This window comes from Phyllobates terribilis, unplaced genomic scaffold, assembly GCF_046119375.1.
Source record: "Phyllobates terribilis strain yellow unplaced genomic scaffold, ASM4611937v1 Scaffold_3__8_contigs__length_932513732, whole genome shotgun sequence".
NCBI lineage: Eukaryota > Metazoa > Chordata > Amphibia > Anura > Dendrobatidae > Phyllobates > Phyllobates terribilis.
Window position 1 is genome coordinate 810,770,347 of NW_027362763.1, and position 144,179 is coordinate 810,914,525.

Here is a 144,179-nt window from a genome sequence, read left to right on the forward strand (position 1 = left end):
TTTGCTAGTGTGAACATGCCTCTGTTTCTTGTATGTCTGCCATCTTAGACCTCAGTTCACATTGTCTGGTTCAGTGCCAGAGGCAGCAAAGCAACCTCAAAACATCAGGGAACCTCCGCCATGTTTGACTGTAGGGACCGTGTTCTTTTCTTTGAATGCCTCTTTTTTTTCCTGTACACTCTATGTTGATGCTTTTTCCCAAAAAGCTCTACTTTTGTCTCATCTGACCAGAGAACATTCTTCCAAAATGTTTTAGGCTTTCTCAGGTAAGTTTTGGCAAACTCCAGCCTGGCTTTTTTATGTCTCAGGGTAAGAAGTGGGGTCTTCCAGGGTATCCTACCATACAGTCCCTTTTCATTCAGACGCCAACGGATAGTACGGGTTGACACTGTTGTACTCACGGACTGCAGGGCAGCTTGAACTTGTTTGGATGTTAGTCGAGGTTCTTTATCCACCATCCGCACAATCTTGCGTTGAAATCTCTCATCAATTTTTCTTTTCCGTCCACATCTATGGAGGTTAGCCACAGTGCTATGGGCTTTAAACTTCTTGATGACACTGTGCACGGAAGACACAGGAACATTCAGGTCTTTAGAGATGGACTTGTAGCCTTGAGATTGCTCATGCTTCCTCACAATTTGGTTTCTCAAGCCCTCAGACAGTTCTTTGGTCTTCTTTCTTTTCTCCATGCTCAATGTGGTACACACAAGGACACAGGACAGAGGTTGAGTCAACTTTAATCCATGTTAACTGGCTGCAAGTGTGATTTAGTTATTGCCAACACCTGTTAGGTGCCACAGGTAAGTTACAGGTCCTGTTAATTACACGAATTAGAGAAGCATCACATGATTTTTCAAACAGTGTCAATACTTTTGTCCACTCCCTTTTTTAGGTTTGGTCTGTAATTGTATCCAATATGGCTTTAGGACAATTCTTTTTGTGTTTTTTCATTGAAGACAAATTAAATGAAGATAATAATACCAAATAATTTGTGATTGCAATCATTTTCAGGAAGAAACTGAGTATTATCTGACAGAATTGCAGGGGTGCCAATACTTTTGGCCACCACTGTAAGTGATATCAAACAGTCCTGTATAGAGTATACATAAATCAGTCTATATCTATGCAGTTATCCGATATATTGGATCTACCCCTATAAATATGGAGATAGCATACCAGCAATATAAATATGTCATTTATAACAAAAGAGAATTACTAAAAGATTATTAATTATAGAAGACACACTAATGACGAAATATTAGAAGTCTTGAAAAATGTCCTGATCTTGGCTCCAGACACAGCTTATTGTTACTCGTCGACGAAAGAACTAAAAACAAAAGAAAAAATAAAAACCATTAAAGACTAGTGATGAGCGACCACCAAAATGCTCGGGTACTCGTTGCTCGGGTTGAGCACATTGGAATACTCGGGTGCTCGACCAGAGCAACGAGCCCAATGTAAGTCTATGAGAAACTCAAGCATCTTTCAGGAGGCTCCCCCTGGGGGTCGGCAGAGGGCCTAAAAGTTGCCCAAATCATTGGGAACAGTGCACAAATGACATGAGAACAGCATTGGGGAAGACCCCTGGAAGCATTTCTGACTCCCAGGTCACTGATGTGAACAACGTTGTCAGAGGTATTACGCCACTTTTACGGACTCACAATAAAACATGCAAAAACTAAACGAAAATGGATTTTCCTGGGAAATATGCTAAGGAACATCCTTTCCAGGGTAATGACTTGTATATAAGGCAAAATAAATAACCAAAAACAAAGATACTCATCCACACCTTGGGCTATGTGTACACGTAGCGTTTTTGCACTTTTGCATTGCTTTCAACTGTGACAAATGCATTCACCGGAAAATGTCATTTTAACATTTTAAACCTTATCTGGCCATGTGGTGTGTGAGACATGATCAGACACATCCTGTTTCATTTATGAAGGAGGGACTGTGAAAGTCACAAAGCCTATTTTTATAGAGCCATCAGGCGGCCTTTACTATTCTTAATGGGGCCAGCAGTCGGCCCTCACTATTCTTAGAGAGCCATCAGCTGGCTATGCTTTGTTGTTCCCATTACTAAAGAGTGGGTCTCCTATACTGTTATTGTGTATGCAGTGACTGCAAAGGCAGCCAAAAATTTGGACCTACTCCAATGCCCCTTGGAAGAGACGTAGACAAGGGCCTCCTAAAAACAATGTTCCCATTATTAGGAAGTGGGTCTCCCATTGTGTTTGCGCATGCAGTGAATGCAAAGGTTGCCAAAAATTTTGAGGCACTCCAATGCACCTTGGAAGAAATGTGGAGTTCAGGGGACCTCCTGAAAACAATGTTCCCATTATTAAGAAGTGGGTCTCCCATTGTTTTTTCCTATGCAGTAAATGCAAGGGTTGCCAAAAATTTGGAGGCACTCCAATGCCCCTTGGAAGAGACGTGGAGGTCAGAGGGCCTCCTGAAAAAAATGTGTCCATTATTAGAAAGTGGGTCTCCCATTGTGTTGGCCTATGCAGTAAATGCAAGGGCTGCCAAAAATTGGGAGGCACGCCAATGCCCCTTGAAAGAGATGTAGAGGGCCTCATGAAAAAATGTTCCCATTATTAGGAAGCGGGTCTCCCATAGTGTTGGCCTATGCAGTGAATGCAAGGGCTGCCAAAAATTGGGAGGCACTCCAATGCACCTTGGAAAAGACATGGAGGAGGGCCTCATAAAAAAATTTTCACATTAGAAAGGAGCGGGTCTCGTATACTTGTAATGCCCATGCACTAAGTGTATGAGCTGACAAACATTTACCTCTGGGGGGTAAACACGAACATACTGTATAAAAAATTTTTTATACAGGCATCATAAACACCCTTTAAAAAAATTATGTGAGTGTTGCATCCCAGACCACGGTCACCTTGGTGATATGGTGTTGGAGGATGAGGATTAGGACAAGGAGGAGGACAATAGCAAATAGCCAAAATCAAGAAGTGTATAAGTGTCACCCCAGGCCTGGATGCCACAAATATTAAAGGCTGTGTCTGAGAGCAGGAGGGAGGTTCCCTGGTCAGGGACCATTAGCATGCAGCACCTCCTGTCCCAGGCCAGTAGGGGGAGCAGGCTGCCCCTATAAAAGCTGGAACTGGGGCAGGGTTAGAGAGACCAGAACCCACTTCTGAAGTGTCCAGAAGGGTTCCTTAGAGGAAGGGACAGGTCAGCTGCAGCTGAGGAGTCCATGAGGCAGAGGAGAGACTGCGAGCCAGGGACAGAGGCGACGAGAGCTGGTCCTGGTTGAGAGAATCACCACCGGACATTGGGGTCCGAGGCTGTCAGGGTTGCAAGCCCAGCAGCAGAGAACCAACCCGCGAGGGATTTCAGATCCCTTGGCCTAAGAAGCCTGGAGGCTCCGCCACACAGAGGGACCAGTACAGCAGGAGAAAGCAAAAGGTACCTAAGGCCCGAGTCGCAAGCCATACAGGCAAAGTACACGGCCAGCTCAGGGACGTGGGCTATTACACCACGAAAAGGGGGTTAGTCAGCAAGAGCATAGAGAGAGTACGGTAGGCCTACACACTCACCCTGACCAGTGGGGCTCGCCCGAATGCTCTCAGATACCCAGGCCCACTCCTAACCGGTACTCCTGTTGGGTCAGTAATAACATCTGCAATAAAGACCCTGGACTGTTTGAAGTGGACTCTGAACTCTTACTATTGCGGCCTGCACTATCACCCCCAGCATTCACCTACACTGGCCTGAGGCTACACTCTTCCCGTGGGGAGTTGTCCTACCCCTGTACTGCACACCAACATCAGCCTCAGTGGTCTGCCTCACAGCGGCGGTCATCCCTGACCGCAATCCATGGGTGGCGTAGTCGGACATTCAAAACACTGATAAATAGACTGCCACAATTTGGTCTGACAACCCTGAGCCACGGGATCGGGTTGCCACTACTACCCCCAGCATCGCATAGAAGCCCGGTTCCGGGTGCCCCACGGCCCAGGGGGCGAGTCATATACCCATGTCTGGGTGTGAAAAGGTGCAAGGGAATACACCTCCCAAAAAAAAGACGCTGCTATCATTCGATGGTGTTGAGAAGTCTGGTCGAATCCAGCACTTGTTCATTTTAATAAGAGTCAGCCTGTCAGCATTTTCAGTTGACAGGCAGATGCGCTTATCAGTTATAATTCCACCAGTAGAGAGCCAGTTCATTCCATATGTCCAGCTTGGATACCCAATAATTATTATATATTTTAATTATTAAAGGCACAGAGGAATCACGGAGGACGTTGGTACGGTCGGCAAGGTACTCCCTCAGCATCTTCCCAAACTTTGCACTCCTTGTAAGAGTACCCCGCGCCTCAGGGCCTGTGCGATGGGAGGGGCTGAGAAAACTATCCCAGAACTTTGACAGTGTACCCCTGCCTCTGCTGGATTGGAGTCTTGTCTCTCTTGCCTGTACTCCTTGGTTGTCCAACGAACTGTGACCTCTGCTGCCAGCGTTTTCAGATGGGAATTTTTTTAATAGTTCCGCAACAAGGGCCTTTTGGTACTGCCCCATTTTTGTAGACCTGGCCACCTCAGGAATAAGAGATATAAAGTTCTTCTTGTAGCGTGGGTCTAGAAGTGTCACCAACCAGTAATGACTGTCACCCAAAATTTTGAGAACGCGAGGGTCACGGGAGAGGCAGCGTAAAATAAACTCAGCCATGCGTGCCAGACTGCTAACAGGCAAGACTTCCGTGTCCTCACCAAGAGGATGACTGACCATGCTCTCCTCCTCCTCCTCCCTGTCCTCAGGCCATCCACGCTGAACAGACGGTATGACAGTTGTGCAGGTAAACTAGCACATGAAACTAGCTCCTGTTCTTCCTCCTCTTCCTCATTGTCACCCAATCCACGTTGGGATGTGATGAGGCTGGGCAGTGTGTAATCACCCTGTATGGTTCCTTGCTCCATCTCATCCAGCTGTCTGCATAGCCTTTGCTAGCTGTTAAAATAAGGGAACCCCAAGTCATTTTTTGGAGTGGTCCCCATTTTAATAGTCAGTAAAGGCTATGTATACAGCTGGGGGCTAATATTAGTAGCCTGGGAAGCTTCATGGGTATTACCCCCTTCCCAGGCTAAAAACATCTGCCCCAGTTATCCGCTTTCCCTCTTCTGGTTTATAAAATTACGGGGGACACCACACCATTTTTTTCCAGAAATGTACTCATTTTTTAATAAATTACATGAACAGTAAGGTACACACGCAAAGCCCTGATTATTAGTGATGAGCGAACATGCTCGCCACTGCTCGGTACTCGCCTGAGCATCTCACTGCTCGAGATGCTTGGCGCTCTGCGAGTATTTCCTGGTTGCTCGGACGGGAGCTTGGGTACCCTCCCTGCATGATTGGCGCTTTTTAGAGAGCCAATGAACAGGCAAGGATTGCCTGCCATACACTGTAATGCCGTAGCCATGTTGGTTATGGCATTACAGTGATTGGCTAGCCGCACAGCGTCATCAGGTCTATATAAGACCTGGCACTGCCATGCTTGTCACAGTCTACCCCGGAAACAGGCAGTGTAGGGAGAGATGCTGCTGAGCTAGGGAGAGATTTGCTTGTTTATTAGTTAGTGTAGGCATACCACAACATCTATATATATCAATCTGAACTAACAGTCCTTTTGGGGACTAATCCAGCTGCATCTATTCAGTGGTGACAGCAGGAGTTAGGCAGGCAGGCAGTGTATGTGGCAGACTGCAGTGTATATAGCAAGAGGGTCCATTGAACGTACTGACACACAGTGGGGAAAAAAAGATATTTAGTCAGCCACCAATTGTGCAAGTTCTCTCTCAATTAAAAAGATGAGAGGTCTGTAATTGACATCATAGGTAAACCTCAACTACGAGAGACAAAATGAGAAAACAAATCCTGAAAATCACATTGTCTGATTTGGAAAGAAGTCTTTTTAACATTTTGGTGAAAAATAAGTATTTGGTCACCTACAAACAAGCAAGATTTCCGGCTCTAACAGACCTGTAACTTCTTATTTAAGAGGCTCCTCTGTCCTCCACTCATTACCTGAAGTACTGGCACCTGTTTGAACTTGTTATCAGTATAAAAGACAACTGTCCGCAACCTCAAACAGTCACACTCCAAACTCCACTATGGTGAAGACCAAAGAGCTGTCGAAGGGCACCAGAAACAAAATTATAGCCCTGCACCAGGCTGGAAAGACTGAATCTGCAATAGGCAAGCAGCTTGTTTTGAAGAAACCAACTGTGGGAGCAATAATTAGAAAATGGAAGACATACAAGACCACTGATAATCTCCCTCGATCTGGGGCTCCACACAAGATCTCACCCCGTGGGGTCAAAATGATCTCAAGAACGGTGAGCAAAACTCCCATAACCACACGGGGTAACCTAGTGAATGACCTGCAGAGAGCTGGGTCCAACGTTGCACAGGCTACCATCAGTAGCACACTATGCCACTAGGGATTCAGATCCTGTAGTGCCAGATGTGTCCCCCTGCTTAAGCCATTACATGTCTGGGCCCATCTGAAGTTTGCTACAGAGCATTTGGATGATCCAGAAGAGTTTTGGGAGAATGTCATATGGTCAGATGAAACCAAAGTAGAACTGTTTGGTAGAAACACAACTTGTCGTGTTTGAAGAAGAAAGAATGCCGAGTTGCATCAAAAGAACACTATACCTACTGTAAAGCATGGGGGTGGCAACATCATGCTTTGGGGCTGTTTCTCTGCCAAGGAACCAGGATGACTGATCCGTGTACATGAAAGAATAAATGGGGCCATGTATCGTGAGATTTTGAGTGCAAACCTCCCTCCATCAGCAAGGGCATTGAAGATGAAACGTGGCTGGGTCTTTCAGCATGACAATGATCCCAAGCACACCGCCAGGGCAATGAAGGAGTGGCTTCGTAAGAAGCATTTCAAGGTCCTGGAGTGGCCTAGCCAGTCTCCAGATCTAAACCCTATAGAAAACATTTGGAGGGAGTTGAAAGTCTGTGTTGCCCAGCGACAGCCCCAAAACATCACTGCTCTAGAGGAGATCTGCATGAAGTAATGGGCCAACATACTAGCAACAGTGTGTGTCAACCTTGTGAAGACTTACAGAAAACATTTGACCTCTATCATTGCCAACAAAGGATATATAACAAAGTATTGAGATGAACTTTTGTAATTGACCAAATACTTATTTTCCACCAAAATTTGAAAAATATTTCTTTCCAAATTGACAATGTGATTTTTAGGATTTGTTTTCTCATTTTGTCTCTCATAGTTGAGATCTACCTATGATGTCAATTACAGGCCTCTCTCATCTTTTAAGTGGGATAACTTGCACAATCGGTGGCTGACTAAATACTTTTTTGCCCCACTGTATATATCAGAGCTAGGCAGGCAGGCTGTGTATATGGCAGACTGCAGTGCATACAGCACAAGAGGTTTCATTCCAGTTCTGTCTGCTGCTACTGTTACAGATATTTCTAGACATAGCCCCAGGTATCAGGGGTAGGGATAATTATTTTTTATCTTAATGCTGATTATTTGCTTAAAAAGCAATCCAGAAAACACCGTTTTTCTGCTTCATTTGCTTGTTGCCACTGCAGAATAAAGCCAGATCCTTTCAATATTACAGCAAGAAAAATCCAGAAATTTGTAGTGAACGTGGAAAATATTGGTTCCATTTCAATTTTGTTGCAGTGTTAGTGAAGTTTTTGACACCAGGTCGCTGTGAAAAATAGTAACCTACAGGTCAGCTATTTACAACTGTGATTTTCCGTCACACATATCACAAATAAGTTCGCTCCAAATTCAGCCATTTCTGGCCTTTATTTAAATGTTGTTGCAGTGTGTCAGTGAAGTTATTGACACCAGGTCACTGTGAAAAATAGTAACCTACAGGCCAGCTATTTAAAACTATGGTTTTCAGTCACACATGTCACAAATAAGTTCGCTCCAAATTCAGCCATTTCTGGCCTCCATTTAAATTTTGTTGGAGTGTGTTAGTGAAGTTATTGTCACCAAGTCGCTGTGAAAAATAGTAATCTACAGGCCAGCTATTTAAAACTGTGGTTTTCTGTCACACGTATCACATATCAGTTCGCTCCAAATTCAGTCATTTCTAGTCTCCATATAAATTTTGTTGCAGTGTGTTAGTGAATTTATTGACATCAGGTCGTTGTGAAAAATAGTAACCTACAGGCCAGCTATTTAAAACTGTGGTTTTCCGTCACACGTATCATATATAAGTTCACTCCAAATTCAGCCATTTCTGGACTCCATGTAAATTTTGTTGCAGTGTGTCAGTGAAGTTATTGACACCGGGTTACTGTGAAAAATAGTAACCTACAGGCCAGCTATTTAAAACTGGTTTTCCGTCACACGTATCACATATCACTGCGGTTCAAATCCAGCCATTTCTAGTGAACGTGGAAAATATTGTCCTCCATTTAAAATGGGCAAGGCGCATGGCAAGGGCTGGGGAAGTGGACGTGATGGTGGTGGTGCATGCAAAGGACGATGCCGAGGCCGTGGGCAAGCTGAAATTGTGCCACAACAAACACCCACATCTTCTCACTTGACCTTCCTGTCCCAATTGTTAGGGGACCACAGAACACCACTATTGAACACATAGAAGTGTTAAAAGGTTTTTGGCTGGATAGCAGATAATGCTTCCAGTCACTTAGCTACCACCACCCAGTTTTCCACATGGTCAAGTCTCAGTAGCCGTGAGTCTGGACTGCAGATTCCTCACCCTGATCCTCCTTCCTCCCACCATGCCGAGTGCCTGGAGACAACTGATCCCACACTTGGAAACTGCGAAGAGCTGTTCACTTTTCCATTTATAGATTCCACCCTCTTGCCAGGTCCACTTGAAGCAGGGCAATAGGAGATCGCATGTAGCAATGTAAAAATATTTAAGCAGCCACGGTCAAACGAAAGCGACGGTGGGAAACTGTCATGAGAGGTGGATGATCATGGGACACAATTGCCAGAAAGTCAGAAGGAGGACCAAGGTGCGTGCAAAAGTGGAAGATGAGGAAGAAGTCCCTGGAACGCAAGCACAAATACGCAGCCAAAGCCCCACAGGCCATGCTACTAAATGCACACACTTCTCGAAATTTTGCCTATTAGGCTTGTGGAGACGGATGCTTTCCACAACCTGATGGTCCCCAGCCGCCACTATTTCTCCCGGTGGACGTTGGTACGGTCGGAAAGGTACTCCCTCACCATCTTCCGAAACTTTGCACTCCTTGTGAGAGTACCCCGCGTCTCAGGGCCTGTGTGATAGGAGGGTCTGAGAAAACTGTACCAGAACTTTGACAGCGTTCCCCTGCCTCTGCTGGATTACATTTGTGTCTCTCTCGCTTGTACTCCTTGGTTGTCCAACGAACTGGGACCTCTGCCGCCAACGTTTTCAGATGGGAATTTTTTAAATAATTACACCCATGTGTAATGTTATTGTCCCACAGCATTAGCTGTACACTCAACAATGTAGTTATTGGGAAAGTCCACCTAATCACAGACACGTTGACAAGTGCTTGTGGGCAGGGACGGTACAATTCGCTGATGGCAAACTGGGTAAATACAGTGGAAGCCGGGACCCAGTCGAACCTTGGGACTGAACACATCCTCCCGACGCCGAGGATTGCGGGCCCTGGGTCAATCAGGGTTGGTATCACATTCTACAGCTCCTGCACCTCCTCCTCCTTCTCTTCAGCCTCCATATCCAAAATGACCACATCAATTGCAAGCTGGAAGCACTGCCTCAGCCAAGGGGAAACAGGCTGTCCTGAAGCTAATATGCTTAGGTGACAAACCGTACAATGCTGAAGAGTTGTGGACAGCTCTGAAAGAGCAGGCAGATCTGTGGCTGATGCCACTGACCCTACAGCAAGGCCAGGTCGTGTGACAATGGCCTGAACCTGGTGGCGGCTCTAAGGCGAGGCGAGCTCACACACGTAGCATGCCTGGCCCATGCGCTTAACCTCGTGGTTCAGCGGTTTCTCAAAACCTACCCGGATCTGCAGGATCTGCTTGTCGACGTATGCCACCTCTGTGCCCATTTTAGAAAGTCAGCTACAGCTTCCGCCGCCCTTGCCAAGCTTCAGCAGCATTTGCAGCTTTTGGCTCACTAACTGGTGTGTGATGTCCTTACGAGTTGGAACTCTACATTGCAGATGTTGGGAAGGATTTGTGAGCAGAAGAGAGCAGTTGTTGAGTACCAGCATCAGCAAGGCCGTCGATATTCAGTTCAGACTCCACACATAAGACCTCAGGAGTGGACATGGATATCAGACACATCCTCCAAAACTTTGAGGACTCCACCAAGATGATGAGCGGCGATGACGCCATAAATAGCGTCACCATCCTGCTTCTCTGTCTTCTGAAACGCTCCCTGCTCACAATTAAAGAGGATGCATTGCAGGCGGAGCACGATGAGATGAAGCAAGGAACCATACAGGGTGATTACACACAGCCCAGCATCATCTCATACCAACGTGGATTGGGAGACAATGAGGAAGAGTAGGAGGAGGAGGAAGAACAGGAGATTATGTTCTTGAGGAGAACATAATTTTACCTCTATGCAAGTCACTAGTGTGACCACACTTAGAAAACTGTGTACAGTTCTGGTCTCCGGTGTATAAGAAACACATAGCTGAACTAGAGCGGGTACAGAGAAGGTTATTAGATGAGTGGGGGTCTGCAATACCAAGACAGGTTATTACACTTGGGGTTTTTTACTTTGGAAAAACAAAGGCTTAGGGGTGATCTTATTACTATGTACAAGTATATGAGGGGACAGTACAAAGACCTTTCTACTGATCTTTTTACTCTGAGGCCTGAGACGGGGACAAGGGGGCATCTTCTATGTCTGGAGAAAAGAAGGTTTAATCATAATCACAGACGCGGATTCTTTACTGTAAGAGAAGTGAGACTATGGAACTCTCTGCTGCATGATGTTGTAATGAGTGATTCACTACTACAATTTAAGAAGGGCATGGGTGCCTTTCTTGAAAAGTATAATATTACAGGTTATATATACTAGATTCCTTGATAGGGCATTGATCCAGGGAACTAGTCTGATTGTCGTATGAAGTCAGGAAGGAATTTTTTTCCCCAGTGTAGAGCTTAGTGTTTGCCACATGTTTTTTTTTTTGCCTTCCTCTGGATCAACATGTTAGGCTATGGGTTGAACTAGATGGACTTAGTCTGCCTTCAATCTTAAAAACTATGTTACTATGTTAGTTTCCTGCGCTATAGACTATACTACCTGCACAACTATCATACCGTCTGTTTAGTGTGGGTCGACTGAGGACAGGGAGGAGGAGGAACAGGAGGAGGATGAGGAGGAGAGCATGGTCGGTTGTCCTCTTGGTGAGGACATGGAAGTCTAGCCTCTTTGCAGCCTGGCACACATGAGTTTATGTTGCGCTGCCTTTCCCGTGACCCTCGCATGGTCCAAATTTTGGGTGACAGTCTTTACTGGTTGGTGACGCTTCTAGACCCACGAAACAAAGAGAACTTTATGTCTCTTATTCCCTTTGCAGGACAGGCCAAATAAAATTGTGCAGTACGAGAAGGCCTTGGCTGTGGAATTATTTAAAAAATTCCCATCTGAAAACGTTGGCGGCAGAGGTCACAGTTCGTTGGACAACCAAGGAGTACAAGCGAGAGAGACACAAATGTAATCCAGCAGAGGCAGGGGAACGCTGTCAAAGTTCTGGTACAGTTTTCTCAGACCCTCCTATCACACAGGCCCTGAGACGCGGGGTACTCTCACAAGGAGTGCAAAGTTTCGGAAGATGGTGAGGGAGTACCTTTCCGACCGTACCAACGTCCTCCGTGATTCCTCTGTGCCTTATAATTATTGGGTATCAAAGCTGGACACGTGGCATGAATGGGCTCTCTAAGCCTTGGAGGTCCTGGCCTGCCCTGCCGCTAGCATTTTGTCAGAGCGGGTTTTTAGTGAAGCTGGTGGAATTATAAGCACATCCATCTGTCAACTGAAAATGCTGACAAGCTGACTCTTTTAAAAATGAACAAGGGCTGGATTGGGCTGGACTTTTCAACACCACCGAATGATAGCAGCGTAACATAAAGTCAAATACAGTGTCTTCTTTTTTTGGGGAGGTCTAACTCTATTCCCATGCACCTCTGTATTTACACCCAGACATGGGTATACGCTTCCTGATTTATTCTTTTTGCTCTTGTCCTCCTCCTTCTCCGCATCCTCATCCTCCACCACCATATCACCACCATATCACCACCATATGTACCATATCAACATATCTACGTCTCTTGCAAGGGGCATTGGAGTTCCTCCAAATTTTTGGCAGCCATTGCTTCACTGTATAGGCAAACACTATGAGAGACCCACTTCCTAATAATGGGAACATTGTTTTTAGGAGGCTCTCTGACCTCTATGTCTCTTCCAAGGGGTATTGGAGTTCCTCCAAATTTTTGGCAGCCGTTACTTCACTGCATAGGCAAACACTATGGGAGACCCACTTCCTAATAGTGGGATCATTATTTTTAGGAGGCTCTCTGACCTCTATATCTCTTGCAAGGGGCATTAGAGTTCCTCCAAATTTTGGGCAGCCATTGCTTCACTGCATAGGCAAACACTATGGGAGACCCACTTCCTGATAATGGGAACATTGTTTCAGGAGACCATCCGACTTCTACGTCTCTTGCAAAGGAAACCTACAAGAAGCAAAATGAAAATAAATCCTGCTGTAAATAAATAAAAAGCAAGTGCATTTAAATAAAATAGGGTTCTTAGTAACACTGTTTTTGATCAAAAATAGTATGAAAGCTATCCCACCAGCGACAAGGTGAACCCGTTCGGGATAGAACCTACTCTGTCTAATATTAAAAACCTTACCATGTGTCAAAGTTGACCTCCGTGTGATAAAGGGCACACTGAGCTCCAGGTCCCAAACTAGGAACACCAGCCAAGGGAAGCCTTTTAAATGTGCTGTCCAACTCTAGGCAGGGAGGCCACACCCAGGTTTGCACAAAATGCAAAATATACAAAGAAAAAACACAGAATTTGAGCTTGGTTTAAAATGGTATACATGCAGCACATAAATGTGTGTTTCACAATGGCCATGATTTAGAAAAACCTACAAGAAGCAAAATGAAAATAAACTAATGTAACCTCAATGTAATCATATTGTTCAGCTCCTACATCTCCTCCACCAGTTCGGCCTCCATATCTGAAATGACCACACCAGTCACAAGCTGAAAGCACTGTAGCACTGCCTTGGCCAAGCGGCAACAGGCTGTGTTGAAGATAACATGCTTAGGTGATAAACCGCCCACCGCTGCAGAGTTGTTGAAATCTGTAACACAGCAGCCTGATCTGTGGCTCTCACCACTGAACATACAGCCAGGCATGGTCGTGTGTGACAATGGGTGGAACCTGGTGACAGAGAAATGACAGCAGGAGTAGATACAGTTTCCCTCTATGTCAGTCCTTTCACTGAGCTAAAGAATATGGCTGTAGTAATATACAACTCCCACTTAGAAGCAGTTTCAAACTGAAAAACATTGGGCCCACCAGAGGATTTGATTCTGAGGGCTCACAAGTGCGAGATGATGTTGGATGGGCTGCTGCTATTGCTCATGCACCAAGCTGCATTAGAGGACTTCCTGGGAGAAATGACAGCTGGAGTAGATACGGTTTCCCAAAAGTCAGTCCTTTCACCGAGCTAAAAAATATGGCTCTAAATACAACTCACCGACAAGCTGTGGACTGACTCCGTACCGTCCCTGGCCACATTCACTTGTCCATGTGTTTGTGGTTAGGCGGTCCTTCCCAGTAAGTACACTGGGGAGGGCATGGGTGCTGTTGTATGACCTGTGCTTGTGGAAGGCGGAGATTACACCAGGACATATAGTGGTGGCTGGGGACCAAGTATGGACACCCGGCCGCCGCCGCCATAAGGTTGTGGACAGCTTCTGCCTCCACGAGCCTAAAAGGCCACATTTCAAGTTCAAGCAGCTGTCAAAAATTTGGCAGTATGATATTGCAGCCTGTGGGTGCATGGGTGGCTGGCTGCATACTTGCGCTTGCATTCCAAGGAATGGGGTAGGGACAACTGAATGCTGCACTAGGACAAGGACGTGGATGGTGATTGTTGCAAGTCTGCAACGATAGAAGCATCTTCGCATGCGCCAAGGATCACTTGTGATGGGCACACTTTTAGGCAGTGACCTGGGAGTCAGAGATGTTTCCAGGGGTCTTCCCCATGTTGTTCTCATGTCCTTTTCAGCACTATATGCATGTGTCTGATGATGGGTCACACACCACATGGCCAGCTATGGTTGTAAAATGTTAAAATGACATTTACCAGTGAATGCATTTGTCTTGGTTGAAAGCAATTCAAAAGTGCAAAAAAGCATCAAAAACACTACTGTACTGTGAACCTAGTCCAAAGTGTGGAGGAGTATTTTTGTTTTCGGTTATTTATTTTGCCTTATATACAAGTCATTAGCCTGGAAAGAATGTTCTTTAACATTTTTCTCAGGAAAATCCATTTTGGTTTTGTTTTTGCATGTTTTATTGTGAGTCAGGAAATGTGGCATAATACTTTTAACAACATTGTTGACAGCAGTAACCTGGGTGTCTGAAATGCTTCCAGGGGTCTTCCCCATGCTGATCCCATGTCATTTGAGCACTGTTCCCATTGATTTGGGCAATTTTTAGGCCCTCTGCAGACCGCCAGGGAAAGCCACCGGAAAAATGCTTGCGTTTCCCATAGACTTACATTGGGCTCGTAACTCGGTCGGAGTACTTGAGCATTCCAACTTGCTCGACTCGAACTACGAGTACCCAAGCATTTTAGTGCTCGCTTATCACTACTGATTATATATATCACATATTTATCTGTATACCCATCTATTATCTATCTATTATCTATATATCTAGCTATCCATATATCTATTATCTATATAGCTGTTCATATATCTATCTATCTATCTATCCAAATATCTATATATATATCTACAGTACAGACCAAAAGTTTGGACACACCTTCCCATTTAAAGATTTTTCTGTACTTTCATGACAATGAAAATTGTACATTCACACTGAAGGCATTAAAACTATGAATTAACACATGTGGAATTATATACTTAACAAAAAAGTGTGAAACAACTGAAAATATGTCATATATTCTAGGTTCTTCAAAGTAGCCACCTTTTGCTTTGATGACTGCTTTGCACACTCTTGGCATTCTCTTGATGAGCTTCAAGAGGTAGTAACCGGAAATGGTTTTCACTTCATAGGTGTGCCCTGTCAGGTTTAATAAGTGGGATTTCTTGCCTTATAAATGGGGTTGGGACTATCAGTTGTGTTGTGCAGAAGTCAGGTGGATACACAGCTGATAGTCCTACTGAATAGACTCTTAGAATTTGTATTATGGCAAGAAAAAAGCAGCTAAGTAAAGAAAAACGAGTGGCCATCATTACTTTAAGAAATGAAGGTCAGTCAGTGCGAAAAATTGGGAAAACTTTGAAAGTGTCCCCAAGTGCAGTTGCAAAAACAATCAAGCGCTACAAAGAAACTGGCTCACATGAGAACCGCCCCAGGAAAGGAAGACCAAGAGTCACCTCTGCTTCTGAGGATAAGTTTATCCGAGACGCCAGCCTCAGAAATTGCAGGTTAACAGCAGCTCAGATTAGAGACCAGGTCAATAACACACAGAGTTCTAGCAGCAGACATATCTCTTCAACAACTGTTAAGAGGAGACTTTGTGCAGCAGGCCTTCATGGTAAAACAGCTGCTAGAAAACCACTGCTAAGGACAGGCAACAAGCAGAAGAGACTTGTTTGGGCTAAAGAACACAAGGAATGGACATTAGACCAGTGGAAATCTGTGCTTTAGTCTGAGGAGTCCAAATTTGAGATCTTTGGTTCCAACCACTGTGTCTTTGTGCGACGCAGAAAAGGGGAACGGATGGAGTCTACATGCCTGGTTTCCACCGTGAAGCATGGAGGAGGAGGTGTGATGGTGTGGGGGTGCTTTGCTGGTGACACTGTTGGGGATTTATTCAACATTGAAGGCATACTGAACCAGCATGGCTACCACAGCATCTTGCAGCGGCATGCTATTCCTTCCGATTTGCGTTTAGTTGGACCATCATTTATTTTTCAACAGGACAATGACCCCAAACACACCTCCAGGCTGTGTAAGGGCTATTTTACCAAGAGGGAGAGTGATGGAGTGCTATGCCAGATGAACTGGCCTCCACAGTCACCAGACCTGAACCCAATCGAGATGGTTTGGGGTGAGCTGGACCGCAGAGTGAAGGCAAAAGGGTCAACAAGTGCTAAGCATCTCTGGGAACTCCTTCAAGATTGTTGGAAGACCATTTCCGGTGACTACCTCTTGAAGCTCATCAAGAGAATGCCAAGAGTGTGCAAAGCAGTCATCAAAGCAAAAGGTAAACCAAAAAGAAGGAGGTATTAAAAGACTACAATATTACCCATTACAATTAGTAATATATTTTATTTCATTCAAATACAAACAAAATAAAAACAGACAACAAGACAGTAAAAATAACATAAAACATAATTAAAATACAGCTCAGGAGGGGGGAAGGGGGGATGTTCACAATGAATATTCCGCATGAATCTCCAATATAAAGCTAAATAAAGACGGTTATATATTTAAATGACAGAAAAGTTTCTTTGATTCACCGTAATTAAATAGAAATAAATATAAATTAAATACACATGATTATCTCCAATGCCAGCATAATATTCGAAGTGCAATAAATAATATACACATATATATATACAAAAATAAATAGATACTTGTAAAGTGCTTGTGCCCTAAGCATATATATATATATGAAATTATTTAATTTATAAAGTGCTTGTTCCTTAGGTATATATGTATATACAATTAATTAACAAGTGTTTAGTTACCATGATGATGAATTACTGCCATAATAATAAAGCCTAAATTGAAAATTTTGGCTACAAGGGATCAAACCATGTCATACACAAATCATTAAACACGGTGTTGCCTAAATAATATATCATACGAAGGAGACCAAGATTATTAAGATAAACTGGAGACATACCCCGGCCCCCTCACACCACTCCAACGCCGTTTTGCTCCTTGCTTCGTCAGGGAGTGTGGTGTGAGATGGAGTGGTGGAATAAATATGAGATATACAGTACAGAAAAAGTTTGGACACACCTTCTCATTTAAATATTTTTCTGTATTTTCATGAATATGAAAATTGTACATTCACACTGAAGGCATCAAAACTATGAATTAACACATGTGGAATTATATACTTAACAAAAAAGTGTGAAGCAACTGAATATATGTCTTATATTCTAGGTTCTTCAAAGTAGCCACCTTTTGCTTTGATGACTGCTTTGCACACTCTTCAGTGTGAATGTTCAATTTTCATATTCATGAAAATACAGAAAAATCTTTAAATGAGAAGGTGTGTCTAAACTTTTGGTCTGTACTGTACAGTTGCTGGCCATGAATACTAACTGTAAGCGCCTTACTATCGGGCGCCGCCAGCTGCGCATGCGCCCCCACAGACCCTTCCGGGTCAGAAGGTCCGAAGCACGTCACTGAAGGGCAAAGTGCCATTCATGACACGCTCATGTGCCCTGCCACCCTGGAGGTCCGCAAGGCGCACGCGCGCTGCGACGCACGATGCTCACAGTAGCCATGTTGCGGTATGGCAAAAAGCCATTACAATATACAAACCTCAGTATTATAGGACCAGACTGTAAAGAAGAGCAGAAAGGAAGCAGAGATATTGATGTATAATAGAAAAAATAAAAGTAGAAAGAGTAATAAGAAAGAAAGGGGGGTAAACACATAAGAAAGAATACCAAGACAAAATAAAATAAATAAATAGATATAATAATCTAAGAAAGATGAAAATAAAAACTTAAATAATAATATTAAAATAAATAAGTAAATAATAAAGAATGATGATGGGAGAGAGATAAACTATATACAGAAAGTCAAATGTAAATGTGTATAAAAACTAAGCAAATATGTGATGCTGAATTAATATCAGGTAGAATGGAAAAAATGTGAAACGATATGAAATAAGGACAAATGAATAAAATCAAAAACAAGTGTATAATGAAAAGTATAAGATCAAATGGTGCTTGAGTGTAATGCAATTGGATATAGAGTGAAAATTAATAAAACTAAACAAATATATAAAATGTGTAAGAATAAAAATATATAAAAATGTGTAAGAATAAAGATATATAAATATATAAAGTGAATTTGTGTAAAAACAAAGCAAAAAAAAAACGGGGGTTTTTAAGACAAGTGCATGAATGCAATGTCTGGCATCCATATACCAATCAAAAAATATCAAGTATAACATAACCCAGATGCAAAATCATGCATTCATGCACACCCAGAGACCAAAAGAAACACATACTTCCAAAGCTGTAAATTATTACACCCATGACTCCAAACATCCATGTGTCCAGAGAAAAAAAAGTCATAACCTCAAGGATTGAGGATATAAAGTATCTGCCCATACCACAACAAAAAAATGTATGCATAGAAGCATCAAGATATAGGTAACTAGTACCATGCACACATAACACCACTCCACCCATCGAAAAAGGGGGGAATAAAAGAGCCTACATTCACAAACAAGAAGAAATCTATCTATATAAGTGTCTTATCCCGTCTGTCTGTCTGTCTGTCTGTCTGTCCAGGAAATCCCGCGTCGCTGATTGGTCCGGCCGCGGCCAATCAGCGACGCGGCATTTCGCAAAAAGATGGCGGCCGTTAGCGGCTGATCTGCCGCATGGAGGTGAGCGGCGATGCAGCCGGGAGATGAAGCCGGCTGCTCGCAGCATACGTCCCCCGACCGGAGGCGCCGCTGACCCCCAAGCGGCTACTGTCCGGAGATCAGCGGCTACGGCCGCTTATCTCCGGACGGTAAAAGTGACGCCCCTCCCCTCTCCTCCCCTCCTCTACTCTCTCCCCTCCTCTCCTCCCCTCTCCTCCTGTCCCTCCCCCTGCTCGCTCAGGCAGGACCCCGGCACCCGGCGCCATACTTACCCCTCCCCTCTCCTCCTCTCCCCTCTCCTCCTCTCCCCTCCCCTCTCCTCTCCCCTCCCCTCTCCCCCCCCCCCGCTCGCTCAGGACCCCCGGCACCTGGGCCATGCTTACCTCTACCCGTGCCTGCGCAGCAGCTCCTGTGTCTTTCGCTGCTGCTGTGTGACGTGTCAGGACAGAGGGCGCGGTGACGTCTTAACACCGTGCTCTCTCCTGACTGGTCACAGCGCACAGCGGGAACATGCGGGCTACGCTGGAGTCCAGAGGAGCAGCTGACAAGTGAGGTGAGTATAGAATTTTTTTTTTTTTATTGTATGGCACCATAGGGCATTAAATGGTGGAGTGGGGAAGTGTGACATCGTGGAGGGGCCATTATAAGGGAAGGGGGATGTGACATCCTCCATGGGGCACTATGGGGGGGATGTGACATCCTGCATGGGGTATTATATAGGGGGGATGTGACATCCTGCATGGGGCATTATAAGGGAGGGGGGGATGTCACATCCTGCATGGGGCACTATGGGGGGATGTGACATCCTGTATGGGGTATTATAAGGGAGGGGGGGATGTCACATCCAGCATGGGGCATTATAATGGACAGGGGATGTGACATCCTACATGGCGCATTATATGGGGGGGGGAGTCACATCCTGCATGGGGCATATTCTAGAATACCCGATGTGATAGAATCGGGCAACCATCTTGTAAAAATATAACAGAGTATAAATTAAGGACAGTGGTCGCAGCAGAGTCACCCACATATCATGGCAAGAACAACTAGCTCATTATAGAAAACTCCCAAAGCCCCATTGTTCATTTAGTCCATCCGGTCTCATGCGCCTCAAAACCGTAATCCATTTGCATTCCATCTGTAACAATTTTTTGGTAAGATTTCCCTTTCTAATATTTGGATAAAGACGATCAATTCCTCTAAATTTTAGTAGATATTCCTGGTGTGGATGATGTTCTCTAAAATGTCTAGCCACGGGTTTCAATTTGGCAATAGCATCCAAATCCTCTGTAATTTCATAGCTGATTTGATGTCTTTAATGAGTTCAAGAATGCGGACTCGTAGTTCTCGTGTTGTCATTCCCACAATGCAGACCACAGGGGCAGGTAGCCAGGTAGATGACATATGATGTCTGACAATTTATAAAATGCAGGATCTTGTACTCCCGAGTAGAGATGAGCGGTGTTTGACTCGAACTGTTCGCCAATCTCAAATTCGAGCTGTTTTGAGCGGTGTTCGAGCCGTTCGGCGAACACGAACGATTTTAAAAAAATCCGGCTGTTCGAGGTTATGTTCGATAACTGTTCGTGCACCAAAATCATAACTGGATTTTTTCACAGTAATGCTGATAATGTTAATACGCAGTTTGAGTGTACAGCGGGGTGGGGGGAGGGGCAGGGGATGGATCTCTGCATAAATAATGAAGATCTCCATTTTTTTTTCTCTTTCCCGCATTTACAGTGGGGAGGTGCAATCTGTCAGCCTATCAGCAGTGCATACACGGAGCGAACTGCTTTTTTTCACACAAGCAAGGGCAAGTGTCATTGGCTGTGTATGTCACATGTCCTTGCCCTATAAGACCAAGCCATTTTCCCCGTCGCCACCATTTTCTCACTGCTGCAGCTGCGTGTTAGACGGCACCGCTGTTGCTGTGTGCGCTATACTTTCAGTCTTAATTTCAAGCCAATTTTCTCAGAAATATACTGATAGCTTGGGAGTAGGGAATAGTTGTGATTGCAGTCCTTTTGAGGAATAGGTTCCAGCATTTCCTACGACTTTTAGCAGGCAGGTCTGTGCTCTTAAATAGATAGGTTGGGAGTAGGGTCTACTTGTAATTGCAGTCCTTTTGAGGACTAGGATACAGCATTTCCTACGACTTTATGCAAGCAGGTCTGTGCTCTTAAATAGACAGCTTGGGAATAGGGACTAGTTGTAATTGCAGTCCTTTTGAGGACTAGGTTACAGCATTTCCTATGACTTTTTGCCAGGCAGGTCTGTGTCAGTACTGTGCAAGTGTTTTTCACAGCATTTGGCTAAATCTAGCTAAGCAAATCCTTTTTGGCCTCTTGCAGTGTGTGTTAGTCAGTGGAGTAGCGTATCTGTGTTGCAAGCTACACCACCTGTGTATAGAATACATTTTTTTTTACTGCACCTAGCCAAGTAAAACCTTTTGGGCATAGCACCATTCTATTAGGCCCTCTATACTAAGCTCCACCAGCTTGCAAATTACTAATAATTTTTAGCTGCATCTTGTCTGTAAAATAATTTTGGGCATAGTAGCAGTGTGTGTTACTCATTCTAACCAAACGTTTTAAGCAACTCTGGGGCAATTGATGCCACTCAAGTGGTGTCTGTGCCACAAATTTTTGGAAAAAATGGAGACTCTTTTGGGAGTCCCCTTGCTTTGTTTTACGTGACGTTGCTATCTTCAATTAGAGGTGGGTTGGGTCCCCCCTCCCTTTTTACCGTAAGAAAATACATACACTATGGCTTGGGGTAAAACAGATGGTTGAGTCTGAAGAGCTGTTTACTCAGAGGTCTACTCCAAAGCTTCAGTGTCTGCTAGTCAGCGTAGTAACCCAGCTGCGAAGCAAGCTGCACCGCCTGTGTATCTAATAATGATTTTTAAATGCATCTAGCCTAGGCAGACTGTGGGGACCCCTAATCAAACCCAGACGCTCTGCCCCCTAACGCCCCCCTTTCATTGACAATACAATCATGAAACTCTTACAACTGGATGGGTGAGGATCGGTCACAGCTTTATTAACTGCTTATACTCATTCCATTAGAAATGCATTTTATTTCTAAAATAATTCAGCTTGTTGCAGCATGCCCTGTGTCTCCAGTCTCCACAACGGCAAGTTGGCCAACAAGTGTAACTCTCCAACATGTCCTTTCTATTTCCAAGCCACAGATGATCCTGCTTACTCGTATGCAGGACTCCGACCCCCATCCATCACTCTTAACGCTTGTTCCACTCCGTCCTGGAGTCCTGACAGTAATATGTCCAGTCCAATATCCATTAAGTGAACACCGTCGGGCCGTAAGAGGCCTGCTTTATCTCCTTCCAGTTGTCAGTGTCGTATCACTACACAGCCTCTGTCTCTTATAAATTTTGCCATCCGAATATTTATTATCTGCCCTGTCCGTTCGATGGGCGTGATGTCTCACGCACCTTGCCATACCGTTCTCGGCACAATCTCTGACCATACTATAGTCAGTTTTGTGAAAAATTCTCTGAAGCACTCAGTGTCTAGTTTCATTATTGCCATTAGTTATGCGCTCTTGTGATAAGCTATGTTGTTTCCCCCGGCCTGTATAACTAAGATGACCGGACCTCTTGCCTCTCTCTCTACCTTGATTACCTCGATTAGTACCTGTGGCCATTGCAGGCCTCTAATACCTCTCCAGTTCAAATATGTGTTATGAAACTCCAATTTCCTCCCGCCTGGGCGGACTTTCACCCTTCCTTCTGCACAATATATATACGAGTTCTTAATCATTGCATAGCAAAAAAACAGCAAGGAAGTGGTATTTATATGTCATGTCCTGCTATGCACCTGTTCAAGGCTGAGTTAATCAGAAATTTAAACACACATACCATGTTAAAATCGTATAGCATAGAAACAATGCATATAAATGTAAATAATCAAAAAGAAAAAGAAAAGAAGAAAATCAACTTTCTCTATTAAGGAGCTTTCTCCTATAATCATTCACCAAATCTCCACCAATCGCCACGGCCCACGGAGGGGCCACCACAGTCAGTGAATCCTTCCTCATTTAGTATAGAGTCGTACCAATACTTTGGGCGTATTAGCCCAGCTGCGAAGCAAGCTGCACCGCTTGTGTATCTAATGAGAATTTTTAACTGCATCTAGCCTAGGCAGACTGTGGGGACCCCCAACCAAACCCAGACGCTCTGCATCTAACCCAGCCAATAATTTGATAGTATTGCTAGTAGCAGAGTCGCATGGGCTCTAAACCTTGCATAGCCTGTGCATTTTTTCAGATCGCTAAGGATGACCCAACTCGTGGTATCTGTAACATTTGTCACCAAAAGCTAAGTAGAGGCCAATAAATACATAGTTTGAGTACTTCATGCATGAATCGTCACATTGATATGAAGCATAAGTTGCAGTGCGAAGCTCATTGTGCTACAATGCAGCCTAGCGGGCCGGGACAACCACCATCTGCCCCACCTGTGTCATCCTGGGGAGACAAAAAGCTACTGCGTAGTCTTTTCCAAAAATTTGAGGGAATTACCACGGGAATGGTTTGGAAGAGGTATAAGAGTTTAGGTAGGACGTTCATTTTTAGTATACTTATTCTGCCGAACCAGGAAAAATCCATCACCGTCCAAGAAGTAAGATCTTTATGGAGTTGTTCAATAAAGGGCACAAAATTAAGATAAAATAGACTGGAGAGGTCTCTATGAATAAAAATTCCTAAGTATTTGATACCCTGTGAGGGCCAGGAAAAGGGAAAGTTGGACTGGATGGAATCCTGTATGGATTTGGGGAGGGAGACATCGAGGGCCTCAGACTTCGCTGCATTGATTTTAAAATTTGACCATGTAACATGGTGATCTATTTCAGCCATAACAGCAGGGATGAATATATGTGATTGAGTGATGTATACTCGGACATCATCAGCAAATGCAGAGCACTTGTACTCGGTGGCTCCCACCTCAATCCACCTAATATTAGGGTTATCGCAAATTGATGAGAGCAGGTGCTCCATCACTAGGATGTATAAGAGAGGGGACAGAGGACATCCCTGCCTTGTCCCATTGGTGATTATGAAAGGTGATGAAAATGTTCCATTTATCTTCAGCCTAGCTGACGGATTGCGATACAGGGCCATGATTTTGGCTATAAAAGGGTCCCCTAGACCCCTACCCCATCTTTAAAAGAGAATAATATATGGCGTGCCAGGAGACTCTATGGAATGCTTTCTCAGCATCCAACGAGAATATCTAATTACAAATTTTTAACTGCATCTAGGCCATGCAATACTTTGGGCCTAGTAGCAGTGTCTGCTAGTCAGCGGAGTAGCCACGCCTGTAGATCTAATTACAAATTTTTAACTGCATCTAGCCCAGGAAATACTTTGGACCTAGTAGCAGTGTCTGCTAGTCAGCGGATTATCCCACCTGTTAAGCAAGCTACACCACCTGTAGTTTGGACACTTAATTTTTTCAAAGGAAATGCTTCGGGCCCCCGGGACACTCAATGAAGAGCATCGGGGAGGCACCCTAAGGCACAGGGGCTGGGACTGGTGGTAGGACGCCTTGCGGTGGACCGCCAAGCTCGAACCTTATAAAAGCTTTTTAACTGCAGCAGCTTTAGTGGACGCTACTAGAGCTGGAATTCCCTCGGCTGCTGGCATCAGACTTGCCCTCCAATAGATCCTTGTAAAAGGATTTAAAGTGTACTCATTCAAATTACAGAGACAATTTAAATTAAAAAGCTTAGACCTGCCTCCACCGCAGGGGGGCTCGCTCGACCCACCAGCGGACAGGCACCAGTATTGGGAGAGGGGGGCTGGCCGTCAGGGTCCACCGCAGCTCTGGCACAAATCCGGCGACACGGAGGTCGCTCGGGCAGTAACGGACTGGCCGTGTCAGCTTCGCACTTTTTTGGTTTTAGAAGGGCATGACATGCCTATATCTCTTCTCCCCCTCCTTTTTCTCCTCCACCTCTTTTCTTTTCGCATGACTATATGTACTTGTCACTTTTCCATGTGTTAGTTGTGTCTTCTGAGCAGTTTGTCAGGTTTTGGACACCTTTGAAGGTGTTTTCTATGTGTTTCTATGTGTTTTTGTTTGCCTGCCATTAGTTTTAACGGTGTTCGACGGTGTTCGACGAACAGTTCGACGAACAGTTCGGCGAACATACGGGTGTTCGACGAACCGAACCGAACTCGAACACAACGAGGGTGGCTCGACTCTACTCCCGAGTGCCTGTTGAATCAGAGAAGTTATAAGTTTTCTCCAAAAATCTGCATGCCTTACAGCTCCCATATTCCCAACATCCCCATTTCGGGCCCTTGGAATCAAGGATAAATTTTGAGGGCGGTATTCTGTGTTGACTGTGAACCAAAATATCCTTAATTGTTTTTCCATGTTTAGCCGTAAGACTTGGTCTATCTGATATAAAGGGAGATATATTTGCATCTTGTTTCAAAATAGGCCAATATTTGGCTACTACTTCAGACATCTCTTTCCATCTTGAATTATAGTTAGTAATAAGTCTCGTGTAACCCCTCATATCTCCCTTATTATCTTTGGCTGAAACAAGAAGAGACTGTCTATTCAAATGTTTAGCATGCACATAAGCCTTATCAACATTCTGTTTTCTATATCCACGTTGAATAAATCTCCGTGTAAGGACCCTAACCTGATGTTCAAAATCATTTTCCTGACTGCAAATCTGTTTTGCCCTAATAAACTGACCTGTGGATATAGCTCTTACCACATGTGTTGGATGTGCTGATCTGGCATGCAGAAAAGAGTTTACACTCGTATCCTTCCGGTAAATATCAGTATTCATTCTTCCATGTATATCCATCCTAATGCAGAGATCCAAAAAATTGATTGTAGTTTGACTTATAACTGAAAACAGTTTAATGTTGAATATATTGTTGTTCAGATGTACCAAGAAAAGATCCAGAAGTTCGCGGGAGCCCTGCCAATTAAATAGTATATCATCTATAAAACGTATCCATGATATAACAGAGCTGGAAAAGATATGATCATTCTTTTGTAACTGTTCTCTCGCCCACCAACCCAGAAAGAGGTTCGCGTATGATGGGGAACAAGCTGCCCCCATCGCCACTCCCCCCTTCTGTAGAAAGTGACTATCTTTGAACAAAAAATTATTGTGGGTGAGAACATATTCCATCAAAGTTAGAATCAATACGGATATAGATTTGTTCAAATTTTGACTTTCCAGAAAAAATCTCACTGCTCTTAGACCATGTTCATGCTCAATATAGGTATACAGAGATTCGACGTCACATGTAACCAGAAACATATCTGGCTCCATGTGAATGCCATCCAATCTCTGTAAAACCTTGGTAGAATCCTTCACATAGGAAGGTAATTCACCAACAATAGGTTTTAAATAAAAGTCCTGATAGGATCGGACGACCTGGTGGATTTTTCAAATCCTTATGCACTTTTGGTAAAAAATAAAGTGTTGGAATTAAAGGAGAATGTACCTTAAGGCCTTCCATCAACCCCTTTGAGATTAAACCCTGCTCAAAGGCTGAATCCAATATATCGAAGAGCTCCTTCTGAAAGACAAGGGTGGAATCACCGGGGAGGCGCGTGTAACATTCAATATCACCCAATTGTCTGAATGCCTCTCTTTCGTAGAGTTCCACCGGCCATGTCACAATATTCCCACCCTTGTCAGCTGGCTTGAACACTATATCCTTCATCTTGCTAAGCTCCTCCAAAGCTTTACGTTCACCCCTTGTAAGATTATCAAAACATCTATGTGGGGAAATATGTGCCAGATCCTCACACACCATACGAACAAAAATTTCAACAGAGGAACTGAGGCTGAGGGAAGGAAAACAGTTAGATCTTTTCTCCAAAAAAGTTGGTGTCTTACCAGTTGAGCTACCCCTTTGTTCTGCTAAAAGGTCTTCTAGCGCTTGTAGCGCTTCCAGTTCTTCTTCTGAGGAAAGAGCATGAGAGGAATGTTTACTTTCATGAAGCTTACGAAGAAGGAGCTTTCTGGCAAATAGAAAGACATCTTTCGCAGCTACAAGCCTATCATAATTAGCCGTAGGACTGAAACCTAAACCCAAAGATAGGACTGCAATCTGTTCGGCAGGAAAATCAATTCTCGACAAATTAATTACCTTTAGGGATCCATTATCGTCATCATCACGGTCCAAAAAGGCCTTTCGTTTGTGGGCAGTGTTCCTGGTGTAATATTGGGAGGAATCCGCCCCTGGATTAGAATCCCTGCTCATTGATTCATTTGAAATATTGCTCATAGATGATGATATAGATACTGACCTTTTTCCAGAGAAGCGTGTTTTCCACTTATATACCCTATCAGTTTGATGGTCAGATGCGTCCCTTTGGAATTTTGTAATTTTTACCTGTTGAATGTACTTATCCCATTTACTAAGAGCCTCTTCTAATTCTTGTTCAAATTTAGTTAGTTGATCCTTGGTAAGGTTATTTTTAATTTTATCTTTGGAGGTTTTTAATCCTCTCTTCCAAATCCTGTAAGCTTTTTTTATCAATATCAATCAAAATATTAAAACGTAAATAAACAGGAATCGCCGGCCTCAACCCATTTTTTCATTAAGTCCACATCCTCAATCTGGAAAAAAGGAAACATATGAATACTTAGACCTTGAGGTATTAGTTTTTGCTGCAGATACTGTTCTAGCGTGACTTTGTTCCACCAATATCTCGTTCTTTTCTGTAATAAATCCTTTAACAATGCTATGTCCTCATAAATATCATCAGACACATGACTCTCACTGCCAAGACCACTGTCCTTATAAATACTAGAAATTTGCGACAACCAACATGTGTCACGATTTTTTAGATCCATAATAATGGGTCCTTCTAAACCAAACAACAGAATAAATCCTATAAAGAGAAGGAAATACCACACGTTTCAAAGATAAAAATAAATCCAAATACCTCAAAAATCAAAATGCAAACCAAAAAGGAGGTATTAAAAGACTACAATATTACCCAATACAATTAGTAATATATTTTATTTCATTCAAATACAAACAAAATAAAAACAGACAACAAGACAGTAAAAATAACATAAAACATAATTAAAATACAGCTCAGGAGGGGGGAAGGGGGGATGTTCACAATGAATATTCCGCATGAATCTCCTATATAAAGCTAAATAAAGACGGTTATATATTTAAATGACAGAAAAGTTTCTTTGATTCACCGTAATTAAATAGAAATAAATATAAATTAAATACACATGATTATCTCCAATGCCAGCATAATATTCGAAGTGCAATAAATAATATACACACATATATATATACAAAAATATATAGATACTTGTAAAGTGCTTGTGCCCTAAGCATATATATATATGAAATTAATTAATTTATAAAGTGCTTGTGCCTTAGGTATATATGTATATACAATTAATTAACAAGTGTTTAGTTACCATGATGATGAATTACTGCCATAATAATAAAGCCTAAATTGAAAATTTTGGCTACAAGGGATCAAACCATGTCATACACAAATCATTAAACACGGTGTTGCCTAAATAATATATCATACAAAGGAGACTATGATTATTAAGATAAATTGGAGACATACCCCGGCCCCCTCACACCACTCCAACGCCGTTTTGCTCCTTGCTTCGTCAGGGAGTGTGGTGTGAGATGGAGTGGTGGAATAAATATGAGATATACAGCTGCTGGCCATGAATACTAATTGTAAGCGCCTTACTATCGGGCGCCGCCAGCTGCGCATGCGCCCCCACAGACACTTCTGGGGCAGAAGGTCCGGAGCGCGTCACTGAAGGGCAAAGTGCCATTTATGACGCGCTCACGTGCCCTGCCACCCCGGAGGTCCGCAAGGCGCAAACGCGCTGCGGCGCACGACGCTTACAGCAGCCATGTTGCGGTATGGCAAAAAGCCATTACAATATACAAACCTCAGTATTATAGGACCAGACTGTAAAGAAGAGCAGAAAGGAAGCAGAGATATTGATGTATAATAGAAAAAATAAAAGTAGAAAGAGTAATAAGAAAGAAAGGGGGGTAAACACATAGGAAAGAATAGTAAGAAAAAATAAAATAAATAAATAGGTATAATAATCAAAGAAAGATGAAAATAAAACTTAAATAATAATATTAAAATATATAAATAAGTAAATAATAAAGTAGAATGGAAAAAATGTGAAACAATATGAAATAAGGACAAATGAATAAAATCAAAAACAAGTGTATAATGAAAAATATAAGATCAAATGGTGCTTGAGTGTAATGCAATTGGAAATAGAGTGAAAATAAATAAAACTAAACAAATATATAAAATGTGTAAGAATAAAAATATATAAAATTGTGTAAGAATAAAGATATATAAATATAATAAGTGAATTTGTGTAAAAAAAAACGGGGGTTTTTAAGACAAGTGCATGAATGCAATGTCTGGCATCCATATACCAATCAAAAAATATCAAGTATAACATAACCCAGATGCAAAACCATGCATCCATGCACACCCAGAGACCAAAAGTAACACATACTTCCAAAGCTGTAAATCATTACACCCATAACTCCAAACATCCATGTGTCCAGAGAAAAAAAAGTCATAACCTCAAGGATTGAGGATATAAAGTATCTGCCCATACCACAACAAAAAAATGTATGCATAGAAGCATCAAGATATAGGTAACTAGTACCCTGCACACATAACACCACTCCACCCATCGAAAAAGGGGGGAATAAAAGAGCCTACATTCACAAACAAGAAGAAATAAAAACATAACAGAGTATAAACTAAGGACAGTGGTCACAGCAGAGTCACCCACATGTCATTGCAAGAACAACTAGCTCATTAGAGAAAACTCACAAAGCCCCATTGTTCATTTAGTCAATCCGGTCTCATGCTCCTCAAAATCGTAATCCATTTGCATTCCATCTGTAACAATTTTTTGGTAAGATTTCCCTTTCTAATATTTGGATAAAGACGATCAATTCCTCTAAATTTTTGTAGATATTCCTGGTGTGGATGATGTTCTCTAAAATGTCTAGCCAAGGGTTTCAATTTGGCAATAGCATCCAAATCCTCTGGTTGTAATTTCATAGCTGATTTGATGTCTTTAGTGTGTTCAAGAATGCGGACTCGTAGTTCTCGTGTTGTCATTCCCACATAATGCAGACCACAGGGGCAGGTAGCCAGGTTGATAACATATGATGTCCGACAATTTATAAAATGCAGTATCCTGTACGTCCGAGTGCTTGTTGAATCAAAGAAGTTATTAGTTTTCTCCAAAAATCTGCATGCCTTACAGCTCCCACATTGCCAAAATCCCCATTTCGGGCCCTTGGAATCAAGGATAAATTTCGAGGGTGGTATTCTGTGGTGACTGTGAACCAAAATATCCTTAATTGTTTTTCTACGTTTATCCGTAAGACTTGGTCTATCTAATATAAAGGGAGATATATTTGCATCTTGTTTCAAAATAGGCCAATATTTGGCTACTACTTCAGACATCTCTTTCCACCTTGAATTATAGTTAGTAATAAGTCTCGTGTAACCCTTCATATCTCCCTTCTTATCTTTGGCTGAAACAAAGCAAAAGGTGGCTAATTTGAAGAACCTAGAATATAAGACATATTTTCAGTTGTTTCACACTTTTTTGTTAAGTATAAAATTCCACATGTGTTAATTCATAGTTTTGATGCCTTCAGTGTGAATGTACAATTTTCAAAGTCAAGAAAATACAGAAAAACCTTTAAAAGAGAAGGTGTGTCTAAACTTTTGGTCTGTACTGTATCTATCCATATATCTATTATCTATCTATCAATATACCTATTATCTATCTATTCATATATGTATTAATCTATTTATCTATCTTTCCATATACCTATTATCTATCTATCCATATATCTAATACCTATTAGTGTTGAGCGAGCATGCTCGACACTGCTCGTTACTCGCCCGAGCATCACGCTACTCGAGATGTTCGGTGAGCACCGAGCATTTCCGGGTTACTCGGGCGGGAGCTCGGGTCACCGCCCTGCACATTTGGCGCTCTTTACAGAGCCAATGAACATGCAGGCATTGCCAGCCTGTCACTGTAATACCACAGCCATGTTGTTTGTGGGCATTACAGTGATTGGCTGGCCGCACAGCGTCACCTCGAGTATTTAAAACCGGGCGCCGCCATCTTGAACACAGTCGCTCCGGATCAGACGGTCAAATCGCTGTATTATCCTGCTTTTGGCATTTTTTGCCATAAAAAAAAACTGTAATAGTGTCTCGCTTACTGGTCAGACACCAATATATCTGTTTAAAAGAGTCTGGTGTACGCCACATAACTATAACTGTGGTTTTGCAGTTCCACGGGTCAAATCTCTGTATTATCCAGCTTTTGGTATTTTTTCCGTAAAGAAAAACAGTAATAGTGTCTCCCTGATTGTTCAGACACAAATATATTTGTTTGAAAGATTATGATGTAGGCCAGAGAAATAGAACTGTGGTTTTCCTCTTCCTCGGTTCTAATCTCCTTTTTATTACCCTTTTTCCATTGATAGTGCATTCACCGTTCTGGTGATGGTGCGTGTAGAGGACGAGGCCATGGCCAAGATGAAAATGTGCCACAACCAACAGCCACATCTTCTCGCTCCCACTTCTTGACCGAATTACTAGGGAAGCACACTACAACACCAGTATTGAGAACTGATCAGTGTGAACAGGTTATTAATTGGAGAGCAGATAATACTTCCAGTTACCTGGGAACCACCACCTCCGGTCTGTCTTCCACACGGTCAAGTTTTGGTAGCCGTGAGTCTTAAACGCATACTCCTCCTCACCCTGATGCTCCTTCCTCCCATCATGCCGAGTGTCGTCAGACAGCAACTGATCCCACACTTGGACACTCTGAAGAGCTGTTCACTGGTCCATTTCCATATTTGTGCCCCTTGCCTGCTCTGCTTGAAGTGGTGGAAGAGGATATCCCATGTAGAGGTGCCAAAATATTTGAACAGCCACGGCCAGAGGAAGTCGACGCTGGCAATTTGTAACTAGAGGTGGACGATGACGAGACACAACTGCCACGAATTGAGGAGGAGCATTGTAGTGAGCGAGTGGAAGAGGAGGAGGTGGTGGATGATCTAGTAACTGACCCAACGTGGAAGGAGGACGCGCAGAGTGAGGCCAGCAGCACACAGGGGGAGGGAGGCAGAGTACCCCAACTGGCAGGAAGAAGCAGTGTGGTGGCCGCACACAGTTCCCCGTAACACCAACACGAGGGATGTTGCCAGTACAACCGGTAAGTCTTCCAGAGTCTGGAATTTTTTTTAAGATTCTGCTGATAACCCCAAAAAGGCCATTTGTACCACCTGCCATGCCAGCATCAGAAGGGGTGAAAAAACTACCAGCCTGACCACCACCAGCATGATCAGGCACATGGCAGCAAAGCACCCGACTTTGTGGGGCGAACCCCAGGGTCCACGACCACTGTCAGCGGGTTTCACCACTGCTTCTTCCGCTGTTGTGCGTGTAACAGAACCCCCTGTTGTGCGTGCAAGGCAATCCCGTGTCCATACTGCATGCAAAGATGCTACCTCATCTCAGTCTTCACTTGTTATGGCAGTTTCTCAAGAAACAGCATCAACGTCCACGTCCACGTCCCACCGCAGCATTCAATTGTCCGTATCCCAGACCTTTGAATGAAAGTGCAAATTCGCAGCCAAAGTCCCACAGGCCACAGTTCTAAATTCGCACATTTCACGACTGCTTGCATTGGAAATGCTGCCTTTTAGGCTGGTGGAGACGGAATCCTTCCGCAACCTTATGGCGGCGGCCATCCCTCAGTACTCGGTCCCCAGCCGACACTATTTTGCCAGGTGTGCCATCCCCGCACTACACAAGCACGTGTCCCAAAACATCTGCCATGCCCTCAACAACACAGTTACTGGGAGAGTCCACCTGACAACGGACACGTGGACAAGTGCTTGTGGCCAGGGAAGATGCATCTCCCTGATGTCACACTGGGAAAACATAGTGGAAGCCGGGACCCAGTCGGACCTTGGGACGGAACACATCCTCCCCACACCGAGGATTGCGGGCCCTATGTCAGTCATAGTTGCCCCCACTGTGTACAGTTCCTGCGCATCATCCTCCTCCTCCTCCAGCCTCCATCTCAGATATCACCACATCAGTTACAAGCTGGAAGCACTGCAGTACTGCCTCAGCCAAGCGGCAACAGGCTGTGCTGAAGCTCATAAGCTTAGGTGATAAACCTCAAACTGCTTGTGAGTTGTGGACAGCTGTGAAAGAGCAGGCAGATCTGTGGCTGAGACCGCTGAACCTACATCCAGGCATGGTCGTGTGTGACAATGGATGGCCGTAACCTGGTGGCGGCTCTGAGGTGAGGCGAGATCACACACGTGCCATGCCTGGCTCATGTCCTTAACCTCGTGGTTCAGCGGTTTCTTAAATCGTACCCCGAGTTGCCAGATCTGCTCGTCGAAGTACGCCACCTGTCAGCTCATTTTTGGAAGTCGGCTACAGCTTCCGCTGCCCTTGCTGTGTTGCCACAGTGTTTGAAGCTTCCGGCACACCGACTGGTGTGTGATGTCCCCACACGTTGGAACTCTACCCTCCACATGTTGCAAAGGATTTGTGAGCAGAAGAGAGCAGTTGTGGAGTACCAACTGCAACAAGGACGTCGATATTCAGGTCAGACTCCACACATAAGACCTCAGGAGTGGACTTGGATGTCTGACATAAGTACCATCCTGACAAACTTTGAGGAGTCCACCAAGATGGTGAGTGGCGATGACGCCATCATTAGCGTCAGCATCCCACTTGTCTGTCTTTTGCAACGCTCTCTGCAGAAAATTAAAGAGGAGGCATTGCAGCCAGAGTATGATGAGATGGATCAAGAACCCATAATGGGCGATTACACACAGCCCAGCCTCATCTCATCCCAAAGTGCATTGGGGGACAGTAAGGGAGAGTAGGAGGAGGAGGAGGAAGAACAGGAGCTGGTATCATCATGTGCTATAGACGGTAGTACCTGTACAACTTTCATACCGTCGGTTCAGAGTGGGTAGCCTGAGGACAGGGGGCAGAGGAGGAGGAGGAGAAGGAGGAGAGCATGGTTAGTTGTCATCTTGGTGAGGACATGGAAGTCTTGCCCGTTACCAGTCTGGCACGCATGGCTGACTTTATGCTATGCTGCCTTAACCGTGACCCTCGCATTGCCAAAATGTTGGGTGACAGTCATTACTGGTTGGTGACACTTTTAGACCCCCGCTACAAGGAGAACTTTCACTCCTGAGGTGGAGAGGTCTACAAAAATGGGGCAGTACCAGAAGGCCCTTGCTGCAGAACTGTTAAAAAAAGTCCCATCTGAACACGCTAGCGGCAGATGTCACAGTTCGTTGACCAACCAAAGCGTACAGGTGAGAGAGATGCAACTCTAATCCAGCAGAGGCAGGGGAACACTGTCAACGTTCTGGGACAGTTTTCTGAGACCCACCCAGCTTACAGGCCCTGAGGCGTGGGGTACTCTCACAAGGAGTGGAAAGTTTCAAAAGATGGTGAGGGAGTACCTTGCCGACCGTAAAAGCGTCCTCCGAGATTCCTCTGTGCCTTTTAATTATTGGGTATCCAAGCTGGACACTTGGAATGAACTCGCTCTGTATGCCTTGGACGTCCTGGCCTGCCCTGCTGCTAGTGTGTTATCGGAGCGTGTTTTTAGTGCCGCTGGGGGAATTATAACTGATAAGCACACTCTCCTGTCAACTTACAAAGCTGACAAGCTGACCCTTATCAAAATGAACAAGGGCTGGATTGGGCCAGACTTCTCATCACCACCAAATGACAGCAGAGTAACATAAAGTCAAATCCACTGTGTTATTTCGGGAGGTGTATTCCCATGCACCGCTTCACACCCACACATGGGTATATGCTTCCTCAATTCGGCTTTTTTTTGCTCTTCTCCTTATCCCCAGCCTCCACCACCACTGAACAACCAGGGTGACCGTGGTCAGTGTTGCCAGCATTGCAAGTTTCTCCGTCCTAATTTTTGGCAGCTTTTGCATCGAAGGCATAGGCAAAGACTATGGGAGACCCACTCCCCAATAATGGGAATAATGTTTTTAATATGCTGAACAGCATGGCTCTTGTAAAGGGCATTAAAACTGTCTTGTTAAACCACTCTGAACTGAATATCTCTTCTAAGGGGCATTTAAACCGTCTTGTTAAGTTAATGCAACCTCCACGTCTCTTCCAAAGGGCATTAAGACAGTCTTGTTAAGCTAATGCGACATCCACCACTTTTCCAAGTGGCATTAAAACCGTCTTGTTAAGCTACTGCGACCTCCACATCTCTTCCAAGGGGCATTCAAACCGTCTTGTTAAGCTACTGCAACGTCCACGATTCCATGGGGCATTAAAACTGTCTTGTTAAGCTACTGCAACCTCCACATCTCTTCCAAGAGGCATTAAAACCGTCTTGTTAAGCTAATGCGACCTCCACCACTTTTCCAAGGTGCATTAAAACCATCTTGTTAAGCTACTGCGACCTCCACCACTTTTCCCAGGGGCATTGATATTGTCTTTTTATTCCACTGCGAACTCCACCACTTTTACAAGGGGCATTAAAACAGTTTTGTTAAGCTACTGCGTCCTCCACGTCTCTTCCAAGGGGCATTGAAACAGTTTTGTTAAGCTACTGCAACCTTCACGTCTCTTCCAAGGGGCATTAAAGCTGTCTTGTTAAGATACTGCGACCTCCACCACTTTTTCACGGGGCAATAAAATCGTCTTGTTAAGCTAATGCAACCTCTAACACTTTTCCAATGGGCATTAAAATCGTATTGTTAAGCTAGAGCGACCTCCACCACTTTTCCCAGGGGCATTGATATTGTCTTTTTATTCCACTGCGACCTCCACCACTTTTCCAAGGGGCATTAAAACAGTCTTGCTAAGCTACTGCAACCTCCACGTCTCTTCCAAGGGGCATTAAAACCGTCTTGTTAAGCTACTGCAACCTCCACGTCTCTTCCAAGGGTCATTAAAACCGTCTTGTTAAGCTAATGCGACCTCCACCACTTTTTCAAGGGGCATTAAAAACATCTTATTAAGCAACTTCGACCTTCACCACTTTTCCCAGAGGCATTGATATTGTATTTTTATTCTACTGAGACCTCCACGTCTTTTCCAAAGGGCATTAAAACCGTCTTGTTAAGCTACTGCGACCTCCACATCTTTTCCAAGGGGCATTAAAACCGTCTTATTAAGCTACTGCAACCTCCACGTCTCTTCCAAGGGGCATTAAAAACGTCTTGTTTAGCTACTGCGATCTCCACCACTTTTCCAAGGGGCATTAAAGCTGTCTTGTTAAGCTACTGAGAACTCCACCACTTTTTCACAGGGCATTAAAATCGTCTTGTTAACCTAATGCGACCTCCAACACTTTTCCAAGGGGCATTAAAACCGTCTTGTAAAGCTACTGCAACCTCCACCACTTTTCCCAGGGGCATTGATATTGTCTTTTTATTCCACTGCGACCCCCACCAGTTTTCCAAGGGTCATTAAAACAGTCTTGTTAAGCTACTGCAACCTCCACGTCTCTTCTAAGGGGCATTAAAAACCATCTTGTTAAGCTACTGCAACCTCCACGTCTCTTCCAAGGGGCATTAAAAACTGTCTTGTTAAGCTAATGCGACCTCCACCACTTTTCCAATTGGCATTAAAACCGTCTTGTTAAGCTACTGCGACCTCCACCACTTTTCCCAGGGGCATTTCTATTGTCTTTTTATTCTACTGCGACCTCCACGTCTTTTCCACGTGGCATTAAAACCATCTTGTTAAGCTACTGCGACCTCCACGTCTTTTACAAGGGGCATTAAAACTATCTTGTTAAGCTACTGCAACCTCCACGTCTCTTCCAAGGGGCATTAAAACCGTCTTGTTAAGCTACTGCGACCTCCACCACTTTTCCAAGGGGCATTAAAGCTGTCTTGTTAAGCTACTGCGACCTCCACCACTTTTTCACGGAGCTTTAAAATCGTCTCGTTAAGCTACTGCGACCTCCAACACTTTTCCAAGTGTCATTAAAACTGTCTTGTTAAGCTACTGCGACCACCACCACTTTTACCAGGGGCATTGATATTGTCTTTTTATTCCACTGCGACCTCCACCACATTTCCAAGGGGCATTAAAACAGTCTTGTTAAGCTACAGCAACCTCCACGTCTCTTCTAAGGGGCACTAAAAACCGTCTTGTTAAGCCACAGCAACCTCCACGTCTCTTCCAAGGGGCATTAAAAACTGTCTTGCTAAGCTAATGCAACCTCCACCACTTTTGCCAAGGGGCATTAAAACCGTCTTGTTAAGCTACTGCGACCTCCACCACTTTTCCCAGAGGCATTGATTTTGTCTTTTTATTCTACTGCGACCTCCACGTCTTTTCCAAGGGGCATTAAAACCGTCTTGTTAAGCTACTGCAACCTCCATGTCTCTTCCAAGTGGAATTTAAAACGTCTTGTTAAGCTAAAGAGACCTCCACGACTTTTCCAAGGGGCATTAAAACCGTCTTGTTAAGCTACTGCAACCTCCACGTCTCTTCCAAGGCGCATTGAAACCGTCCTGTTAAGCTAATGCAACCTCCACCACCTTTCCAAGGGGCATTAAAACTGTCTTGTTAAGCTACTGCGACCTCCACCACTTTTCCCAGGGGGACTTATATTGTCTTTTTATTCCACTGCGACCTCCACCTCTATTACAAGGGGCATTAAAAACGTCTTGTTAAGCTACTGAAACCTCCACGTCTCTTCCAAGCGGCATTAAAAACCATCTTGTTAAGCTAATGCGACCTTCACCACTTTTCCAACGGGAATTAAAACCATCTTCTTAAGCTACTGCAACCTCCACGTCTCTTCCAAGGGGCAATAAAACCGTCTTGTTCAGCTAATGCGACCTCCACCATTTTTCCAAGGGGCAATAAAACCGTCTTGTTAAGCTACTGCGACCTCCATGTCTCTTCCAAGGGGCATTTAGAAAGTCTTGTAAAGCTACTGCAACGTCCAAGTCACTTCCAAGGGGCATTAAAACCGTCTTGTTAAGCTAATGCAACCTCCACTACTTTTCCAAGGGGCATTAAAACCATCTTGTTAAGCTACTGCGACCTCCACCACTTTTCCAAGGGGCATTAAAACCGTCTTGTTAAGCTAATGCGACTTCCACCACTTTTCCAAGGGGCATTAAAACCATCTTACTAAGCTACTGCGACCTCCAACACTTTTCGCAGGGGCACTGATATTGTCTTTTTATTCCACTGTGATCACCACCACTTTTCCAAGGGACATTAAAACCATCTTACTAAGCTACTGCAACCTCCATGTCTCTTCCAAGGGGCTTTAAAACAGTCTTGTTAAGCTAATGCGACCTACACCACATTTCCAAGGGGCATTAAAACCGTCTTGTTAAGCTACTGCGACCTCCACCACTTTTCCCAGGGGCATTGATATTGTCTTTTTATTCCACTGCGACCTCCACCTCTTTTCCAAGAGGCATTAATACAGTCTTGTTAAGCTACAGCAACCTCAACGTATTTTTCAAGGGTCATTAACACCGTCTTGTTAAGCTACTGCGACCTCCACGTCTCTTCCAAAGGGCATTAAAACCGTTTTGTTAACCTACTGCAACCTCCACGTCTCTTCCAAGGGGCATTAAAACAGTCTTGTTAAGCTACTGCGGCCTCCACCACTTTTACAAGGGGCATTAAAGCTGTCTTGTTAAGCTACTGCGACCTCCACCACTTTTTCACTTGGCATTAAAACCATCTTGTTAAACTAATGCAACCTCCAACACTTTTCCAAGGAGTATTAAAAAAGTCTTGTTAAGCTACTGAGACCTCCACCACTTTTCCCAGGGGCATTGATATTGTCTTTTTATTCCACTGCGACCTCCACCTATTTTCCAAGGGGCATTAAAACAGTCTTGTTAAGCTACAGCGACCTCAACGTATTTTCCAAGGGCCATTAAAACCGTCTTGTTAAGCTACTGCAACATCCACGTCTCTTACAACGGGCATTAAAAACAGTCTTGTTAAGCTAATGCGACCTCCACCACTTTTCCATGGGGCATTAAAACCGTCCTGTTAAGCTACTGCGACCTCTATGTATCTTCCAAGGGGCATTAAAACCGTCTTGTTAAGCTACTGTGACCTCCACCATTTTTCCAGGCACATTAATACCATCTTGTTAAGCTTCTCCAACCTCCACGTCTCTTCCAAGGGGCATTAAAACCGTCCTTTTAAGCTACTGCGACCTCCACGTCTTTTCCAAGGGGCATTAAAACCATCTTGTTAAGCTAATGCAACCTCCACCACTTTTCCAAGGGGCATTAAAAACATCTTGTTAAGCTACTGCGACCTCCACCACTTTTCCCAGAGACATTGATATTGTCTTTTTATTCCACTGCGACCTCCACCACTATTACAAGGGGCATTAAAACTGTCTTGTTAAGCTACTGCGACCTTCACGTCTCTTCCAAGGGGCAGTAAAATTGTTTTGTTAAGCTACTGCAACTTCCACGTCTCTTCCAAGGGGCATTAAAAACATCTTGTTAAGCTAATGCGGCCTCCATCACTTTTCCCAGGGGCCTTAAAACTGCCTTGTTAAGCTACTGCGACCTCCACCACTTTTCCAAGGGGCTTAAAGTTGTCTTTTTATTCTACTGCGACCTCGACCACTTTTTCACGGGGCATTAAAATCGTCTTGTTAAGCTAATGCAACCTCCAACCCTTTGTCAAGGGGCATTAAAACCATCTTGTTAAGCTACTGCGACCTCAACCACTTTTCCCAGGGGCATTGATATTGTCTTTTTATTCCACTGCGACCTCCACTACTTTTCGAAGGGGCATTAAAACAGTCTTGTCAAGATACTGCAACCTCCACGTCTCTTCCAAGGGGCATTAAAAACCATCTTGTTAAGCTAATGCGACCTCCACCACTTTTCCAAGGGGCATTAAAACCATCTTGTTAAGCTACTGCGACCTCCACCACTTTTCCAAGGGGCATTAAAGCTGTCTTGTTAAGCTACTGCGACCTCCACCACTTTTTCACGGGGCATTAAAATTGTCTTGTTAAGCTAATGCGACCTCCAACACTTTTCCAAGGGGCATTAAACCCGTCTTGTTAAGCTACTGCGACCTCCACCACTTTTCCAAGGGGCATTAAAGCTGTCTTGTTAAGCTACTGCGACATCCACCACTTTTCCCAGGCGCATTGATATTCTCTTTTTATTCTACTGCGACCTCCACGTCTTTTCCAAGGGGAATTAAAACCGTCTTGTTAAGCTACTGCGATCTCCACGTCTTTTCCAAGGGGCATTAAAACTATCTTGTTAAGCTACTGCAACCTCCATGTCTCTTCCAAGGGGCATTAAAAACGTCTTGTTAAGCTACTGCGACCTCCATGTCTCTTCCAAGGGACATTTAAACCTTCTTGTTAAGCTACTGCAACCTACACGTCTCTACCAAGGGGCATTAAAACCATCTTGTTAAGCTAATGCGACCTTCCCCACTTTTCCAAAGGGCATTAAAACCGTCCTTTTAAGCTACTGCGACCTCCACCACTTTTCCCAGGGGCATTGATATTGTCTTTTTATTCCACTGCGACCTCCACCACTTTTCCAAGAAGTATTAAAACCGTCTTGTTAAGCTACTGCAAGCTCCACGTCTCTTCCAAGGGGCATTAAAACCATCTTGTTAAGCTACTGCGACCTCCACGTCTCTTCCAAGGGGCATTAAAACCGTCTTGTTAAGCTACTGTGACCTCCACCACTTTTCCCAGGGTCATTGATTTTGTTTTTTTATTCCACTGCGACCTCCACCACTTTTCCCAGGGGCATTAAAACTGTCTTTTTAAGCTACTGAAACCTCCACGTCTCTTCCAAGCGGCATTAAAAACCATCTTGTTAAGCTAATGCGACCTTCACCACTTTTCCAACGGGAATTAAAACCATCTTCTTAAGCTACTGCAACCTCCACGTCTCTTCCAAGGGGCAATAAAACCGTCTTGTTAAGCTAATGCGACCTCCACCATTTTTCCAAGGGGCAATAAAACCGTCTTGTTAAGCTACTGCGACCTCCATGTCTCTTCCAAGGGGCATTTAGAAAGTCTTGTAAAGCTACTGCAACCTCCAAGTCACTTCCAAGGGGCATTAAAACCGTCTTGTTAAGCTAATGCAACCTCCACTACTTTTCCAAGGGGCATTAAAACCATCTTGTTAAGCTACTGCGACCTCCACCACTTTTCCAAGGGGCATTAAAACCGTCTTGTTAAGCTAATGCGACTTCCACCACTTTTCCAAGGGGCATTAAAACCATCTTACTAAGCTACTGCGACCTCCAACACTTTTCGCAGGGGCACTGATATTGTCTTTTTATTCCACTGTGATCACCACCACTTTTCCAAGGGACATTAAAACCATCTTATTAAGCTACTGCAACCTCCATGTCTCTTCCAAGGGGCTTTAAAACAGTCTTGTTAAGCTAATGCGACCTACACCACATTTCCAAGGGGCATTAAAACCGTCTTGTTAAGCTACTGCGACCTCCACCACTTTTCCCAGGGGCATTGATATTGTCTTTTTATTCCACTGCGACCTCCACCTCTTTTCCAAGAGGCATTAATACAGTCTTGTTAAGCTACAGCAACCTCAACGTATTTTTCAAGGGTCATTAACACCGTCTTGTTAAGCTACTGCGACCTCCACGTCTCTTCCAAAGGGCATTAAAACCGTTTTGTTAACCTACTGCAACCTCCACGTCTCTTCCAAGGGGCACTAAAACAGTCTTGTTAAGCTAGTGCGGCCTCCACCACTTTTACAAGGGGCATTAAAGCTGTCTTGTTAAGCTACTGCGACCTCCACCACTTTTTCACTTGGCATTAAAACCATCTTGTTAAACTAATGCAACCTCCAACACTTTTCCAAGGAGCATTAAAAAAGTCTTGTTAAGCTACTGAGACCTCCACCACTTTTCCCAGGGGCATTGATATTGTCTTTTTATTCCACTGCGACCTCCACCTCTTTTCCAAGGGGCATTAAAACAGTCTTGTTAAGCTACAGCGACCTCAACGTATTTTCCAAGGGCCATTAAAATCGTCTTGTTAAGCTACTGCAACATCCACGTCTCTTACAAGGGGCATTAAAAACAGTCTTGTTAAACTAATGCGACCTCCACCACTTTTCCAAGGGGCATTAAAACCGTCCTGTTAAGCTACTGCGACCTCTACGTATCTTCCAAGGGGCATTTAAACCATCTTGTTAAGCTACTGCAACCTACACGTCTCTACCAAGGGGCATTAAAACCGTCTGGTTAAGCTACTGTGACCTCCACCACTTTTCCAGGCACATTAATACCATCTTGTTAAGCTTCTCCAACCTCCACGTCTCTTCCAAGGGGCATTAAAACCGTCCTTTTAAGCTACTGCGACCTCCACGTCTTTTCCAAGGGGCATTAAAACCATCTTGTTAAGCTAATGCAACCTCCACCACTTTTCCAAGGGGCATTAAAAACATCTTGTTAAGCTACTGCGACCTCCACCACTTTTCCCAGAGACATTGATATTGTCTTTTTATTCCACTGCGACCTCCACCACTATTACAATGGGCATTAAAACTGTCTTGTTAAGCTACTGCGACCTTCACGTCTCTTCCAAGGGGCAGTAAAATTGTTTTGTTAAGCTACTGCAACTTCCACGTCTCTTCCAAGGGGCATTAAAAACATCTTGTTAAGCTAATGCGACCTCCATCACTTTTCCCAGGGGCCTTAAAACTGCCTTGTTAAGCTACTGCGACCTCCACCACTTTTCCAAGGGGCGTTAAAGTTGTCTTTTTATTATACTGCGACCTCGACCACTTTTTCACGGGGCATTAAAATCGTCTTGTTAAGCTAATGCAACCTCCAACCCTTTGCCAAGGGGCATTAAAACCATCTTGTTAAGCTACTGCGACCTCGACCACTTTTCCCAGGGGCATTGATATTGTCTTTTTATTCCACTGCGACCTCCACTACTTTTCGAAGGGGCATTAAAACAGTCTTGTCAAGATACTGCAACCTCCACGTCTCTTCCAAGGGGCATTAAAAACCATCTTGTTAAGCTAATGCGACCTCCACCACTTTTCCAAGGGGCATTAAAACCATCTTGTTAAGCTACTGCGACCTCCACCACTTTTCCAAGGGGCATTAAAGCTGTCTTGTTAAGCTACTGCGACCTCCACCACTTTTTCACGGGGCATTAAACCTGTCTTGTTAAGCTACTGCGACCTCCACCACTTTTTCACGGGGCATTAAAATTGTCTTGTTAAGCTAATGCGACCTCCAACACTTTTCCAAGGGGCATTAAACCCGTCTTGTTAAGCTACTGCGACCTCCACCACTTTTCCAAGGGGCATTAAAGCTGTCTTGTTAAGCTACTGCGACATCCACCACTTTTCCCAGGCGCATTGATATTCTCTTTTTATTCTACTGCGACCTCCACGTCTTTTCCAAGGTGAATTAAAACCGTCTTGTTAAGCTACTGCGATCTCCACGTCTTTTCCAAGGGGCATTAAAACTATCTTGTTAAGCTACTGCAACCTCCATGTCTCTTCCAAGGGGCATTAAAAACGTCTTGTTAAGCTACTGCGACCTCATGTCTCTTCCAAGGGACATTTAAACCTTCTTGTTAAGCTACTGCAACCTACACGTCTCTACCAAGGGGCATTAAAACCATCTTGTTAAGCTAATGCGACCTCCACCACTTTTCCAAGGGGCATTAAAACCGTCCTTTTAAGCTACTGCGACCTCCACCACTTTTCCCAGGGGCATTGATATTGTCTTTTTATTCCACTGCGACCTCCACCACTTTTCCAAGAAGTATTAAAACCGTCTTGTTAAGCTACTGCAAGCTCCACGTCTCTTCCAAGGGGCATTAAAACCATCTTGTTAAGCTACTGCGACCTCCACGTCTCTTCCAAGGGGCATTAAAACCGTCTTGTTAAGCTACTGTGACCTCCACGACTTTTCCCAGGGTCATTGATTTTGTTTTTTTATTCCACTGCGACCTCCACCACTTTTCCCAGGGGCATTAAAACCGACTTTTTAAGCTACTGAAACCTCCACGTCTCTTCCAAGCGGCATTATAAACCATCTTGTTAAGCTAATGCGACCTCCACCACTTTTCCAACGGGCATTAAAACCATCTTCTTAAGCTACTGCAACCTCCACGTCTCTTCCAAGGGGCAATAAAATCGTCTTGTTAAGCTAATGCGACCTCCACCATTTTTCCAAGGGGCAATAAAACCGTCTTGTTAAGCTACTGCGACCTCCACGTCTCTTCCAAGGGGCATTTAAAAAGTCTTGTTAAGCTACTGCAACCTCCAAGTCACTTCCAAGGGGCTTTAAAACCGTCTTGTTAAGCTAATGCAACCTCCACCACTTTTCCAAGGGGCATTAAAAACATCTTGTTAAGCTACTGCGACCTCCACCACTTTTCCCAGAGACATTGATATTGTCTTATTATTCCACTGCGACCTCCACCACTATTACAAGGGGCATTAAACCGTCTTGTTAAGCTACTGCGACCTTCACGTCTCTTCCAAGGGGCAGTAAAATTGTTTTGTTAAGCTACTGCAACTTCCACGTCTCTTCCAAGGGGCATTAAAAACAACTGCCTTGTAAAGCTACTGCGACCTCCACCACTTTTCCAAGGGGCGTTAAAGTTGTCTTTTTATTCTACTGCGACCTCGACCACTTTTTCATGGGGCATTAAAATCGTCTTGTTAAGCTAATGCAACCTCCAACCCTTTGCCAAGGGGCATTAAAACCATCTTGTTAAGCTACTGCGACCTCGACCACTTTTCCCAGGGGCATTGATATTGTCTTATTATTCCACTGCGACCTCCACCTCTTTTCCAAGGGGCATTAAAACAGTCTTGTTAAGCTATAGCGACCTCAACGTATTTTCCAAGGGCCATTAAAACCGTCTTGTTAAGCTACTGCAACATCCACGTCTCTTACAAGGGGCATTAAAAACAGTCTTGTTAAGCTAATGCGACCTCCACCACTTTTCCAAGGGGCATTAAAACCGTCCTGTTAAGCTACTGCGACCTCTACGTATCTTCCAAGGGGCATTTAAACCATCTTGTTAAGCTACTGCAACCTACACGTCTCTACCAAGGGGCATTAAAACCGTCTGGTTAAGCTACTGTGACCTCCACCACTTTTCCAGGCACATTAATACCATCTTGTTAAGCTTCTCCAACCTCCACGTCTCTTCCAAGGGGCATTAAAACCGTCCTTTTAAGCTACTGCGACCTCCACGTCTTTTCCAAGGGGCATTAAAACCATCTTGTTAAGCTAATGCAACCTCCACCACTTTTCCAAGGGGCATTAAAAACATCTTGTTAAGCTACTGCGACCTCCACCACTTTTCCCAGAGACATTGATATTGTCTTTTTATTCCACTGCGACCTCCACCACTATTACAAGGGGCATTAAAACTGTCTTGTTAAGCTACTGTGACCTTCACGTCTCTTCCAAGGGGCAGTAAAATTGTTTTGTTAAGCTACTGCAACTTCCACGTCTCTTCCAAGGGGCATTAAAAACATCTTGTTAAGCTAATGCGACCTCCATCACTTTTCCCAGGGGCCTTAAAACTGCCTTGTTAAGCTACTGCGACCTCCACCACTTTTCCAAGGGGCGTTAAAGTTGTCTTTTTATTATACTGCGACCTCGACCACTTTTTCACGGGGCATTAAAATCGTCTTGTTAAGCTAATGCAACCTCCAACCCTTTGCCAAGGGGCATTAAAACCATCTTGTTAAGCTACTGCGACCTCGACCACTTTTCCCAGGGGCATTGATATTGTCTTTTTATTCCACTGCGACCTCCACCACTTTTCCAAGGGGCATTAAAACAGTCTTGTCAAGATACTGCAACCTCCACGTCTCTTCCAAGGGGCATTAAAAACCATCTTGTTAAGCTAATGCGACCTCCACCACTTTTCCAAGGGGCATTAAAACCATCTAGTTAAGCTACTGCGACCTCCACCACTTTTCCAAGGGGCATTAAAGCTGTCTTGTTAAGCTACTGCGACCTCCACCACTTTTTCACGGGGCATTAAAATTGTCTTGTTAAGCTAATGCGACCTCCAACACTTTTCCAAGGGGCATTAAACCCGTCTTGTTAAGCTACTGCGACCTCCACCACTTTTCCAAGGGGCATTAAAGCTGTCTTGTTAAGCTACTGCGACATCCACCACTTTTCCCAGGCGCATTGATATTCTCTTTTTATTCTACTGCGACCTCCACGTCTTTTCCAAGGGGAATTAAAACCGTCTTGTTAAGCTACTGCGATCTCCACGTCTTTTCCAAGGGGCATTAAAACTATCTTGTTAAGCTACTGCAACCTCCATGTCTCTTCCAAGGGGCATTAAAAACGTCTTGTTAAGCTACTGCGACCTCATGTCTCTTCCAAGGGACATTTAAACCTTCTTGTTAAGCTACTGCAACCTACACGTCTCTACCAAGGGGCATTAAAACCATCTTGTTAAGCTAATGCGACCTCCACCACTTTTCCAAGGGGCATTAAAACCGTCCTTTTAAGCTACTGCGACCTCCACCACTTTTCCCAGGGGCATTGATATTGTCTTTTTATTCCACTGCGACCTCCACCACTTTTCCAAGAAGTATTAAAACCGTCTTGTTAAGCTACTGCAAGCTCCACGTCTCTTCCAAGGGGCATTAAAACCATCTTGTTAAGCTACTGCGACCTCCACGTCTCTTCCAAGGGGCATTAAAACCGTCTTGTTAAGCTACTGTGACCTTCACGACTTTTCCCAGGGTCATTGATTTTGTTTTTTTATTCCACTGCGACCTCCACCACTTTTCCCAGGGGCATTAAAACCGACTTTTTAAGCTACTGAAACCTCCACGTCTCTTCCAAGCGGCATTATAAACCATCTTGTTAAGCTAATGCGACCTCCACCACTTTTCCAACGGGCATTAAAACCATCTTCTTAAGCTACTGCAACCTCCACGTCTCTTCCAAGGGGCAATAAAATCGTCTTGTTAAGCTAATGCGACCTCCACCATTTTTCCAAGGGGCAATAAAACCGTCTTGTTAAGCTACTGCGACCTCCACGTCTCTTCCAAGGGGCATTTAAAAAGTCTTGTTAAGCTACTGCAACCTCCAAGTCACTTCCAAGGGGCTTTAAAACCGTCTTGTTAAGCTAATGCAACCTCCACCACTTTTCCAAGGGGCATTAAAAACATCTTGTTAAGCTACTGCGACCTCCACCACTTTTCCCAGAGACATTGATATTGTCTTATTATTCCACTGCGACCTCCACCACTATTACAAGGGGCATTAAACCGTCTTGTTAAGCTACTGCGACCTTCACGTCTCTTCCAAGGGGCAGTAAAATTGTTTTGTTAAGCTACTGCAACTTCCACGTCTCTTCCAAGGGGCATTAAAAACAACTGCCTTGTAAAGCTACTGCGACCTCCACCACTTTTCCAAGGGGCGTTAAAGTTGTCTTTTTATTCTACTGCGACCTCGACCACTTTTTCACGGGGCATTAAAATCGTCTTGTTAAGCTAATGCAACCTCCAACCCTTTGCCAAGGGGCATTAAAACCATCTTGTTAAGCTACTGCGACCTCGACCACTTTTCCCAGGGGCATTGATATTGTCTTATTATTCCACTGCGACCTCCACCACTTTTCCAAGGGGCATTAAAACAGTCTTGTCAAGTTACTGCAACCTCCAAGTCTCTTCCAAGGGGCATTAAAAACCATCTTGTTAAGCTAATGCGACCTCCATCACTTTTCCGAGGGGCATTAAAACCATCTTCTTAAGCTACTGCAGCCTCCACGTCTCTTCCAAGGGGCATTAAAACCGTCTTTTTAAGCTAATGCGTCCTCCACCATTTTTCCAAGGGGCATTAAAACCGTCTTGTTAAGCTACTGTGACCTCCACATCTCTTCCAAGGGGCATTTAAAAAGTCTTGTTAAGCTACTGCACCCTCCGAGTCTCTTCCAAGGAGCATTAAAACCGTCTTGTTAAGCTAATGCCACCTCCACTACTTTTCCAAGGGGCATTAAAACCATCTTGTTAAGCTACTGCGACCGCCACCACTTTTCCAAGTGGCATTAAAACCGTCTTGTTAAGCTAATGCGACTTCCACCACTTTTACAAGGGGCATTAAAACCAGCTTGCTAAGCTACTGCGACCTCCAACACTTTTCGCAGGGGCATTGATATTGTCTTTTTATTCCACTACGATCACCACCACTTTTCCAAGGGGCATTAAAACCATCTTATTAAGCTACTGCAACCTCCATGTCTCTTCCAAGGGGCTTTAAAACCGTCTTGTTAAGCTAATGCGACCTACACCACTTTTCCAAGGGGCATTAAAACCGTCTTGTTAAGCTTCTGCGACCTCCACCACTTTTCCCAGGGGCATTGATATTGTCTTTTTATTCCACTGCGTACTCCACCACTTTTACAAGGCGGATTAAAACCGTCTTCTTAAGCTACTGCGACCTCCACGTCTCTTCCAAGGGGCATTAAAACAGTTTTTTAACCTACTGAAACCTCCACGTCTTTTCCAAGGGGCATTAAAACCGTCTTGTTAAGCTAAAGCAACCTCCAAATCTTTTCCAAGGGGCATTAAAACCGTCTTGTTAAGCTACTGCGACCTCCATCACTTTTCCAAGGGGCATTAAAGCTGTCTTGTTAAGCTACTGCGACCTCCACCACTTTTTCACGGGGCATTAAAACCATCTTGTTAAGCTAATACAAACTTCAACACTTTTCAAGGGGCTTAAAAACATCTTGTTAAGCTGCTGAGACCTCCACCACTTTTCCCAGTGGCATTGATATTGACTTTTTATTCCACTGCGACCTCCACCTCTTTTCCAAGGGGCATTAAAACCGTCTTGTTAAGCTACTGCAACACCCACGTCTCTTCCAAGGGGCAAAAAAACAGTCTTGTTAAGCTAATGCGACCTCCACCACTTTTCCAAGGGGCATTAAAACCGTCTTGTTAAGCTACTGTGACCTCAACCACTTTTCCCAGGGGCATTGATATTGTCTTTTTATTCTACTGCGAGCTCCACGTCTTTTCCAAGGGACATTAAAACCGTCCTGTTAAGCTACTGCAACCTCCACGTCTCTTCCAAGGGGCATTAAAATCATCTTGTTAAGCTAATGCGACCTCCACCTCTTTTCCAAGGGGCATTAAAACCATCCTGTTAAGCTTATGCGACCTCTACGTATCTTCCAAGGGGCATTTAAACCGTCTTGTTAAGCTACTGCAACCTACACGTCTCTACCAAGGGGCATTAAAACCGTCTTGTTAAGATACTGCGACCTCCACCACTTTTCCAAGGGGCATTAATACCGTCTTGTTAAGCTACTCCAACCTCCACGTCTCTTCCAGGGGGCATTAAAAACGTCCTTTTAAGCTACTGCGACCTCCACGTCCTTTCCAAGGGGCATTAAAACAGTCTTGCTAAGCTAATGCAACCTCCACCAGTTTTCCAAGGGGCATTAAAACCGTCTTGTTAAGCTACTGCGACCTCCACCACTTTTCCCAGGGGCATTGATATTGTCTTTTTATTCCACTGCGACCTTCAACAATATTACAAGGGGCATTAAAACCGTCTTGTTAAGCTACTGCGACTTTCATGTCTCTTCCAAGGGGCAGTGAAACAGTTTTGTTAAGCTACTGCAATCTCCACATCTCTTCCAAGGGGCATTAAAACCATCTTGTTAAGCTAATGCGACCTCCACCACTTTTCCAAGGGGCATTAAAACCGTCTTGTTAAGCTACTGCGACCTCCACCACTTTTCCAAGGGGCATTAAAGCAGTCTTGTTAAGCTACTGCGACCTCCACCACTTTTTCACGGGGCATTAAAATCGTCTTGTTAAGCTAATGCGACCTTCACAACTTTTTCAAGGGGCATTAAAGCAGTCTTGTTAAGCTACTGCGACCTCCACCACTTTTCCAAGGGGCATTAAAGCTGTCTTGTTAAGCTGATGCAACCTCCAACCCTTTGCCAAGGGGCATTAAAACCGTCTTGTTAAGCTACTGCGACCTCCACCACTTTTCCCAGGGGCATTGATATTGTCTTTTGATTCTACTGCGACCTCCACCACTTTTTCACGGGGCATTAAAACCGTCTTGTTAAGCTAATGCGACCTCCACCACTTTTTCAAGGGGCATTAAAACCGTCTTGTTAATCCACTGCGATCTCCACCGCTTTTCCAAGGGGCATTAAAACAGTCTTGTTAAGCTACTGCAACCTCCACGTCTCTTCCAAGGGGCATTAAAAACCGTCTTGTTAAGCTACTGCAACCTCCACGTCTCTTCCAAGGGGCATTAAAAACCGTCTAGTTAAGCTAATGCAACCTCCACCACTTTTCCAAGGTGCATTAAAACCGTCTTGTTAAGCTACTGCGACATCCACCACTTTTCCCAGGCGCATTGATATTGTCTTTTTATTCTACTGCGACCTCCACGTCTTTTCCAAGGGGCATTAAAACCGTCTTGTTAAGCTACTGCGACCTCCATGTCTTTTCCAAGAGGCATTAAAACCATCTTAATAAGCTACTGCAACCTCCACCACTTTTCCAAGGGGCATTAAAACAGTCGTTTTAAGCTACTTCGACCTCAACCACTTTTTGCAGGGGCATTGATATTGTCTTTTTATTCCACTGCGACATCCACCACTTTTCCAAGGAGTATTAAAACCGTCTTGTTAAGCTACTGCAAGCTCCACGTCTCTTCCAAGGGGCATTAAAACCATCTTGTTAAGCTACTGCGACCTCCACGTCTCTTACAAGGGGCATTAAAACCGTCTTGTTAAGCTACTGCGATCTCCACCACTTTTCCCAGGGTCTTTGATATTGTCTTTTTATTCCACTGCGACCTCCACCTCTTTTCCCAGGGGCATTAAAACCGTCTTGTTAAGCTACTTAAACCTCCACGTCTCTTCCAAGGGACAATAAAAACCATCTTGTTAAGCTAATGCGACCTCCACCACTTTTCCAAGGGGCATTAAAACCATCTTCTTAAGCTACTGCAACCTCCACGTCTCTTCCAAGGGGCATTAAAACCGTCTTGTTAAGCTAATGCGACCTCCACCATTTTTCCAAGAGGCATTAAAACCGTCTTGTTAAGCTACTGCGACCTCAACGTCTCTTCCAAGGGGCATTTAAAAAGTCTTGTTAAGCTACTGCAACCTCCAAGTCTCTTCCAAGGGGCATTAAAACTGTCTTGTTAAGCTAATGCAACCTCCACTACTTTTCCAAGGGGCATTAAAACCATCTTGTTAAGCTACTGCGTCATCCACCACTTTTCCAAGGGGCATTAAAACCGTCTTGTTAAGCTAATGCGACTTCCACCACTTTTCCAAGTGGCATTATAACCATCTTGCTAAGCTACTGCGACCTCCAACAGTTTTCGCAGGGGCATTGATATTGTCTTTTTATTCCACTGCAATCACCACCACTTTTCCAAGGGGCATTAAAACCATCTTATTAAGCTACTGCAACCTCCATGTCACTTCCAAGGGGCTTTAAAAACGTCTTGTTAAGCTAATGCGACCTACACCACTTTTCCAAGGGGCATTAAAACCGTCTTGTTAAGCTACTGCGACCTCCACCACTTTTCCCAGGGGCATTGATATTGTCTTTTTATTCCACTGCGAACTCCACCATTTTTACAAGGGGCATTAAAACAGTCTTGTTAACCTACTGCAAACTCCACGTCTCTTCCAAGGGGCATTAAAACCGTCTTGTTAAGCTAATGCGACCTCCACCTCTTTTCCAAGGGGCATTAAAACCATCTTGTTAAGCTTCTGCGACCTCCACCACTTTTCCAAAGGGCATTAAAGCTGTCTTGTTAAGCTACTGCGACCTCCACCACTTTTCCAAGGGGCATTAAAAACGTCTTGTTAAGCAACTGAGACCTCCACCACTTTTCCAAGGGGCATTGATTTTGTCTTTTTATTCCACTGCGACCTCCACCTCTTTTCCAAGGGGCATTAAAACAGTCTTGTTAAGCTTCAGCGACCTCAACGTCTTTTCCAAAGGGAATTAAAACCGTCTTGTTAAGCTACTGAAACATCCACGTATCTTACAAGGGGCATTAAAAACAGTCTAGTTAAGCTAATGTGACCGTGACCACTTTTCCAAGGGGCATTAAAACCGTCTTGTTAAGCTACTGCGACCTCCACCTCTTTTCCCAAGGGGCATTGATGTTGTCTTTTTATTCCACTTCTAGCTCCACGTCTTTTCCAAGGGGCATTAAAACCATCTTGTTAAGCTACTGCGAACTCCACGTCTTTTCCAAGAGGCATTAAAACCGTCTTGTTAAGCTACTGCAACCTCCAGATCTCTTCCAAGGGGCATTAAAATCATCTTGTTAAGCTAATGCGACCTCCAACACTTTTTCAAGGGGCATTAAAACCGTCCTGTTAAGCTACTGCGACCTCTACGTATCTTCCAAGGGGCATTTAAACCGTCTTGTTAAGCTACTGCAACCTACACGTCTCTACCAAGGGGCATTAAAACCGCCTTGTTAAGCTACTGCGACCTCCACCACTTTTCCAAGGGGCATTAATACCTTCTTGTTAAGCTACTCCAATCTCCACGTATCTTCCAAGGGGCATTAAAACCGTCTTTTTAAGCTACTGCGACCTCCACCACTTTTCCCAGGGGCATTGATATTGTCTTTTTTTTCCACTGCGACCTCCACGCCTGTTCCAAGGGGCATTAAAAACCATCTTCTTAAGCTAATGCGACCTCCACGTCTTTTCCAAGGGGCATTAAAACCGTCTTGTTAAGCTAATGCAACCTCCACGTCTCTTCCAAGGGGCATTAAAAACCGTCTTGTTAAGCTAATGCGACCTCCACCACTTTTCCAAGGGCATTAAACCGTCTTGTTAAGCTACTGCGACTTCCACGTCTCTTCCAAGTGGCATTTAAACCGTCTTGTTAAGCTACTGCAACCTCCACGTCTCTTCCAAGGGGCATTAAAAACCGTCTTGTTAAGCTACTGCAACCTCCACGTCTCTTCCAAGGGGCATTAAAACCGTCTTGATAAGCTAATGCGACCTCCGCCTCTTTTCCAAGGGGCATTATAACCGTCTTGTTAAGCTACTGCGACCTCCACCACTTTTCCAAGTTGCATTAAAGCTGTGTTGTTAAGCTACTGCGACCTCCAACACTTTTCCAAGGGGCATTAAAACCGTCTTTTTAAGCTACTGCGACCTCCACCACTTTTCCCAGGTGCATTGATATTGTCTTTTTATTCCACTGCGACCTCCACCACTTTTCCAAGGGGCATTAAACAGTCTTGTTAAGCTATTTCAACCTCCATGTCTCTTTCAAGGGGCATTAAAAACCATCTTGTTAAGCTACTGCAACCTCCACGTCTCTTCTAAGGGGCATTAAAAACCGTCTTGTTAAGCTAATGCGACCTCCACCACTTTGCCAAGGGGCATTAAAACCGTCTTGTTAAGCTACTGCGACCTCCACCACTTTTCCCAGGGGCATTTCTATTGTCTTTTTATTCTACTGCAACCTCCACATCTTTTCCAAGGGGCATTAAAACCGTCTTGTTAAGCTACTGCGACCTCCACATCTTTTCCAAGGGGCATTAAAACCGTCTTATTAAGCTACTGCAACCTCCACGTCTCTTCCAAAGGGCATTTAAAACGTCTTGCTAAGCTAAAGAGACCTCCACCACTTTTCCAAGGGACATTAAAACCGTCCTGTTAAGCTAATGCAACCTCCACCACCTTTCCAAGGGGCATTAAAACCGTCTTGTTAAGCTACTGCGACCTCCACCACTTTTCCCAGGGGCATTGATATTGTCTTTTTATTCCACTGCGACCTCCACCACTATTGCAAGGGGCATTAAAACCGTCTTGTTAAGCTACTGCGACCTCCACGTCTCTTCCAAGATGCATTAAAACAGTTTTGTTAAGCTACTGCAACCTCCACGTCTCTTCCAAGGGGCATTAAAAACATCTTGTTAAGCTAATGAGACCTCCACCACTTTTCCAAGGGCCATTAAAACCGTCTTGTTAAGCTACTGCGACCTCCACCACTTTTCCAAAGGGCATTAAAGCTGTCTTGTTAAGCTACTGCGACCTCCACCACTTTTTTACGGGGCAATAGAATCATCTTGTTAAGCTAATGCGACTTCCACCACTTTTCCCAGGGGCATTTCTATTGTCTTTTTATTCCACTGCGACCTCCACCACTTTATCAAGGGGCATTAAAACAGTCTTGTTAAGCTACTGCAACCTCCACGTCTCTTCCAAGGGGCATTAAAAACTGTCTAGTTAAACTGCTGCAACCTCCACGTCTTTTCCAAGGGGCATTAAAAACCGTCTTGTTAAGCTAGTACTACCTCCACCACTTTTCCAAGGGGCCTTAAAACTATCTTGTTATGCTTCTACGACCTCCACCACTTTTCCAAGGGGCGTTAAAGTTGTCTTTTTATTCTACTGCGACCTCGACCACTTTTTCACGGGGCATTAAAATCGTCTTGTTAATCTAATGCAACTTCCAACCCTTAGCCAAGGGGCATTAAAACCATCTTGTTAAGCTACTGCGACCTCCACCAATTTTCCCAGGGGCATTGGTATTGTCTTTTTACTCCACTGCGACCTCCACCACTTTTCCAAGAGGCATTAAAACAGTCTTGTTAAGCTACTGCAACCTCAACGTCTTTTCCAAAGGGCATTAAAACCGTCTTGTTAAGCTAATGCGACCTCCACCACTTTTCCAAGGGGCATTAAAACCATCTTCTTAAGCTCCTGCAACCTCCACGTCTCTTCCAAGGGGCATTAAAACCGTCTTGTTAAGCTAATGCGACCTCCACCATTTTTCCAAGGGGCATTAAAACCGTCTTGTTAAGCTACTGCGACCTCCACGTCTCTTCCAAGGGGCATTTAAAAAGTCTTGTTAAGCTACTGCAACCTCCAAGTCTCTTCCAAGGGGTATTAAAACCGTCTTGTTAAACTAATGCAACCTCCACTACTTTTCCAAGGGGCATTAAAACCATCTTGTTAAGCTACTGCGACCTCCACCACTTTTCCAAGGGGCATTAAAACCATCTTGTTAAGCTAATGCGACTTCCACCACTTTTCCAAGGGGCATTAAAACCATCTTGCTAAGCTTCTGCGATCTCCAACACTTCTCGCAGGGGCATTGATATTGTCTTTTTATTCCACTGCGATCAACATCACTTTTCCAAGGGGCATTAAAACCATCTTATTAAGCTACTGCAACCTCCATGTCTCTTCCAAGGGGCTTTAAAACCATTTTGTTAAGCTAATGCGACCTACACCACTTTTCCAAGGGGCATTAAAACCGTCTTGTTAACCTACTGCGACCTCCACCACTTTTCCAAGGGGCATTAAAACAGTCCTGTTAAGCTACTGCGACCTTCACCACTTTTCCAAGGGGCATTAAAGCTGTCATGTTAAGCTACTGCGACCTTCACCACTTTTTCACGGGGCATTAAAATCGTCTTGTTAAGCTAATGCGACCTCCAACACTTTTCCAAGGGGCATTATAACCGACTTGTTAAGCTACTGCGACCTCCATGACTTTTCCCAGGGGCATTGATATTGTCTTTTTATTCCACTGCGACCTCCACCACTTTTCCAAGGGGCATTAAAACAGTCTTGTTAAGCTACTGCAACCTCCACGTCTCTTCCAAGGAGCATTAAAAAACGTCTTGTTAAGCTACTGCATCCTCCACATCTCTTCCAAGAGGCATTAAAAACCGTCTTGTCAAGCTACTGCGACCTCCACTACTTTTCCCATGGGCATTGATATTGTCTTTATATTCAACTGCGACCTCCACGTCTCGTCCAAGGGGCATTAAAATCGTCTTGTTAAGCTACTGCGACCTCCACCACTTTTCCCATGGGCATTGATATTGTCTTTTTATTCCACTGCGACCTCCACGTCTCTTCCAAGGGGCATTAAAACCGTCTTGTTAAGCTACTGCGACCTCCAACACTTTTCCCATGGGCATTGATATTGTCTTTTTATTCCACTACGACCTCCACATCTCTTCTAAGGGGCATTAAAAACCGTCTTGTTAAGCTAATGCGACCTCCACCACTTTTCCAAGGGGCATTAAAACCGTCTTGTTGAGCTACTGCGACATCCACCACTTTTTCAAGGGGCATTAAAGTTGTCTTTTTATTCTACTGCGACCTCCACCACTTTTTCACCGGGCACTAAAATCATCTTGTTAAGCTCATGCGACCTCCAACACTTTTCCAAGGGGCATTTAAACCGTCCTGTTAAGCTACTGCGACCTCCACCACTTTTCCCAGGGGCATTGATATTGTCTTTTTATTCCACTGCAACCTCCACCACTTTTCCAAGGGGCATTAAAACCGTCTTGTTAAGCTACTGCAACCTCCACGTCTCTTCCAAGGGGCATTAAAAACCGTATTATTAAGCTACTGCAACCTCCACGTCTCTTCCAAGAGGCATTATAAACCGTCTTGTTAAGCTAATTCAACCTCCACAACTTTTCCAAGGGGCATTAAAACCGTCTTGTTAAGCTACTGCGACCTTCACCACTTTTCCAAGAGGCAATGATATTGTCTTTTTATTTTCCTGCGACCTCCTCGTCTTTTCCAAGGGGCATTAAAACCGTCTTGTTAAGCTTCTGCGACCTCCACATCTTTTCCAAGGTGCATTCAAACCGTCTTGTTAAGCTACTGCAACCTCCACATCTCTTCCAAGGGGCATTAAAAACGTCTTTTAAGCTAAAGAGACCTCCACCACTTTTCCAAGGGGCATTAAAACCATCTTGTTAAGCTACTGCGACCTCCACCACTTTTCCAAGGGGCATTAAAACAGTCCTGTTAAGCTACTGCGACTTCTACGTATCTTCCAAGGGGCATTTAAACCGCTTTGTTAAGCTACTGCAACCTACACGTCTCTTCCAAGGGTCATTAAAACCGTCTTGTTAAGCTACTGCGCCCTCCACCACTTCTCCAAGGGGCATTAATACCATCTTGTTAAGCTACTCCAACCTCCACGTATCTTCCAAGGGGCATTAAAAACGTCTTTTTAAGCTACTGCGACCTCCACTTCTTTACCAAGGGGCATTAAAACTGTCTTATTAAGCTACTGCGACCTCCTCCACTTTTCCCAGGGGCATTGATATTGTCTTTTTATTCTACTGCGACCTCCACGTCTGTTCCAAGGGGCATTAAAAACCATCTTCTTAAGCTAATGCGACCTCCACGTCTTTTCCAAGGGGCATTAAAACCATCTTGTTAAGCTCCTGTGTCCTCCACCACTTTTCCCAGGGGCATTGATATTGCCTTTTTATTCCACTGCGACCTCCACCACTTTTCCAAGGGGCATTAAAACCATCTTGTTAAGCTAATGCAACCTCCACGTCTCTTCCAAGGGGCATTAAAAACCGTCTTGTGAAGCTAATGCGACCTCCACCACTTTTCCAAAGGTTATTAAACTGTCTTTTTAAGCTACTGCGACTTCCACGTCTCTTCCAAGTGGCATTTAAACTGTCTTGTTAAGCTACTGCAACCTCCACGTCTCTTCCAAGGGGCATTAAAACCATCTTGTTAAGCTAATGCGACCTCCACCACTTTTCCAAGGGCCATTAAAACCGTCTTGTTAAGCTACTGCGACTTCCACGTCTCTTCCAAGGGGCATTAAAACAGTTTTGTTAAGCGACTGCAACCTCCACGTCTCTTCCAAGGGGCATTAAAACCGTCTTGATAAGCTAATGCGACCTCCACCTCTTTTCCAAGGGGCATTATAACCGTCTTGTTAAGCTACTGCGACCTCCACCACTTTTCCAAGGGGCATTAAAGCTGTCTTGTTAAGCTACTGCGACCTCCAACACTTTTCCAAGGGGCATTAAATCCGTCTTGTTAAGCTACTGTGACCTCCACCACTTTTCCCAGGTGCATTGATATTGTCTTTTTATTCCACTGCGACCTCCACCACTTTTCCAAGGGGCATTAAAAGAGTCTTGTTAAGCTACTGCAACCTCCACATCTCTTCTAAGGGGCATTAAAAACCATCTTGTTAAGCTAATGCGATCTCCACCACTTTTCCAAGCGGCATTAAAACTGTCTTGTTAAGCTACTGCGACCTCCACCACTTTTCCCAGGGGCATTTCTATTGTCTTTTTATTCTACTGCGACCTCCACGTCTTTTCCAAGGGTCATTAAAACCGTCTTGGTAAGCTAATGCGACCTTCACCACTTTTACAAGGGGAATTAAAACCGTCTTGTTAAGCTACTGCGACCTCCACCACTTATCCCAGGTGCACTGATATTGTCTTTTTATTCCACTGCGACCACTACCGCTATTACAAGGGGCATTAAAACCGTCTTGTTAAGCTACTGCAACCTCCACGTCTCTTCCAAGGGGCATTAAAACCGTCTTGTTAAGCTACTGCAACCTCCACGTCTCTTCCAAGGGGCATTAAAACCGTCTTGTTAAGCTACTGCGACATCTACGTCTCTTCCAAGGGGCATTAAAACCGTCTTGTTATGCTGCTGCGACCTCCACCACTTTTCCCAGGGGCACTGATATTGTCTTTTTATTCCACTGCGACCTCCACCACTTTTCCCAGCGGCATTAAATCCGTCTTGTTAAGCTACTGAAACCTCCACGTCTCTTTCAAGAGGCATTAAAAACCATCTTGTTAAGCTAATGTGACCTCCACCACTTTTCCAAGAGGCATTAAAACCGTCTTTTTGAGCTACTGCAACCTCTACTTCTCTTCCAAGGGGCAGTAAAACCGTCTTGTTAAGCTACTTCGTCTTCCAAGTCTGTTCCAAGGGGCATTTAAACCGTCTTGTTAAGCTACAGCAACCTCCACGTCTCTTCCAAGAGGCATTAAAAACCGTCTTATTAAGCTGCTGCAACCTCCATGTCTCTTCCAAGGGGCATTAAAACTGTCTTGTTAAGCTACTGCGACCTCCATGTCTTTTCCAAGCGGCATTTAAACAGTTTTGTTAAGCTACTGCGACCTCCACCACTTTTCCAAGGGGCATTAAAGCTGTCATGTTAAGCTACTGCGACCTTCACCACTTTTTCACGGGGCATTAAAATCGACTTGTTAAGCTAATGCGACCTCCAACACTTTTCCAAGGGGCATTATAACCGACTTGTTAAGCTACTGCGACCTCCATCACTTTTCCCAGGGGCATTGATATTGTCTTTTTATTCCACTGCGACCTCCACCACTTTTCCAAGGGGCATTAAAACAGTCTTGTTAAGCTACTGCAACCTCCACGTCTCTTCCAAGGAGCATTAAAAAACGTCTTGTTAAGCTACTGCAACCTCCACATCTCTTCCAAGAGGCATTAAAAACCGTCTTGTCAAGCTACTGCGACCTCCACTACTTTTCCCATGGGCATTGATATTGTCTTTATATTCAACTGCGACCTCCACGTCTCTTCCAAGGGGCATTAAAATCGTCTTGTTAAGCTACTGCGACCTCCTCCACTTTTACCATGGGCATAGATATTGTCTTTTTATTCCACTGCGAACTCCACGGCTCTTCCAAGGGGCATTAAAACCGTCTTGTTAAGCTACTGCGACCTACAACACTTTTCCCATGGGCATTGATATTGTCTTTTTATTCCACTGCGACCTCCACATCTCTTCTAAGGGGCATTAAAAACCGTCTTGTTAAGCTAATGCGACCTCCACCACTTTTACAAGGGGCATTAAAACCGTCTTGTTGAGCTACTGCGACATCCACCACTTTTTCAAGGGGCATTAAAGTTGTCTTTTTATTCTACTGCGACCTCCACCACTTTTTCACCGGGCACTAAAATCATCTTGTTAAGCTCATGCGACCTCCAACACTTTTCCAAGGGGCATTTAAACCGTACTGTTAAGCTACTGCGACCTCCACCACTTTTCCCAGGGGCATTGATATTGTCTTTTTATTCCACTGCAACCTCCACCACTTTTCCAAGGGGCATTAAAACCGTCTTGTTAAGCTACTGCAACCTCCACGTCTCTTCCAAGGGGCATTAAAAACCGTATTATTAAGCTACTGCAACCTCCACGCCTATTCCAAGAGGCATTATAAACCATCTTGTTAAGCTAATTCAACCTCCACAACTTTTCCAAGGGGCATTAAAACCGTCTTGTTAAGCTACTGCGACCTTCACCACTTTTTCAAGAGGCAATGATATTGTCTTTTTATTCTCCTGCGACCTCCACGTCTTTTCCAAGGGGCATTAAAACCGTCTTGTTAAGCTTCTGCGACCTCCACATCTTTTCCAAGGTGCATTAAAACCGTCTTGTTAAGCTACTGCAACCTCCACATCTCTTCCAAGGGGCATTAAAAACGTCTTGTTAAGCTAAAGAGACCTCCACCACTTTTCCAAGGGGCATTAAAACCGTCTTGTTAAGCTTCTGCGACCTCCACCACTTTTCCAAGGGGCATTATAGCTGTCTTGTTAAGCTGCTGCGACCTCCACCACTTTTTCACGAGGCATTAAAATCATCTTGTTAAGCTAATGCGATGTCCAACACTTTTCCAAGGGGCATTAAAACCGTCTTGTTAAGCTGCTGCGACCTCCACCACTTTTCCCAGGGGAATTGATATTGTCTTTTTATTCCACTGCGACCTCCAACACTTTTCCAAGGGGCATTAAAACAGTCTTGTTAAGCTACTGCAACCTCCACGTCTCTTCCAAGGGGCGTTAAAACCGTCTTGTTAAGCTACTGCAACCTCCACGTCTCTTCCAAGGGGCATTAAAACGGTCTTGTTAGGCTAAGGCGACCTCCACCACTTTTACAAGGGGCATTAAAACTGTTTTGTTAAGCTACTGCGACCTCCACCACTTTTCCCAGGGGCATTGTTATTGTCTTTTTATTCCACTGCGACCTCCATTACCATTACAATGGGCATTAAAATCGTCTTGTTAAGCTAATGCTACCTCCACGTCTCTTCCAAGGAGCATTAAAACAGTTTTGTTAAGCTATTGCAACCTCCACGTCTCTTCCAAGGGGCATTAAAACCATCTTGTTAAGCTAATGCGACCTCCACCACTTTTCCAAGGGGCATTATAACCGTCTTGTTAAGCTACTGTGACCTCAACGTATCTTCCAAGGGGCATTAAAACCGTCTTTTTAAGCTACTGCGACCTCCACTTCTTTACCAAGGGGCATTAAAACTGTCTTATTAAGCTACTGCGACCTCCTCCACGTTTCCCAGGGGCATTGATATTGTCTTTTTATTCTACTGCGACCTCCACGTCTGTTCCAAGGGGCATTAAAAACCATCTTCTTAAGCTAATGCGACCTCCACGTCTTTTCCAAGGGGCATTAAAACCATCTTGTTAAGCTACTGTGTCCTCCACCACTTTTCCCAGGGGCATTGATATTGCCTTTTTATTCCACTGCGACCTCCACCACTTTTCCAAGGGGCATTAAAACCGTCTTGTTAAGCTAATGCAACCTCCACGTCTCTTCCAAGGGGCATTAAAAACCGTCTTGTGAAGCTAATGCGACCTCCACCACTTTTCCAAGGGGCATTAAACTGTCTTTTTAAGCTACTGCGACTTCCACGTCTCTTCCAAGTGGCATTTAAACCATCTTGTTAAGCTACTGCAACTAGAGATGAGCGTTGTTCTACTCGAACTGTTCGCCAATCTCAAATTCGAGCTGTTTTGGGCGGTGTTCGAGCCGGTCGGCGAACACGAACAATTTGAGAAAAATTCGGCTGTTCGAGGTTATGTTCGATAACTGTTCGTGCACCAAAATCATAACTGGATTTTTTCTCAGTAATGATGAAAATTAATGTTAATACGCAGTTTGAGTGTACAGCGGGGCGGGGGGAGGGGCAGGGGATGGATCTCTGCAGGAACAATGAAGATCTCCATTTTTTTTTCTCTTTCCCGCATTTGCAGTGGGGATGTGCAATCTGTCAGCCTATCAGCAGCGCACACACGGAGCGAAGTGCTTTTTTTCACACAAGCAAGGGCATGTGTGATTGGCAGTGTATGTCACATGTCCTTGCCCTATAAGACCAAGCCATTTTCCCCGTCGCCACCATTTTCTCACTGCTGCAGCTGCGTGTTAGACGGCACCGCTGTTGCTGTGTGCGCTATACCTTGTTAAATTCAAGCCAATTTTCGCACAAATCTACAGATAGCTTGGGAGTAGGGAATAGTTGTGATTGCAGTCCTTTTAAGGACTAGGTTACAGCATTTCCTACGACTTTTATCAGGCAGGTCTGTGCTCTTAAATAGATAGATTGTGGGAGTAAAGACTAATTGTAATTGGAGTCCTTTTCAGGACTAGGTTACATCAGTTCCTATCAGTTTTTGCCAGGCAGGTCTGTGCCAGTGCTGTGCAAGTTTTTTTCACAGCATTTGGCTGAATCTAGCAAAGCTAATCCTTTTTGGCCTATTGCAGAGTGTGTTAGTCAGTGGAGTAGCCTATCTGTGTTGCAAGATATACCACCTGTGTATAGAATACCAATTTTTTTACTGCACCTAGTGAAGTAAAATCTTTTGGGCATAGCATCATTCTATTAGTCCATCTATACTGACCTCCATCAGGTTGCAAACTGAATATAATTTTTTTCTGCATCTAGCTCTGAAAAAATATTTGGGCTTCTAGCAGTGTGTGGGACTTGGTCTATTAGTCCATCTATACTGACCTCCATCAGGTTGCAAATTAAAAATAATTTTTTTCTTCATTTAGCTCTGAAAAAATATTTGGGCTTCTAGCAGTGTGTGGGACTTGTTCTATTAGTCCTTCTATACTGACCTCCAGCAGGTTGCAAATTGAATATAATTTTTTTCTGCATCTAGCTCTGAAAAAATATTTGGGCTTCTAGCGGTGTGTGGGACTTGGTCTATTAGTCCATCTATACTGACCTCCATCAGGTTGCAAATTAAAAATAATTTTTTTCTGCATCTAGCTCTGAAAAAATATTTGGGCTTCTAGCAGTGTGTGGGACTTGGTCTATTAGTCCATCTATACTGACCTCCATCAGGTTGCAAATTAAAAATAATTTTTTTCTTCATTTATCTCTGAAAAAATATTTGGGCTTCTAGCAGCGTGTGGGACTTGTTCTATTAGTCCATCTATACTGACCTCCATCAGGTTGCAAATTAAAAATAATTTTTTTCTGCATCTAGCTCTGAAAAAATATTTGGGCTTCTAGCAGTGTGTGGGACTTGGTCTATTAGTCCATCTATACTGACCTCCATCAGGTTGCAAATTAAAAATATTTTTTTTCTGCATCTAGCTCTGAAAAAATATTTGGGCTTCTAGCAGTGTGTGGGACTTGGTCTATTAGTCCATCTATACTGACCTCCATCAGGTTGCAAATTGAATAAAAAAATTTTCTGCATCTAGCTCTGAAAAAATATTTGGGCTTCTAGCGGTGTGTGGGACTTGGTCTATTAGTCCATCTATACTGACCTCCATCAGGTTGCAAATTAAAAATAATTTTTTTCTGCATCTAGCTCTGAAAAAATATTTGGGCTTCTAGCGGTGTGTGAGACTTGGTCTATTAGTCCATCTATACTGACCTCCATCAGGTTGCAAATTAAAAATAATTTTTTTCTGCATCTAACCCAGCCAATAGTTTTGGCCTAATACCACAGTTTGGCCACTCAGCTCTGCTCGGTTACCATCCATTGTTTTTTTGTGCAAACAACTCCAGAGTTGTGAATTAGTTAACCACCAAAATGAGTGGAAAAAGGCCTGCTGCTGGTGGAAAGGGGAATAGGCGTGTTGGGAAGGGGAAAAAAGGTTGTGTCCGTGGGGTAGGTGCAGAAGAAAGACCATCTTCCAGCCAAACTAAAATGTCTACTTCTTTTAGCGGACAATGTGATAAGATCCCTTTCTTACGGCCACGCCAATCGCTACAAATTCCAGATGAGGCACAAAAACAGCAGGTGCTTCAACGGATATCAAGTGCTCCTTTAAGTGGGCTCTCCTCCACATCAACTTCAACATCACAAATACTCCAGTCCTCAAAGGTGTCACCCAAATCGCACTTGCTTCCTCACAGCTCCCAAATCTCCAGCTGCCCGTCTGAGTATGAGGTAGAACAGATGGTTGAGTATGCAGAGCTGTTTACTCATACTATAGCCTGGGAATCAGAGGTCGACTCCAGCGCTTCTGTGAATCCAGACGAGGAAATGATCTGCACTGATGCCCAGAATCTTTATGAGTCGGATCCAGGACCAGACGCAGAAGGTTCTGACCATAATGTAGACCCTCATTCCCAAACTGTAACTCCTGTTGGTGGAGACAATGAGGAAGACGATGATAAGACTCAAATACCTGATTGGAGCGACAACTTTAGTTTTTTGTCAGGGCAGGAACAGGTTGGCTCTGAGGACGACAGGTGTGATAACGCACAGGGTGATGATGATGAGGTCGGAGATCCCACTTACTGTCAACCCACAGTCAGCCAAGAGATGAGGTCAGCAGAGGAGGTGGAGGAAGATGCTAGTGACGACGAGGTCAGGTTGCGCCTTCCTGGACAGAGACGTAGTACTGGAAGCACGTCAACAACTGCATCCTCAAACACAACTCTGCCTCTCACCACAAGTCGTGGTGGCTCTTCAGGTCGCATGGGTGCTAAGCCTTGCATAGCCTGGGCATTTTTTCAGATCGATAAAGATGACCCAACTCGTGTTATCTGTAACATTTGTCAGCAAAAGCTAAGTAGAGGCCAAAAAATACATAGTTTGAGTACTTCATGCATGAACCGGCACATGGACATGAAGCATAAGTTGCAGTGGGAAGCTCAGTGTGCTACAATGCGGTCTAGCCGGCCGGGCCAACCACCGTCTGCCATATCTTGTGCATCCGCGGCCTCTTCATCCTCTGTGACTGGGGGGACAGCAGTCACACCTGTTTTGGGGCGCAGACCTGCCACCTCTTTACCCGCAACAGCCAGCGTGATTGGCAGGTCATCATTTTCTTTGGAGGTGGTAACACCAGCTGGTCTTGAGCGCTGTCCGACATCGATAGCACCACCTTTGGATCAAGGCAACCTAACATGTCCGCCTGCATCTTCCTCACAGACCGGCAGTTTGCCGGGGACACCCTTATCAACCCCGTCTAAGCACAATAGCCAGCCCTCGGTCCCTCAGATGTGGACAAGTAAAAGACCATTTCCTCCTAGCCATGAGAAAGCTAAGAGGTTGAATTTCACCATCTGCAAGCTCTTGGCTACAGAAATGCTGCCTTTCCGCCTGGTGGACACAGAGGATTTTCGAGACCTTATGTCCGTCGCAGTGCCCCAGTACCAGATGCCCAGTCGGCACTACTTCTCAAAGAAAGGTGTGCCTGCGCTCCACCAGCATGTCGCACAAAACATCACCGCTTCTTTGAGAAACTCTGTGTGTGACAGGGTGCATTTCACCACAGACACTTGGACGAGTAGGCATGGACAGGGGCGTTACATGTCGCTGACTGGGCACTGGGTAACTATGGTGACAGCAGGACAAGGGGCTGCTGTCCAAGTCTTGCCGTCCCCACGAGTTGTGCGTCAATCCTCTTTATGTCATTTTTCCTCCACTGCTTCTGCCTCCTCAACCTCCTCTCGGTCTTCCACCTGCACCCAAAGCCTGTCTGGTCATGCCACAAGCTTTCTAACTGCGCAGAAGGGATCCTGCACACCTCCTTACTATGCTGGCAGTAGGGCTCAACGTCATCAGGCGGTTTTTACATTGAAATGTCTGGGAAATGTGAGTCACACAGCTGAGGAGTTGTGGTCAGCTCTGGAGAACCAATTTCATGAATGGTTGTCTCCACTGGACCTGAAACCAGGGAAGGCCGTGTGCGACAATGCTGCAAACCTGGGTGCGGCCCTTCGCCGAGGCAATGTCACACACGTGCCTTGTATGGCTCACGTGTTGAACCTGGTTGTCCAGCAATTTTTAGCCCACTATCCCAGACTAGATGGCCTTCTGCAGAGGGCACGGTCGCTGTGTGCTCACTTCCGCCGTTCGCATCCCGCAGCTCAGCGACTTACATCTCTACAGAAGTCGTTGGGCCTGCCACTTCACCGGCTAAAATGCGATGTGCCTACCCGGTGGAATTCAACTCTGCACATGTTGCAGCGACTGTGGCAGCACCGACAAGCCCTGGTGCAATACGTTCTGACGTATAGCCTGGGCCAACGAGATTCAGAGGTGGGGCAAATCACGCTGGAGGAGTGGTCTCAGATCAGGGACCTATGCACCCTTCTGCACAGTTTTGAAATGGCGACGAAGATGTTTAGTGCTGACGATGCCATTATCAGCATGACTATTCCGGTGATTTACATGCTGGAGCACATGTTAAACAGAATTCGGAGTCAGGTGGTGGCACAAGAGGAGGTGGAGGAAGTAGAGGAGGAGGAGTTGTATGCGGAAGGGCTAACATCTGCAAGGTCCAGACGGTCGGCAGCACCAGGGCGGCAGGCATGTGAGGGTGGGGGAGATGATTTTACCAGGGCGCATGGTAGCAGCCAAACTAGTGAGGAAGGTGCAGGAGCCCAGGAAGAAGTGGAGGACGAACTGATGGAAGACTCATCAGATGAGGGAGACCTTGATCACATTTCTGTTGTGCGAGGTTGGGGGGAGAGGACAGAGGAAGGAAGCATGATTGTTACCTCGCCACCAACACAACAGGGACTTGGTGCTCCTGGATGCGCAACACACATGAGTGCCTTCTTGCTGCACTACCTGCAACATGACCCTCGAATTGTGAGAATTAGAAATAATCCTGACTACTGGGTTGCCACACTGTTAGATCCCCGGTACAAAAGTAAATTTGCAGAAATTATTCCTGCCATAGAAAGGGATGCACGCATGCAGGAGTATCAGCAGAGACTGTTGCAGAATCTTACAAGTGCTTTTCCACAAAATACCAGTGGTGCACGTAGTGAATCTCACAGTTCCAACTTGCCAACCGTGGGACCGTCAAGTGTTCAGCACTCAAACCGTAACAGAACCACAGTATCTGCTGGTAACATCAATTTTGCGGAATCATTTCACCACTTTTTTAGCCCATCCTTTGCAAGGCCACAGGAGACAAGAAGTCTGACACATAGTCAACGCCTAGAGACGATGGTACAGGAGTATCTCCAAGTAAACATTGAAGCCACGACTGTGTCACTGGACCCTTGCTCTTTTTGGGCTTCCAATCTGGATAAATGGCCGGAGCTAGCCACTTACGCCTTGGAGATCTTGTCATGCCCCGCAGCCAGCGTTCTGTCTGAACGTGTGTTCAGCGCTGCTGGTGGTGTGCTGACAGATAAGCGCACGCGGCTCTCCACTGATAATGTAGACAGACTCACGTTCATAAAGATGAACAAATCATGGATCCGAAACGACTTTTCTACCCCTGTGTCATCCTGGGGAGAGTAAAAGCTTGATGATTGGTTAAAATCACCCTACCAACCGTTTTAAGCTTTCAAATTACTAATCATGTTTATCTGTATCTTGACTGGAAAATAATTTGGGCTTTGTAGCAGTGTGCAGCACTGATCCTATTAGGCCATCTATAATAAGCTTCACCACATTTAAAATTAAAAATAATTTTTAGCTGCATCTAGCCCGGAAAATAATTTTGGGGCTCCGAGATGCGCAAGACACATAAGTGCCTTCTTGCTGCACTACCTGCAGCATGACCCTCATATTGTCAGAATTCGAAGTAATCATGACTACTGGGTTGCCACACTCTTAGATCCCCCAAACTTTTCGATCAACCTTTTCATTTTAATAAAGACCAAAAAAATGGTCATTTTTGAAATTATAAGCATTAGCAGGTTGTTAGAAACTGAAATCAAACAGTTTTCAACTCAAAACTTTATTCTAGGTGATGTTACATTTTCACATAGGACCCCTTGTTCGAAAGGAGCTTCTGAACTCTCTCGTCCATTGAATTTGTCAGGTTTTGGATGGTTTCTGCTTCAATTGTTTTGCATGAGGACAGAATACCCTCCCAGAGCTGTTGCTTAGATGTGAACTGCCTCCCGCCATCATAGACACTCCTTTTAATGATGCTCCAAAGGTTCTGAATGGGGTAGAGGTCAGGGGAGCATGGGGGTCACACCATAAGTTTGTCCCCTTTTATGCCCATATCAGCCAGAGATGCAGATGTTTTATGTGCAGCATGAGATGGTGCATTATCATGCAGAGAAATGATCTTGCTGTGAAATACACGGTTCTTCTTCTTGAACCATGGCAGGAAGTGCTGTTTGAGAAAATCCACATACATTATGGAGTTCATCTTTAGCGCCTTCAGGGATCCTAAAGGGGCCGACAATCTCTCTCCCCATGATTCCAGCCCAAAACATTACTCCACCTCCTCCTTGTTGGCGCTGTAGCCGTGTTTGCGTGGGGTGTCCATCAACCAGCCATCCTCCACTCCATTCATCTGGACCATCGAGCGCTGCACGGCACTCATCCGTGAACAAAACAGTTTTGAAATCAGTCTTCATGTAATGTTTGGCCCACTGGAGCCGTTTCTGCTTGTGTGAAGTGGATAGAGGAGGTCGACAGGATGGCGTATGCACAGCTGCAAACCTCTGAAGGACCCTGCATCTTGTTGTTCGGGGGACGTTGGAGGCACAAGCAGCTTCAAAAACTTGTCTGCTGCTATGACAAGGCTTTTTTGCCGCTGCTCTTTCAACCTGACGTAATTGCCTGTAGGAAAGAGTCCTCAATTTGCCCTTATCAGCACGCACACGTGTGTACTGTGAATCAGCTACATACTTCTTGATTGCCAAGACACTTCATCCTGATCATCGCAAAATGTTGATTGTAGTCATGCCTTGACCTAAACACTCCACAATTTGTTGCTTCTCAGCAGCCGACACATCCTTTTTCTTTCCCATTTTGGCAGAAAATGTAGGCTGCTTAATAATGTGAGAGAGCCTTCTTAAGTAGTCTTGCCTTTCATTGGACACACCTGCCAAACTAATTAGCACAGGTGTCTGCAATTGCTTACAGTGATATAAAGAGCCCTGACACACATCACCATCAATGAGTTTAACTGACAAACAAACAAATTCTTCCCTTATCACTCCTAAACACTTTTTGCATAATAATTTGGAACGCGGTGTACATGTGCTTTTCCACAAAACACCAGTGGTTCACGTAGTGAATCTTACAGTTCTAACTTGCCAACCGTGGTCTGTATGGAATTGTTCAATAAAGGGCCCAAAATTAAGATACCATAGATGGGAGAGGTCTCTATGAATAGGAATTCCTAAGTATTTGATACCCTGTGAGGGCCAGGCAAAGGGAAAGTTGGACTGGATGGAATCCTATATGGATTTAGGGAGGGAGACATCGAGGGCCTCAGACTTCGCTGCATTGATTTTAAAATTTTACCATGTAACAAAGTGATCTATTTCAGCCATAACAGCAGGGATGGATATATGTGATTGAGTGATATATACTAGGACATCATCAGCAAATAGAGAGCACTTGTACTCGGTGCCTCCCACCTCAATCCACCTAATATTGGGGTTATGGCGAATTGATGAGAGCAGGTGCTCCGTCACTAGGATGTATAAGAGAGGGGACAGAGGACATCCCTGCCTTGTCCCATTGGTGATTGTGAAAGGTGATGAAAATGTTCTGACGCACCCCCTGGGCCTTGGGACACCTGGAGCCGGACCCTTTTTGGTGGATGCTGGTGGTTGTAGTCTTCGTGGCGGCGATCCGGTTCCGTGGCTCAGGGCGGTCAAACCAGTGGCGGAACTATTTATGTGGTTTTGATGTTTAAATGTCCGACTACGCCACCCGTGGATTGCGGTCAGAGTGAACCGCCGCTACAGGGCAGACCGCTAAGGCTGGTGTTGTGGGTGCAGCAGAGCGTAGCATAACTCCCCACGGGAGGAGTATAGCCTCAGGGCAGTGTATGCGGAGGATGGGGGTGATGGTGCAGGGCAGCAGCAGTAACGACACGGAGTCAGTGATGCAGTTCAGGGCCTTTACTCACAGTTCTTATTATCCAGACCACGTCTGCAGGTAACGGCTGCCCACGTCGTACTGTGCTCACCAGGTGAGGGGCTCAGACAACTCCCAGATAACTTTGGAGCGCTTCACAGGACCCCCTTTGTGTGTCCTTTGTCTGGCCTTTCTTACCAACACTTCTGTCCGGCTGCCTCGGGCCTCCTCTTGGTAAACTTGGCGCCAGTTTCCCTGACCCTATGTGGTGCCTTCCTAGCGGGTGGAGCAAGGGGCTGCGCCACATAAAATGTCAGAGCCTCCGGTTTCTAGCTGAGGGTCGTTTCCTGCCTCCACTAGTTCGGGGACCGGTCTCCCCCTTTGGCCTGACCCCTCCACGCAGGTGGATTCGGGCGTGCGGTGGCGACTCGCCCGTCCGCACCCCTGGGATCCCTTCATTCCTCGTTCCTGGAGCCTTCTCCGCTCCTCTTCCTTCCTTCTCCCTCTTGCAGGCCTGGGCCTCTGTTACTAGGCCCGCCTCCGGAGCAGAGCTCATGCAGAGCCCCTGCTCCCTGCCACTTCTGCTCAGACTTCTCTGCACTGAACTAAGATGGTGCCCACCTTTTATACTCCCTTCTCAATGCACCCAGGAACTGCTTCCTCCCTGCTCCTGCACTGCAGGTTTCCCCTTCCTCAGTGTTCCCTCCCCCCACTCCAGCCAGGGACAGGGACTGTCGTGCCCATCTCAGGGGCATATTGGTCGCCCTGCCCCACGGCAATGTGGTGTAATGCATGCAGGTGTCGGGTCCTGATCCACACTCCATCCTTATCTGAGAGTGAGATATCACACCTCTGGGTGAGGTGCAATACGTCTGTAGCAACCGAGCCCTCGGTGCTACAGTTCCATTTATCTTCAGCCTAGGTGACGTATTGTGATACAGGGCCGTGATTTTGGCTATAAAAGGGTCCCCTAGACCCCTACCCCAAGCTTTTTAAGAGAATCATATATGGCGTGCCAGGAGACTCTATGGAATGCTTTCTCAGCATCCAACGAGAGTATCTACTTACAAATTTTTAACTGCATCTAGCCCAGGAAATACTTTGTGCCTAGTAGCAGTGTCTGCTAGTCAGTGGATTATCCCGGCTGTTAAGCAAGCTACACCACCTGTAGTTTGGACACTTAATTTTTTCAAAGGAAATGCTTCGGGACCACGGGATACTTAGTGAAGAGCATCAGGAGGCACCCCAAGGCATAGGGGCTGGGACTGGCACTAGGATGCCTTGCGGTGGACAGCCGAGCTCGATCCTTATAAAAGCTTTTTAACTGCAGCAGCTTTAGTGGACGCTACTGGAGCTGGAATTACGCGGCTGCTGGCATGAGACTTGCCCTCCAATAGATCCTTGTAAATGGATTTAAAGTGTATTCATTCAAATTAGATGGACAATTTAAATTAAAAAGCTTAGAGCTGCCTCCACCACAGGGGGGCTCTCTCGACCCACCAGCGGACAGGCACCAGTATTGGGAGAGGGGGGCTGGCCGTCAGGGTTCACCGCGGCTCTGGCACAAACCCGGCGACACGGAGGTGGCACGGGCAGGAGCGGACTGGCCGTCTCGGCTTCTCACTTTTTGGATTTTAGAAGGGCATGACATGCCTATATCTGTGTCTCCCCCTCCTTTTACTCCTCCACCTCTTTTCTTTTCGCATGACTATATGTACTTGTCACTTTTCCATGTGTTAGTTGTGTCTTCTGAGCAGTTTGTCAGCTTTTGGACACCTATGAAGGTGTTTTCTATGTGTTTCTATGTGTTTTTGTTTGCCTGCCATTGGTTTTAACGGTGTTCGAAGGTGTTCGACGAACAGTTCGACGAACAGTTCGGCGAACACACGGGTGTTCGACGAACCGAACCGAACTCGAACACTACGGGGGTGGCTCAACACTAACTGCAACCTCCACGTCTCTTCCAAGGGGCATTAAAACCATCTTGTTAAGCTAATGCGACCTCCACCACTTTTCCAAGGGCCATTAAAACCGTCTTGTTAAGCTACTGCGACTCCCACGTCTCTTCCAAGGGGCATTAAAACAGTTTTGTTAAGCGACTGCAACCTCCACCTCTCTTCCAAGGGGCATTAAAACCATCTTGATAAGCTAATGCGACCTCCACCTCTTTTCCAAGGGGCATTAAAACCGTCTTGTTAAGCTACTGCGACCTCCACCACTTTTCCAAGGGGCATTAAAGCTGTCTTGTTAAGCTACTGCGACCTCCAACACTTTTCCAAGGGGCATTAAATCCGTCTTGTTAAGCTACTGTGACCTCCACCACTTTTCCCAGGTGCATTGATATTGTCTTTTTATTCCACTGCGACCTCCACCACTTTTCCAAGGGGCATTAAAAGAGTCTTGTTAAGCTACTGCAACCTCCACGTCTCTTCTAAGGGGCATTAAAAACCATCTTGTTAAGCTAATGCGACCTCCACCACTTTTCCAAGCGGCATTAAAACTGTCTTGTTAAGCTACTGCGACCTCCACCACTTTTCCCAGGGGCATTTCTATTGTCTTTTTATTCTACTGCGACCTCCACGTCTTTTCCAAGGGTCATTAAAACCGTCTTGGTAAGCTAATGCGACCTTCACCACTTTTACAAGGGGCATTAAAACCGTCTTGTTAAGCTACTGCGACCTCCACCACTTATCCCAGGTGCATTGATATTGTCTTTTTATTCCACTGCGACCACTACCACTATTACAAGGGGCATTAAAACCGTCTTGTTAAGCTACTGCGACCTCCACGTCTCTTCCATGGGGCATTAAACCGTCTTGTTAAGCTACTGCAACCTCCACGTCTCTTCCAAGGGGCATTAAAACCGTCTTGTTAAGCTACTGCGACATCTACGTCTCTTCCAAGGGGCATTAAAACCGTCTTGTTAAGCTGCTGCGACCTCCACCACTTTTCCCAGGGGCATTGATATTGTCTTTTTATTCCACTGCGACCTCCACCACTTTTCCCAGCGGCATTAAATCCGTCTTGTTAAGCTACTGAAACCTCCAAGTCTCTTTCAAGGGGCATTAAAAACCATCTTGTTAAGCTAATGTGACCTCCACCACTTTTCCAAGGGGCATTAAAACCGTCTTTTTGAGCTACTGCAACCTCCACTTCTCTTCCAAGGGGCAGTAAAACCGTCTTGTTAAGCTACTTCGACTTCCAAGTCTGTTCCAAGGGGCATTTAAACCGTATTGTTAAGCTACAGCAACCTCCACGTCTCTTCCAAGAGGCATTAAAAACCATCTTGTTAAGCTGCTGCAACCTCCATGTCTCTTCCAAGGGGCATTAAAACTGGCTTGTTAAGCTACTGCGACCTCCACGTCTCTTCCAAGCGGCATTTAAACAGTTTTGTTAAGCTACTGCGACCTCCACCACTTTTCCAAGGGGCATTAAAGCTGTCATGTTAAGCTACTGCGACCTTCACCACTTTTTCACGGGGCATTAAAATCGTCTTGTTAAGCTAATGCGACCTCCAACACTTTTCCAAGGGGCATTATAACCGACTTGTTAAGCTACTGCGACCTCCATCACTTTTCCCAGGGGCATTGATATTGTCTTTTTATTCCACTGCGACCTCCACCACTTTTCCAAGGGGCATTAAAACAGTCTTGTTAAGCTACTGCAACCTCCACGTCTCTTCCAAGGAGCATTAAAAAACGTCTTGTTAAGCTACTGCAACCTCCACATCTCTTCCAAGAGGCATTAAAAACCGTCTTGTCAAGCTACTGCGATCTCCACTACTTTTCCCATGGGCATTGATATTGTCTTTATATTCAACTGCGACCTCCATGTCTCTTCCAAGGGGCATTAAAACTGTCTTGTTAAGCTACTGCGACCTCCACGTCTCTTCCAAGCGGCATTTAAACAGTTTTGTTAAGCTACTGAGACCTCCACCACTTTTCCAAGGGGCATTAAAGCTGTCATGTTAAGCTACTGCGACCTTCACCACTTTTTCACGGGGCATTAAAATCGTCTTGTTAAGCTAATGCGACCTCCAACACTTTTCCAAGGGGCATTATAACCGACTTGTTAAGCTACTGCGACCTCCATCACTTTTCCCAGGGGCATTGATATTGTCTTTTTATTCCACTGCGACCTCCACCACTTTTCCAAGGGGCATTAAAACAGTCTTGTTAAGCTACTGCAACCTCCACGTCTCTTCCAAGGAGCATTAAAAAACGTCTTGTTAAGCTACTGCAACCTCCACATCTCTTCCAAGAGGCATTAAAAACCGTCTTGTCAAGCTACTGCGACCTCCTCTACTTTTCCCATGGGCATTGATATTGTCTTTATATTCAACTGCGACCTCCACGTCTCTTCCAAGGGGCATTAAAATCATCTTGTTAAGCTACTGTGACCTCCACCACTATTACCATGGGCATAGATATTGTCTTTTTATTCCACTGCGAACTCCACGTCTCTTCCAAGGGGCATTAAAACCGTCTTGTTAAGCTACTGCGACCTACAACACTTTTCCCATGGGCATTGATATTGTCTTTTTATTCCACTGCGACCTCCACATCTCTTCTAAGGGGCATTAAAAACCGTCTTGTTAAGCTAATGCGACCTCCACCACTTTTCCAAGGGGCATTAAAACCGTCTTGTTGAGCTACTGCGACATCCACCACTTTTTCAAGGGGCATTAAAGTTGTCTTTTTATTCTACTGCGACCTCCACCACTTTTTCACCGGGCACTAAAATCATCTTGTTAAGCTCATGCGACCTCCAACACTTTTCCAAGGGGCATTTAAACCGTCCTGTTAAGCTACTGCGACCTCCACCACTTTTCCCAGGGGCATTGATATTGTCTTTTTATTCCACTGCAACCTCCACCACTTTTCCAAGGGGCATTAAAACCGTATTATTAAGCTACTGCAACCTCCACGTCTCTTCCAAGAGGCATTATAAACCATCTTGTTAAGCTAATTCAACTTTTCCAAGGGGCATTAAAACCGTCTTGTTAAGCTACTGCGACCTTCACCACTTTTCCAAGAGGCAATGATATTGTCTTTTTATTCTCCTGCGACCTCCAAGTCTTTTCCAAGGGGCATTAAAACCGTCTTGTTAAGCTTCTGCAACCTCCACGTCTCTTCCAAGGGGCATTAAAAACCGTCTTGTTAAGATACTGCAACCTCCACGTCTCTTAAAAGGGGCATTATAAACCATCTTGTTAAGCTAATGCAACCTCCACAACTTTTCCAAGGGGCATTAAAACCGTCTTGTTAAGCTACTGCGACTTCACCACTTTTCCAAGAGGCAATGATATTGTCTTTTTATTCTCCTGCGACCTCCACGTCTTTTCCAAGGGGCATTAAAACCGTATTGCTAAGCTACTTGGACCTCCACATCTTTTCCAAGGGGCATTAAAACCGTCTTGTTGAGCTACTGCGACATCCACCACTTTTTCAAGGGGCATTAAATTTGTCTTTTTATTCTACTGCGACCTCCACCACTTTTTCACCGGGCACTAAAATCATCTTGTTAAGCTACTGCGACCTCCACCACTTTTCCCAGGGGCATTGATATTGTCTTTTTGTTCCACTGCAACCTCCACCACTTTTCCAAGGGGCATTAAAACCGTCTTGTTAAGCTACTGCAACCTCCACGTCTCTTCCAAGGGGCATTAAAAACCGTATTATTAAGCTACTGCAACCTCCACGTCTCTTCCAAGAGGCATTATAAACCGTCTTGTTAAGCTAATTCAACCTCCACAACTTTTCCAAGGGGCATTAAAACCGTCTTGTTAAGCTACTGCGACCTTCACCACTTTTCCAAGAGGCAATGATATTGTCTTTTTATTCTCCTGCGACCTCCACGTCTTTTCCAAGGGGCATTGAAACCGTCTTGTTAAGCTTCTGCGACCTCCACATCTTTTCCAAGGTGCATTAAAACCGTCTTGTAAACCTACTGCAACCTCCAAATCTCTTCCAAGGGGCATTAAAAACGTCTTGTTAAGCTAAAGAGACCTCCACCACTTTTCCAAGGGGCATTAAAACCGTCTTGTTAAGCTTCTGCGACCTCCACCACTTTTCCAAGGGGCATTATAGCGGTCTTGTTAAGCTACTGCGACCTCCACCACTTTTTCAAGGGGCATTAAAATCATCTTGTTAAGCTAATGCGATGTCCAACACTTTTCCAAGGGGCATTAAAACCGTCTTGTTAAGCTGCTGCGACCTCCACCACTTTTCCCAGGGGCATTGATATTGTCTTTTTATTCCACTGCGACGTCCAACACTTTTCCAAGGGGCATTAAAACAGTCTTGTTAAGCTACTGCAACCTCCACGTCTCTTCCAAGGGGCGTTAAAACCGTCTTGTTAAGCTACTGCAACCTCCACGTCTCTTCCAAGGGGCATTAAAACGGTCTTGTTAGGCTAAGGCGACCTCCACCACTTTTACAAGGGGCATTAAAACTGTTTTGTTAAGCTACTGCGACCTCCACCACTTTTCCCAGGGGCATTGATATTGTCTTTTTATTCCACTGCGACCTCCATTACCATTACAAGGGGCATTAAAATCGTCTTGTTAAGCTAATGCGACCTCCACGTCTCTTCCAAGGAGCATTAAAACAGTTTTGTTAAGCTACTGCAATCTCCACGTCTCTTCCAAGGGGCATTAAAACCATCTTGTTAAGCTAATGCGACCTCCACCACTTTTCCAAGGGGCATTATAACCGTCTTGTTAAGCTACTGCGACCTCCACCACTTTTGCAAGGGGCATTAAAGTTGTCTTTTTATTCTACTGCGACCTCCACCACTTTTTCAGCGGGCACTAAAATCGTCTTGTTAAGCTCATGCGACCTCCAACACTTTTCCAAGGGGCATTTAAACTGTCCTGTTAAGCTACTGCGACCTCCACCACTTTTCCCAGGGGCATTGATATTTTCTTTTTATTCCTCTGCAACCTCCACCACTTTTCCAAGGGGCATTAAAACCGTCTTGTTAAGCTACTGCAACCTCCACGTCTCTTCCAAGGGGCATTAAAAACCGTCATTTTAAGCTACTGCAACCTCCACGTCTCTTCCAAGGGGCATTATAAACCATCTTGTTAAGCTAATGAAACCTCCACAACTTTTCCAAGGGGCATTAAAACCGTCTTGTTAAGCTACTGCGACCTTCACCACTTTTCCAAGAGGCAATGATATTGTCTTTTTATTCTCCTGCGACCTCCACGTCTTTTCCAAGGGGCATTAAAACCGTCTTGTTAAGCTCCTGCGACCTCCACATCTTTTCCAAGGTGCATTAAAACCGTCTTGTTAAGCTACTGCAACCTCCACATCTCTTCCAAGGGGCATTAAAAACGTCTTGTTAAGCTAAAGAGACCTCCACCACTTTTCCAAGGGGCATTAAAACCGTCTTGTTAAGCTTCTGCGACCTCCACCACTTTTCCAAGGGGCATTATAGCTGTCTTGTTAAGCTACTGCGACCTCCACCACTTTTTCATGGGGCATTAAAATCATCTTGTTAAGCTAATGCGATGTCCAATGCTTTTCCAAGGGGCATTAAAACCGTCTTGTTAAGCTGCTGCGACCTCCACCACTTTTCCCAGGGGAATTGATATTGTCTTTTTATTCCACTGCGACCTCCAACACTATTCCAAGGGGCATTAAAACAGTCTTGTTAAGCTACTGCAACGTCCACGTCTCTTCCAAGGGGCGTTAAAACCTTCTTGTTAAGCTACTGCAACCTCCACGTCTCTTCCAAGGGGCATTAAAACGGTCTTGTTAGGCTAAGGCGACCTCCACCACTTTTACAAGGTGCATTAAAACTGTTTTGTTAAGCTACTGCGACCTCCACCACTTTTCCCAGGGGCATTGTTATTGTCTTTTTATTCCACTGCGACCTCCATTACCATTACAAGGGGCATTAAAATCGTCTTGTTAAGCTAATGCGACCTCCACGTCTCTTCCAAGGAGCATTAAAACAGTTTTGTTAAGCTACTGCAACCTCCACGTCTCTTCCAAGGGGCATTAAAACCATCTTGTTAAGCTAATGCGACCTCCACCACTTTTCCAAGGGGCATTAAAACCGTCTTGTTAAGCTTCTGCGACCTCCACCACTTTTCCAAGGGGCATTATAGCGGTCTTGTTAAGCTACTGCGACCTCCACCACTTTTTCAAGGGGCATTAAAATCATCTTGTTAAGCTAATGCGATGTCCAACACTTTTCCAAGGGGCATTAAAACCGTCTTGTTAAGCTGCTGCGACCTCCACCACTTTTCCCAGGGGCATTGATATTGTCTTTTTATTCCACTGCGACGTCCAACACTTTTCCAAGGGGCATTAAAACAGTCTTGTTAAGCTACTGCAACCTCCACGTCTCTTCCAAGGGGCGTTAAAACCGTCTTGTTAAGCTACTGCAACCTCCACGTCTCTTCCAAGGGGCATTAAAACGGTCTTGTTAGGCTAAGGCGACCTCCACCACTTTTACAAGGGGCATTAAAACTGTTTTGTTAAGCTACTGCGACCTCCACCACTTTTCCCAGGGGCATTGATATTGTCTTTTTATTCCACTGCGACCTCCATTACCATTACAAGGGGCATTAAAATCGTCTTGTTAAGCTAATGCGACCTCCACGTCTCTTCCAAGGAGCATTAAAACAGTTTTGTTAAGCTACTGCAATCTCCACGTCTCTTCCAAGGGGCATTAAAACCATCTTGTTAAGCTAATGCGACCTCCACCACTTTTCCAAGGGGCATTATAACCGTCTTGTTAAGCTACTGCGACCTCCACCACTTTTGCAAGGGGCATTAAAGTTGTCTTTTTATTCTACTGCGACCTCCACCACTTTTTCAGCGGGCACTAAAATTGTCTTGTTAAGCTCATGCGACCTCCAACACTTTTCCAAGGGGCATTTAAACTGTCCTGTTAAGCTACTGCGACCTCCACCACTTTTCCCAGGGACATTGATATTTTCTTTTTATTCCTCTGCAACCTCCACCACTTTTCCAAGGGGCATTAAAACCGTCTTGTTAAGCTACTGCAACCTCCACGTCTCTTCCAAGGGGCATTAAAAACCGTCTTGTTAAGCTACTGCAACCTCCACGTCTCTTCCAAGGGGCATTATAAACCATCTTGTTAAGCTAATGAAACCTCCACAACTTTTCCAAGGGGCATTAAAACCGTCTTGTTAAGCTACTGCGACCTTCACCACTTTTCCAAGAGGCAATGATATTGTCTTTTTATTCTCCTGCGACCTCCACGTCTTTTCCAAGGGGCATTAAAACCGTCTTGTTAAGCTCCTGCGACCTCCACATCTTTTCCAAGGTGCATTAAAACCGTCTTGTTAAGCTACTGCAACCTGCACATCTCTTCCAAGGGGCATTAAAAACGTCTTGTTAAGCTAAAGAGACCTCCACCACTTTTCCAAGGGGCATTAAAACCGTCTTGTTAAGCTTCTGCGACCTCCACCACTTTTCCAAGGGGCATTATAGCTGTCTTGTTAAGCTACTGCGACCTCCACCACTTTTTCATGGGGCATTAAAATCATCTTGTTAAGCTAATGCGATGTCCAATGCTTTTCCAAGGGGCATTAAAACCGTCTTGTTAAGCTGCTGCGACCTCCACCACTTTTCCCAGGGGAATTGATATTGTCTTTTTATTCCACTGCGACCTCCAACACTATTCCAAGGGGCATTAAAACAGTCTTGTTAAGCTACTGCAACGTCCACGTCTCTTCCAAGGGGCGTTAAAACCGTCTTGTTAAGCTACTGCAACCTCCACGTCTCTTCCAAGGGGCATTAAAACGGTCTTGTTAGGCTAAGGCGACCTCCACCACTTTTACAAGGTGCATTAAAACTGTTTTGTTAAGCTACTGCGACCTCCACCACTTTTCCCAGGGGCATTGTTATTGTCTTTTTATTCCACTGCGACCTCCATTACCATTACAAGGGGCATTAAAATCGTCTTGTTAAGCTAATGCGACCTCCACGTCTCTTCCAAGGAGCATTAAAACAGTTTTGTTAAGCTACTGCAACCTCCACGTCTCTTCCAAGGGGCATTAAAACCATCTTGTTAAGCTAATGCGACCTCCACCACTTTTCCAAGGGGCATTATAACCGTCTTGTTAAGCTACTGTGACCTCCTCCACTTTTCCAAGGGGCATTAAAGTTGTCTTTTTATTCTACTGCGACCTCCACCACTTTTTCAGCGGGCACTAAAATCGTCTTGTTAAACTCATGCGACCTCCAACACTTTTCCAAGGGGCATTTAAACCGTCCTGTTAAGCTTCTGCGACCTCCACCACTTTTCCCAGGGGCATTGATATTTTCTTTTTATTCCTCTGCAACCTCCACCACTTTTCCAAGGGGCATTAAAACCGTCTTGTTAAGCTACTGCAACCTCCACGTCTCTTCCAAGGGGCATTATAAACCGTCTTGTTAAGCTACTGCAACCTCCACGTCTCTTCCAAGGGGCATTATAAACCATCTTGTTAAGCTAATGCAACCTCCACAACTTTTCCAAGGGGCATTAAAACCATCTTGTTAAGCTACTGCGACCTTCACCACTTTTCCAAGAGGCAATGATATTGTCTTTTTATTCTCCTGCGACCTCCAAGTCTTTTCCAAGGGGCATTAAAACCGTATTGTTAAGCTACTGCGACCTAAACATCTTTTCCAAGGGGCATTAAAACCGTCTTGTTGAGCTACTGCGACATCCACCACTTTTGCAAGGGGGCATTAAAGTTGTCTTTTTATTCTACTGCGACCTCCACCACTTTTTCACCGGGCACTAAAATCATCTTGTTAAGCTCATGCGACCTCCAACACTTTTCCAAGGGGCATTTAAACCGTCCTGTTAAGCTACTGCGACCTCCACCACTTTTCCCAGGGGCATTGATATTGTCTTTTTATTCCACTGCAACCTCCACCACTTTTCCCAGGGGCATTGATATTGTCTTTTTATTCCACTGCGACCTCCATTACCATTACAAGGGGCATTAAAACCGTCTTGTTAAGCTACTGCGACCTCCACGTCTCTTTCAAGGAGCATTAAAACAGTTTTGTTAAGCTACTGCAACCTCCACGTCTCTTCCAAGGGGCATTAAAACCATCTTGTTAAGCTAATGCGACCTCCACCACTTTGCCAAGGGGCATTAAAACCGTCTTGGTAAGCTACTGCGACCTCCACCACTTTTCCAAGGGGCATTAAAGTTGTCTTTTTATTCTACTGCGACCTCCACCACTTTTTCAGCGGGCACTAAAATCGTCTTGTTAAGCTCATGCGACCTCCAACACTTTTCCAAGGGGCATTTAAACCGTCCTGTTAAGCTGCTGCGACCTCCACCACTTTTCCCAGGGGCATTGATATTGTCTTTTTATTCCACTGCGACCTCCATTACCATTACAAGGGGCATTAAAATCGTCTTGTTAAGCTAATGCGACCTCCACGTCTCTTCCAAGGAGCATTAAAACAGTTTTGTTAAGCTACTGCAACCTCCACGTCTCTTCCAAGGGGCATTAAAACCATCTTGTTAAGCTAATGCGACCTCCACCACTTTTCCAAGCGGCATTATAACCGTCTTGTTAAGCTACTGCGACCTCCACCACTTTTGCAAGGGGCATTAAAGTTGTCTTTTTATTCTACTGCGACCTCCACCACTTTTTCAGCGGGCACTAAAATCGTCTTGTTAAGCTCATGCGACCTCCAACACTTTTCCAAGGGGCATTTAAACTGTCCTGTATAGCTACTGCGACCTCCACCACTTTTCCCAGGGGCATTGATATTTTCTTTTTATTCCTCTGCAACCTCCACCACTTTTCCAAGGGGCATTAAAACCGTCTTGTTAAGCTACTGCAACCTCCACGTCTCTTCCAAGGGGCATTAAAAACCGTCTTGTTAAGCTACTGCAACCTCCACGTCTCTTCCAAGGGGCATTATAAACCATCTTGTTAAGCTAATGAAACCTCCACAACTTTTCCAAGGGGCATTAAAACCGTCTTGTTAAGCTACTGCGACCTTCACCTCTTTTCCAAGAGGCAATGATATTGTCTTTTTATTCTCCTGCGACCTCCACGTCTTTTCCAAGGGGCATTAAAACCGTCTTGTTAAGCTTCTGCGACCTCCACATCTTTTCCAAGGTGCATTAAAACCGTCTTGTGAAGCTACTGCAACCTCCACATCTCTTCCAAGGGGCATTAAAACCGTCTTGTTAAGCTTCTGCGACCTCCAACACTTTTCCAAGGGGCATTATAGCTGTCTTGTTAAGCTACTGCGACCTCCACCACTTTTTCACGGGGCATTAAAATCATCTTGTTAAGCTAATGCGATGTCCAACACTTTTCCAAGGGGCATTAAAACCGTCTTGTTAAGCTGCTGCGACCTCCACCACTTTTCCCAGGGGAATTGATATTGCCTTTTTATTCCACTGCGACCTCCAACACTTTTCCAAGGGGCATTAAAACAGTCTTGTTAAGCTACTGCAACCTCCGCGTCTCTTCCAAGGGGCGTTAAAACCGTCTTGTTAAGCTACTGCAACCTCCACGTCTCTTCCAAGGGGCATTAAAACGGTCTTGTTAGGCTAAGGCGACCTCCACCACTTTTACAAGGGACATTAAAACTGTTTTGTTAAGCTACTGCGACCTCCACCACTTTTCCCAGGGGCATTGTTATTGTCTTTTTATTCCACTGCGACCTCCATTACCATTACAAGGGGCATTAAAATCGTCTTGTTAAGCTAATGCGACCTCCACGTCTCTTCCAAGGAGCATTAAAACAGTTTTGTTAAGCTACTGCAACCTCCACGTCTCTTCCAAGGGGCATTAAAACCATCTTGTTAAGCTAATGCGACCTCCACCACTTTTCCAAGGGGCATTATAACCATCTTGTTAAGCTACTGTGACCTCCTCCACTTTTCCAAGGGGCATTAAAGTTGTCTTTTTATTCTACTGCGACCTCCACCACTTTTTCAGCGGGCACTAAAATCGTCTTGTTAAACTCATGCGACCTCCAACACTTTTCCAAGGGGCATTTAAACCGTCCTGTTAAGCTTCTGCGACCTCCACCACTTTTCCCAGGGGCATTGATATTTTCTTTTTATTCCTCTGCAACCTCCACCACTTTTCCAAGGGGCATTAAAACCGTCTTGTTAAGCTACTGCAACCTCCACGTATCTTCCAAGGGGCATTAAAAACCGTCTTGTTAAGCTACTGCAACCTCCACGTCTCTTCCAAGAGGCATTATAAACCGTCTTGTTAAGCTAATTCAACCTCCACAACTTTTCCAAGGGGCATTAAAACCGTCTTGTTAAGCTACTGCGACCTTCACCACTTTTCCAAGAGGCAATGATATTGTCTTTTTATTCTCCTGTGACCTCCACGTCTTTTCCAAGGGGCATTAAAACCGTCTTGTTAAGCTTCTGCGACCTCCACATATTTTCCAAGGTGCATTAAAACCGTCTTGTTAAGCTACTGCAACCTCCACATCTCTTCCAAGGGGCATTAGAAACGTCTTTTTAAGCTAAAGAGACCTCCACCACTTTTCCAAGGGGCATTAAAACCGTCTTGTTAAGCTTCTGCGACCTCCACCACTTTTCCAAGGGGCATTATATCTGTCTTGTTAAGCTACTGCGACCTCCACCACTTTTTCACGGGGCATTAAAATCATCTTGTTAAGCTAATGCGATGTCCAACACTTTTCCAAGGGGCATTAAAACCGTCTTGTTAAGCTGCTGCGACCTCCACCACTTTTCCCAGGGGCATTGATATTGTCTTTTTATTCCACTGTGACCTCCAACACTTTTCCAAGGGGCATTAAAACAGTCTTGTTAAGCTACTGCAACCTCCACGTCTCTTCCAAGGGGCGTTAAAACCATCTTGTTAAGCAACTGCAACCTCCACGTCTCTTCCAAGGGGCATTAAAACGGTCTTGTTAGGCTAAGGCGACCTCCACCACTTTTACAAGGGGCATTAAAACTGTTTTGTTAAGCTACTGCGACCTCCACCACTTTTCCCAGGGGCATTGATATTGTCTTTTTATTCCACTGCGACCTCCATTACCATTACAAGGGGCATTAAAATCGTCTTGTTAAGCTAATGCGACCTCCACGTCTCTTCCAAGGAGCATTAAAACAGTTTTGTTAAGCTACTGCAACCTCCACGTCTCTTCCAAGGGGCATTAAAACCATCTTGTTAAGCTAATGCGACCTCCACCACTTTTCCAAGGGGCATTATAACCCTCTTGTTAAGCTACTGCGACCTCCACCACTTTTCCAAGGGGCATTAAAGTTGTCTTTTTATTCTACTGCGACCTCCACCACTTTTTCAGCGGGCACTAAAATCATCTTGTTAAGCTCATGCGACCTCCAACACTTTTCCAAGGGGCATTTAAACTGTCCTGTTAAGCTACTGCGACCTCCACCACTTTTCACAGGGGCATTGATATTTTCTTTTTATTCCTCTGCAACTTCCACCACTTTTCCAAGGGGCATTAAAACCGTCTTGTTAAGCTACTGCAACCTCCACGTCTCTTCCAAGGGGCATTAAAACCGTCTTGTTAAGCTTCTGCGACCTCCACCACTTTTCCAAGGGGCATTAAAGCTGTCTTGTTAAGCTACTGCGACCTCCACCACTTTTCCCAGGGGCATTGATATTGTCTTTTTATTACACTGCGACCTCCAACACTTTTCCAAGGGGCATTAAAACAGTCTTGTTAAGCTACTGCAACCTCCACGTCTCTTCCAAGGGGCGTTAAAACCGTCTTGTTAAGCTACTGCAACCTCCACGTCTCTTCCAAGGGGCAATAAAACGGTCTTGTTAGGCTAATGCGACCTTCACCACTTTTACAAGGGGCATTAAAACTGTTTTGTAAAGCTACTGCGACCTCCACCACTTTTCCCAGGGGCATTGATATTGTCTTTTTATTCCACTGTGACCTCCATTACCATTACAAGGGGCATTAAAACCGTCTTGTTAAGCTACTGCGACCTCCACGTCTCTTCCAAGGAGCATTAAAACAGTTTTGTTAAGCTACTGCAACCTCCACGTCTCTTCCAAGGGGCATTAAAACCATCTTGTTAAGCTAATGCGACCTCCACCACTTTGCCAAGGGGCATTAAAACAGTCTTGGTAAGCTACTGCGACCTCCACCACTTTTCCAAGGGGCATTAAAGTTGTCTTTTTATTCTACTGCGACCTCCACCACTTTTTCAGCGGGCACTAAAATCGTCTTGTTAAGCTCATGCGACCTCCAACACTTTTCCAAGGGGCATTTAAACCGTCCTGTTAAGCTACTGCGACCTCCACCACTTTTCCCAGGGGCATTGATATTGTCTTTTTATTCCACTGCAACCTCCACCACTTTTCCAAGGGGCATTAAAACCGTCTTGTTAAGCTACAGCAACCTCCACGTCTCTTCCAAGGGGCATTAAAAACCATCTTGTTAAGCTACTGCAACCTCCACGTCTCTTCCAAGGGGCATTATAAACCGTCTTGTTAAGCTAATGCAACCTCCACAACTTTTCCAAGGGGCATTAAAACCATCTTGTTAAGCTACTGCGACCTTCACCACTTTTCCAAGAGGCAATGATATCGTCTTTTTATTCTCCTGCGACCTCCACGTCTTTTCCAAGGGGCATTAAAACAGTCTTGTTAAGCTACTGCGACCTCCACATCTTTTCCAAGGTGCATTAAAACCGTCTTGTTAAGCTACTGCAACCTCCACGTCTCTTCCAAGGGGCATTAAAAACGTCTTGTTAAGCTAAAGAGACCTCCACCACTTTTACAAGGGGCATTAAAACTGTTTTGTTAAGCTACTGCGACCTCCACCACTTTTCCCAGGGGCATTGATATTGTCTTTTTATTCCACTGCGACCTCCATTACCATTACAAGGGGCATTAAAATCGTCTTGTTAAGCTACTGCGACCTCCACGTCTCTTCCAAGGAGCATTAAAACAGTTTTGTTAAGCTACTGCAACCTCCACGTCTCTTCCAAGGGGCATTAAAACCATCTTGTTAAGCTAATGCGACCTCCACCACTTTTCCAAGGGGCATTATAACCGTCTTGTTAAGCTACTGCGACCTCCACCACTTTTCCAAGGGGCATTAAAGTTGTCTTTTTATTCTACTGCGACCTCCACCACTTTTTCAGCGGGCACTAAAATCGTCTTGTTAAGCTCATGCGACCTCCAACAGTGTTCCAAGGGGCATTTAAACTGTCCTGTTAAGCTACTGCGACCTCCACCACTTTTCCCAGGGGCATTGATATTTTCTTTTTATTCCTCTGCAACCTCCACCACTTTTCCAAGGGGCATTAAAACCGTCTTGTTAAGCTACTGCAACCTCCACGTCTCTTCCAAGGGGCATTAAAAACCATCTTGTTAAGCTATTGCAACCTCCACGTCTCTTCCAAGGGGCATTATAAACCATCTTGTTAAGCTAATGAAACCTCCACAACTTTTCCAAGGGGCATTAAAACCGTCTTGTTAAGCTACTGCGACCTTCACCACTTTTCCAAGAGGCAATGATATTGTCTTTTTATTCTCCTGCGACCTCCACGTCTTTTCCAAGGGGCATTAAAACCATATTGTTAAGCTACTGCGACCTCCACATCTTTTCCAAGGTGCATTTAAACCGTCTTGTTAAGCTACTGCAACCTCCACGTCTCTTCCAAGGCGCATTAAAAATGTCTTGTTAAGCTAAAGAGACCTCCACCACTTTTACAAGGGGCATTAAAACCATCTTGTTAAGCTTCTGCAACCTCCACGTCTCTTCCAAGGGGCATTAAAACCGTCTTGTTAAGCTTCTGCGACCTCCACCACTTTTCCAAGGGGCATTAAGGCTGTCTTGTTAAGCTACTGCGACCTCCACCACTTTTTCACGGGGCATTAAAATCATCTTGTTAAGCTAATGCGACCTCCAACACTTTTCCAAGGGGCATTAAAATCGTCTTGTTAAGCTACTGCGACCTCCACCACTTTTCCCAGGGGCATTGATATTGTCTTTTTATTACACTGCGACCTCCAACACTTTTCCAAGGGGCATTAAAACAGTCTTGTTAAGCTACTGCAACCTCCACGTCTCTTCCAAGGGGCGTTAAAACCGTTTTGTTAAGCTACTGCAACCTCCACGTCTCTTCCAAGGGGCAATAAAACGGTCTTGTTAGGCTAATGCGACCTCCACCACTTTTACAAGGGGCATTAAAACTGTTTTGTAAAGCTACTGCGACCTCCACCACTTTTCCCAGGGGCATTGATATTGTCTTTTTATTCCACTGCGACCTCCATTACCATTACAAGGGGCATTAGAACCGTCTTGTTAAGCTACTGCGACCTCCACGTCTCTACCAAGGAGCATTAAAACAGTTTTGTTAAGCTACTGCAACCACCACGTCTCTTCCAAGGGGCATTAAAACCATCTTGTTAAGCTAATGCGACCTCCACCACTTTGCCAAGGGGCATTAAAACAGTCTTGTTAAGCTACTGCGACCTCCACCACTTTTCCAAGGGGCATTAAAGTTGTCTTTTTATTCTACTGCGACCTCCACCACTTTTTCAGTGGGCACTAAAATCGTCTTGTTAAGCTCATGCGACCTCCAACACTTTTCCAAGGGGCATTTAAACCGTCCTGTTAAGCTACTGCGACCTCCACCACTTTTCCCAGGGGCATTGATATTGTCTTTTTATTCCACTGCAACCTCCACCACTTTTCCAAGGGGCATTAAAACCGTCTTGTTAAGCTACTGCAACCTCCACGTCTCTTCCAAGGGGCATTAAAAACCATGTTGTTAAGCTACTGCAACCTCCACGTCTCTTCCAAGGGGCATTATAAACCATCTTGTTAAGCTAATGCAACCTCCACAACTTTTCCAAGGGGCATTAAAACCATCTTGTTAAGCTACTGCGACCTTCACCACTTTTCCAAGAGGCAATGATATTGTCTTTTTATTCTCCTGCGACCTCCACGTCTTTTCCAAGGGGCATTAAAACAGTCTTGTTAAGCTACTGCGACCTCCACATCTTTTCCAAGGTGCATTAAAACCATCTTGTTAAGCTACTGCAACATCCACGTCTCTTCCAAGGGGCATTAAAAACGTCTTGTTAAGCTAAAGAGACCTCCACCACTTTTCCAAGAGGCATTAAAACCGTCTTGTTAAGCTACTGCAACCTCCACGTCTCTTCCAAGGGGCATTAAAACCATCTTGTTAAGCTTCTGCGGCCTCCGCCACTTTTCCAAGGGGCATTAAAGCTGTCTTTTTAAGCTACTGCGACCTCCACCACTTTTTCACGGGGCATTAAAATCATCTTGTTAAGCTAATGCGACCTCCAACACTTTTCCAAGGGGCATTAAAACCGTCTTGTTAAGCTACTGCGACCTCCACCACTTTTCCCAGGGGAATTGATATTGTCTTTTTATTCCACTGCGACCTCCAACACTTTTCCAAGGGGCATTAAAACTGTCTTGTTAAGCTAGTGCAACCTCCACGTCTCTTCCAAGGGGCGTTAAAACCGACTTGTTAAGCTACTGCAACCTCCACGTCTCTTCCAAGGGGCATTAAAACCGTCTTGTTAGGCTAATGCGACCTCCACCACTTTTACAAGGGGCATTAAAACTGTTTTGTTAAGCTACTGCGACCTCCACCACTTTTCCCAGGGGCATTGATATTGTCTTTTTATTCCACTGCGACCTCCATTACCATTACAAGGGGCATTAAAACCGTCTTGTTTAGCTACTGCGACCTCCACCACTTTTCCAAGGGGCATTAAAGTTGTCTTTTTATTCTACTGCGACCTCCACCACTTTTTCACCTGGCACTAAAATCGTCTTGTTAAGCTCATGTGACCTCCAACACTTTTCCAAGGGGCATTTAAACCGTCCTGTTAAGCTACTGCGACCTCCACCACTTTTGCCAGGGGCATTGATATTGTCTTTTTATTCCACTGCAACCTCCACCACTTTTCCAAGGGGCATTAAAACCGTCTTGTTAAGCTTCTGCGACCTCCACATCTTTTCCAAGGTGCATTAAAACCGTCTTGTTAAGCTACTGCAACCTCCACGTCTCTTCCAAGGGGCATTAAAACCATCTTGTTAAGCTTCTGCGGCCTCCGCCACTTTTCCAAGGGGCATTAAAGCTGTCTTTTTAAGCTACTGCGACCTCCACCACTTTTTCACGGGGCATTAAAATCATCTTGTTAAGCTGATGCGACCTCCAACACTTTTCCAAGGGGCATTAAAACCGTCTTGTTAAGCTACTGCGACCTCCACCACTTTTCCCAGGGGAATTGATATTGTCTTTTTATTCCACTGCGACCTCCAACACTTTTCCAAGGGGCATTAAAACTGTCTTGTTAAGCTAGTGCAACCTCCACGTCTCTTCCAAGGGGCGTTAAAACCGACTTGTTAAGCTACTGCAACCTCCACGTCTCTTCCAAGGGGCATTAAAACCGTCTTGTTAGGCTAATGCGACCTCCACCACTTTTACAAGGGGCATTAAAACTGTTTTGTTAAGCTACTGCGACCTCCACCACTTTTCCCAGGGGCATTGATATTGTCTTTTTATTCCACTGCGACCTCCATTACCATTACAAGGGGCATTAAAACCGTCTTGTTTAGCTACTGCGACCTCCACCACTTTTCCAAGGGGCATTAAAGTTGTCTTTTTATTCTACTGCGACCTCCACCACTTTTTCACCGGGCACTAAAATCGTCTTGTTAAGCTCATGCGACCTCCAACACTTTTCCAAGGGGCATTTAAACCGTCCTGTTAAGCTACTGCGACCTCCACCACTTTTGCCAGGGGCATTGATATTGTCTTTTTATTCCACTGCAACCTCCACCACTTTTCCAAGGGGCATTAAAACCGTATTGTTAAGCTACTGCAACCTCCATGTCTCTTCCAAGGGGCATTAAAAACCGTATTATTAAGCTACTGCAACCTCCACGTCTCTTCCAAGGGGCATTATAAACCGTCTTGTTAAGCTAATGCAACCTCCACAACTTTTCCAAGGGGCATTAAAACCGTCTTGTTAAGCTACTGCGACCTTCACTACTTTTCCAAGAGGCAATGATATTGTCTTTTTATTCTCCTGCGACCTACACGTCTTTTCCAAGGGGCATTAAAACCGTCTTGTTAAGCTTCTGCGACCTCCACATCTTTTCCAAGGTGCATTAAAACCGTCTTGTTAAGCTACTGCAACCTCCACGTCTCTTCGAAGGGGCATTAAAACCATCTTGTTAAGCTTCTGCGACCTCCACCACTTTTCCAAGGGGCATTATAGCTGTCTTGTTAAGCTACTGCGACCTCCACCACATTTTCAAGGGGAATTAAAATCATCTTGTTAAGCTACTGCGACCTCCAACACTTTTCCAAGGGGCATTAAAACCGTCTTGTTAAGCTGCTGCAACCTCCACCACTTTTCCCAGGGGCATTGATATTGTCTTTTTATTCCACTGCGACCTCCAACACTTTTCCAAGGGGCATTAAAACAGTCTTGTTAAGCTACTGCAACCTCCACGTCTCTTCCAAGGGCCGTTAAAACCGTCTTGTTAAGCTACTGCAACCTCCACGTCTCTTACAAGGGGCATTATAAACCGTCTTGTTAAGCTAATGCAACCTCCACAACTTTTCCAAGGGGCATTGACACCATCTTGTTAAGCTACTGCGACCTTCACCACTTTTTCAAGAGGCAATGATATTGTCTTTTTATTCTCCTGCGACCTCCACGTCTTTTCCAAGGGGCATTAAAACCGTCTTGTTAAGCTACTGCGACCTACACATCTTTTCCAAGGTGCATTAAAACCGTCTTGTTAAGCTACTGCAACCTCCACGTCTCTTCCAAGGGGCATTAAAAACGTCTTGTTAAGCTAAAGAGACCTCCACCACTTTTCCAAGAGGCATTAAAACCGTCTTTTTAAGCTACTGCAACCTCCACATCTCTTCCAAGGGGCATTAAAACCATCTTGTTAAGCTTCTGCGACCTCTACCGCTTTTCCAAGGGGCATTAAAGCTGTCTTGTTAAGCTACTGCGACCTCCACCACTTTTTCACGGGGCATTAAAATCATCTTGTTAAGCTAATGCGACCTCCAACACTTTTCCAAGGGGCATTAAAACCGTCTTGTTAAGCTACTGCGACCTTCACCACTTTTCCCAGGGGCATTGATATTGTCTTTTTATTCCACTGCGACCTCCAACACTTTTCCAAGGGGCATTAAAACAGTCTTGTTAAGCTACTGCAACCTCCACGTCTCTTCCAAGGGGCGTTAAAACCGACTTGTTAAGCTACTGCAACCTCCATGTCTCTTCCAAGGGGCATTAAAACGGTCTTGTTAGGCTAATGCGACCTCCACCACTACTACAAGGGGCATTAAAACTGTTTTGTTAAGCTACTACGACCTCCAACACTTTTCTCAGGGGCATTGATATTGTCTTTTTATTCCACTGCGACCTCCATTACCATTACAAGGGGCATTAAAACCGTCTTGTTAAGCTACTGCGACCTCCACCACTTTTCCCAGGGGAATTGATATTGTCTTTTTATTCCACTGTGACCTCCAACACTTTTCCAAGGGGCATTAAAACAGTCTTGTTAAGCTACTGCAACCTCCACGTCTCTTCCAAGGGGCGTTAAAACCGACTTGTTAAGCTACTGCAACCTCCACGTCTCTTCCAAGGGGCATTAAAACGGTCTTGTTAGGCTAATGCAACCTCCACCACTTTTAAAAGGGGCATTAAAACCGTCTTGTTAAGCTACTGCGACCTCCACCACTTTTCCCAGGGGCATTGATATTGTCTTTTTATTCCACTGCGACCTCCATTACCATTACAAGGGGCATTAAAACCATCTTGTTTAGCTACTGCGACCTCCACCACTTTTCCAAGGGGCATTAAAGTTGTCTTTTTATTCTACTGCGACCTCCACCACTTTTTCACCTGGCACTAAAATCGTCTTGTTAAGCTCATGCGACCTCCAACACTTTTCCAAGGGGCATTAAAACCGTCTTGTTAAGCTACTGCAACCTCCACGTCTCTTCCAAGGGGCATTAAAACCATCTTGTTAGGCTTCTGCGACCTCCACCGCTTTTCCAAGGGGCATTAAAGCTGTCTTGTTAAGCTACTGCGACCTCCACCACTTTTTCACGGGGCATTAAAATCATCTTGTTAAGCTAATGCGACCTCCAACACTTTTCCAAGGGGCATTAAAACCGTCTTGTTAAGCTACTGCGACCTCCACCACTTTTCCCAGGGGCATTGATATTGTCTTTTTATTCCACTGCGACCTCCAACACTTTTCCAAGGGGCATTAAAACAGTCTTGTTAAGCTACTGCAACCTCCACGTCTCTTCCAAGGGGCGTTAAAACCGACTTGTTAAGCTACTGCAACCTCCATGTCTCTTCCAAGGGGCATTAAAACGGTCTTGTTAGGCTAATGCGACCTCCACCACTTTTACAAGGGGCATTAAAACTGTTTTGTTAAGCTACTGCGACCTCCACCACTTTTCTCAGGGGCATTGATATTGTCTTTTTATTCCACTGCGACCTCCATTACCATTACAAGGGGCATTAAAACCGTCTTGTTAAGCTACTGCGACCTCCATGTCTCTTCCAAGAAGCATTAAAACTGTTTTGCTAAGCTACTGCAACCTCCACGTCTCTTCCAAGGGGCATTAAAAACGTCTTGTTAAGCTAAAGAGACCTCCACCACTTTTCCAAGGGGCATTAAAACCGTCTTGTTAAGCTACTGCAACCTCCACGTCTCTTCCAAGGGGCATTAAAAGCGTCTTGTTAAGCTTCTGCGACCTCCACCACTTTTTCACGGGGCATTATAATCGTCTTGTAAGCTAATGCGACCTCCACCACTTTTTCACAGGGCATTATAATCGTCTTGTAAGCTAATGCGACCTCCGACACTTTTCCAAGGTGCATTAAAACCGTCTTGTTAAGCTACTGCGACCTCCACCACTTTTCCCAGGGGCATTTCTATTGTCTTTTTATTCCACTGCGACCTCCACGTCTCTTCCAAGGGGCATTAAAAACCGTCTTGTTAAGCTACTGCAACCTCCACATCTCTTCCAAGGGGCATTAAAAACCGTCTTGTTAAGCTAATGCGACCTCCACCACTTTTCCAAGGGGCATTAAAACCGTCTTGTTAAGCTACTGCGACATCCACCACTTTTCCAAAGGGCATTAAAGTTGTCTTTTTATTCTACTGCGACCTCCACCACTTTTTCACCGGGCACTAAAATCGTCTTGTTAAGCTCATGTGACCACCAACACTTTTCCAAGGGGCATTTAAACCGTCCTGTTAAGCTACTGCGACCTCCACCACTTTTCCCAGGGGCATTGATATTGTCTTTTTATTCCACTGCAACCTCCACAACTTTTCCAAGGGGCATTAAAACCGTCTTGTTAAGCTACTGCAACCTCCACGTCTCTTCCAAGGGGCATTAAAAACCATCTTGCTAAGCTACTGCAACCTCCACATCTCTTCCAAGGGGCATTATAAACCGTCTTGCTAAGCTAATGCAACCTCTACAACTTTTCCAAGGGGCATTAAAACCGTCTTGTTAAGCTACTGCGACCATCACCACTTTTCCAAGAGGCAATGATATTGTCTTTTCATTCTCCTGCGACCTCCACGTCTTTTCCAAGGGGCATTAAAACCGTCTTTTTAAGCTACTGCAACCTCCACATCTCTTCCAAGGGGCATTAAAAACGTCTTTTTAACTAAAGAGACCTCCACCGATTTTCCAAGGGGCATTAAAACCGTCTTGTTAAGCTTCTGCAACCTCCACGTCTCTTCCAAGGGGCATTAAAACCGTCTTGCTAAGCTACTGCGACCTCCACCACTTTTTCACGGGGCATTAAAATCATCTTGTTAAGCTAATGCAACCTCCAACACTTTTCCAAGGGGCATTAAAACCGTCTTGTTAAGCTACTGCGACCTCCACCACTTTTCCCAAGGGCATTGATATTGTCTTTTTATTCCACTGCGACCTCCAACACTTTTCCAAGGGGCATTAAAACAGTCTTGTTAAGCAACTGCAACCTCCACGTCTCTTCCAAGGGGCGTTAAAACCGACTTCTTAAGCAACTGCAACCTCCACGTCTCTTCATAGGGGCATTAAAACGGTCTTGTTAGGCTAGTGCGACCTCCACCACTTTTACAAGGGGCATTAAAACTGTTTTGTTAAGCTACTGCGACCTCCACCACTTTTCCCAGGGGCATTGATATTGTCTTTTTATTCCACTGCGACCTCTATTACCATTACAAGGGGCATTAAAACCGTCTTGTTAAGCTACTGCGACCTCCACGTCTCTTCCAAGGAGCATTAAAACAGTTTTGTTAAGCTACTGCAACCTCCACGTCTCTTCCAAGGGGCATTAAAACCATCTTGTTAAGCTAATGCGACCTCCACCACTTTTCCAAGGGGCATTAAAACCATCTAGTTAAGCTATTGCGACCTCCACCACTTTTCCAAGGGGTATTAAAGTTGTCTTTTTATTCTACTGCGACCTCCACCACTTTTTCACCGAGCACTAAAATCGTCTTGTTAAGCTCATGCGACCTCCAACACTTTTCCAAGGGGCACTTAAACCATCCTGTTAAGCTACTGCGACCTCCACCACTTTTCCCAGGGGCATTGATATTGTCTTTTTATTCCACTGCAACCTCCACCACTTTTCCAAGGGGCATTAAAACCGTATTGTTAAGCTACTGCAACCTCCACGTCTCTTCCAAGGGGCATTAAAAACCGTCTTGTTAAGCTACTGCAACCTCCAAGTCTCTTCCAAGGGGCATTATAAACAGTCTTGTTAAGCTAATGCAACCTCCACAACTTTTCCAAGGGGCATTAAAACTGTCTTGTTAAGCTACTGCGACCTCCACCACTTTTCCCAGGGGCATTGATATTGTCTTTTTATTCCACTGCAACCTCCACCACTTTTCCAAGGGGCATTAAAACCGTCTTGTTAAGCTACTTCAACCTCCACGTCTCTTCCAAGAGGCATTAAAAACCGTCTTGTTAAGCTACTGCAACCTCCACGTCTCTTCCAAGGGGCATTATAAACCGTCTTGTTAAGCTAATGCAACCTCCACAACATTTCCAAGGGGCATTAAAACCGTCTTGTTAAGCTACTGCGACCTTCACCACTTTTCCAAGAGGCAATGATATTGTCTTTTTATTCTCCTGCGACCTCCACGTCTTTTCCAAGGGGCATTAAAACCGTCTTGTTAAGCTACTGCAACCTCCACGTCTCTTCCAAGGGGCATTAAAACGGTCTTGTTAGGCTAATGCGACCTCCACCACTTTTACAAGGGGCACTAAAACTGTTTTGTTAAGCTACTGCGACCTCCACCACTTTTCCCAGGGGCATTGATATTTTCTATTTATTCCACTGCGACCTCCATTACCATTACACGGTGCATTAAAACCGTCTTGTTAAGCTACTGCGACCTCCACGTCTCTTCCAAGGAGCATTAAAACAGTTTTGTTAAGCTACTGCAACCTCCACGTCTCTGCCAATGGGCATTAAAACCATCTTGTTAAGCTAATGCGACCTCCACCATTTTTCCAAGGGGCATTAAAACCGTCTTGTTAAGCTACTGCGACCTCCGCCACCTTTCCAATGGGCATTAAAGTTGTCTTTTTATTCTACAGCGACCTCCACCACTTTTTCAGCGGGCACTAAAATCGTCTTGTTAAGCTCATGGGACCTCCAACACTTTTCCAAGGGGCATTTAAACCTTCCTGTTAAGCTACTGCGACCTCCACCACTTTTCCCAGGGGCATTGATATTGTCTTTTTATTCCACTGCAACCTCCACCACTTTTCCAAGGGGCATTAAAACCGTCTTGTTAAGCTACTGCAACCTCCACGTCTCTTCCAAGGGGCATTAAAAACCGTCTTGTTAAGCTACTGCAACCTCCACGTCTCTTCCAAGGGGCATTATAAACCGTCTTGTTAAGCTAATGCAACCTCCACAACTTTTCCAAGGGGTATTAAAACCGTCTTGTTAAGCTACTGCGACCTTCAACACTTTTCCAAAAGGCAATGATATTGTCTTTTTATTCTCCTGCGACCTCCACGTCTTTTCCAAGTGGCATTAAAACCGTATTGTTAAGCTACTGCGACCTCCACATCTTTTCCAAGGTGCATTAAAACCGTCTTGTTAAGCTACTGCAACCTCCAAGTCTTTTCCAAGGCGCATTAAAAATGTCTTGTTAAGCTAAAGAGACCTCCACCACTTTTCCAAGGGGCATTAAAACCATCTTGTTAAGCTACTGCGACCTCCACCACTTTTCCAAGGGGCATTAAAGTTGTCTTTTTATTCTACTGCGACCTCCACCACTTTTTCACCGGGCACTAAAATCGTCTTGTTTAGCTCATGCGACCTCCAACACTTTTCCAAGGGGCATTTAAACCATCCTGTTAAGCTACTGCGACCTCCACCACTTTTCCCAGGGGCATTGATATTGTCTTTTTATTCCACTGCAACCTCCACCACTTTTCCAAGGGGCATTAAAACCGTCTTGTTAAGCTACTGCGACCTCCGCCACCTTTCCAATGGGCATTAAAGTTGTCTTTTTATTCTACTGCGACCTCCACCACTTTTTCAGCGGGCACTAAAATCGTCTTGTTAAGCTCATGGGACCTCCAACACTTTTCCAAGGGGCATTTAAACCGTCCTGTTAAGCTACTGCGACCTCCACCACTTTTCCCAGGGGCATTGATATTGTCTTTTTATTCCACTGCAACCTCCACCACTTTTCCAAGGGGCATTAAAACCGTCTTGTTAAGCTACTGCAACGTCCACGTCTCTTCCAAGGGGCATTAAAAACCGTCTTGTTAAGCTACTGCAACATCCACGTCTCTTCCAAGGGGCATTATAAACCGTCTTGTTAAGCTAATGCAACCTCCACAACTTTTCCAAGGGGCATTAAAACCGTCTTGTTAAGCTACTGCGACCTTCAACACTTTTCCAAAAGACAATGATATCGTCTTTTTATTCTCCTGCGACCTCCACGTCTTTTCCAAGGGGCATTAAAACCGTATTGTTAAGCTACTGCGACCTCCACATCTTTTCCAAGGTGCATTAAAACCGTCTTGTTAAGCTACTGCAACCTCCAAGTCTTTTCCAAGGCGCATTAAAAATGTCTTGTTAAGCTAAAGAGACCTCCACCAGTTTTCCAAGGGGCATTAAAACCATCTTGTTAAGCTACTGCGACCTCCACCACTTTTCCAAGGGGCATTAAAGTTGTCTTTTTATTCTACTGCGACCTCCACCACTTTTTCACCGGGCACTAAAATCGTCTTGTTAAGCTCATGCGACCTCCAACACTTTTCCAAGGGGCATTTAAACCATCCTGTTAAGCTACTGCGACCTCCACCACTTTTCCCAGGGGCATTGATATTGTCTTTTTATTCCACTGCAACCTCCACCACTTTTCCAAGGGGCATTAAAACCGTCTTGTTAAGCTACTGCAACGTCCACGTCTCTTCCAAGGGGCATTAAAAACCGTCTTGTTAAGCTACTGCAACCTCCACGTCTCTTCCAAGGGGCATTATAAACCGTCTTGTTAAGCTAATGCAACCTCCACAACTTTTCCAAGGGGCATTAAAACCGTCTTGTTAAGCTAGTGCGACCTTCAACACTTTTCCAAAAGGCAATGATATTGTCTTTTTATTCTCCTGCGACCTCCACGTCTTTTCCAAGTGGCATTAAAACCGTATTGTTAAGCTACTGCGACCTCCACATCTTTTCCAAGGTGCATTAAAACCGTCTTGTTAAGCTACTGCAACCTCCAAGTCTTTTCCAAGGCGCATTAAAAATGTCTTGTTAAGCTAAAGAGACCTCCACCACTTTTCCAAGGGGCATTAAAACCATCTTGTTAAGCTACTGCGACCTCCACCACTTTTCCAAGGGGCATTAAAGTTGTCTTTTTATTCTACTGCGACCTCCACCACTTTTTCACCGGGCACTAAAATCGTCTTGTTTAGCTCATGCGACCTCCAACACTTTTCCAAGGGGCATTTAAACCATCCTGTTAAGCTACTGCGACCTCCACCACTTTTCCCAGGGGCATTGATATTGTCTTTTTATTCCACTGCAACCTCCACCACTTTTCCAAGGGGCATTAAAACCGTCTTGTTAAGCTACTGCGACCTCCGCCACCTTTCCAATGGGCATTAAAGTTGTCTTTTTATTCTACTGCGACCTCCACCACTTTTTCAGCGGGCACTAAAATCGTCTTGTTAAGCTCATGGGACCTCCAACACTTTTCCAAGGGGCATTTAAACCGTCCTGTTAAGCTACTGCGACCTCCACCACTTTTCCCAGGGGCATTTATATTGTCTTTTTCTTCCACTGCAACCTCCACCACTTTTCCAAGGGGCATTAAAACCGTCTTGTTAAGCTACTGCAACGTCCACGTCTCTTCCAAGGGGCATTAAAAACCGTCTTGTTAAGCTACTGCAACCTCCACGTCTCTTCCAAGGGGCATTATAAACCGTCTTGTTAAGCTAATGCAACCTCCACAACTTTTCCAAGGGGCATTAAAACCGTCTTGTTAAGCTACTGCGACCTTCAACACTTTTCCAAAAGGCAATGATATTGTCTTTTTATTCTCCTGCGACCTCCACGTCTTTTCCAAGTGGCATTAAAACCGTATTGTTAAGCTACTGCGACCTCCACATCTTTTCCAAGGTGCATTAAAACCGTCTTGTTAAGCTACTGCAACCTCCAAGTCTTTTCCAAGGCGCATTAAAAATGTCTTGTTAAGCTAAAGAGACCTCCACCACTTTTCCAAGGGGCATTAAAACCATCTTGTTAAGCTACTGCGACCTCCACCACTTTTCCAAGGGGCATTAAAGTTGTCTTTTTATTCTACTGCGACCTCCACCACTTTTTCACCGGGCACTAAAATCGTCTTGTTTAGCTCATGCGACCTCCAACACTTTTCCAAGGGGCATTTAAACCATCCTGTTAAGCTACTGCGACCTCCACCACTTTTCCCAGGGGCATTGATATTGTCTTTTTATTCCACTGCAACCTCCACCACTTTTCCAAGGGGCATTAAAACCGTCTTGTTAAGCTACTGCGACCTCCGCCACCTTTCCAATGGGCATTAAAGTTGTCTTTTTATTCTACTGCGACCTCCACCACTTTTTCAGCGGGCACTAAAATCGTCTTGTTAAGCTCATGGGACCTCCAACACTTTTCCAAGGGGCATTTAAACCGTCCTGTTAAGCTACTGCGACCTCCACCACTTTTCCCAGGGGCATTGATATTGTCTTTTTATTCCACTGCAACCTCCACCACTTTTCCAAGGGGCATTAAAACCGTCTTGTTAAGCTACTGCAACGTCCACGTCTCTTCCAAGGGGCATTAAAAACCGTCTTGTTAAGCTACTGCAACCTCCACGTCTCTTCCAAGGGGCATTATAAACCGTCTTGTTAAGCTAATGCAACCTCCACAACTTTTCCAAGGGGCATTAAAACCGTCTTGTTAAGCTACTGCGACCTTCAACACTTTTCCAAAAGACAATGATATTGTCTTTTTATTCTCCTGCGACCTCCACGTCTTTTCCAAGGGGCATTAAAACCGTATTGTTAAGCTACTGCGACCTCCACATCTTTTCCAAGGTGCATTAAAACCGTCTTGTTAAGCTACTGCAACCTCCAAGTCTTTTCCAAGGCGCATTAAAAATGTCTTGTTAAGCTAAAGAGACCTCCACCAGTTTTCCAAGGGGCATTAAAACCATCTTGTTAAGCTACTGCGACCTCCACCACTTTTCCAAGGGGCATTAAAGTTGTCTTTTTATTCTACTGCGACCTCCACCACTTTTTCACCGGGCACTAAAATCGTCTTGTTAAGCTCATGCGACCTCCAACACTTTTCCAAGGGGCATTTAAACCATCCTGTTAAGCTACTGCGACCTCCACCACTTTTCCCAGGGGCATTGATATTGTCTTTTTATTCCACTGCAACCTCCACCACTTTTCCAAGGGGCATTAAAACCGTCTTGTTAAGCTACTTCAACCTCCACATCTCTTCCAAGAGGCATTAAAAACCGTCTTGCTAAGCTACTGCAACCTCCACGTCTCTTCCAAGGGGCATTATAAACCGTCTTGTTAAGCTAATGCAACCTCCACAACTTTTCCAAAGGGCATTTAAACCGTCTTGTTAAGCTACTGCGACCTTCACCACTTTTCCAAGAGGCAATGATATTGTCTTTTTATTCTCCTGCGACCTCCACGTCTTTTCCAAGAGGCATTAAAACCGTCTTGTTAAGCTACTGCAACCTCCTCGTCTCTTCCAAGGGGCATTAAAACGGTCTTGTTAGGATAATGCGACCTCCACCACTTTTACAAGGGGCACTAAAACTGTTTTGTTAAGCTACTGCGACCTCCAACACTTTTCCCAGGGGCTTTGATATTGTCTATTTATTCCACTGCGACCTCCATTACCATTACACGGGGCATTAAAACCGTCTTGTTAAGCTAATGCGACCTCCACGTCTCTTCCAAGGAGCATTAAAACAGTTATGTTAAGCTACTGCAACCTCCATGTCTCTTCCAATGGGCATTAAAACCATCTTGTTAAGCTAATGCGACCTCCACCATTTTTCTAAGGGGCATTAAAACCGTCTTGTTAAGCTACTGCGACCTCCACCACCTTTCCAAGGGGCATTAAAGTTGTCTTTTTATTCTACTGCGACCTCCACCACTTTTTCAGCGGGCACTAAAATCGTCTTGTTAAGCTCATGCGACCTCCAACACTTTTCCAAGGGGCATTTAAACCGTCCTGTTAAGCTACTGCGACCTCCACCACTTTTCCCAGGGGCATTGATATTGTCTTTTTATTCCACTGCAACCTCCACCACTTTTCCAAGGGGCATTAAAACCGTCTTGTTAAGCTACTGCAACCTCCACGTCTCTTCCAAGGGGCATTAAAAACAGTCTTGTTAAGCTATTGCAACCTCCAAGTCTCTTCCAAGGGGCATTATAAACCGTCTTGATAAGCTAATGCAACCTCCACAACTTTTCCAAGGGGCTTTAAAACCGTCTTGTTTAGCTACTGCGACCTTCAACACTTTTCCAAGAGGCAATGATATTGTCTTTTTATTCTCCTGCGACCTCCACGTCTTTTCCAAGGGGCATTAAAACCGTATTGTTAAGCTACTGCGACCTCCACATCTTTTCCAAGGTGCATTAAAACCGTCTTGTTAAGCTACTGCAACCTCCAAGTCTTTTCCAAGGCACATTAAAAATGTCTTGTTAAGCTAAAGAGACCTCCACCACTTTTCCAAGGGGCATTAAAACCGTCTTGTTAAGCTTCTGCAACCTCCACGTCTCTTCCAAGGGGCATTAAAACCGTCTTGCTAAGCTTCTGCGACCTCCACCGCTTTTCCAAGGGGCATTAAAGCTGTCTTGTTAAGCTACTGCGACCTCCTCCACTTTTTCACGGGGCATTAAAATCATCTTGTTAAGCTAATGCGACCTCAAACACTTTTCCAAGGGGCATTAAAACCGTCTTGTTAAGCTACTGCGACCTCCACCACTTTTCCCACGGGCATTGATATTGTCTTTTTATTCCACTGCGACCTCCAACACTTTTCCAAGGGGCATTAAAACAGTCTTGTTAAGCTACTGCAACCTCCACGTCTCTTCCAAGGGGCGTTAAAACCATCTTGTTAAGCTACTGCAACCTCCACGTCTCTTCCAAGGGGCAATAAAACGGTCTTGTTAGGCTAATGCGACCTCCACCACTTTTACAAGGGGCATTAAAACTGTTTTGTAAAGCTACTGCGACCTCCACCACTTTTCCCAGGGGCATTGATATTGTCTTTTTATTCCACTGCGACCTCCATTACCATTACAAGGTGCATTAAAACCGTCTTGTTAAGCTACTGCGACCTCCAGGTCTCTTCCAAGGAGCATTAAAACAGTTTTGTTAAGCTACTGCAACCTCCACGTCTCTTCCAAGGGGCATTAAAACCATCTTGTTAAGCTAATGCGACCTCCACTACTTTTCCAAGGGGCATTAAAACCGTCTTGTAAAGCTACTGCGACCTCCACCACTTTTCCAAGGGGCATTAAAGTTGTCTTTTTATTCTACTGCGACCTCCACCACTTTTTCACCGGGCACTAAAATCGTCTTGTTAAACTCATGCGACATCCAACACTTTTCCAAGGGGCATTTAAACCGTCCTGTTAAGCTACTGCGACCTCCACCACTTTTCCCACGGGCATTGATATTGTCTTTTTATTCCACTGCAACCTCCACCACTTTTCCAAGGGGCATTAAAACCGTCTTGATAAGCTACTGCAACCTCCACGTCTCTTCCAAGGGGCATTAAAAACCGTCTTGTTAAGCTACTGCAACCTCCAAGTCTCTTCCAAGGGGCATTATAAACCGTCTTGTTAAGCTATTGCAAGCTCCACAACTTTTCCAAGGGGCATTAAAACCGTCTTGTTAAGCTACTGCGACCTTCACCACTTTTCCAAGAGGCAATGATATTGTCTTTTTATTCTCCTGCGACCTCCACGTCTTTTCCAAGGGGCATTAAAACTGTCTTGTTAAGCTGCTGCGACCTCCACATCTTTTTCAAGGTGCATTAAAACCATCTTGTTAAGCTACTGCAACCTCCACAACTCTTCCAAGGGGCATTAAAAACGTCTTGTTAAGCTAAAGAGACCTCCACCACTTTCCCAAGGGGCATTAAAACCGTCTTGTTAAGCTACTGCAACCTCCACGTCTCTTCCAAGGGGCATTAAAAGTGTCTTGTTAAGCTTCTGCGACCTCCACCACTTCTTCACGGGGCATTATAATCGTCTTGTAAGCTTATGCGACCTCCAACACTTTTCCAAGGGGCATTAAAACCGTCTTGTTAAGCTACTGCGACCTCCACCACTTTTCCCAGGGGCATTTCTATTGTCTTTTTATTCCACTGCGACCTCCACGTCTCTTCCAAGGGGCATTAAAAACCGTCTTGTTAAGTTACTGCAACCTCCACATCTCTTCCAAGGGGCATTAAAAACCGTCTTGTTAAGCTAATGCGACCTCCACCACTTTTCCAAGGGGCATTAAAACCGTCTTGTTAAGCTACTGCGACATCCACCTCTTTTCCAAGGGGCATTAAAGTTGTCTTTTTATTCTACTGCGACCTCCACCACTTTTTCACCGGGCACTAAAATCGTCTTGTTAAGCTCATGCGACCTCCAACACTTTTCCAAGGGGCATTTAAACCATCCTGTTAAGCTACTGCGACCTCCACCACTTTTCCCAGGGGCATTGATTTTGTCTTTTTATTCCACTGCAACCTCCACAACTTTTCCAAGGGGCATTAAAACCGTCTTGTTAAGCTACTGCAACCTCCACGTCTCTTCCAAGGGGCATTAAAAACCATCTTGCTAAGCTACTGCAACCTCCACATCTCTTCCAAGGGGCATTATAAACCGTCTTGTTAAGCTAATGCAACCTCCACAACTTTTCAAAGGGGCATTAAAACCGTCTTGTTAAGCTACTGCGACCTTCACCACTTTTCCAAGAGGCAATGATATTGTCTTTTTATTCTCCTGCGACCTCCACGTCTTTTCCAAGGGGCATTAAAAGCATCTTGTTAAGCTACTGAGACCTCCACATCTTTTCCAAGGTGCAATAAAACCGTCTTTTTAAGCTACTGCAACCTCCACGTCTCTTCCAAGGGGCATTAAAAATGTCTTGTTAACTAAAGAGACCTCCACCGCTTTTCCAAGGGGCATTAAAACCATCTTGTTAAGCTACTGCAACCTCCACGTCTCTTCCAAGGGGCATTAAAACCGTCTTGTTAAGCTACTGCGACCTCCACCACTTTTTCACGGGGCATTAAAATCATCTCGTTAAGCTAATGCGACCTCCAACACTTTTCCAAGGGGCATTAAAACCATCTTGTTAAGCTACTGCGACCTCCACCACTTTTCCCAGGGGCATTGATATTGTCTTTTTATTCCACTGCGACCTCCAACACTTTTCCAAGGGATATTAAAACAGTCTTGTTAAGCTACTGCAACCTCCACGTCTCTTCCAAGGGGCATTAAAACGGTCTTGTTAGGCTAATGCGACCTCCACCACTTTTACAAGGGGCATTAAAACTGTTTTGTTAAGCTACTGCGACCTCCACCACTTTTCCCAGGGGCATTGATATTGTCTTTTTATTCCACTGCGACCTCTATTACCATTACAAGGGGCATTAAAAATCGTCTTGTTAAGCTACTGCGACCTCCACGTCCCTTCCAAGGAGCATTAAAACAGTTTTGTTAAGCTACTGCAAACTCCACGTCTCTTCCAAGGGGCATTAAAACCGTCTTGTTAAGCTAATGCGACCTCCACCACTTTTCCAAGGGGCATTAAAACCATCTTGTTAAGCTATTGCGACCTCCAACACTTTTCCAAGGGGCATTAAAGTTGTCTTTTTATTCTGCTGCAACCTCCACCACTTTTTCACCGGGCAATAAAATCGTCTTGTTAAGCTCATGCGACCTCCAACACTTTTCCAAGGGGCATTTAAACCGTCCTGTTAAGCTACTGCGACCTCCACCACTTTTCCCAGGGGCATTGATATTGTCTTTTTATTCCACTGCAACCTCCACCACTTCTCCAAGGGGCATTAAAACCGTCTTGTTAAGCTACTGCAACCTCCACGTCTCTTCCAAGGGGCATTAAAACCGTCTTGTTAAGCTACTGCAACCTCCAAGTCTCTTCCAAGGGGCATTATAAACAGACTTGTTAAGTTAATGCAACCTCCACAACTTTTCCAAGGGGCATTAAAACCGTCTTGTTAAGCTACTGCAACCTTCACCACTTTTCCCAGGGGCATTGATATTGTCTTTTTATTCTCCTGCGACCTCCACGTCTTTTCCAAGGGGCATTAAAACCTTCTTGTTAACCTACTGCGACCTCCACATCTTTTCCAGGGTGCATTAAAACCGTCTTGTTAAGCTACTGCAACCTCCACATCTCTTCCAAGGGGCATTAAAAACGTCTTGTTAAGCTAAAGAGACCTCCACCGCTTTTCCAAGGGGCATTAAAACCGTCTTGTTAAGCTACTGAAACCTCCACGTCTCTTCCAAGGGGCATTAAAACCATCTTGTTAAGCTTCTGCGACCTCCACCACTTTTCCAAGGGGCATTAAAGCTGTCTTGTTAAGCTACTGCGACCTCCACCACTTTTTCACGGGGCATTAAAATCATCTTGTTAAGCTAATGCGACCTCCAACACTTTTCCAAGGGGCATTAAAACCGTCTTGTTAAGCTACTGCGACCTCCACCACTTTTCCCAGGAGCATTGATATTGTCTTTTTATTCCACTGAGACCTCCAACACTTTTCCAAGGGGCATTAAAACAGCCTTGTTAAGCTACTGCAACCTCCACGTCTCTTCCAAGGGGCGCTAAAACCGACTTGTTAAGCTACTGCAACCTCCACGTCTCTTCCAAGGGGCATTAAAACGGTCTTGTTAGGCTAATGCGACCTCCACCACTTTTACAAGGGGCATTAAAAACCGTCTTGTTAAGCTACTGCAATCTCCAAGTCTCTTCCAAGGGGCATTATAAACCATCTTGTTAAGCTAATGCAAATTCCACAACTTTTCCAAGGGGCATTAAAACCGTCTTGTTAAGCTACTGCGACCTCCACCACTTTTCCCAGGGGCATTGATATTGTCTTTTTATTCCACTGCAACCTCCACCACTTTTCCAAGCGGCATTAAAACCGTCTTGTTAAGCTACTGCAACCTCCATGTCTCTTCCAAGGGGCATTAAAAACCGTCTTGCTAAGCTACTGCAACCTCCACGTCTCTTCCAAGGGGCGTTATAAGCCGTCTTGTTAAGCTAATGCAACCTCCACAACTTTTCCAAGGGGCATTAAAACCGTCTTGTTAAGCTACTGCGACCTTCACCACTTTTCCATGAGGCAATGATAATGTCTTTTTATTCTCCTGCAACCTCCACGTCTTTTCCAAGGGGCATTAAAACCGTCTTGTTAAGCTACTGCGACCTCCACATCTTTTCCAAGGTGCATTAAAACTGTCTTTTTAAGCTACTGCAATCTCCACGTCTCTTCCAAGGGGCATTAAAAACGTCTTGTTAATCTAAAGAGACCTCCACCGCTTTTCCAAGGGGCATTAAAACCCTCTTGTTAAGCTACTGCAACCTCCACGTCTCTTCCAAGGGGCATTAAAACCGTCTTGTTAAGCTTCTGCGACCTCCACCACTTTTCCAAGGGGCATTAAAGCTGTCTTGTTAAGCTACTGCGACCTCCAACACTTTTCCAAGGGGCATTAAAAACGTCTTGTTAAGCTACTGCGACCTCCACCACTTTTCCCAGGGGCATTGATATTGTCTTTTTATTCCACTGCGACCTCCAACACTTTTCCAAGGGGCATTAAAACAGTCTTGTTAAGCTACTGCAACCTCCACGTCTCTTCCAAGGGGCGTTAAAACCGACTTGTTAAGCTACTGCAACCTCCACGTCTCTTCCAGGGGGCATTAAAACGGTCTTGTTAGGCTAATGCGACCTCCACCACTTTTAAAAGGGGCAATAAAACTGTTTTGTTAAGCTACTGCGACCTCCACCACTTTTCCCAGGGGCATTGATATTGTCTATTTATTCCACTGCGACCTCCATTACCATTACACGGGGCATTTAAGCCGTCTTGTTAAGCTACTGCGACCTCCACGTCTCTTCCAAGGAGCATTAAAACAAGTTTGTTAAGCTACTGCAACCTCCATGTCTCTTCCAATGGGCATTAAAACCATCTTGTTAGGCTAATGCGACCTCCACCATTTTTCCAAGGGGCATTAAAACCGTCTTGTTAAGCTACTGCGACCTCCGCCACCTTTCCAAGGGGCATTAAAGTTGTCTTTTTATTCTACTGCGACCTCCACCACTTTTTCAGCGGGCACTAAAATCGTCTTGTTAAGCTCATGGGACCTCCAACACTTTTCCAAGGGGCATTTAAACCGTCCTGTTAAGCTACTGCGACCTCCACCACTTTTCCCAGGGGCATTGATATTGTCTTTTTATTCCACTGCAACCTCCACCACTTTTCCAAGGGGCATTAAAACCGTCATGTTAAGCTACTGCAACCTCCACGTCTCTTCCAAGGGGCATTAAAAACCGTCTTGTTAAGCTACTGCAACCTCCACGTCTCTTCCAAGGGGCATTATAAACCGTCTTGTTAAGCTAATGCAACCTCCACAACTTTTCCAAGGGGCATTAAAATCGTCTTGTTAAGCTACTGCGACCTTCAACACTTTTCCAAGAGGCAATGATATTGTCTTTTTATTCTCCTGCGACCTCCACGTCTTTTCCAAGGGGCATTAAAACCGTATTGTTAAGCTACTGCGACCTCCACATCTTTTCCAAGGTGCATTAAAACCGTCTTGTTAAGCTACTGCAACCTCCAAGTCTTTTCCAAGGCGCATTAAAAATGTCTTGTTAAGCTAAAGAGACCTCCACCACTTTTCCAAGGGGCATTAAAACCATCTTGTTAAGCTACTGCGACCTCCACCACTTTTCCAAGGGGCATTAAAGTTGTCTTTTTATTCTACTGCGACCTCCACCACTTTTTCACGGGGCACTAAAATCGTCTTGTTAAGCTCATGCGACCTCCAACACTTTTCCAAGAGGCATTTAAACCATCCTGTTAAGCTACTGCGACCTCCACCACTTTTCCCAGGGGCATTGATATTGTCTTTTTATTCCACTGCAACCTCCACCACTTTTCCAAGGGGCATTAAAACCGTCTTGTTAAGCTACTGCAACCTCCACGTCTCTTCCAAGGGGCATTAAAAACCGTCTTGTTAAGCTACTGCAACCTCCAAGTTTCTTCCAAGGGGCATTACAAACAGTCTTGTTAAGCTAATGCAACCTCCACAACTTTTCCAAGGGGCATTAAAACCGTCTTGTTAAGCTACTGCGACCTCCACCACTTTTCCCAGGGGCATTGATATTGTCTTTTTATTCCACTGCAACCTCCACCACTTTTCCAAGGGGCATTAAAACCGTCTTGTTAAGCTACTTCAACCTCCACGTCTCTTCCAAGAGGCATTAAAAACCGTCTTGCTAAGCTACTGCAACCTCCACGTCTCTTCCAAGGGGCATTATAAACCGTCTTGTTAAGCTAATGCAACCTCCACAACTTTTCCAAAGGGCATTAAAACCGTCTTGTTAAGCTACTGCGACCTTCACCACTTTTCCAAGAGGCAATGATATTGTCTTTTTATTCTCCTGCGACCTCCACGTCTTTTCCAAGGGGCATTAAAACCGTCTTGTTAAGCTACTGCAACCTCCACGTCTCTTCCAAGGGGCATTAAAACGGTATTGCTAGGCTAATGCGACCTCCACCACTTTTACAAGGGGCACTAAAACTGTTTTGTTAAGCTACTGCGACCTCCACCACTTTTCCCAGGGGCATTGATATTGTCTATTTATTCCACTGCGACCTCCATTACCATTACACGGGGCATTAAAACCGTCTTATTAAGCTACTGCGACCTCCACGTCTCTTCCAAGGAGCATTAAAACAGTTTTGTTAAGCTACTGCAACCTCCACGTCTCTTCCAATGGGCATTAAAACCATCTTGTTAAGCTAATGCGACCTCCACCATTTTTCCAAGGGCCATTAAAACCGTCTTGTTAAGCTACTGCGACCTCCACCACCTTTCCAAGGGGCATTAAAGTTGTCTTTTTATTCTACTGCGACCTCCACCACTTTTTCACCGGGCACTAAAATCGTCTTGTTAAGCTCATGCGACCTCCAACAATTTTCCAAGGGGCATTTAAACCGTCCTGTTAAGCTACTGCGACCTCCACCACTTTTCCCAGGGGCATAGATATTGTCTTTTTATTCCACTGCAACCTCCACCACTTTTCCAAGGGGCATTAAAACCGTCTTGTTAAGCTACTGCAACCTCCACGTCTCTTCCAAGGGGCATTAAAAACCGTCTTGTTAAGCTACTGCAACCTCCACGTCTCTTCCAAGGGGCATTATAAACCGTCTTGTTAAGCTAATGCAACCTCCACAACTTTTCCAAGGGGCATTAAAACCGTCTTGTTAAGCTACTGCGACCTTCAACACTTTTCCAAGAGGCAATGATATTGTCTTTTTATTCTCCTGCGACCTCCACGTCTTTTCCAAGGGGCATTAAAACCGTATTGTTAAGCTACTGCGACCTCCACATCTTTTCCAAGGTGCATTAAAACCGTCTTGTTAAGCTACTGCAACCTCCAAGTCTTTTCCAAGGCGCATTAAAAATGTCTTGTTAAGCTAAAGAGACCTCCACCACTTTTCCAAGGGGCATTAAAACCGTCTTGTTAAGCTTCTGCAACCTCCACGTCTCTTCCAAGGGGCATTAAAACCGTCTTGCTAAGCTTCTGCGACCTCCACCACTTTTCCAAGGGGCATTAAAACTGTCTTGTTAAGCTACTGCGACCTCCACCACTTTTTCACGGGGCATTAAAATCATCTTGTTAAGCTAATGCGACCTCCAACACTTTTCCAAGGGGCATTAAAACCGTCTTGTTAAGCTACTGCGACCTCCACCACTTTTCAAAGGGGCATTGATATTGTCTTTTTATTCCACTGCGACCTCCAACACTTTTCCAAGGGGCATTAAAACAGTCTTGTTAAGCTACTGCAACCTCCACGTCTCTTCCAAGGGGCAATAAAACGGTCTTGTTAGCCTAATGCGACCTCCACCACTTTTACAAGGGGCATTAAAACTGTTTTGTAAAGCTACTGCGACCTCCACCACTTTTCCCAGGGGCATTGATATTGTCTTTTTATTGCACTGCGACCTCCATTACCATTACAAGGGGCATTAAAACCGTCTTTTTAAGCTACTGTGACCTCCACGTCTCTTCCAAGGAGCATTAAAACAGTTTTGTTAAGCTACTGCAACCTCCACGTCTCTTCCAAGGGCATTAAAACCATCTTGTTAAGCTAATGCGACCTCCACTACTTTTCCAAGGGGCATTAAAACCGTCTTGTTAAGCTACTGTGACCTCCACCACTTTTCCAAGGGGCATTAAAGTTGTCTTTTTATTCTACTGCGACCTCCACCACTTTTTCACCGGGCACTAAAGTCGTCTTGTTAAGCTCATGCGACATCCAACACTTTTCCAAGGGGCATTTAAACCGTCCTGTTAAGCTACTGCGACCTACACCACTTTTCCCACGGGCATTGATATTGTCTTTTTATTCCACTGCAACCTCCACCACTTTTCCAAGGGGCATTAAAACCGTCTTGATAAGCTACTGCAACCTCCATGTCTCTTCCAAGGGGCATTAAAAACTGTCTTGTTAAGCTACTGCAACCTCCAAGTCTCTTCCAAGGGGCATTATAAACCGTCTTGTTAAGCTATTGCAAGCTCCACAACTTTTCCAAGGGGCATTAAAACCGTCTTGTTAAGCTACTGCGACCTTCACCACTTTTCCAAGAGGCAATGATATTGTCTTTTTATTCTCCTGCGACCTCCATGTCTTTTCCAAGGGGCATTAAAACTGTCTTGTTAAGCTGCTGCGACCTCCACATCTTTTTCAAGGTGCATTAAAACCATCTTGTTAAGCTACTGCAACCTCCACAATTCTTCCAAGGGGCATTAAAAACGTCTTGTTAAGCTAAAGAGACCTCCACCACTTTTCCAAGGGGCATTAAAACAGTCTTGTTAAGCTACTGCAACCTCCACGTCTCTTCCAAGGGGCATTAAAAGCGTCTTGTTAAGCTTCTGCGACCTCCACCACTTCTTCACGGGGCATTATAATCGTCTTGTAAGCTAATGCGACCTCCAACACTTTTCCAAGGGGCATTAAAACCGTCTTGTTAAGCTACTGCGACCTCCACCACTTTTCCCAGGGGCATTTCTATTGTCTTTTTATTGCACTGCGACCTCCACGTCTCTTCCAAGGGGCATTAAAAACCGTCTTGTTAAGTTACTGCAACCTCCACATCTCTTCCAAGGGGCATTAAAAACCGTCTTGTTAAGCTAATGCGACCTCCACCACTTTTCCAAGGGGCATTAAAACCGTCTAGTTAAGCTACTGCGACATCCACCACTTTTCCAAGGGGCATTAAAGTTGTCTTTTTATTCTACTGCGACCTCCACCACTTTTTCACTGGGCTCTAAAATCGTCTTGTTAAGCTCATGCGACCTCCAACACTTTTCCAAGGGGCATTTAAACCATCCTGTTAAGCTACTGCGACCTCCACCACTTTTCCCAGGGGCATTGATATTGTCTTTTTATTCCACTGCAACCTCCACAACTTTTCCAAGGGGCATTAAAACCGTCTTGTTAAGCTACTGCAACCTCCACGTCTCTTCCAAGGGGCATTAAAAACCATCTTGCTAAGCTACTGCAACCTCCACATCTCTTCCAAGGGGCATTATAAACCGTCTTGTTCAGCTAATGCAACCTCCACAACTTTTCAAAGGGGCATTAAAACCGTCTTGTTAAGCTACTGCGACCTTCACCACTTTTCCAAGAGGCAATGATATTGTCTTTTTATTCTCCTGCGACCTCCACGTCTTTTCCAAGGGGCATTAAAACCATCTTGTTAAGCTACTGAGACCTCCACATCTTTTCCAAGGTGCATTAAAACCGTCTTTTTGAGCTACTGCAACCTCCACGTCTCTTCCAAGGGGCATTAAAAACGTCTTGTTAACTAAAGAGACCTCCACCGCTTTTCCAAGGGGCATTAAAACCGTCTTGTTAAGCTACTGCAACCTCCACGTCTCTTCCAAGGGGCATTAAAACCGTCTTGTTAAGCTACTGCGACCTCCACCACTTTTTCACGGGGCATTAAAATCATCTCGTTAAGCTAATGCGACCTCCAACACTTTTCCAAGGGGCATTAAAACCGTCTTGTTAAGCTACTGCGACCTCCACCACTTTTCCCAGGGGCATTGATATTGTCTTTTTATTCCACTGCGACCTCCAACACTTTTCCAAGGGGCATTAAAACAGTCTTGTTAAGCTACTGCAACCTCCACGTCTCTTCCAAGGGGCATTAAAACGGTCTTGTTAGGCTAATGCGACCTCCACCACTTTTACAAGGGGCAATAAAACTGTTTTGTTAAGATACTGCGACCTCCACCACTTTTCCCAGGGGCATTGATATTGTCTTTTTATTCCACTGCGACCTCTATTACCATTACAAGGGGCATTAAAAACCGTTTTGTTAAGCTACTGCGACCTCCACGTCCCTTCCAAGGAGCATTAAAACAGTTTTGTTAAGCTACTGCAAACTCCACGTCTCTTCCAAGGGGCATTAAAACCATCTTGTTAAGCTAATGCGACCTCCACCACTTTTCCAAGGGGCATTAAAACCATCTTGTTAAGCTATTGCGACCTCCACCACTTTTCCAAGGGGCATTAAAGTTGTCTTTTTATTCTGCTGCGACCTCCACCACTTTTTCACCGGGCAATAAAATCGTCTTGTTAAGCTCATGCGACCTCCAACACTTTTCCAAGGGGCATTTAAACCGTCCTGTTAAGCTACTGCGACCTCCACCACTTTTCCAAGGGGCATTGATATTGTCTTTTTCTTCCACTGCAACCTCCACCACTTCTCCAAGGGGCATTAAAACCGTCTTGTTAAGCTACTGCAACCTCCACGTCTCTTCCAAGGGGCATTAAAACCGTCTTGTTAAGCTACTGCAACCTCCAAGTCTCTTCCAAGGGGCATTATAAACAGTCTTGTTAAGTTAATGCAACCTCCACAACTTTTCCAAGGGGCATTAAAACCGTCTTGTTAAGCTACTGCAACCTCCACCACTTTTCCCAGGGGCATTGATATTGTCTTTTTATTCCACTGCAACCTCCACCACTTTTCCAAGGGGCATTAAAACCGTCTTGTTAAGCTACTGCAACCTCCACGTCTCTTCCAAGGGGCATTAAAAGCGTCTTGTTAAGCTTCTGCGACCTCCACCACTTCTTCACGGGGCATTATAATCGTCTTGTAAGCTAATGCGACCTCCAACACTTTTCCAAGGGGCATTAAAACCGTCTTGTTAAGCTACTGCGACCTTCACCACTTTTCCCAGGGGCATTTCTATTGTCTTTTTATTGCACTGCGACCTCCACGTCTCTTCCAAGGGGCATTAAAAACCGTCTTGTTAAGTTACTGCAACCTCCACATCTCTTCCAAGGGGCATTAAAAACCGTCTTGTTAAGCTAATGCGACCTCCACCACTTTTCCAAGGGGCATTAAAACCGTCTAGTTAAGCTACTGCGACATCCACCACTTTTCCAAGGGGCATTAAAGTTGTCTTTTTATTCTACTGCGACCTCCACCACTTTTTCACTGGGCTCTAAAATCGTCTTGTTAAGCTCATGCGACCTCCAACACTTTTCCAAGGGGCATTTAAACCATCCTGTTAAGCTACTGCGACCTCCACCACTTTTCCCATAGGCATTGATATTGTCTTTTTATTCCACTGCAACCTCCACAACTTTTCCAAGGGGCATTAAAACCGTCTTGTTAAGCTACTGCAACCTCCACGTCTCTTCCAAGGGGCATTAAAAACCATCTTGCTAAGCTACTGCAACCTCCACATCTCTTCCAAGGGGCATTATAAACCGTCTTGTTAAGCTAATGCAACCTCCACAACTTTTCAAAGGGGCATTAAAACCGTCTTGTTAAGCTACTGCGACCTTCACCACTTTTCCAAGAGGCAATGATATTGTCTTTTTATTCTCCTGTGACCTCCACGTCTTTTCCAAGGGGCATTAAAACCATCTTGTTAAGCTACTGAGACCTCCACATCTTTTCCAAGGTGCATTAAAACCGTCTTTTTGAGCTACTGCAACCTCCACGTCTCTTCCAAGGGGCATTAAAAACGTCTTGTTAACTAAAGAGACCTCCACCGCTTTTCCAAGGGGCATTAAAACCGTCTTGTTAAGCTACTGCAACCTCCACGTCTCTTCCAAGGGGCATTAAAACCGTCTTGTTAAGCTACTGCGACCTCCACCACTTTTTCACGGGGCATTAAAATCATCTCGTTAAGCTAATGCGACCTCCAACACTTTTCCAAGGGGCATTAAAACCGTCTTGTTAAGCTACTGCGACCTCCACCACTTTTCCCAGGGGCATTGATATTGTCTTTTTATTCCACTGCGACCTCCAACACTTTTCCAAGGGGCATTAAAACAGTCTTGTTAAGCTACTGCAACCTCCACGTCTCTTCCAAGGGGCATTAAAACGGTCTTGTTAGGCTAATGCGACCTCCACCACTTTTCCAAGGGGCATTAAAGCTGTCTTGTTAAGCTACTGCGACCTCCACCACTTTTCCAAGCGGCATTAAAACCGTCTTGTTAAGCTACTGCGACCTCCACCACTTTTCCCAGGGGCATTTCTATTGTCTTTTTATTCCACTGCGACCTCCACGTCTCTTCCAAGGGGCATTAAAAACCGTCTTGTTAAGCTACTGCAACCTCCACAACTCTTCCAAGGGGCATTAAAAACCGTCTTGTTAAGCTAATGCGACCTCCACCACTTTTCCAAGGGGCATTAAAACCGCCTTGTTAAGCTACTGTGACATCCACCACTTTTCCAAGGAGCATTAAAGTTGTCTTTTTATTCTACTGCGCCCTCCACCACTTTTTCACCTGGCACTAAAATCGTCTTGTTAAGCTCATGCGACCTCCAACACTTTTCCAAGGGGCATTTAAACCATCCTGTTAAGCTACTGCGACCTCCACCACTTTTCCCATAGGCATTGATATTGTCTTTTTATTCCACTGCAACCTCCACAACTTTTCCAAGGGGCATTAAAACCGTCTTGTTAAGCTACTGCAACCTCCACGTCTCTTCCAAGGGGCATTAAAAACCATCTTGCTAAGCTACTGCAACCTCCACATCTCTTCCAAGGGGCATTATAAACCGTCTTGTTAAGCTAATGCAACCTCCACAACTTTTCAAAGGGGCATTAAAACCGTCTTGTTAAGCTACTGCGACCTTCACCACTTTTCCAAGAGGCAATGATATTGTCTTTTTATTCTCCTGTGACCTCCACGTCTTTTCCAAGGGGCATTAAAACCATCTTGTTAAGCTACTGAGACCTCCACATCTTTTCCAAGGTGCATTAAAACCGTCTTTTTGAGCTACTGCAACCTCCACGTCTCTTCCAAGGGGCATTAAAAACGTCTTGTTAACTAAAGAGACCTCCACCGCTTTTCCAAGGGGCATTAAAACCGTCTTGTTAAGCTACTGCAACCTCCACGTCTCTTCCAAGGGGCATTAAAACCGTCTTGTTAAGCTACTGCGACCTCCACCACTTTTTCACGGGGCATTAAAATCATCTCGTTAAGCTAATGCGACCTCCAACACTTTTCCAAGGGGCATTAAAACCGTCTTGTTAAGCTACTGCGACCTCCACCACTTTTCCCAGGGGCATTGATATTGTCTTTTTATTCCACTGCGACCTCCAACACTTTTCCAAGGGGCATTAAAACAGTCTTGTTAAGCTACTGCAACCTCCACGTCTCTTCCAAGGGGCATTAAAACGGTCTTGTTAGGCTAATGCGACCTCCACCACTTTTCCAAGGGGCATTAAAGCTGTCTTGTTAAGCTACTGCGACCTCCACCACTTTTCCAAGCGGCATTAAAACCGTCTTGTTAAGCTACTGCGACCTCCACCACTTTTCCCAGGGGCATTTCTATTGTCTTTTTATTCCACTGCGACCTCCACGTCTCTTCCAAGGGGCATTAAAAACCGTCTTGTTAAGCTACTGCAACCTCCACAACTCTTCCAAGGGGCATTAAAAACCGTCTTGTTAAGCTAATGCGACCTCCACCACTTTTCCAAGGGGCATTAAAACCGCCTTGTTAAGCTACTGTGACATCCACCACTTTTCCAAGGAGCATTAAAGTTGTCTTTTTATTCTACTGCGCCCTCCACCACTTTTTCACCTGGCACTAAAATCGTCTTGTTAAGCTCATGCGACCTCCAACACTTTTCCAAGGGGCATTTAAACCGTCCTGTTAAGCTACTGCGACCTCCACCACTTTTCCCAGGGGCATTTCTATTGTCTTTTTATTCCACTGCGACCTCCACGTCTCTTCCAAGGGGCATTAAAAACCATCTTGTTAAGCTACTGCAACCTCCACGTCTCTTCCAAGGGGCATTATAAACCGTCTTGTTAAGCTAGTGCAACCTCCACAACTTTTCCAAGGGGCATTAAAACCGTCTTGTTAAGCTACTGCGACCTTCACCACTTTTCCAAGAGGCAATGATATTGTCTTTTAATTCTCCTGCGACCTCCACATCTTTTCCAAGGTGCATTAAAACCATCTTTTTAAGCTACTGCAACCTCCACGTCTCTTCCAAGGGGCATTAAAAACGTCTTGTTAAGCTAAAGAGACCACCACCGCTTTTCCAAGGGGCATTAAAACAGTCTTGTTAAGCTACTGCAACCTCCACGTCTCTTCCAAGGGGCATTAAAACCGTATTGTTAAGCTTCTGCGACCTCCACCACTTTTCCAAGGGGCATTAAAGCTGTCTTGTTAAGCTACTGCGACCTCCACCACTTTTTAACGGGGCATTAAAATCATCTTGTTAAGCTAATGCGACCTCCGACACTTTTCCAAGGGGCATTAAATCCGTCTTGTTAAGCTACTGCGACCTCCACCACTTTTACCAGGGGCATTAATATTGTCTTTTTATTCCACTGCGACCTCCAACACTTTTCCAAGGGGCATTAAAACAGTCTTGTTAAGCTACTGCAACCTACACGTCTCTTCAAAGGGGCGTTAAAACCGTCTTGTTAAGCTACTGCAACCTCCACGTCTCTTCCAAGGGGCATTAAAACGGTCTTGTTAGGCTAATGCGACCTCCACCATTTTACAAGGGGCATTATAACTGTTTTGTTAAGCTTCTGCGACCTCCACCACTTTTCCCAGGGGCATTGACATTGTCTTTTTATTCCACTGCGACCTCCATTACCATTACAAGGGGCATTAAAACCGTCTTGTTAAGCTTCTGCGACCTCCACGTCTCTTCCAAGGGGCATTAAAACAGTTTTGTTAAGCTACTGCAACCTCCACGTCTCTTCCAAGGGGCATTAAAACCATCTTGTTAAGCTAATGCGATGTCCACCACTTTTCCAAGGGGAATTAAAACCGTCTTGTTAAGCTACTGCGACCTCCACCACTTTTCCAAGGGGCGTTAAAGTTGTATTGTTAAGCTCCTGCAACCTCCACCACTTTTTCACGGGGCATTATAATCGTCTTGTAAGCTAATGCGACCTCCAACACTTTTCCAAGGGGCATTAAAACCATGTTGTTAAGCTACTGCGACCTCCACCACTTTTCCCAGGTGCATTTCTATTGTCTTTTTATTCCACTGCGACCTCCACAACTTTACCAAGGGGCATTAAAACAGTCTTGTTAAGCTACTGCAACCTCCACGTCTCTTTGAAGGGGCATTAAAAAACAGTCTTGTTAAGCTAATAAGACCTCCACCAAGTTTCCCAGGGGCATTAAAACCATCTTGTTAATCTACATCGACCTCCACCACTTTTCCATTGGGGCGTTAAAGTTGTCTTTTAATTCTAATGCGACCTCCACCACTTTTTCACGGGGCATTAAAACCATCTTGTTAAGCTACTGCGACCTCCACCACTTTTCCCAGGGGCATTGATATTGTCTTTTTATTCCACTGCGACCTCCACCACTTTTCCAAGGGGCATTAAAACAGTCTTGTTAAGCTACTGCAACCTCCACGTCTCTTCGAAGGGGCATTAAAAACCGTCTTGTTAAGCTAATGCGACCTCCACCACTTTTCCCAGGGGCATTAAAACCATCTTGTTAATCTACTGCAACATCCACCACTTTTCCAATGGGGCGTTAAAGTTGTCTTTTAATATTACCGCGACCTCCACCACTTTTTCGCGGGGCATTAAAATCGTCTTGTTAAGCTAATGCGACCTCCAACCCTTTGCCAAGGGGCATTAAAACCATCTTGCTAAGCTACTGCGACCTCCACCACTTTTCCCTGGGGCATTGATATTGTCTTTTTATTCCACTGCGACCTCCATTACCATTACAAGGGGCATTAAAACCGTCTTGTTAAGCTACTGCGACCTCCACGTCTCTTCCAAGGGGCATTAAAACAGTTTTGTTAAGCTACTGCAACCTCCACGTCTATTCCAAGGGGCATTAAAACCATCTTGTTAAGCTAATGCGACCTCCACCACTTTTCCAAGGGGCATTAAAACCGTCTTGTTAAGCTACTGCGACCTCCACCACTTTTCCAAGGGGCGTTAAAGTTGTCTTGTTAAGCTACTGCAACCTCCACCACTTTTTCACAGGGCATTATAATCGTCTTGTAAGCTAATGCGACCTCCAACACTTTTCCAAGGGGCATTAAAACCGTCTTGTTAAGCTACTGCGACCTCCACCACTTTTCCCAGGTGCATTTCTATTGTCTTTTTATTCCACTGCGACCTCCACAACTTTACCAAGGGGCATTAAAACAGTCTTGTTAAGCTACTGCAACCTCCACGTCTCTTCGAAGGGGCATTAAAACCGTCTTGTTAAGCTAATAAGACCTCCACCACTTTTCCCAGGGGCATTAAAACCATCTTGTTAATCTACTGCGACATTCACCACTTTTCCTTTCGGGTGTTAAAGTTGTCTTTTAATTCTACTGTGACCTCCACCACTTTTTCACGGGGCATTAAAATCGTCTTGTTAAGCTAATGCGACCTCCAACCCTTTGCCAAGGGACATTAAAACTATCTTGCTAAGCTACTGCGACCTCCACCACTTTTCCCAGGGGCATTGATATTGTCTTTTTATTCTACTGCGACCTCCACCACTTTTCCAAGGGGCATTAAAACAGTCTTGTTAAGCTACTGCAACCTCCACGTCTCTTCCAAGGGGCATTAAAAACCGTCTTGTTAAGCTACTGCAACCTCCAGGTCTCTTCCAAGGGGCATTATAAACCGTCTTGTTAAGCTAATGCAACCTCCACCACTATTCCAAGGTGCATTAAAACAGTCTTGTTAAGCTACTGCGACCTCCACCACTTTTCCCAGGGGCATTTCTATTGTCTTTTTATTCCACTGCGACCTCCACGTCTCTTCCATGGGGCATTAAAAACCGTTTTGTTAAGCTACTGCAAGCTCCACATCCCTTCCAAGGGGCAGTAAAAACCGTCTTGTTAAGCTAATGCGACCTCCACCACTTTTCCAAGGGGCATTAAAACCGTCTTGTTAAGCTACTGCGACATCCACCACTTTTCCAAGGGGCATTAAAGTTGTCTTTTTATTCTACTGCGACCTCCTCCACTTTTTCACCGGGCACTAAAATCGTCTTGTTAAGCTCATGCGACCTCCAACACTTTTCCAAGGGGCATTTAAACCGTCCTGTTAAGCTACTGCGACCTCCACCACTTTTCCCAGGGGCATTGATATTGTCTTTTTATTCCACTGCAACCTCCACCACTTTTCCAAGGGGCAATAAAACCGTCTTGTTAAGCTAATGCGACCTCCACCACTTTTCCCAGGGGCATTAAAACCATCTTGTTAATCTACTGCAACATCCACCACTTTTCCAATGGGGCGTTAAAGTTGTCTTTTAATATTACCGCGACCTCCACCACTTTTTCGCGGGGCATTAAAATCGTCTTGTTAAGCTAATGCGACCTCCAACCCTTTGCCAAGGGGCATTAAAACCATCTTGCTAAGCTACTGCGACCTCCACCACTTTTCCCTGGGGCATTGATATTGTCTTTTTATTCCACTGCGACCTCCATTACCATTACAAGGGGCATTAAAACCGTCTTGTTAAGCTACTGCGACCTCCACGTCTCTTCCAAGGGGCATTAAAACAGTTTTGTTAAGCTACTGCAACCTCCACGTCTATTCCAAGGGGCATTAAAACCATCTTGTTAAGCTAATGCGACCTCCACCACTTTTCCAAGGGGCATTAAAACCGTCTTGTTAAGCTACTGCGACCTCCACCACTTTTCCAAGGGGCGTTAAAGTTGTCTTGTTAAGCTACTGCAACCTCCACCACTTTTTCACAGGGCATTATAATCGTCTTGTAAGCTAATGCGACCTCCAACACTTTTCCAAGGGGCATTAAAACCGTCTTGTTAAGCTACTGCGACCTCCACCACTTTTCCCAGGTGCATTTCTATTGTCTTTTTATTCCACTGCGACCTCCACAACTTTACCAAGGGGCATTAAAACAGTCTTGTTAAGCTACTGCAACCTCCACGTCTCTTCGAAGGGGCATTAAAACCGTCTTGTTAAGCTAATAAGACCTCCACCACTTTTCCCAGGGGCATTAAAACCATCTTGTTAATCTACTGCGACATTCACCACTTTTCCTTTCGGGTGTTAAAGTTGTCTTTTAATTCTACTGTGACCTCCACCACTTTTTCACGGGGCATTAAAATCGTCTTGTTAAGCTAATGCGACCTCCAACCCTTTGCCAAGGGACATTAAAACTATCTTGCTAAGCTACTGCGACCTCCACCACTTTTCCCAGGGGCATTGATATTGTCTTTTTATTCTACTGCGACCTCCACCACTTTTCCAAGGGGCATTAAAACAGTCTTGTTAAGCTACTGCAACCTCCACGTCTCTTCCAAGGGGCATTAAAAACCGTCTTGTTAAGCTACTGCAACCTCCAGGTCTCTTCCAAGGGGCATTATAAACCGTCTTGTTAAGCTAATGCAACCTCCACCACTATTCCAAGGTGCATTAAAACAGTCTTGTTAAGCTACTGCGACCTCCACCACTTTTCCCAGGGGCATTTCTATTGTCTTTTTATTCCACTGCGACCTCCACGTCTCTTCCATGGGGCATTAAAAACCGTTTTGTTAAGCTACTGCAAGCTCCACATCCCTTCCAAGGGGCAGTAAAAACCGTCTTGTTAAGCTAATGTGACCTCCACCACTTTTCCAAGGGGCATTAAAACCGTCTTGTTAAGCTACTGCGACATCCACCACTTTTCCAAGGGGCATTAAAGTTGTCTTTTTATTCTACTGCGACCTCCTCCACTTTTTCACCGGGCACTAAAATCGTCTTGTTAAGCTCATGCGACCTCCAACACTTTTCCAAGGGGCATTTAAACCGTCCTGTTAAGCTACTGCGACCTCCACCACTTTTCCCAGGGGCATTGATATTGTCTTTTTATTCCACTGCAACCTCCACCACTTTTCCAAGGGGCAATAAAACCGTCTTGTTAAGCTACTGCAACCTCCACGTCTCCTCCAAGGGGCATTAAAAACCGTCTTGTTAAGCTACTGCAACCTCCACGTCTCTTCCAAGGGGCATTATAAACGGTCTTGTTAAGCTAATGCAACCTCCACAACTTTTCCAAGGTGCATTAAAACTGTCTTTTTCAGCTACTGCAACCTCCACGTCTCTTCCAAGGGGCATTTAAAACGTCTTGTTAAACTAAAGAGACCTCCACCGCTTTTCCAAGGGGCATTAAAACCGTCTTGTTAAGCTTCGGCGACCTCCACCACTTTTCCAAGGGGCATTAAAGCTGTCTTGTTAAGCTACTGCGACCTCCACCACTTTTTAACGGGGCATTAAAATCATCTTGTTAAGCTAATGAGACCTCCGACACTTTTCCAAGGGGCATTAAAACCGTCTTATTAAGCTACTGCGACCTCCACCACTTTTCCCAGGGGCATTAATATTGTCTTTTTATTCCACTGCGACCTCCAACAGTTTTCCAAGGGGCATTAAAACAGTCTTGTTAAGCTACTGCAACCTCCACGTCCCTTCCAAGGGGCATTAAAACCGTCTTTTTAAGCTACTGCAACCTCCACGTCTCTTCCAAGGGGCATTAAAACGGTCTTGTTAGGCTAATGCGACCTCCACCACTTTTACAAGGGGCATTATAACTGTTTTGTTAAGCTACTGCGACCTCCACCACTTTTCCCAGGGGCATTGATATTGTCTTTTTATTCCACTGCGACCTCCATTACCATTACAAGGTGCATTAAAACCGTCTTGTTAAGCTTCTGCGACCTCCACGTCTCTTCCAAGGGGCATTAAAACAGTTTTTTTAAGCTACTGCAACCTCCACGTCTCTTCCAAGGGGCATTAAAACCATCTTGTTAAGCTAATGCGACGTCCACCACTTTTCCAAGGGGCATTAAAACCGTCTTGTTAAGCTACTGCGACCTCCACCACTTTTCCAAGGGGCGCTAAAGTTGTCTTGTTAAGCTACAGCAACCTCCACTACTTTTTCACGGGGCATTATAATCGTCTTGTAAGCTAATGCGACCTCCAACACTTTTCCAAGGGGCATTAAAACCATTTGTTAAGCTACTGCGACCTCCACCACTTTTCCCAGGTGCATTTCTATTGTCTTTTTATTCCACTGCGACCTCCACAACTTTACCAAGGGGTATTAAAACAGTCTTGTTAAGCTACTGCAACCTCCACGTCTCTTCGAAGGGGCATTAAAAACCGTCTTGTTAAGCTAATACGACCTCCACCACGTTTCCCAGGGGCATTAAAACCATCTTGGTAATCTACTGCGACCTCCACCACTTTTCCATTTGGGCGTTAAAGTTGTGTTTTAATTCTACTGCGACCTCCACCACTTTTTCACGTGGCATTAAAATCATCTTTTGAAGCTACTGCGACCTCCACCACTTTTCCCAGGGGCATTGATATCATCTTTTTATTCCACTGCGACCTTCAACACTTTTCCAAGGGGCATTAAAAACCGTCTTGTTAAGCTAATGCGACCCCCACCACTTTTCTCAGGGGCATTAAAACCATCTTGTTAATCTACTGCAGCCTCCACCACTTTTCCAATGGGGCGTTAAAGTTGTCTTTTAATATTACTGCGACCTCCACCACTTTTTCACGTGGCATTAAAATCGTCTTGTTAAGCTAATGCGAACTCCAACCCTTTGCCAAGGGGCATTAAAACCATCTTGCTAAGCTACTGCGGCCTCCACCACTTTTCCCAGGGGCATTGATATTGTCTTTTTATTCCACTTCGACCTCCATTACCATTACAAGGGGCATTAAAACCGTCTTGTTAAGATACTGCGACCTCCAGGTCTCTTCCAAGGGGCATTAAACAGTTTTGTTAAGCTAATGCAACCTCCACGTCTCTTCCAAGGGGAATTAAAACCATCTTGTTAAGCTGATGCGACGTCCACCACTTTTCCAAGGGGCATTAAAACCGTCTTGTTAAGCTACTGCGACCTCCACCACTTTTCCAAGGGGCGTTAAAGTTGTCTTGTTAAGCTACTGCAACCTCCACCACTTTTTCACGGGGCATTATGATCGTCTTGTAAGGTAATGCGACCTCCAACACTTTTCCAAGGGGCATTAAAACCGTGTTGTTAAGCTACTGCGACCTCCACCACTTTTCCCAGGTGCATTTCTATTGTCTTTTTATTCCACTGCGACCTCCACAACTTTACCAAGGGGCATTAAAACAGTCTTGTTAAGCTACTGCAACCTCCACGTCTCTTCGAAGGGCATTAAAATCGTCTTGTTAAGCTAATAAGACCTCCACCACTTTTCCCAGGGGCATTAAAACCATATTGTTAATCTACTGCGACCTTCACCACTTTTCCATTGGGGCGTTAAAGTTGTCTTTTAATTCTACTGTGACCTCCACCACTTTTTCACGGGGCATTAAAATCATCTTGTTAAGCTAATGCGACCTCCAACCCTTTGCCAAGGGACATTAAAACCATCTTGCTAAGCTACTGCGACCTCCACTACTTTTCCCAGGGGCATTGATATTGTCTTTTTATTCCACTGCGACCTCCAGCACTTTTCCAAGGGGCATTAAAACAGTCTTGTTAAGCTACTGCAATCTCCACGTCTCTTCGAAGGGGCATTAAAAACCGTCTTGTTAAGCTAATGCGACCTCCACCACTTTTCCCAGGGGCATTAAAACCATCTTGTTAATCTACTGCAACCTCCACCACTTTTCCAATGGGGCGTTAAAGTTGTCTTTTAATATTACTGCGACCTCCACCACTTTTTCACGTGGCATTAAAATCGTCTTGTTAAGCTAATGCGACCTCCAACTCTTTGCCAAGGGGCATTAAAACCATCTTGTTAAGCTACTGCGACCTCCACCACTTTTACCGGGGGCATTGATATTGTCTTTTTATTCCACTGCGACCTCCACCACTTTTCCAAGGGGCATTAAAACAGTCTTGTTAAGCTACTGCAACCTCCACGTCTCTTCCAAGAGGCATTAAAAACCGTTTTGTTAAGCTACTGCAACCTCCACGTCTCTTCCAAGGGGCATTATAAACCGTCTTGTTAAGCTAATGCAACCTCCACCACTGTTCCAAGGTGCATTAAAACAGTCTTGTTAAGCTACTGCGACCTCCACCACTTTTCCCAGGCGCAATGATATTGTCTTTTTATTCTTCTGCGACCTCCACGTCTTTTCCAGGGGGCATTAAAACCGTCTTGTTAAGCTACTGCGACCTCCACGTCTTTTCCAAGGGGCATGAAAACCGTCTTGATAAGCTATTGCAACCTCCAAGTCTCTTCCAAGGGGCATTAAAAACGTCTTGTTAAGCTAAAGCGACCTCCACCACTTTTCCAAGGGGCATTAAAACTGTCTTGTTAAGCTAATGCGACCTCCACCACTTTTCCAAGGGGCATTAGAAACGTCTTGTTAAGCTACTGCGACCTCCATGTCTCTGCCAAGGGACATTTAAACCATCTTGTTAAGCTACTGCTACCTACACGTCTCTACCAAGGGGCATTAAAACCGTCTTGTTAAGCTAATGCGACCTCCACCACTTTTCCAAGGGGCATTAAAACCGATCTTTTAAGCAACTGCGACCTCTACCACTTTTCCCAGGGGCATTGATATTGTCTTTTCATTCCACTGCGACCTCCACCTCTTTTGCAAGGGGCATTAGAAACGTCTTGTTAAGCTACTGCGACCTCCACGTCTCTTCCAAGGGACATTTAAACCATCTTGTTAAGCTACTTCAACCTCCACGTCTCTTCCAAGGGGCATTAAAACCGTCTTGTTAAGCTACTGCGACCTCCACCACTTTTCCCCGGGGCATTGATATTGTCTTTTTATACCACTGCGACCTCCACCAATTTTCCCAGGGGCATTAAAACCGTCTTGTTAAGCTACTGAAACCTCCACGTGTCTTCCAAGGGGCATTAAAAACCGTCTTGTTAAGCTAATGCGACCTCCACCACTTTTCCAAGGGGCATTAAAACCGTCTTCTGAAGCTACAGCAACCTCCACATCTCTTCCAAGGGGCATTAAAGCCGTCTTGTTAAGCTACTGCAACCTACACGTCTCTTCCAAGGGGCATTAAAACCATCTTGTTAAGCTAATGCGACCTCCACTATTTTTCCAAGGGGCATTAAAACCGTCTTGTTAAGCTACTGCGACCTCCATGTCTCTTCCAAGGGGCATTTAAAAAGTCTTGTTAAGCTACTGCAACCTCCAAGTTTCTTCCAAGGGGAATTAAAACCGTCTTGTTAAGCTAATGCAACCTCCACTACTTTTCCAAGGGGCATTAAAACCGTCTTGTTAAGCTACTGCGACCTCCACCACTTTTCCAAGGGGCATTAAAACCGTCTTGTCAAGCTAATGCGACCTCCACCACTTTTCCAAGGGGCATTAAAACCATCTTGTTAAGCTACTGAAACCTCCACGTCTCTTCCAAGGGGCATTAAAAATGTCTTGTTAAGCTAAAGCGACCTCCACCACTTTTCCAAGGGGCATTAAAACCGTCTGGTTAAGCTAATGCGATCTCCACCACTTTTCCAAGGGGCATTTAAACCATCTCGTTAAACTACTGCAACCTACACGTCTCTACCAAGGGGCATTAAAACGGTCTTGTTAAGCTAATGCGACCTCCACCTCTTTTCCAATGGGCATTTAAACCATCTTGTTAAACTACTGCAACCTACACGTCTCTACCAAGGGGCATTAAAACGGTCTTGTTAAGCTAATGCGACCTCCACCTCTTTTCCAAGGGGCATTAAAACAGTCCTTTTAAGCTACTGCGACCTCCACCACTTTCCCCAGGGGCATTGATATTGTCTTTTTATTCCACTGCGACCTCCACCACTTTTCCAAGGGGCATGAAAACCGTCTTGTTCAGCTACTGCAACCTCCACGTCTCTTCCAAGGGGCATTAAAACCATCTTGATAAGCTACTGCGACCTCCACGTCTCTTCCAAGGGGCTTTAAAACCGTATTGATAAGCTACTGCGATCTCCACCACTTTTCCCAGGGGCATTGATATTGTCTTTTTCTACCACTGCGACCTCCACCACTTTTCCGAGGGGCATTAAAACCGTCTTGTTAAGCTACTGAAACCTCCACGTCTCTTCCAAGGGGCATTAAAAACCGTCTTTTTAAGCTAATGCGACCTCCACCACTTTTCCAAGGGGCATTAAAACCGTCTTGTTAATCTACTGCAACCTCCACATATCTTCCAAGGGGCATTAAAACCGTCTTTTTAAGCTAGTACAACCTCCACGTCTCTTCAAAGGGGCATTAAAACGATCTTGTTAAGCTAATGCGACCTCCAACATTTTTCCAAGGGGCATTAAAACCGTCTTGTTAAGCTACTTCGACCTCCATGTCTCTTCCATGGGGCATTTAAAAAGTCTTGTTAAGCTACTTCAACCTCCATGTCTCTTCCAAGGGGCATTAAAACCGTCTTGTTAAGCTAATGCCACCTCCACCAGTTTTCCAAGGGGCATTAAAACCGTCTTGTTAAGCTACTGCGACCTCCACCACTTTTCCACGGGGCATTAAAACCGTCTTGCTAAGATAATGCGACCCACACCACTTTTCCAAGGGGCATTAAAACCGTCTTGCTAAGCTACTGCGACCTCCACCACTTTTCGCAGGGGCATTGATATTGTCTTATTATTCCACTGCAATCACCACCACTTTTCCAAGGGGCATTAAACCGTCTTGTTAAGCTACTGCAACCTCCAGGTCTCTTCCAAGGGGCATTAAAGCCGTCTTGTTAAGCTACTGCAACCTACTCGTCTATTCCAAGGGGCATTAAAACCATCTTGTTAATCTAATGCGACCTCCACTATTTTTCCAAGGGGCATTAAAACCGTCTTGTTAAACTACTGCGACCTCCACAACTTTTCCAAGGGGCATTAAAACCATCTTGTTAAGCGAATGCGACCTCCACCACTTTTCCAAGGGGCATTAAAACCGTCTTGTTTAGCTACTGCAACCTCCACGTCTCTTCCAAGGGGCATTAAAAACATCTTGTTAAGCTAAAGCGACCTCCACCACTTTTCCAAGGGGCATTAGAACTGTCTTGTTAAGCTAATTCGACCTCCACCACTTTTCCAAGGGGCATTAGAAACGTCTTGTTAAGCTACTGCGTCCTCCACGTCTCTTCCAAGGGGCATTTAAACCGTCTTGTTAAACTACTGCAACCTACATGTCTCTACCAAGGGGCATTAAAACCGTCTTGTTAAGCTAATGCGAAATCCTCCACTTTTCCAAGGGGCATTAAAACAGTCCTTTTAAGCTACTGCGACCTCCACCACTTTTCCCAGCAGCATTGATATTGTCTTTTTATTCCACTGTGACCTCCACCACTTTTCCAAGGGGCATTAAAACCATCTTGTTAAGCTACTGCAACCTCAACGTCTTTTCCAAGTGGCATTAAAACCATCTTATTAAGCTACTGCGACCTCCACCACTTTTCCCAGGGGCATTGATATTGTCTTTTTATACTTCTGCGACCTCCACCACTTTTCCCAGGGTCATTAAAACCGTCTTGTTAAGCTACTGAAACCTCCACGTCTCTTCCAAGGGGCATTAAAAACCGTCTTATTAAGCTACTGCAACCTCCACCACTTTTCCCAGGGGCATTGTTATTGTCTTTTTATACTACTGCGACCGCCACCACTTTTCCAAGGGGCATTAAAACCGACTTGTTAAGCTACTGCAACCTCCACGTCTCTTCCAAGGGGCATTAAAACCGCATTGTTAAGCTACTGCAACCTCCATGTCTCTTCTACGGGGCATTAAAACCATCTTGTTAAGCTAATGGGACCTCCACCATTTTTCCAAGGGGCATTAAAACCGTCTTGTTAAGCTACTGCGACCTCCATGTCTCTTCCAAGGGGCATTTAAAAAGTCTTGTTAAGCTACTGCAACCTCCAAGTCTCTTCCAAGGGGCATTAAAACCGTCTTGTTAAGCTAATGCCACCTCCACCACTTTTCCAAGGGGCAGTAAAACCGTTTTGTTAAGCTACTGCGACCTCCACCACTATTCCAAGGGTCATTAAAACCGACTTGTTAAGCTAATGCGTCCTCCACCACTTTTCCAAGGGGCATTAAAACCGTCTTGCTAAGCTACTGCGACCTCCACCACTTTTCGCAGGGGCATTGATATTGTCTTATTATTCCAATTCAATCACCACCAATTTTCCAAGGGGCATTAAAACCGTCTTGTTAAGCTACTGCAACCTCCACGTCTCTTCCAAGGTGCATTATAAACGTCTTGTTAAGCTAAAGCGACCTCCACCACTTTTCCAAGGGGCATTAAAACCGTCTTGTTAAGCTACTGCGACCTCCACGTCTCTTCCAAGGGGCATTTAAACCGACTTGTTAAACTACTGCAACCTACACGTCTCTACCAAGGGGCATTAAAACCGTCTTGTTAAGCTAATGCGACCTCCACCACTTTTCCAAAGGGCATTAAAACAGTCCTTTTAAGCTACTGCGACCTCCACCACTTTTCCCAGCGGCATTGATATTGTCTTTTTATTCCACTGTGACCTCCACCACTTTTCCAAGGGGCATTAAAACCATCTTGTTAAGCTACTGCAACCTCAACGTCTTTTCCAAGTGGCATTAAAACCATCTTATTAAGCTACTGCGACCTCCACCAATTTTCCCAGGGGCATTGATATTGTCTTTTTATACTACTGCGACCTCCACCACTTTTCCCAGGGTCATTAAAACCGTCTTGTTAAGCTACTGAAACCTCCACGTCTCTTCCAAGGGGCATTAAAAACCGTCTTATTAAGCTACTGCAACCTCCACCACTTTTCCCAGGGGCATTGATATTGTCTTTTTATACTACTGCGACCGCCACCACTTTTCCAAGGGGCATTAAAACCGACTTGTTAAGCTACTGCAACCTCCATGTCTCTTCTAAGGGGCATTAACACCATCTTGTTAAGCTAATGGGACCTCCACCATTTTTCCAAGGGGCATTAAAACCGTCTTGTTAAGCTACTGCGACCTCCATGTCTCTTCCAAGGGGCATTTAAAAAGTCTTGTTAAGCTACTGCAACCTCCAAGTCTCTTCCAAGGGGCATTAAAACCGTCTTGTTAAGCTAATGCCACCTCCACCACTTTTCCAAGGGGCAGTAAAACCGTTTTGTTAAGCTACTGCGACCTCCACGTCTCTTCCAAGGGGCATTATAAACGTCTTGTTAAGCTAAAGCGACCTCCACCACTTTTCCAAGGGGCATTAAAACCGTCTTGTTAAGCTACTGCGACCTCCACGTCTCTTCCAAGGGGCATTTAAACCGACTTGTTAAACTACTGCAACCTACACGTCTCTACCAAGGGGCATTAAAACCGTCTTGTTAAGCTAATGCGACCTCCACCACTTTTCCAAGGGGCATTAAAACAGTCCTTTTAAGCTACTGCGACCTCCACCACTTTTCCCAGGGGCATTGATATTGTCTTTTTATACTACTGCGACCTCCACCACTTTTCCCAGGGTCATTAAAACCGTCTTGTTAAGCTACTGAAACCTCCACGTCTCTTCCAAGGGGCATTAAAAACCATCTTATTAAGCTACTGCAACCTCCACCACTTTTCCCAGGGGCATTGATATTGTCTTTTTATACTACTGAGACCGCCACCACTTTTCCAAGGGGCATTAAAACCGACTTGTTAAGCTACTGCAACCTCCACGTCTCTTCCAAGGGGCATTAAAACCGCATTGTTAAGCTACTGCAACCTCCATGTCTCTTCTAAGGGGCATTAAAACCATCTTGTTAAGCTAATGGGACCTCCACCATTTTTCCAAGGGGCATTAAAACCGTCTTGTTAAGCTCCTGCGACCTCCATGTCTCTTCAAAGGGGCATTTAAAAAGTCTTGTTAAGCTACTGCAACCTCCAAGTCTCTTCCAAGGGGCATAAAAACCGTCTTGTTAAGCTAATGTCACCTCCACCACTTTTCCAAGGGGCAGTAAAACCGTTTTGTTAAGCTACTGCGACCTCCACCACTATTCCAAGGGGCATTAAAACCGACTTGTTAAGCTAATGCATCCTCCACAACTTTTCCAAGGGGCATTAAAACCGTCTTGCTAAGCTACTGCGACCTCCACCACTTTTCGCAGGGGCATTGATATTGTCTTATTATTCCAATTCAATCACCACCACTTTTCCAAGGGGCATTAAAACCGTCTTGTTAAGCTACTGCAACCTCCACGTCTCTTCCAAGGGGCATTATAAACGTCTTGTTAAGCTAAAGCGACCTCCACCACTTTTCCAAGGGGCATTAAAACCGTCTTGTTAAGCTACTGCGACCTCCACATCTCTTTCAAGGGGCATATAAACCGTTTTGTTAAGGTACTGCAACCTACACGTCACTGACAAGGGGCATTAAAACTGTCTTGTTAAGATACTGCGACCTCCACCAATTTTCCGAGGGGCATTAAAACCATCTTGTTAAGCTACTCCAACCTCCACGTCTCTTCCAAGGGGCATTAAAACCGTATTGTTAAGCTACTGCGACCTCCACGTCTCTTCCAAGGGGCATTAAAACCGTCTTGTTAAGCTACTGTGACCTCCACCACTTTTCCCAGGGGCATGGATATTGTCTTTTTATTACACTGCGACATCCACGTCTCTTCCAAGGGGCATTAAAAACCATCTTGTTAAGCAAATGTGAACTCCACCACTTTTCCAAGGGGCATTAAAACCATCTTGTTAAGCTACTGAAACCTCCACGTCTCTTCCAAGGGGCATTAAAACCATCTTGTTAAGCTACTGCGACCTCCACGTCTCTTCCAAGGGATATTAAAACCGTCTTGTTAAGCTACTGAAACCTCCATGTCTCTTCTAAGGGGCATTGAAACCATCCTGTTAAGCTAATGGGACCTCCACCATTTTTCCAAGGGGCATTAAAACCGTATTGTTAAGCTACTGCGACCTCCATGTCTCTTCCAAGGGGCATTTAAAAAGTCTTGTTAAGCTACTGCAACATCCAAGTCTCTTCCAAGGGGCATTAAAACCGTCTTGTTAAGCTAATGCCACCTCCACCACTTTTCCAAGGGGCAGTAAAACCATCTTGTTAAGCTACAGCGACCTCTACCACTATTCCAAGGGGCATTATAACCGACTTGTTAAGCTAATGCGACCTCCACCACTTTTCCAAGGGGCATTAAAACCGTCTTGCTAAGCTACTGCGACCTCCACCACTTTTCGCAGGGGCATTGATATTGTCCTATTATTCCACTGCAATCACCACCACTTTTCCAAGGGGCATTAAAACCATCTTGTTAAGCTACTGCAACCTCCATGTCTCTTCCAAGTGACTTTAAAACCGTCTTGTTAAGCTTCTGTGACCTCCACCACTTTTCCCAGGGGCATTGATATTGTCTTTTTATTCCACTGCGACCTCCACCACTTTTCCAAGGGGCATTAAAAACATCTTGTTAAGCTACTGCGACCTCTACCACTTTTCCAAGGGGCATTGATATTGCCTTTTTATTCTACTGCGACCTCCACCTCTTTTCCAAGGGGCATAAAAACAGTCTTGTTAAGCTACTGCAACCTCATCGTCTTTTCCAAGGGGCATTAAAACTGTCTTGTTAAGCTGCTGCAACCTCCACGTCTCTTCCAAGGAGCAGTAAAAACTGTCTTGTTAAGCTAATGCAACCTCCACCACTTTTCCAAGGGGCATGAAAACAGTCCTCTTAATCTACTGCGACCTCCACCACTTTTCCCAGGGGCATTGATATTGTCTTTTTATTCCACTGCGACCTCCACCACTTTTCCAAGGGGCATTAAAACCGTCTTGTTAAGCTACTGCAACCTCAACGTCTCTTCCAAGGGGCATTTAAACCATCTTGTTAAGCTACTGCGACCTCCACCACTTTTCCCAGGGGCATTTATATTGTCTTTTTATACCACTGCGACTTCCACCACTTTTCCCAGGGGCATTAAAACCATCTTGTTAAGCTACTGAAACCTCCACGTCTCTTCCAAGGGGCATTAAAAACAGTCTTGTTAAGCTAATGCGACCTCCACCACTTTTCCAAGGGGCATTAAAACCGTCTTGTTAAGCTACTGCAACCTCCACGTCTCTTCCAAGGGGCATTGATATTGTCTTTTTATTCTACTGCGAAATCCACGTCTTTTCCAAGGGGCATTAAAATCGTCTTCTTAAGCTACTGCGATGTCCACGTCTTTTCCAAGGGGCATTAAAACCGTCTTGTTAAGCTACTGCAACCTCCATGTCTCTTCTAAGGGGCATTAAAACCATCTTGTTAAGCTAATGGGACCTCCACCATTTTTCCAAGGGGCATTAAAACCGTCTTGTTAAGCTACTGCGACCTCCATGTCTCTTCCAAGGGGCATTTAAAAAGTCTTGTTAAGCTACTGCAACCTCCAAGTCTCTTCCAAGGGGCATTAAAACCGTCTTGTTAAGCTAATGCCACCTCCACCACTTTTCCAAGGGGCAGTAAAACCGTTTTGTTAAGCTACTGCGACCTCCACCACTATTCCAAGGGGCATTAAAACCGACTTGTTAAGCTAATGCATCCTCCACAACTTTTCCAAGGGGCATTAAAACCGTCTTGCTAAGCTACTGCGACCTCCACCACTTTTCGCAGGGGCATTGATATTTTCTTATTATTCCAATTCAATCACCACCACTTTTCCAAGGGGCATTAAAACCGTCTTGTTAAGCTACTGCAACCTCCACGTCTCTTCCAAGGGGCATTATAAACGTCTTGTTAAGCTAAAGCGACCTCCACCACTTTTCCAAGGGGCATTAAAACCGTCTTGTTAAGCTACTGCGACCTCCACATCTCTTTCAAGGGGCATATAAACCATTTTGTTAAGGTACTGCAACCTACACGTCGCTGACAAGGGGCATTAAAACTGTCTTGTTAAGATACTGCGACCTCCACCAATTTTCCGAGGGGCATTAAAACCATCTTGTTAAGCTACTCCAACCTCCACGTCTCTTCCAAGGGGCATTAAAACCGTATTGTTAAGCTAAAGCGACCTCCACCACTTTTCCAAGGGCATTAAAAACGTCTTGTTAAGCTAATGCGACCTCCACCACTTTTCCAAGGTGCATTAGAAACGTCTTGTTAAGCTACTGCAACCTCCATGTCTCTTCCAAGGGGCATTTAAAGCGTCTTGTTAAGCTACTGCAACCTACACGTCTCTTCCAAGGGGCATTAAAAACCGTCTTGTTAAGCTAAAGCGACCTCCACCACTTTTCCAAGGGCATTAAAAACGTCTTGTTAAGCTAATGCGACCTCCACCACTTTTCCAAGGTGCATTTGAAACGTCTTGTTAAGCTACTGCGACCTCCATGTCTCTTCCAAGGGGCATTTAAAGCGTCTTGTTAAGCTACTGCAACCTACACGTCTCTTCCAAGGGGCATTAAAAACCGTCTTGTTAAGCTATTGCAGCCTCCATGTCTCTTCCAAGTGGCTTTAAAACCGTCTTGTTAAGCTACTGCGACCTCCGCCACTTTTCCCAGGGGCATTGATATTGTCTTTTTATTCCACTGCGAGCTCCACGTCTTTTCCAAGGGGCATTAAAACCGTCTTGTTAAGCTACTGCAACCTCCACGTCTCCTCGAAGGGGCATTAAAACCGTCTTGTTAAGCTAATGCGACCTCCACCACTTTTCCAAGGGGCATTAAAACCGTCTTGTTAAGCTACTGCGACCTCCACGTCTCTTCCAAGGGGCACTTAAACCGTCTTGTTAAGGTACTGCAACCTACACGTCTCTAACAAGGGGCATTAAAACTGTCTTGTTAAGCTACTGCGACCTCCACGTCTCTTCCAAGGGGCATTTAAACTGTCTTGTTAAGGTACTGCAACCTACACGTCTCTAACAAGGGGCATTAAAACTGTCTTGTTAAGCTACTGCGACCTCCACCAATTTTCCGAGGGGCATTAAAACCATCTTGTTAAGCTACTCCAACCTCCACGTCTCTTCCAAGGGGCATTAATAACGTCTTGTTAAGCTACTGCGACCTCCCCGTCTCTTCCAAGGGGCATTAAAACCGTCTTGTTAAGCTACTGCGACCTCCACAACTTTTCCAAGGGGCATGGATATAGTCTATTTATTCCACTGCGACCTCCACGTCTCTTCCAAGGGGCATAGAAAACCATCTTATTAAGCTAATGCGACCTCCACCACTTTTCCAAGGGGCGTTAAAACCATCTTGTTAAGCTACTGCTTCCTCCACCACTTTTCCCAGGGGCATTGATATTGTCTTTTTATTCCACTGCGACCTTCACCACTTTTCCAAGGGGCATTAAAACAGTCTTGTTAAGCTACTGCAACCTCCACGTCTCTTCCAAGGGGCATTAAAAACCGTCTTGTTAAGCTACTGCAACCTCCACGTCTCCACCAAGGGGCATTAAAAACCGTCTTGTTAAGCTAATGCAACCTCCACCACTTTTCCAAGGTGCATTAAAACTATCTTATTGAGCTACTGCGACCTCCATCACTTTTCCTAGGGGCATTGATATTGTCTTTTTATTCTACTGCGAAATCCACGTCCTTTCCAAGGGGGCATTAAAATCGTCTTATTAAGCTACTGCGATGTCCACGTCTTTTCCAAGGGGCATTAAAACCGTCTTGTTAAGCTACTGCAACCTCCACGTCTCTTCCAAGGGGCATTAAAAACGTCTTGTTAAGCTAAAGCGACCTCCACCACTTTTCCAAGGGCATTAAAAACGTCTTGTTAAGCTAATGCGACCTCCACCACTTTTCCAAGGTGCATTAGAAACGTCTTGTTAAGCTACTGCGACCTCCATATCTCTTCCAAGGGGCATTTAAAGCGTCTTGTTAAGCTACTGCAACCTACACGTATCTACCAAGGGTCATTAAAACCGTCTTGTTAAGCTAATGCGACCTCCACCACTTTTCCAAGGGGCATTAAAACCGTCTACTGCAATCTCCACGTCTCTTCCAAGGGGCATTAAAACCGTCTTGTTAAGCTACTGCGACCTCCACCACTTTTCCCAGGGGCATTTATATTGTCTTTTTATACCACTGCAACTTCCACGACTTTACCCAGGGGCATTAAAACCGTCTTGTTAAGCTAATGCAACCGCCATGTCTCTTCCAAGGGGCATTAAAACCGTCTTGTTAAGCTAATGCAACCTTCACCACTTTTCCAAGGGGCATTAAAACCGGCTTGCTAAGCTACTGCGACCTCCACCACTTTTCCAAGGGGCATTAAAACCGTCTTGTTAAGCAAATGCGACCTCCACCACTTTTCCAAGGGGCATTAAAACTGTCTTGCTAAGCTACTGTGAACTCCACCACTTTTCGCAGGGGCATTAATATTGTCTTATTATTCCACTGCAATCACCACAAGTTTTCCAAGGGGCATTAAAACCATCTTGTTAAGCTGCTGCAACCTCCATGTCTCTTCCAAGTGGCTTTAAATCCGTCTTGTTAAGCTTATGCGACCTACACCACTATTCCAAGGGGCATTAAAACCGTTTTGTTAAGCTGCTGCAAACTCCGCCACTTTTCCCAGGGGCATTGTTATTGTCTTTTTATTCGACTGCGACCTCCACCACTTTTCCAAGGGACATTAAAAACATCTTGTTAAGCTACTGCGACCTCCACCACTTTTCCCAGTGGCATTGATATTGTCTTTTTATTCAACTGCGACCTCCACCACTGTTCCAAGGGGCATTAAAAATGTCTTGTTAAACTACTTCGACCTCCACCACTTTTCCCAGGGGCATTGATATTGCCTTTTAATTCCACTGCGACCTACACCTCTTTTCCAAGGGGCATTAAAACTGTCTTGTTAAGCTACTGCAATCTCCACGTCTCTTCCAAGGGGCAGTAAAAACCGTCTTGTTAAGCCAATGCGACATCCACCACTTTTCCCAGGGGAATGGATATTGTCATTTTATTCCACTGCGACCTCCATGTCTCTACCAAGGGGCATTAAAAACCATCTTATTAAGCTAATGCGACCTCCACGACTTTTCCAAGGGGCATTAAAACCGTCTTGTTAAGCTATTGCATCCTCCACCACTTTTCCCAGGGGCATTGATATTGCCTTTTTATTCAACTGTGACCTCCACCACTTTTCCAAGGGGCATTAAAACAGTCTTGTTAAGCTACTGCGACCTCCACGTCTCTTCCAAGGGGCATTAAAACCGTCTTGTTAAGCTAAAGCCATCTCCACCATTTTTCCTAGGGGCATTAAAACCGTCTTGTTAAGCTACTGCGACCTCCACGTCTCTTCCAAGGGGCATTAAAACAGTTTTGTTAAGCTACTGCAACCTCCACGTTTCTTCCAAGGGGCATTAAACCGTCTTGTTAAGCTACTGCAACCTCCACGTCTCTTCCAAGGGGCATTAAAACCATCTTGTTAAGCTAATGCGACCACCACCATCTTTCCAAGGGGCATTAAAAACATCTTGTTAAGCTACTGCGACCTCCACCACTTTTCCCAGTGGCATTGATATTGCCTTTTTATTCTACTGCGACCTCCACCTCTTTTCCAAGGGGCATTAAAACAGTCTTGTTAAGCTACTGCGACCTCATCGTCTTTTCCAAGGAGCATTAAAACTGTCTTGTTAAGCTACTGAAACCTCCACGTCTCATCCAAGGGGCAGTAAAAACCGTCTTGTTAAGCTAATGCGACCTCCACCACTTTTCCAAGGGGCATTAAAACTGTCCTTTTAAGCTACTGCGACCTCCACCACTTTTCCCAGGGGCATTGATATTGTCTTTTTATTCCACTGCGACCTCCACCACTTTTCCAAGGGGCATTAAAACTGTCTTGTTAAGCTACTGCAACCTCCACGTCTCATCCAAGGGGCATTAAAACCATCTTGTTAAGGTACTGCGACCTCCACCACTTTTCCCAGTTGCATTTATATTGTCTTTTTATACCACTGCGACTTCCACCACTTTTCCCAGGGGCATTAAAACCGTCTTGTTAAGCTACTGAAACCTCCAAGTCTCTTCAAGGGGCATTAAAAACCATCTTGTTAAGCTAATGCGACCTCCACCACTTTTTCAAGGGGCATTAAAACAGTCTAGTTAAGCTACTGCAACCTCCACATCTCTTCCAAGGGGCATTAAAACCGTCTTGTTAAGCTACTGCAAACTCCACGTCTCTTCCAAGGGGCATTAAAACCATCTTGTTAAGCTAATGCGACCTCCACCATCTTTCCAAGGGGCATTAAAACCGTCTTGTTAAGCTACTGCGACCTCCATGTCTCTTCCAAGGGGCATTTAAAAAGTCTTGTTAAGCTACTGCAATCTCCACCATTTTTCCAAGGGGCATTAAAACCGTCTTGTTAGCTAATGCAACCTCCACCACTTTTCCAAGGGGCATTAAAACCGTCTTGTTAAGCTACTGTGACCTCCAACACTTTTCCAAGGGCCATTAAAACCGTCTTGTTAAGCTACTGTGACCTCCACCACTTTTCCAAGGGGCATTAAAACAGTCTTGCAAAGCTACTGCGACCTCCACCACTTTTCGCAGGGGCATTAAAACCATCTTGTTAAGCTACTGCGACCTCCACGTCTCTTCCAAGGGATATTAAAACCGTCTTGTTAAGCTACTGAAACCTCCATGTCTCTTCTAAGGGGCATTGAAACCATCCTGTTAAGCTAATGGGACCTCCACCATTTTTCCAAGGGGCATTAAAACCGTCTTGTTAAGCTACTGCGACCTCCATGTCTCTTCCAAGGGGCATTTAAAAAGTCTTGTTAAGCTACTGCAACATCCAAGTCTCTTCCAAGGGGCATTAAAACCGTCTTGTTAAGCTAATGCCACCTCCACCACTTTTCCAAGGGGCAGTAAAACCATCTTGTTAAGCTACTGCGACCTCTACCACTATTCCAAGGGGCATTAAAACCGTCTTGCTAAGCTACTGCGACCTCCACCACTTTTCGCAGGGGCATTGATATTGTCCTATTATTCCACTGCAATCACCACCACTTTTCCAAGGGGCATTAAAACCATCTTGTTAAGCTACTGCAACCTCCATGTCTCTTCCAAGTGACTTTAAAACCGTCTTGTTAAGCTTCTGTGACCTCCACCACTTTTCCCAGGGGCATTGATATTGTCTTTTTATTCCACTGCGACCTCCACCACTTTTCCAAGGGGCATTAAAAACATCTTGTTAAGCTACTGCGACCTCTACCACTTTTCCAAGGGGCATTGATATTGCCTTTTTATTCTACTGCGACCTCCACCTCTTTTCCAAGGGGCATAAAAACAGTCTTGTTAAGCTACTGCAACCTCATCGTCTTTTCCAAGGGGCATAAAACTGTCTTGTTAAGCTGCTGCAACCTCCACGTCTCTTCCAAGGAGCAGTAAAAACTGTCTTGTTAAGCTAATGCAACCTCCACCACTTTTCCAAGGGGCATGAAAACAGTCCTCTTAATCTACTGCGACCTCCACCACTTTTCCCAGGGGCATTGATATTGTCTTTTTATTCCACTGCGACCTCCACCACTTTTCCAAGGGGCATTAAAACCGTCTTGTTAAGCTACTGCAACCTCAACGTCTCTTCCAAGGGGCATTTAAACCATCTTGTTAAGCTACTGCGACCTCCACCACTTTTCCCAGGGGCATTTATATTGTCTTTTTATACCACTGCGACTTCCACCACTTTTCCCAGGGGCATTAAAACCATCTTGTTAAGCTACTGAAACCTCCACGTCTCTTCCAAGGGGCATTAAAAACAGTCTTGTTAAGCTAATGCGACCTCCACCACTTTTCCAAGGGGCATTAAAACCGTCTTGTTAAGCTACTGCAACCTCCACGTCTCTTCCAAGGGGCATTGATATTGTCTTTTTATTCTACTGCGAAATCCACGTCTTTTCCAAGGGGCATTAAAATCGTCTTCTTAAGCTACTGCGATGTCCACGTCTTTTCCAAGGGGCATTAAAACCGTCTTGTTAAGCTACTGCAACCTCCACGTCTCTTCCAAGGGGCATTAAAAACATCTTGTTAAGCTAAAGCGACCTCCACCACTTTTCCAAGGGCATTAAAAACGTCTTGTTAAGCTAATGCGACCTCCACCACTTTTCCAAGGTGCATTAGAAACGTCTTGTTAAGCTACTGCAACCTCCATGTCTCTTCCAAGGGGCATTTAAAGCGTCTTGTTAAGCTACTGCAACCTACACGTCTCCTCCAAGGGGCATTAAAAACCGTCTTGTTAAGCTATTGCAGCCTCCATGTCTCTTCCAAGTGGCTTTAAAACCGTCTTGTTAAGCTACTGCGACCTCCGCCACTTTTCCCAGGGGCATTGATATTGTCTTTTTATTCCACTGCGAGCTCCACGTCTTTTCCAAGGGGCATTAAAACCGTCTTGTTAAGCTACTGCAACCTCCACGTTTCCTCGAAGGGGCATTAAAACCGTCTTGTTAAGCTAATGCGACCTCCACCACTTTTCCAAGGGGCATTAAAACCGTCTTGTTAAGCTACTGCGACCTCCACGTCTCTTCCAAGGGGCACTTAAACCGTCTTGTTAAGGTACTGCAACCTACACGTCTCTAACAAGGGGCATTAAAACTGTCTTGTTAAGCTACTGCGACCTCCACGTCTCTTCCAAGGGGCATTTAAACTGTCTTGTTAAGGTACTGCAACCTACACGTCTCTAACAAGGGGCATTAAAACTGTCTTGTTAAGCTACTGCGACCTCCACCAATTTTCCGAGGGGCATTAAAACCATCTTGTTAAGCTACTCCAACCTCCACGTCTCTTCCAAGGGGCATTAATAACGTCTTGTTAAGCTACTGCGACCTCCCCGTCTCTTCCAAGGGGCATTAAAACCGTCTTGTTAAGCTACTGCGACCTCCACAACTTTTCCAAGGGGCATGGATATAGTCTATTTATTCCACTGCGACCTCCACGTCTCTTCCAAGGGGCATAGAAAACCATCTTATTAAGCTAATGCGACCTCCACCACTTTTCCAAGGGGCATTAAAACCATCTTGTTAAGCTACTGCTTCCTCCACCACTTTTCCCAGGGGCATTGATATTGTCTTTTTATTCCACTGCGACCTTCACCACTTTTCCAAGGGGCATTAAAACAGTCTTGTTAAGCTACTGCAACCTCCACGTCTCTTCCAAGGGGCATTAAAAACCGTCTTGTTAAGCTACTGCAACCTCCACGTCTCCACCAAGGGGCATTAAAAACCGTCTTGTTAAGCTAATGCAACCTCCACCACTTTTCCAAGGTGCATTAAAACTATCTTATTGAGCTACTGCGACCTCCATCACTTTTCCTAGGGGCATTGATATTGTCTTTTTATTCTACTGCGAAATCCACGTCCTTTCCAAGGGGGCATTAAAATCGTCTTATTAAGATACTGCGATGTCCACGTCTTTTCCAAGGGGCATTAAAACCGTCTTGTTAAGCTACTGCAACCTCCACGTCTCTTCCAAGGGGCATTAAAAACGTCTTGTTAAGCTAAAGCGACCTCCACCACTTTTCCAAGGGCATTAAAAACGTCTTGTTAAGCTAATGCGACCTCCACCACTTTTCCAAGGTGCATTAGAAACGTCTTGTTAAGCTACTGCGACCTCCATATCTCTTCCAAGGGGCATTTAAAGCGTCTTGTTAAGCTACTGCAACCTACACGTCTCTACCAAGGGTCATTAAAACCGTCTTGTTAAGCTAATGCGACCTCCACCACTTTTCCAAGGGGCATTAAAACCGTCTACTGCAATCTCCACGTCTCTTCCAAGGGGCATTAAAACCGTCTTGTTAAGCTACTGCGACCTCCACCACTTTTCCCAGGGGCATTTATATTGTCTTTTTATACCACTGCAACTTCCACGACTTTACCCAGGGGCATTAAAACCGTCTTGTTAAGCTAATGCAACCTCCATGTCTCTTCCAAGGGGCATTAAAACCGTCTTGTTAAGCTAATGCAACCTTCACCACTTTTCCAAGGGGCATTAAAACCGGCTTGCTAAGCTACTGCGACCTCCACCACTTTTCCAAGGGGCATTAAAACCGTCTTGTTAAGCAAATGCGACCTCCACCACTTTTCCAAGGAGCATTAAAACTGTCTTGCTAAGCTACTGTGAACTCCACCACTTTTCGCAGGGGCATTAATATTGTCTTATTATTCCACTGCAATCACCACAAGTTTTCCAAGGGGCATTAAAACCATCTTGTTAAGCTGCTGCAACCTCCATGTCTCTTCCAAGTGGCTTTAAATCCGTCTTGTTAAGCTTATGCGACCTACACCACTATTCCAAGGGGCATTAAAACCGTTTTGTTAAGCTGCTGCAAACTCCGCCACTTTTCCCAGGGGCATTGTTATTGTCTTTTTATTCGACTGCGACCTCCACCACTTTTCCAAGGGACATTAAAAACATCTTGTTAAGCTACTGCGACCTCCACCACTTTTCCCAGTGGCATTGATATTGTCTTTTTATTCAACTGCGACCTCCACCACTTTTCCAAGGGGCATTAAAAATGTCTTGTTAAACTACTTCGACCTCCACCACTTTTCCCAGGGGCATTGATATTGCCTTTTAATTCCACTGCGACCTACACCTCTTTTCCAAGGGGCATTAAAACTGTCTTGTTAAGCTACTGCAATCTCCACGTCTCTTCCAAGGGGCAGTAAAAACCGTCTTGTTAAGCCAATGCGACATCCACCACTTTTCCCAGGGGAATGGATATTGTCATTTTATTCCACTGCGACCTCCATGTCTCTACCAAGGGGCATTAAAAACCATCTTATTAAGCTAATGCGACCTCCACGACTTTTCCAAGGGGCATTAAAACCGTCTTGTTAAGCTATTGCATCCTCCACCACTTTTCCCAGGGGCATTGATATTGCCTTTTTATTCAACTGTGACCTCCACCACTTTTCCAAGGGGCATTAAAACAGTCTTGTTAAGCTACTGCGACCTCCACGTCTCTTCCAAGGGGCATTAAAACCGTCTTGTTAAGCTAAAGCCATCTCCACCATTTTTCCTAGGGGCATTAAAACCGTCTTGTTAAGCTACTGCGACCTCCACGTCTCTTCCAAGGGGCATTAAAACAGTTTTGTTAAGCTACTGCAACCTCCACGTTTCTTCCAAGGGGCATTAAACCGTCTTGTTAAGCTACTGCAACCTCCACGTCTCTTCCAAGGGGCATTAAAACCATCTTGTTAAGCTAATGCGACCACCACCATCTTTCCAAGGGGCATTAAAAACATCTTGTTAAGCTACTGCGACCTCCACCACTTTTCCCAGTGGCATTGATATTGCCTTTTTATTCTACTGCGACCTCCACCTCTTTTCCAAGGGGCATTAAAACAGTCTTGTTAAGCTACTGCGACCTCATCGTCTTTTCCAAGGAGCATTAAAACTGTCTTGTTAAGCTACTGAAACCTCCACGTCTCATCCAAGGAGCAGTAAAAACCGTCTTGTTAAGCTAATGCGACCTCCACCACTTTTCCAAGGGGCATTAAAACTGTCCTTTTAAGCTACTGTGACCTCCACCACTTTTCCCAGGGGCATTGATATTGTCTTTTTATTCCACTGCGACCTCCACCACTTTTCCAAGGGGCATTAAAACTGTCTTGTTAAGCTACTGCAACCTCCACGTCTCATCCAAGGGGCATTAAAACCATCTTGTTAAGGTACTGCGACCTCCACCACTTTTCCCAGTGGCATTTATATTGTCTTTTTATACCACTGCGACTTCCACCACTTTTCCCAGGGGCATTAAAACCGTCTTGTTAAGCTACTGAAACCTCCAAGTCTCTTCAAGGGGCATTAAAAACCATCTTGTTAAGCTAATGCGACCTCCACCACTTTTTCAAGGGGCATTAAAACAGTCTAGTTAAGCTACTGCAACCTCCACATCTCTTCCAAGGGGCATTAAAACCGTCTTGTTAAGCTACTGCAAACTCCACGTCTCTTCCAAGGGGCATTAAAACCATCTTGTTAAGCTAATGCGACCTCCACCATCTTTCCAAGGGGCATTAAAACCGTCTTGTTAAGCTACTGCGACCTCCATGTCTCTTCCAAGGGGCATTTAAAAAGTCTTGTTAAGCTACTGCAATCTCCACCCTTTTTCCAAGGGGCATTAAAACCGTCTTGTTAGCTAATGCAACCTCCACCACTTTTCCAAGGGGCATTAAAACCGTCTTGTTAAGCTACTGTGACCTCCAACACTTTTCCAAGGGCCATTAAAACCGTCTTGTTAAGCTACTGTGACCTCCACCACTTTTCCAAGGGGCATTAAAACAGTCTTGCAAAGCTACTGCGACCTCCACCACTTTTCGCAGGGGCATTGATATTGTCTTATTATTCCACTGCAATCACCACCACTTTTCCAAGGGGCATTAAACGATCTTGTTAAGCTACTGCAACCTCCATGTCTCTTCCAAGTGGCTTTAAAACCGTCTTGTTAAGCTAATGTGACCTACACCACTTTTCCAAGGGGCATTAAAACCGACCTGTTAAACTACTGCGACCTCCACCACTTTTCCCAGGGGCATTGATATTGTCTTTTTATTCAACTGCGACCTCCACCACTTTTCCAAGGGACATTAAAAACGTCTTGTTAAACTACTTCGACCTCCACCACTTTTCCCAGGGGCATTGATATTGCCTTTTAATTCCACTGCGACCTCCACCTCTTTTCCAAGGGGCATTAAAACAGTCTTGTTAAGCTATTGCGACCTCATCGTCTTTTCCAAGGGGCATTAAAACTGTCTCGTTAAGCTACTGCAACCTCCACGTCTCTTCCAAGGGGCAGTAAAAACCGTCTTGTTAAGCTAATGCGACATCCACCACTTTTCCCAGGGGCATGGATATTGTCTTTTTATTCCACTGCAACCTCCACATCTCTACCAAGGGGCATTTAAAACCATCTTATTAAGCTAATGCGACCTCCACGACTTTTCCAAGGGGCATTAAAACCGTCTTGTTAAGCTACTGCATCCTCCAAGTCTCTTCCAAGGGGCATTAAAATCGTCTTGTTAAGCGAAAGCGACCTCCACCACTTTTCCTAGGGGCATTAAAACCGTCTTGTTAAGCTACTGCGACCTCCACGTCTCTTCCAAGGGGCATTAAAACAGTTTTGTTAAGCTACTGCAACCTCCACATCTCATCCATTGGGCATTGAAACCGTCTTGTTAAGCTACTGCAACCTCCACGTC